Raw genomic sequence first — 144,179 nt, forward strand, 5'->3', positions numbered from 1 at the left:
CACTAGTAGTGTGTCACTGTGTCTTTACAAAGAATTTCCTTTCTGAAAATAGTTTTATATTCTGAAGTTTTTGAACATATTTGTTTGCCATTGCCTTTAAAGTTAAATTTGTGGCTAATAAACTTGAAATTGCTGACACCTTTAATTGATTCTTCTCTGTAACCCCCATTATAAATTGACAATATACTGCTCTCCAGGCACTGAGAGATTTGTTAAGCTTTATGCAAATTCTACTAAATGGATGATAAATTTAGTTCAAAAATTTCTGTGTAAATCTTTTGTCCCAGGTATTTACACAGGTACTGTCTTTTTGCCTCCATTCAGACTAGCATTTTTCCACACACAGTTTACAAAACATAACTTCTCAGATGTCATCTCTGTTTGTGGTTCTTCGGTTCCTGGTTGCACGTGATTTTATATCCTGACCCATGAGTGCTTGGCAGAAGCTAGAAGCAAAACAGTCCTACCCCAGGACAGGAGTTCAACCACAACAGAGTTCACCTGAACCTATCCCAACTTATTTAAAAAATAATTCTAGTTATTAGTAATAATATCTAGTTAATATCTAGCTATCATTAATAATGATATCTAGTTAACAAATGAAAAAACCAGGGCAAATGCTAAGCTGAATGGAACCGAGAAGAACAGGCACAAACGGGGCTTTCTCAGGGGTAGCTGTGACACTGCTCAGCGGTGGCTCTGTAGTCCCCGTTCCGGCAGCATTTCGGCCTCACCAGAGAGCACTGCAAACACACCAGTGTTCAGGCTCCATTCCCGGAGAGTCAGGTTTCACTGGTGTTGGGACAGGGACTGGGAACCAGCATTTTAGTCTCCAAGTGATTCTCATATGCAGCGTGGGCTGAGTGTCCACACCAGCTTAATGCACCGCTTTTAAGCCAGTTCAGCTTGGTTCTCCAGGGCTATTCCCAAAAAGGTCCTAAAGCTAGAAGTTGTGGGAACTCAGTGGCTAGGCACCCTGTGGGTGAGTCAGCGCCCTGGGCCAGGAGTGAGTGCACAACAAGTTCTCTGGGGAAAGAGAAGAGCAGAGGGTGGCCCTGTGACAAATACTGTGACCACTGCCCATGACACGGAATGATCACATGGAGTCCACATTTGATTAAGCAGCTCCTGTATTGTCATGACAAACATGAAACTTGTGGAGGGTTACAGAGTTCTCATAAGTAGTAAAATTTTTTTTAAAACCTCACAAAAGTTTTGGTTAAGCCTGTCGTAAGTGCTGTACTCTATTCTGAATAGTTACTTTGAAAACAATTGTCAAAATGTAAACCCTCAGCACCCTCAAAAGGATGTATCATTTTGGCTCACTCTACAAATGTGTGATCATCTCTCCAGCTCCAAGTTTTGAAGTATGAAAAACCCATGCTGGTGAAGAACCATAACAACACAGCATTTCTCAAGCCCTACGTGCCTTGTGGGCCTGTGTGTGCCTGTGAAGCACTGGGGTTGTCCCAGAGTCATCAGAAAAGCAGCCTTTGCCTGCTTTTCAGGCAAATTCAGTTCCGAGGAATTCAGTTCCGAGGCCGTGAGTTGAACTCTGTGCAAATGTTCTGGATGACTGTGGGGACCAATTTGTAAAGGTTGTCAAACTCGTCCACAAAGAAGGCGTGGTCCTTGGCAGGGTGAGTGGCGATGACTTCTAGCTCGTCCTGTGCAGCCCAGGCGATGCCAATTGCATAGGTGATCACGCCTGTGAGGACAAAATTTCAGGGAAGCAAATGGGCCCAAGAGAAAGTACTGCTAATGGATCCTTGCCTTTCTGTTGCTCTGCTGGCTATTGTGTTCGAATGCAACCAAATCTAAAATCAGAAATTTGCCCCAGCCCTGCCTAATATGGCTCAGTGGATTGAGCACTGGCCTGCAAACCAAAGGGTTGCTGGTTTGATTCCCAGTCAGGGCACATGTCTGGGCTGCAGACCAGGTCCCCAGTGGCGGGGGGTGGGGGAGGGCTCATGAGATGGAACCACAGATTAATGTGTGTCTTCCTTTCTTTTTCCCTCCTTTCCCCTCTCTGTAAAAATAAATAAATAAAATCTTTAAAAAAAGAAAAAACATGTGCCCCAGACCATGAACATCTGCTACATGCCAACAGTAACACGATTGTATAGTTGCTATCCCATAGGAGTTTATAATCTTTTGGGGGCACAAAACAGACAAGACCAGAATGTCATGTCAACTCCTCTCCAGGAGTTGCAGAGGGGGTATTTTGGGGCAGGTGAAACTTTTCATGCCATGCAGAGTATACCACATGCTACCCTGCTCGGCATGCATGTAGAGCCAGACAAAATTTCAGAGCCTTAAATGCATCAAAGAGTCAGTTCAAGATCTTTTTAACTAAAATGGCACTGAATCACTCTAGGCTTGCTTGAGGGTGACTTTACAAGCCATAGACTCCAAGCTCATTCCCAGTGCAGGAACATCGCATCTGCTCCATCCCCGCCACAAAGAAAGGGTCTCGAGATAAGGGAATGACCAACAGTGTTGAATGCTGCAGGGAGGTCGTGTAGAGCAGAAACAGAAGCATGCTCATCGGATTTAGACAACAGGAAAACAAGACACTGGTCACCTGGAGAGAGCAGTTTCAGGGGAGTAGATGCCAAAGAAACCAAATGAACTGCTGTGAGTTGCGGGCAGAAAAGGAATGAGACTACAGGGACAGCACAGATAACTAGTCCTTCCAGAAGTATGGCTGTAAAGAGGAGGCAGGTTGGAGCTGGAGCAGAACACAGAGTCAGAGAAGATTGTTTTCTTTTTTAGTTAGGTGAGCAAGATGCCCGTGAAAGAGGGGGCAGAGCCTGGAGACGGCCTTTCTGCCCAGGCCTCGCTCCCCGAGCTGCCCACAGTGCCACTATCTCCGTGTCACTACCTCCAGAGTCTCCTGGCTGCCCCATCTGGCTGATTAAAGAGCCATCCACACCTCATGTGGTTTTGGTCTAAGCTCTTTTCCACGTGGCTCATTAAACTGCAGTTAAGCTCTCAGCCTCTTTTCTTACTTCTCCAGTGTCTTCTCTGAATATTGTCTACATTGGCATATCCAGCTTTGGGCTTCGAAATGCTGGCAAGTGGCAGAGGACCAGCTTTGCTGCAGGATGGGTCTGGCTTAGACTGAGGAAGCCCTCATTTCTGCTCAATGAAGAAAAGGCTGCCCTGCCCCCCAATAAAGACACACAAGGAGTATTAGAAATGTAGCTGGTCAGGTCCTTGAGCCCACCCTTGTTGTAGAGAGCTGTGAACTGGCACCTAATGAGAGATGCCCACACAGCCTTGGCTTGGGTGCCCCAGAGACACGCAGTCCAATGCCTCCCTGTCAGTTTTTCCATTGGTCCTAGTTCTTTAGAGCTGCCTAGAACACGACAGCCCTCGTAGCTCCTAGGACATCTCCCTCAGTGTGCGCTTCCGACGAGGGGATGGCCAAGGCCACTCTCTGGATGAGGCCCAAGGAAGGCACATAGAGAAAACCCAGTGAGAGTGGAGCTGAGCCTGAGGGGGACAGGTGCGTGGAGAATGCAGGAGAGCCCTGGACGCGTAGTCAGGAGCTGCCCCCTCAGCTCTGCCCGCTCACTTTGGAACTTTGGGAGGGGTTGCTTCTGAGCTTTAAACTACCTTCAGTCTGCTGAGCTCAAGGGACACTGTGACTGCTGGCCCATGGACAATCCACTGTCCTGCCATTCCGAGTGTGCTCTGTAGGGGCAAGCATGGGGGGACTCTGCCCAAACCTGGTGTCTGGAAACTTGGGTTTCCAGAAGTCAGAACTGTTGGTTCGCTTTAAGGCTTGTTTATTTTTACCCCTCCTTGTTTCTGGAAAGATTAAAAGCAGCTTTAAAGAAGACTGAAAACGCTGCAGACAAACACAAGTTAAGAACAAAGAAAACGAAAGGAACCCCTGCAAGGAGCGAGCCCTGTTTACTAGTCCTTCTCTCGGGGCCTTTGCTGTTCACTGATGCCCTGGAGGCTGGACCTGCATTAGCAGGAGCTGGAGCTGGAGCTGCATTAGCGGCACCGTTATTACTGTCGCTGGAGTTTTGGCTTTCTTTGGGTTGTTTGTACTTTTAGGATATTTTATGATCCTTTTCAAAGTGGCGATTATACATAGATCCTGTGAAAGAGGCATTAAAATGGGACCGATTTTCTAAGCATTTACAGAAATAACTTAGTTCATTTTGCATGGTTTTCAACTTTCTGTGGCCCTCATACAAATTTTTATATGGAAATATCACTTGGAATATTTTGAATGGAAATTTCTTTGTGGTCTCCCCCAAACCCCCAACATCTGGTCAGCAGTTGCTTACAAAAATAGTACCTTTCTTTTAAAACATTCATTTCTTCAAAATTCTGACACAATTTGGTATCTTCAATAGCAGTTAAAGTAACGAGCCAAATTCCTTTTCGTGAGTCACACCTTCGTGTGCAGTGACTTGGGGTATAGGATGTAAAGGAGGGGGTGGTGCTCCGGTCGTCCGCAGCCTGGGGTTTGCCATGGCTCCGGGAGCTGCCTCTGTGTGCCCTGCCTTACTGCTTCTTCGTGGCGCAGAGGGGCGAGTGGTGTTTAACTGCACCTCCGTATTCTCCTTATGGTTTTGAACATTCTATTTAAAAAAAACCCTTCCTCATCCCACTGGCCCCCCAAGCCACAGAGGAATGCCCCATACCAGACTGGTTAGTGAGATCAGCTTACCCTTGTGATGGGCAGCCATGGCTGGTATTCGGATGTCATCGTAGGACCTCCCATCAGTGATGAGGATCATTAACTTCCTCTTGTTGGGCTTGGATTTCTTGAAGAGTTGTTCCAGGGCGAAGTTGATGGCGGCTCCCGTGCTGGTGCCACCACTCCAGTAGCCCACGGTCTTGATGGCATTGAGGATGTCAGGCTTGGTGCTGTACGTGTCAAACCCAAACTCAAGACGCTGCTCGTAGGTGTACTGCACGGCCCCGATGCGCGTGTCAGTCTCTGAAATCTCAAACTCTTTGCTAAGGTTGGCCACAAACTGGAGAACCGTGCGGAAGTTGCCTGTCCCCACGCTGCTGGAGCCATCAATGACAAAGCCGATGTCGGCCGAGTTGAAGCAGGTCTTGCTGCAGGCTAGCCGTTCAGTGTCACAGACCCGCTTCACCAGGGGCTGCACTGTCTTGTGGAGACTGAACCAGCTCTGCACACTGAGTGAGTAGAAGCCATTTGTTCTGCACACAGCCTGGAAGACAGAGCAGAGGGACGCCTGCCAGGTCACAGGTTCAAATACCCAGTCAGTCACAATTACCCTCGGCCACCAGGGCAGGGCCGGAAGCAGACAGGCTCTTTATTTCCATACTAGTTAGTTCTCCTAAAGCGCTTTCTCCATCTCTGTTCACCTAGTTTGTCACTTGCTGGGGCAGAAACCCCTCAAGTTATGTCTGAATTCGCCCACACCACCCCAGCCAGGTCTCTGTTTGGAGGACAGCCATCCGTTAAATCCACATGGAGGCATGAAACTCTGGTGTCAGCTTCCTGTGTCTGTCTCTGCAGATGTGTCAGCCCGTTTGTGCTGGCAACCGGCCATAAGATTGGCACTGGTGGGCACCAGTGCGTGGGAGGATTAACTCACACTTTTGATCTGATTTGGAAAACAAGACACACGGGAGAAATAGCTCAAGAAATGTCTCCAGAGCAGCCCTGCAGCTGTGAGAAGGGTCCCGTACGTGTCAGGTGTTGCAGTCCATGCCCTTGGAGAGATTCTCTCGTGACACCCCCATGCCCTCCTATCAATTGGAATTATAACCCCTCTGAAAGGAGGGAACAAGCCAAGGAGGGCCACCTGGGAAGCCACATCCCTGAGTCCCTGAGACTGGAACATAAGTCTCTCTGCCTTTAAAACCCCATCACTGTCTACCCGACAGCCCTGCCTCCAGGCAAAAAACTATTTACTTGTGCCCAAGCTTGTTCCAGAAAAAATATAACGCAGCTGCAAGTAAGCATCGAGCCACCTGGTTGTGTGCTCCTGGAAGTGACCGGGCCGATGTTCCCAAAGCGGAGCCTCCTCCTCGCCACTCCCTCTCCAAGGGTCACAGAGGAATCACAGACCCGATGTCGCCAGATGAACTCGTATAATTAGACATTTATTTTAAAACAAGAAATGACTTAAAAGTGCCCTAGGAAATGTTTTTAATTGGTTTTATAAAAACCTAAATGCAGTTCCCAGAACTTTCCATGGACTGGGTGACATTTGAGGTGAGGGTTGAGTCCGAGCTGAATTCTAGGTGATGGGTGGAGAGAGGGGTTCCCCCCACGAGTCTGAGTGAAGGCCTGACGGGAGAGGGAGGTGGTGCTGGACGCGGACAGGAGGCCAGTGGCTGCAGATGGGGACTGTGTGTGGCAGTCGCGGCAGATGACCAAGGGGAGCATTCGAAAACATGATCTCCCTGACCTGGCTCAGTACCACCCTCTGCTTGTTCATCTAATTGGTTAATTTGCAGTGTGCATGCATGCACATGCATGCTCGAGCTAGTGTATGGTGCCCATGTACATGCTTGTGTGAAGCTCGCTGGGCTGCCTGGTTGATCCCATGCACTTTGGGGGAAGCCTGGGAAAGCCTCTTTGTGAGACGCAGGGGACACTGATCCCCCAAAGGTGCTAGTGTGGCCTTAGTTCACTGCTTTGCCCGAAGGGTTTTGCTTTGAGGGGGTAATTCCAGGTTCCAGAAGTACTAGTCCCTCACCCAAGGCCCTCCTGCCTAGAAGTTGATCAGACCTCCCATTCGAAGGATCAAAAACCAGCCTTAATGGCTGTTCCAGCTTTGCAGAATGCAGGGAATCCTTACAACGGGTGGGTCTCTGGACAGGTACATACCTTGTTTGCGAAGTTGGGCTCCGTCACGTACTGTTTCTCGTTTTCCATGGCACCTTCAATGGTGATGAAGAAAATGTTGATTCCTGACTCTCTCGCAAGCCTCGAGGCCTCCTCTACCTTGTCGGTGGGCCAGCCATCCACCATTACCACGGCCACGTTGGGAGCACCACCTCTGTTTCCATTGGCTTTGGAAAAGAAGTTCTTGGTCACAAAGGAGATGGCCCGGCCTGGAAGAAATAGAAAATTTATGCTTGAAGTGATTATGCTGATTATAATGATAGGAATAGACTGCAGGGGCATAAAGAGGGTCCGTATGAACACTCTCATTCCCTCCCTTATTTGTGGCTTTGTTTACCACGTTCACTGTTTTCAGACGGACAATTCAGTGGTTTATGTACATCACAATGGTGGGCAACCGCCACCACTATCCATTTCCTTTCCTGGTTTCACTTTAAGTCTTTAATTTCTAATTGTCTCAAATTTTTAAAAAATTTCAGGGACCGGCAAGCAGGTAAGAAAGACTTTCATGGGAACAAAAAAGTCCATTCTCTGCCTAGGTGCTGGAACCCCACCCAGCCCCTAAACTGGCCCCATATTTTTTTGAGAACATGAAGTGGGGGTGTTGACCTGCATCACAGGAGCCTCTGCTTGGCCTCCTGCAGCTCGGGGTGTGCCTGGTCGTCTGGGAGCTGCAGGGTGTGGAGGCCTGTATTCCAGAGTCAGGGGTGCCTTTGTCCAGTTCCACTTCAGGGGTACAGGTGTGGCTCCTCAGGGGAGTGCTGCGCCCACCAAGAGCTGAGGCGGTTGTGTTTCCGCCCTGGTGGTTTGTCACCACTGGCTGTGTGGCCCTAAGTAGGTCCCTCCTTGTCTCTGAGCCCAGATTTCCATGACAACAAACTGCCCCAGTAGAGAGTGACTGTCCTGAGGTATAAGAAAGCCTCCAACATGCCTTTCCCAAGCACATGGTCAAGAGCCACATAGCCCTGTCAGGCATGTTGCTTGGGTGTCATCCTGCAAAGCCAGAGAGGTCGCAGGCTTGACTCCCTGTCAGGGCACAGGCCTGGGTTGCGGGTTTAGTCTGAGGTTGGGAAGCCCCTTTCCAGGCTCCTATAAGAGGCAGCCAGTCAATATTTCTCCCATCAGTGATCTCTCTTCCCTTCTCCTCTCTCTAAAAATAAATAAATAAATAACTTTAAAAAAGAACCTCAGGAAATTTTTGGAGTCAAGCAGGGTAACCAACTGTCCCAGTTTGCCAGGACTCTCCCAGTTTCCAGACTGAAAGGCCCATACGCTTCTGGGCAAACTGGGATGACCGGTCATCCTAAAGTCAGCACAGCTGCATATAGCAAGGCAGGGTCCTTAGACGAGGTTCTGTGGACCCCTAGGGTAGGCCAGTGGGGGTGTGTATCCCGAAATCCCCCGAAATTATACAGTGTTTTCTGTGTATAAGTATTATAAGGGGGACCTAAGAAAACAGAATTTGTTTGTAAAATAATTGTGTATTTATTCTTACATATTTAAACTTTAGTAGCCTTCAACATACTCTCCATTTGATGCAATATGCCTATTGAGATGGTTTTTCCACTGCTCAAAACAGTTTTTGAACTCATCAATTTTGAGGCCTTTTAGTGCTTCTGCCATTTTTTTTGTTTCGCCTCTTCCACATTGGCAAAACATTTCCCTTTGAGGGTTATTTTCATCCAGGGGAACAACGAATGTCACTCAGGGTGAGATTGGGTGAACAGGGAGGGCGGAGCATGGGCGCATGCTGTTTTTGGTCAAACTGCTGAACACTCAGCCTGGTGTGGGCAGGTGCGTTCGTGAGTCACCCATCATAAATAGGGCAAATGCTTTGAAAGAGTCTTCAAAAAATATTCACTGAAGCTGAACACAGCCTCTCACAACATCAGCTGGCGCACTGGTACAGATGGGTTCCTAGTACACTCACCTAGTGGGCAAAGCCTGTACTACAAGGGGCCTGCCTTCCGGAAGATAATTTCAGATTTTCTTGGGTCCCCTTTCATATTTGGGTAGAAGGGCCATTGTTTTCAGGTGATTCTCAAAGGGGTTCTCAATCCAAACAAAAGTTAAGAACTGCCTTCCTAAGGCTTAGGATTGATGTCATTACACACAATTCCTTTCTGGTTTTGGCCAGCATCCTGGCCCATCTGACTAGTGTGCTTTTACCTGTCAAATGAAAGGATCAACTGGTTGCTGGAGAAATGTCTTGGAGATTCCATGTGAGCTGATAGTGGAGAACACAGCTGGTAGCGGAGAACACAACCAAGGGCAAAGCTTGGTTGCTGAGAACTGCTTTCATAACTAAAGCATAATTTCCCTCAAGGCCCTTCTGGCTTACTGTTAAGTCCTTGTAGGCAGACCACAGGGAGCCATAAGAAGATCACCTTGACCTTACCCAATCTTAAATTTGGGGTCATGGTCAATGAGAGCTCAACAGACATTTCATCCGCCTTCCAGTATGTCTCAAAAACAGAAGCTCGAAATCTGAAAACTGCATTTTTTAGAGACTCCAGCCACAGCTCCAGATTTGTACTGGCTTCAAGGTCTGATGCACCTACGCGAGATTTAGAAGGTGAAACTGAGGCAGAGACTGTACTTCTGATTGTGCTGTTTCTTCTGACAAGTGTCTGTAGAGTATTTGACTTCTCTGGGGCAGTGTTAGCGGAGGTGTCTATGTCCAGCCCCTAGCTCTGTAGGTGCTGAGGTGGTTGGTGAGGTGCAGAACTTCGGTTTTGCAGGTGTGAATGGAGCAGGTGAGGCATGGTTTTGGAGCTGGCAGCTGTCTCAGAAGCTCCCTGATCATGGTGGCGGAGTTGAGAAAATGATTTCCTGCTCTTTCTTGGGAGAGGCAGGCCCTCGGAGCCCTGGGTCTGCAGGAAGCTTTTAGAAGCCATCTTCGGCAGCTGGAGTTCATTTCCCTGTGCGCATCCCATTCCAAGTAACTGTGCTTCACTCCTTCATTTCCTTGGACCTTAATGGTAAGGCCACATTCCCGGGGAAGTGGACAATCAGCCCTCCCTGAGCCCCCAAAGTGAGGCTACCATTTAGAAATCATTACGTTGGCACGGGCTCTTCAGCAGCCCGTGAGCTTGGTTGGTGTGAAGTGGTTTCCTAACACTGAGTCACCACTGGGTGAACTTAATAAAATGGAGTTTCTGGACCTGCCCGGCTGAGAACCAGAACTTAGACTCCTGGTATTCCCCCTCTCCCACGGCTCAGAATTCACAGGTGAACACAAGGAGCACGTCTCTTTTGGCACAGTCATCACTGAACAGAAAACGGATTAGAACAAGATTCCCAACTGAAGCTTTGGGCCTGAAACTGATTGTGAAGCTTAATGGTAGATAGTTGGTGCCTGATGGTCCAGTAAGGAAGCAGTCCCAATAGCAGTCCTGCTTGTCCCAAGGAACCAGGCACACTGGGACGCTCCAGCACATGTGTGATACGAATTCTTGCCCCCGAATCCATGGTAATGCTTGGGAAAAGGCACAGATAGTGTGTGAATCATTCCTTGAAGAATTATTATTAGTATTTCACCCTTTTATGTATAATGCCAGAAGACATTCGTGAAGAATGAGAACTGGGATAGCAAGATAGAATGAATCCGGGTCACATACCTACATTAGACAGCCCTCCTCTCTGGGTAATTTTCTCTATGGCTGTCTTCAGATCTCGGGAATTCGTGTGAGTTTTGAGGGTAAATTGGGTAGCAGGGTTGTCTCTGAAGAGTCAGAACAAGAAATAAAAATTAGGTGGACAGTTGTTACCTTTGGAGGAAGGCAGAAATCATCATTGATTCTTCTATATACACGTCAAACAGAAGCTGCCTCAGTAAAATGCCCCACTGTAGACAGAGGTAATGGTGAGAAGGGGGGACTGGGCTCCTCCCCAGTGTGTACAGAGGAAAGCAAGCTTTTTCAGACTTCAGAAGGGGTGGGTTCTAGTTCTGACTGTGCCATTTTTTAGCTGTGTGACCTTGAGAAGTCATTTAACTTCTCTGGGCTTCAGTTTCTTCATATAGGTAAAAACAAAGGTAATAGCAGTCATACAGCTAAAGAGCAGGACTGTTGTCAAGTGGGATTTTGCGAATGTAAGGATGTCCCCAGACTGCCCCGAACCCTCCTATCAGCTGTTAGCCACTCCCTGAGTTACCCCTGGGTTACCCCCCCTGCATTGTAACCATGGTGTCAAGCAAAAGACATCCCTTCAACTTTTCCATGTTGTAGTTCCTGTGACTGGGTGAGCGTATTCCAATCTCACCCAGAAGATCTACGTCTATTCTGTTGAAGCCTGACAGAAATGAGCTGGAGAGCAGCTGGCGTGAATTAAGTGGAGAAACAGAATGATAATCCTTGAGGGTTACCCCTGGGGAGGCTGTGGGAACAGGCTGGGGGGGCCGTGGAACAGTGGGTGGGGAAGAATTTTTATGAGCAGGTGGAAGGCATGCAGGGTGGGAGGGGGCTGCTGCCAGGTGTGTGTGTGTCCACACCCAGGGTGAAGTGCAGATGTGCAGTAAACCCCATCCTGTGAAGCACCAATGCTCAGCCATGGGCAGGGGTTCGTGGGAGTGTGATTTCTACAGTCACACGGGGACCCTGTATTCCAGAAGAGCCTGCACTTGGTTCATTGCTTTGGTACTGCTGTCTTGAAATTCTTAATTTTTGAATAGAGTCCCTGCAAATTATGTGGCTGATCCTGGCTGCAGGTTGCTAAGTCCTCAAGGAAAGGGTAAAGGAAACTTTTAAAAGCAGCCTTTTAAACACCAGCAGGGGATCCAGGAAGAAGCAGCTTTAGGCAGCTTCAGATTGGACGTCGAAGGTGCCTACAGTGGAGCCTGCGAGTCTGTCAGAGGACCTGGTAGAGTGGTCCAATCCTGAGGACCTGGGAGGAGACATTCTCTGCCTACCTCCCTCCTTCCCTTGCTCTGTCCCTATTTGCTGACCTTCCTAGCTATCTCAAGGTCACCTATGTCAGAGGATAATTCTAAAGATGCCTCTTGGTCTTCCATTGTATTAATAAATACAGGAAGCCAGACTGGTTCTTAGACAAAACCAAAGCAGCCACCTTCAGGGAAGACAAAGGAAGGTTGAAAACAAGCTCGATCGAAGTGGATGTTGGGCAAAATCCAACAAGGTAAAATGCTAGCACATGAAAACCAAGTTCTAGTTTAAGGTTAAAAACAACAACAAAGAAAATTATAAAATGGAGAAATGTGGGCATCTAACTGACTTGAATTCACCATCAACCTACAGTGTGAAGCCTTGTGAACTGTGGCTGCTGTAATTCAGCCCACATGCAGGTCATAGGGAGGAGGAATCACAGTGATGTCCCTTTGTCACTTTCCCTCTGGGCACCAGGGCTTGCAGGTTTTCATCCCTGCAGATCAATTTCAGTAAAAGCTTTACGTACCTCCCAGGCTTTGAGGATCAAAACATGGACTCCATCTTTGCCTACTCATGGAACCCATCAGTACCTGTCAGTCAAGTCCTGTAAATTCCTCTATATCCCATCACTAACTTTTATTCCCTCCTCTGTATTTCTATGGTAACCCTCTGAGTTCAGGTTCGTGTACTTCTTCCTGGTTCTATAAGAGCCTCTGTGTTGATCTCTGCAATGCGAGTTGTGTGCATATCTACTAGAGAACCCATCACCACATTCAGCTCTGACCATATAATTCCTCTGCTTGAAAATCATCAGAGGCTCCTATTGTTAAACTTCATTATTTCAGCTTTCAAACTCACCCATAATTTAATTCCTACCTATGATGTTTATTCTGTTCTGTTTCTCACTATCTACATTCTACTCAAATGAGCTACTCACTATTTCACTGATTTTCTTGCTTTGTGCTTTTGTTCATCAGTTCCTTAGTCTGGAAAACCCAATTGCCCACCCTCTAAGCTTCAGCTACCTGTTGCCCTGACCCCCCAGCCCCAGGGGACAACCCCTGTGCCTGACTCAGCTTTCTCTAGCCCTCAGCAGGGTGCACAGTATGTGGCACCTGCAGATACACTTCAAAGTTTGGGAGAAACAAATACTTTTCTTCTTCCATCCATCTCTATCTCCAAAAGCTTGTGTTCCCCAGGGTGCTGTCTCCATCATGCATGCCTCTGTAATTAATCTGTTCCCTGGGAGATCCGTCAACTTCAGCGACCATTCACCTGCCAGCAGCTGTCCCATGCACATTGGTCTGTCCTTTCTCTCGAACCCCAAATGTACATCAATGACTTCCATACGTTACCATCTGGAATGCACCCTGTGGCACCTGGGGGTGGTCCACCAGTGCCCCAGGTTTGATATTTCCAAAACTGAAGTCATTCACCTCCCAGACATGCTTCACCCAACCACCCTTGTCCCCTTCTGGATTCCCTCTTCTGACCCGTTAAGTCACCCGAGCCTTCTTGACATTTGCTGACATCTTCAGTAAGGGCTAGGTCCTGTCATATGGGCCTTTTGAATATCTCTTGTATCTTTCCTCTCCTTTCTGTTCTCAAGTTTGGACTTGCATCTTAACTCTTTCCTGAGCTGTGGTTATAGCATCCTACCTGGTATACCTCTACCCCGAGCGGCTTCTGCATAGGGTGCTTTATCCGGCAGAGCTGAGCAGAGGCAGATTAACCAGAATGATACCGATACCTCTTCTAAAGGGCCCAACTTTGTATTTGTAACTTTATGTTTTCTTAAAGAAACCCCCAAATTGCCTAAGTTTTGGAGTCCATAAAGCCTGGATCTTTCCTTAGTGGCAAAAAATATGAACTTTTTCAGAGCCCAAAAGAAAAATTTGAAAAAAAATAATATTGGCTACAAAATAAGAAAATGCAAAATTGATATTTACCATAAGATATATATATATATATATATAAAATTGTCTACCAAATAACACTATACTTCATTAGTTGTAAAAACTTTAACTCATAAAACTTTAATTACATTTGAAAATTATTTGTTGGCTAGATTTCCTTACTTTGTAGGATTTCCCAGGTACGTCTGTTGATGGTGAAGAAGTCATAGCTAATTGTAAATTAAGTGTTGCTCATAAATAAATAATTTAAAAAGCAAAAAAATAATCTAAAAAACAAGTTCTTTCAGAAAAAAGGTATTTAAATGTTGAACCCATCAACCTTGTCACAGTCATGGTGTCCCCCCCAGGACCCTGTGTGGGCGCTGCCTTAATGTTGATCACTTTGTAAAGCAATCGTTGATGGCCTGTCTCTTTGCTATACTATGTAAATGATGGGGTCTCTGTTATGTGTGATAGTTATGTTCTATAAAGTCACTGTCAACATCAAATTAGCAAATCCTGAGCCATTGCTCCTAGGAGAAATACAGGGTTAGGTTCCTGTGGGCCTCTGGTTACAACATTTGCATCAGTAGATCAATGCATAAACTTGATTTATATATATTTCTGTCTGAAGAAACCTAATTTAATATGTGTTACTTACAAATAATTAATGACATGTAATACTTCTGTATAATAAAACACTAGCTGAAATGTGTTTAACATTTTCCTGATGCTGGGTAATGCTAACATAAGTATGTTTGGCTTTCAGCCTCACAATACTATCCACTATGTTTTCTTTCATTTTAATCAGCTATCATTTCATGAAATTATGAGTTCAGCCACTTTTTCATAACCTCAACGTTTACTATAGGTGTTACTTTAGCACTTTCCAGAGCAGACTCACACACAGATCAATGAATTTCCTCCTTTTCTAAGTGTATCGAATCATTGATTTTTTAACTTTGAACTCATGACCAACAGCCCTCTAACTCATGTTTAGAGGAGACTTCTCTGACACTCGTGTTTTCTCCATAAGCATGTCACAACCTTCTCCTAGTGCGAACCCTAGCCTGCATTTCAGCACTACTCTTAAGGGGCCATTTTATTTGCTTAGTTTTTAAAATTGAGATATAATTGATACATAGCATTGCATTAGTTTTAACATATCATAACATAATGATTTGATACATGCATATATTGTGAAATGATTACCAGAATAAGTTTAGCTAACATCCATCCCTACAGTTATAATTTTTTTTCTTGTCATGAAAACTTTTAAGCTCTCTTAGCAACCTGTAAGTATATATTACAGTATTGTTAACTGTAGTCACCATGCTCCACATTACCTCCCTGGGATGGATTTATTTTGTAACTGGAAGTTTCTACCTTTGACCACCTTCACCCGTGTCATGGGGGACCATTTTGAATAGTGAAATCACCAACAGAAAAGTGTAAAAGGGCAATGAAAAGTGACATTAAGCAGACCGTGAAAAGAATTCTTGGTTACAGGACGAGAGCTGCAAGGAGAGTGCAGAGCATCGCCTGTTCGACCTCCGGGAATGTTTGTGTTGAGGGACTCAAAATTTCCCTCCTGTGTGCATGTCTAGAAATGCCTGAAAGTGCCACAGGGAGTTGGTTTAGGAGTTACAAATAAATTTTAGGGAGTAGGTGTTTTTGCAAATATGGAATCTGTAAATTATGAAGATCAGCAGTAACCTCCTTGAGAGCAGGCACTGTGTCTTAGTATTTCCTATCCCTAGTACTGATGGTACAGGGGTAACAGATATAATTGTGGAGTAACTAAGTGAAGAAAGAAAGCTCAGATGTCCTCTCCTCTCTTGGAACATCGCCGGTGGAGTTGGACACTCTGTCTCTGAGCTCCACACAGATCACGCTCTCGCTCTATGACATCACTGAGGTAGATGAATCCATCTTCAGAGGCAGACACATGAGCTATTCATAGACCCAATGAATAGATGCTTTTAATTTCATTTAATGTTATTTCTTTTAAAAATATTGCCTCCCATCCTCGATGGTGAAATCCTGAAGAACAGAACCTCTATCACATTTATTTATTTACTTTTAATGGATTGAAAGTTTGGATGAGAGGGCCTCTGAAACTCTTTCCAATTGCTAAAATTATGATTAGGGGCAGAAACCACAGGTCATCCACCAAGGGACTTATAGGCAGATGGGATCAAACCACTTAGATTAATTTTACCTCATTATCCCCTGCAAATGGCGTGGTGCTTGGTGCATGGGAAACACTCAATAAATCTTTATTAAGTTGTAATGAAATCATAGGAATGAATGATAAGTCTTTTACCTGCAGCCTGTGGCAGCTCTCGGTCCCAGCACATGGTGTATGTGCCCCTTTTTCAGGGCATATGGGCTGCTGGCCTTACAGCCTGGCCTGGCTACTCTTCAGAGGTGTAGACTTTGAAATGTTCAAAGAAGGGCACCACTGCGTTTTCATGTAAATAACCTTTTAATTTATCAGTTTATTACAAGGTCTCATTAAAGGAAAACACTTTTTTTTCTTAGTACCATCAAAGCTTTCCTTTGAAAATAAGAAAAAACAAAGAAGTTTATAGCTCAAAGAGAAAATAGAAAGTTGTTTTTAATGTTTGGAAGAAGAGTTAGGACTAATGAAGAGACATTCAGGAGATCTAGAATTTGGCTGTGCATGTAAAGGGATTATTTGTGCAATAGAAAACGTTCAAGAAGAAAGAACACCTGTAGGAAATGGGTGATTTCTCAGGATGCTTAGGGGCCTGAGGGTAGAGAATTGGGGCTGATATCAGTGTGTTTCAGACCTCCCTGATGAGCAAACTGGCGTGGGGCATAAATTAAACGACACAGATCACTAGGCCTCCTTCTGGGAGAAACTCAGTTCAGTAGGTCTGGACGGGGTTCTGGGAAGTTTTTAATACACAAAGGATCCAGCTGAAAATGGCCCTCAGGAAGGTTCTGGAAGCCCTGGATCCCAGAGGCCCTCTGCAGCCCCTTTTCTTTTTTTTTTAAGATTTTATTTATTTATCTTTAGAGGGGAAGAGAAGGAGAGAGGGAGAGAAATATCAATGTATGGTTGCCTCTCGTGGGTCCCCTGCTGGGAACTGGCCTGCAACCCAGGCATGTGCCCGGACTGGGAATCAAACTATGATCCTCTGGTTCACAGGCCTGTGCTCAATCCACTGAGCTACACCAGCCAGGGTTGCAGCCCCTTTTCAGGCCGAAGGCTCCCATTTGGTTCAAGTTCCAGAGTCTGCTGGTTTGCCCCACAGCACTCTCAGCTCTGCGACATGAGCTTCTTGAGTGAATTTTGTGCCAGTAGAGACATCTTAACTAATCCTATTCCCTATGGCAAGAAACTTTCAAAATTGTTTCCTTCAAGAAGATGTCAACTTAAGGGCACAATAAAATAACCTAAATATTTAATTAATTCTTTTAACTTTCTTAATGGCTAAAATGTGGTGATGGGTGGACTTTTTGCTGAGATGAACTGTGCCTATGACATCAGAAGATGACCTAGGGCTGGACATGCCGGCAGCTGCAGGTCGGTGGCAGACTCAGCCCTTGAGGACAGTACCTGGCTGAGATGAAACTTATTCAGCCCCATACTCTTAGAGGGCTGAGCAGTACGGCCAGCCCAGTGCCCCTTGTGAAAAGACACTGGCCCTTTCTCACATTTCCTAGGATCAGAGATGGAGAGCAGGGACTTACAATGGAATTTAGTTTTTAAAAAAAATAATTAGTAACAACAATTCCATCATCCACCAAAAGTTAAAAAATGAACCTGCATGCCTCTTCCTGCCCGAGGAAAGGTGGACGTGCAACCTGCTGACCCTGGAGGAAACGCAGGCGCGCCGGTCTGGCCTGTAGCCACGTCACGGCTCGGTCAGTGTTGGGACAGGACGGTCTTGGCATCAGAGCTTCCTGAACTCATCCGATCCTCACTCACCTGGGGGATCTTGTTAAAATGTAGGCTCTGATTCTGTTGCTCTGAGTGAGGGCTGAGATCCTGCCTTTTTTTTTTTAATCTTTATTTATTTATCATTAGAGGGGAAGGGAAGGAGAGAGGGAGAGAAATATCAATGTGTGGTTGCCTCTTATATGTCCCCTGCTGGGAACTGGCCTGCAACCCAGGCGTGTGCCCTGACTGGGAATCGAACCCCGATCGTGTGGTTCGCAGGCCTGTGTTCAATCCACTGAGCTACACCAGCCAGGGCGAGCCTGCCTTTCTAACAGCCTCCCTGGCGGTACTTGAAGTAGCAGTGTCTCAGAGGATGCTGTAAGAATCAAGAACATTAGCAGTAGAGCATGACAAGAGGAAGGGAGGAGAATGAGTAAGAAGCGTACAACAGGGAAGAGGAGGGCTGAGAAAAGGGAGGGGATGGAGCTCGTGGGGCCTTCTAGATTGGTGACCTGAGGGAGGTGCGGGGGCCCAGGATTCACTGGAGGACAGCACAGGCCTGAGACTGTATTTGTGCCTTCACTTTCTTCTTGCACACTGGAATCCCTTGGGGAGAGCTAAAAATTAATGATGCCACACTCAGGAACTCCGATTTAATTGATCTGAGGTTTGGTGTGGCTATTAGAAGTTTTCAAAAGCTCCCCAAGTGGTTCTAATGTGCATTGGGGTGACCATCTACTTCTCTGCGGATCTAGAGATCTAGGGAGAGTGGTGTCCAGGGGCTTGGGATAGGCGCTGTGGGAGCCCAGGGGGAGCCATTGAGGAAAAATGGAGGAAGTCAAGTGCAGTCCTGTCATTGGTACCTCTGGGAAGGCTGCATGGTAGGGAATAGGAAGAGGGTGAGATTTTTGCATAAACTGTATTCACAGCTCATTCAGCCTTGAGACTGTGTCCCTGCGGAGTGTGGCTCAGAGAGGAGAGAAGTGGCACGGTGAGGTCTTTGCACGTGCCATTAGGCCCTGAGAGCCTTCCAGGCAGAAGACCGGCACCTGCTCTGGGATCCTGTTAGTTGCTGTGAAGGAGAAGGAGGCTGACGGGGCAAAAGTAGCCCTGCAGGAGTTGAGTTATGAGGACTGTGTTCCAAGTGGGTGCTGCCACTCTGTACCTAGGAAGCTGAGCAGTCCCTTCCCCTCTCAAGAGTTGGTGATTCAACCTTTGGCTAGAGATTGTAATTACAGGTTAAAATACTGGCTTCTGGGTATCTGCCAGATTCTGGTTTAATATGATAGGTTTGGATGAGGGCCAGGCCTCAACACTTTTATAAGCTCCCTGGGAAGTACCAACGTGCAGTCAGGGTGGGCAGCGCCTCCCTGCTCTGTGGTCCTGGGGTCCTGACCCCTCCTCTCCTGCTGCTGGGTGTTTTGCCCAGGCTCTTGCACCCTGCTCTGGAGCAGGCTTAAGACAATGTGGCAGAATGGTCCTCCCTCCAGGTGCACTTGCTTTCTATTGTAAACTCAGTGGCTTGAACAACATACTTATTAGTTCCAGAGGTCAGAGGTCCACCCTGGACGTCCCTGGGCTAAAACAAAGGCGTCCGGGCTGTGTTCCTTTGTGAAGACTCTGGGGAGAAGCATTTCCTTGTCTTTTGCAGCTTCTACCTGCTGCCTGCATCTCTTGCTCATGCCCCTCCCCCCATCTTCAAAGCCTGCAGTCCCATCTCTGATCATTCTCCCACCGGCACATCCTCTCTGACTGACGATAACTGGGAAAGGCGCTCTGTTTTTAAGAAGTTGCGTAATTAGATTGAGACACCCAGAGAATCCAGGATCATCTCCCCCCATCTCAGAATCTTAACTTGAACCACACCTTCAAAGTCCCTTTTGCCAAGTGAGGTGGCAAGCACCGTCACAAGTTCTGGGGATTTGGATGTGGCCATCTGGGGACAGGGAGGTTGTTACTCTGCCCCCCACTCCAGACCTGACATTTCATTTCTTTCCCCCACTCTGGTTGTCCCGCAGTTGGTGGCTCAGCTGATCCACGACAGCCTCTGGGCATCCTTCCTGCTTTGAGGGCAAGAAAGGAGGCTCAGGTCAGTGAGTGAGGGTGTTCAGTCTGGGACTGAGAGGAGGAAAAAGGAGATGCAGCCCAACTCAGGGCCACTCCCTGAAACACAAGGGAAACTGTCAGAATCACGAGCAAAAAAAAGAGAAGAAAATCTACTTCATTTTTAAATGAAGAAACAGCAACATTTTGCTTTGTTCTAAACTGTTGTCTAATGTTGATATCCCAGGGTCGATGACAAAATTCCAAAGAACATATGCATTTATGCTGACCTGGGGACTAACATGAGGTCACATTGGGGGTCTGGGGGCACTGACCCTGTGGATTGACCCTGTGGATTGGGGCTGCGGCTGCAGCGCAGGCTGCTGGGCCTTGCTCAGTCAGTGTTCACTCTAGTTCTCCTAAGAGCTACTTGCTCTGCCTGCTCTTTCATTTAGCCTCTTAGTGTTCCTGTTGGCATCAAGTGCGGACGAGAGCTGTTGGCTGTGTGATTCTAAAGCAGATTGTGTGGGCAAAACCAGGGCTCCATCCTTGGCCTTTTGTTCAAGTGCAGTGTTGTGGTCCTCAGTTTGGTGGAAAGCTTCCATGATCAGGAGCTTTCTGGGCAGGTGAAAAAAATCTCCGCTTTGGAGCCCATTTCGTTTGACATTTTAGGGATTAACCCAAGATTTAATATCTGCCGTCTCCCCGGCGGTCACGCACTTAACTGTGTGTGCTTGGGAAAGTGCCCCAGCCTCTCTGAGTCGGCTCCAAACACAGCAGGTGTTTGAAAACCTCTCACGCAGGAGGCAGGTGCTGACTGTGGTTGTTGAGAGGTTTTCGTAACTGGGGGTTACAAGCCTCTGCACGTGCAGAGGGGGAGCACGTGGCAGAGGAAGCATGCTAGTGTCATGTGGTGGAGGCTCGGCCCCGGCCTGGGCCGGAGGTAGAATGCGGTCAGCACCAGGGGAAGTTAAGAAGGAGCAGAAACCAAGAGCCTGGACGACGTGGGTCTGCTGAGAGGAGGACTGAGTGGAGCAGGAGAGAGACAGAGAGGCAAGGAAAAAAGGAGGGAGGGAATGACCAATGCCCTTTCCGTCCTGTGACATCAGTCTCCCTTCCCCTAGGCTACCAGGACTGGTTTTCTGTTTCTTGCGCCCAAATGACTGGTGTGTAGGCTGCTTAGGGATGAGAATGTGGAATGAATATTGTGTTTGGTAAATCAGGCCATATTTATCCTTCTTGTATTTTTATTTCTTACTTGCCTTTCTTTCCCCTTTAGTAGTTAGTGTATTTTCAATTCTAAATTTAAAAGTCTAAATTTAGACATGAACATTTAAATCCTGACTTGGCTTTCCTCAGGAAAAGCAAGGGAAAGGAACCTTCCTGGGGAACCTTGAGGACCAGCGGCCTCAGGAGTGTGGTGCAGGCGAGAAGCCTGAGAGGAGGGGAAATGCCAGGTACTGAGGCTTCCCTCCTTGACGGGCTCTTGCCCAACCTGCCTCTTGTTGCAGTACTTGTTCTTGAGGGGTGGCCTTTTAGAGCCTCATTTGCTCACTGTAACAGGAGGAGGTGGCACCAGGAGCTTTCTAAGTCCCCAGTGTGCAGGCGTCCTAGAGAGGGCGTTGGAATCCAGTGAGAACCCCCAATGCAATGGGAGGACGCAGGTTCCTGGTGTGCCAGGCACTGGCGCTTCCTGCTTTTCCTTTTCCAGAAACACAGACCCAATTTTTCGCATCTGCCTCTGTCTCCTTCTCCTTTCCTGCCCCACTGCCTTCCTCTCTGTGCACCGAGACCATTTGGTAAAGAAAGGATTGGAGGGGAAATCCCCAGGCAAGCAAACCAGACAGCGGCAATCAACAGCAATTTTTGCTGGGTGCATGGATTTACCCTTTGGCCTCATCACACACTTCTAATGACGCACGCCAAACTGTGTTGCTCCCCACGTCCCACTGGTGGGTGTATAACCTCAGTGCATGCCATCATTCCATCATTGATCGTCCCACCTAATGGGAACCCAAGGCTGGAGGGCAGCGGCGGCTCATCCAGTCTGCCAGCCCAATATATTCATTTATTGGACATCTTCTGAGTACAAAACCAGCCCCTAAGTTATAGGATGCCAGGGCTGGCAGGGACCTGACAAATCGTCTGCTCTGCCCCGGAACTTTACAGATGGCAGCACTTACATGGAGAGGTTAAGTGACTTGCTTAAGGTCACACAGCAGGACTCAGGCCAGATTTCAAGACAGCCTGTCACCAGTGCATTGTGCTTCCCTTTCCACCCTGTGGCTGAGGAAGGGTGAAGATGATCGATTAGTTTTTGTGAGCACAAGAGGGAGTGAAAACAGACACATTTTCCTTCCGTGCTCCAAATTAATAAGGCCCTTGGGTAGGGAAAAAAGAAAAAAAAAAGACAAATAGCAAAGGCATTTTTAGAAGGAGGAATTGGAAAGCACGGAGATGTAAACTCTCAGCTGCAAATGGTGATCACATTAGGAAAATGTGGGGAGAAGGTTTTGTGGGTTTTTAAATTTTTTTGAGGGGAAAGTCGAACTGTTTTTCCTTCTCTGCTATATTTGTTCTTTCATCCACGTTCCTTTCTCATCAGCACGCAACACAGTTCTGTCATTTTTCTTTTCCTTGACATATTTACCACCTTATTTTCATATTGTGCTGTAAGCTTTGGGATATACAGCTTCGAAAGCAGCTGTTTTTAACTCGAGATGACACAGCTTTGAACCCCAATAAAATTGACTGGGGACGTTTGGCGCTGAAACACTTCCATTTCCTCCCTGGAGAAGCTTGCTGTTTGCTCTCTATCTTTGAAAAGTGACACAGGAATGAAATAGGTTGACATTTTGAAAACAAGAAAACAATGACCAAAAAAACCCCCACTTATTTTCCTGTTTCAAGTTATATAAAATCCTCAGAACAGAGCATTTGACATTGAGAGTTGGCATTTGCAGCAACTGGTTATTTTTCATATATTTGATGCTAACTGCAGTTAACTCATCGACTAATTTTTATTCACAGGAATAGAAGATGGTATGAAATATGTTATTGGAATTTAATTCTAAAAATACTTGTGATAGTTATTATGCAAATGAGGCATTTTTGCTTATTTCTTTTGGCAACTCAGAAGTAAGGATTCTGGTGTCTTTGATATGACGATCTCAGCCCCAGTGCTGCTCTGGGAAGTCCTCAGGACAGGTCTGAGGGCCTTGAGACCCCTGGATGTTGTCAGGTAGGAATGTTGCTGTTTCTAGGAGGAGCAAATCAGCTGTTTTATAGCTTCTGAGCACCAAGGTCTAGGTTAGTTTCCAGTTCAAGGTGGAAGCTGCAGATCTATGGGGAGGGAGTGGTCATGTTGTGTCCCATAATCCTTTGAGGAAAGTGAGATAATTATCCTGCCTTGAGGGTCTGTTGGTTAAAAGTTGACCTATTATTTGCAATTCGTGTTTGCCTGGCCTTTTCATTGTTTGCTTGTTATCTGTCAATATCTGTATATCTCTTTTAGGGAGAAACTTATTTATACCAGAAATAAGATTGACTTGTTATCCCAAATAAAAGAAAAGGTCGAGGTAAGGTGTCACTCAATGAACCCTCAATTTCTATTCTAACTAAAATAATAAACAGACTGGGGACAGACACCTGGTGCTCAGCTGAGTGAGTGATGGGGGCTACTCCTCTTCCCACCCAGTCTCCACATTGCCTGGAGAGCTTGCCCATCACCAGTGCAATGATTTAAGGTTATCTGGAGAAACAGAGCTCACCCTAAAGCACCATGTTGTCTAGGCATCTTACTTACCTGTGAGAGCAGAGGGTGTAGCCCCTCAAACAAATGCTCTAATAATCAGGGTTCAAAGGCATCCACCTTGATCTACAGGTGAGGAAACTGATGATGAGAGAGATGAAGGCCTAGCCCAAGGCACACAGCTGAGCTCAGACTCGAACCCAGAGTTCCTAACACCCACATAAACCCTACACCAATCACAAGCACGACTACCATTTACTTACGAGTGTTTATTAATCTGTCCCTTCTGGAAGTCTCAGATCTCTCAGATGGCATTTGGACTGCTTTGGTTTCTTTCATTTACATTAGTATTATGGAAGCGCATGAATCTGTGCTCTAGGATGTGTTGCTATTACTTGTGGCACAAAATGAAGCATGTGACTTGACTTGGTTGCAGAATTCAGAGTAGCACTTACCCATACTGAACAACACCCATCAGGGGACCGGCCGGGCCAATGTCAAGAGCCTGGGCGATGTCAGCCAGGAACTGCTTCTGGATTCGGAATCGGCGTTTGCCAATGCTCGCGCTCCCATCAATTAAAAACGACAAGTCAACTTTGCAGTCTGAGGAAGGAAAAGAGGCCCTGTTATCCTGATTTTTCTCTTGCTGCATTTACCTGAGTATTCTCTCACTCCCCTCTTTCTCCAACAGAGCCCTCTGAGATTCAATGAAAAGAAAGTAAAAGAAGTAGCAAGATGCAGAGTATGTTTATTCATTTACATGCATAACAGATTTTCACTGGGCACCAAGGTCCTAGATAGGTGAGCTAGTACTTACTACAGTAACTGCTTTACAATTCTCTGTATCAGCCATCATTCGAGACTCCGGAAGCAGGGACCTCCCAGTCGAGTTTGGGAAGACCCTCGGTAAGTTTCCTGGGCTCAGACCATATAAGTTGCAGACCCCCAGACACGGGAATCCACTAGGACTGATTCTCAGGAGTTTGTAGTCTTTCCCACTTATTTTGACTTTTTAGAATTATGCATTGGGTCTTTATAAAGGTGTGAAGAATTCTGCAAAGGCAGTGCTGAGGGGCAGGAATTACAGGATGAGAAATTGTTACCAATCTCCTTCACTTCTCTGGTCAAGGCAACCATAGAAATTGCCCACATGTATCTACAGGTGTCAGTTCTTGTTTGTAGCCATGGCAGATTTTTCTCCTTTCTTTTAGGAGAAAATGACTAGGAAAGTTATAGTCAGTACTTATGGACCTCTGTGAATATATGAAGGTTAGGATGGAGGAGAGGGGGATGGTGGGGCTGCCAGCTATTTCAACCTTTTGAATGCTTGTAGGAGATTGTGGACAGCCACCTACGACTGGTAGAAGTTAGTGCTTCTTTGCTCTTGGCTGAAGTGATGTCATCTCAGGACAATGAAACTGATTATTCAGTCCTCATCAAAAGTTCTTATTGGGAGGTATCTAGCCCTATGATTAATAAGAAATGAGAAATGAATTATTTAACCACTAAAATTGGGGAGACAAAATATTTCAAAACCAAGTTTGATGGAGAAGAAAAAGAGAGAGAGACAGTAAAGTTAGGAACTTCCGGGCTGGAGTATTGTGGGTGCGTGGGTGCGTGGGTGGTGCCGCACCCAGATGAGCCCCGGTCTCTTTAAGGGGCTGCACGGTCGCCCCCGAGGCTGCTCTGGGCATCTGGTCCTTCCAGTTCATGTTGCGTTGGTTCCGTGTGACCGGAGGAGAAGCCCTGTAGGCAGTGAGTTTTTTCTTTTTCTTTTATTCTTGTTTATTCCGTTACAGGTGTCCCATTTTCTCCTTCTCTGCCGTCCTCCGCCCCACCCATCCCTGCTCGGATGGCCCATCTTTATTTTTTTTTAATGAAAGTGAGAAACGGACATGAATTTACACAGTTTTAAGCAAAATTGATGAGAAATCTTTAGTAAAGGGTACTATTACAGAATTGGCAGATTAGGGGAAGAGTTACATGTGAGAATGTGCTTTATTTTTTTTGCAGTGGTTCATGGCAATTTAAACGAGAGAAGTGGGCTGTGACGGGGACCTCTGTGGGCTGGTTCCCCTCCATCTGGAGTTGGTGGCTCGGCTCATCAGCAGCTCTTGCGAGCTTCTACTTCCTTGCTGCACGGACAGTGCCTGCTGACTCTTCCTGTTCAGCTGGCTTCCCCTGTCCTTGCTGCCCCCAAGCTGCCTATGCCTAACCATGATCCTTCAGATGAGGATTGGAAGAAACAAGTCAGGAAATAGAGTTTAAAAATGCCACTAAAACCTGGGATAAAAGGCAAAAGTCAAGCAGAACTGTTTATGGCTTGTAGGGTGTACCCCAAACAGCTTGCTCCTTCTTTCCCAGGTCTGGGCTTGCGATGTAAATTGCTGCCGGTAGGTGGCAGTGGTGTTCTTTAGGGCTTGCTGCCCACTGGTCCTCTAGGGTTTGCTGGAAATGTGACTCCCAGGCTCCACCCAGGTTATAGAGTTGGACCTGCATCTTAACAAGATCTCCAGGTGATTCGAGTGCACTCTAAAGTTGGAGAAGCACTCCTGCAGAGGGTTTGCCTTCCAGATGTCAGCTGAGTAGTTCAATATGCCTTTTAAAATGAACACTGTGTTTTTGAATAACTATTCATTAGAGTAAGGGCCAAAGGGAATTTTCTTTTTAAATGAATGAAATGGAATACATGGGTTTTTTAGCCTATGTTTTGGTTCCTCATTGACCATTTTTCTCCTTATTTCTTACATCTTGGACTGTATTCAGGATGGACATGTTCCTTTTGTAACCAGGTTTTAAAAAAGCAAGGTGTTTTTCTATTTGCTTAGTTCTCTTCACTCACTGGCCTGATGGCTGATATTGGGGTCACCTTTGCTCCCCCTTTTTCAGAATGTTCTGATGACAATGGTTCCATCTCAGAGCATGTACTCCCTGAGACCTAGTGGCTTTCTCGTATTGAGATGATGTCAATGCCAAAGGGTAGATTGGGTTATGAAATGTTTAGTGTCAGTGACTTGTTATGGTAGGCATTGAAGGACTAGGAGGAAAAGGTAAGATATATTGTCTACAGGAATCAGTCTACCAATTTTCTTAATTGCTTTGGTTTTCTCCAACAAAGTACAATTCATAGATTAATGCTTTGGCCATATAAATACATCAGGCCATTGTTTCTTAACCCTTGATAAATATCAGTCACTTATGCATCAACAAACAAAGACGTCTGTGAATCACTCTGGGCTGTGCTTCTTAAGGGTCAGTGAGCAAAGGAACTACTTGATTCATCAAGTCTGGAGCGGAGCCCGGTAATCTGCATTGCTAACGAGCTCCCAAGTGATGGCGATACTTCTGGTCCCCAGATCACACTTTGAATAATAGCAAGATCTAGATAGAGTCAGATTCAGTAGGTATGAGGCAGCAATTGGGCATCTTTAATTTTTAAAAATGTCTTCAGGTGATTCTCATATGCAGAGAGGTTGTCATAGCCCAGTGGTGGCTGAAGGGTAGTGAATTCCTGGGGGAATTTGCAGATGCTCTTTTTGGCTTGCACACCCAACTCCCTCCTGGTTTTTCTCTTTTTCTTTGGTCCCTCCTTTCTTGTGTCCTCAGGTAGCTTCGCTTCCACCTATTTAGCATTAAAGTTCTTCAGGTTTAAGTCCTCTGTTTCTTCCTCCCACCTCTCCAGGTCCCATTTCCTGTTCTCATAGCCTTGGCTTTGAACCACAGCTCATCTTCCAATTCTAAATTTCTGGCTGGGCTGGTCCTTCTAACGTCACGGCTGGGTAGTCAACTCTACTAACCTGAAAGTCTGGCGGATGATGACGTACGTGATCTCCTCGCCCCACCCGCTCTGTTCGCAGTAGTTCTCATGGCAGCGCTCTCTACCGCGGTCGCTCAGCTCATCGTTAACCGCTCCCTCTCTTTCACCACCTCCTCCTCTAACCCTCTAGATTCTGCCTTCTTTATTGAGTCTGCCTGTGTCTCTGTCTACTATCGTCTCCATCGGACCATCGGCCCTGCTGGCCAGCAAGTCTCCTCTCTTCATCTACCCTTGTCTCCCCATTCCATCCCATGCTGTTGCCATGGTGATATTCTAAACATCTGGCCCTCTCTCCCGCATGCACATAGAGAGGGTCACTCCTTCAGGACTTCCCTTTCCCCTTAGAACAGCGCGGCAGAAGGGAGGAGATGCTAGATCCACAGTAGGGGGGGGCGGTAGGGTTTGGGTGCAGTGAGTGGCTAGAGAGGAGAGAGCCAATCAAACGTCAGAGCCACTCTGGGTTTCTCGCTGGTAAGCAACTTACTTGGGTCTCCCTGGAACATGGGGTCCAACGACTGTGTGCTTGATTCTTCCTTTGGAACAAATCCTGGAGAGGGAAGTAAAACTTTCGGTGACCGGAAAGGGCAGGAAGCATCTGGCCTTACCCAGGGTTTGGAGCATAGTGGATATTCACACCCAGCTCAGGGGGGAACTTGGCTTATTGGTAACAGTTCTCTTCCCAACACCACCCCCATCTTAAGAGATAATAATAGATTACTCTTAACTAGCAGCCTACTAAAGACACAGGGCTCTGCTGGTGCTCACAGGGGGCTTGAAGTCAAAAAACTTGAGTCCTGTTTCCTAATGCCTGTTAACTTACTCTATTTGAGGTTTGGTTTCCTTATCGAAAAGGTTAAGTGCTTTGCCAGTACAATTTAACCCTCCGTCTCGAGGTCAGGGCATGTGCCTTGCCCATCACATGTAGGTCCTCAGCCAACATTTGGTGGCTGGATCAATAAACAAAGCTGGGTGAGACACAGGCGGACCATCTAATGAGGTTGGGTGTAAACTGGAGGGGAACAGAGGAGATACGAGTAAATCAAACAGACAAGAGGGTCTCACATGCAGCCCCTCTGAGGTATGAGGTAAAGATGCTGAAGCGATTGTGCTTTGAGAAGCTGTGTGTCTGAGCTGCATTTCAGCCTCAGGGATTTTTTTTCTTTTAGAAGTTGTTTATGTGGGAGCCAAGATCACGCATATATTATTTAAGGACTTAAAAGACAATACGTAAGAACACTTTTAGTCTCGGTAAGGCCAATGAGCTTCGCAGGCAGAGTGCCACACCTAAAGGGAGTCTCCCTGTGTTCAGGATGCTTAACCCCCCCCCCCCCCGCCCCACCCCCCCTCCCCCACCCCATTCAGTTTCCAGCAGTGAAGGAAGGAGCTGGGGGTTCTGCTTACTCCTGGCTGCAGTGAGTTTTCTCCTGGCTTGTTGGTTTTTCCAGTTTGCAAAGCACATGATTTCATCTTCCCATTAAAGGTCAGCTTGCTCATCCCACTTCCTCACATCATTTGAAAAATTCACTTTGGGTGTCTACTGGCATTTCTCAGCCAGCAGCCTCTCAGAGGAACTGCCCAGGGCTCCATGTGGGAGGTAGGGGAAGAAATGTGAGTCCAAAGCCTGAGTCCCCTGCTCCACCTCCGCTTCCCCCCTATCAGTGAAGTCTGCCCTGGTACCCGGAGGGCCGTGTTTATTGGAGTTTCCAGCACTCCACGCAGTAAATGGTGAATAGCATTCATTCGGGGGAAGGGAAAACCTGAATACCCATTGCAAAAACATAAATAAATAAAGGGGAATAGAAATGGAGTGAGGATCGAAATCCACCTTGGGGGCAGGGAACTCACTCCCTTCTGGCAAGTGGTCTTTACAGTGTGCCTTTCCTTTGTTATCCACTGTTGTCCCTTCCCCCAGGCCTGCTTGTGGGCATCCCAACATGCGCCTGTGTGGTCATCAGGCCCCAGTCTGGGAGGAGGAGACTGCCTCTGGCCCCGCCCCCCCCACTGTTGGACTCCCCACTGTTAGACTCCCTAGCCTAACCCCGTGCACCTCCATCTAGTCATGGTGAGGTGGTTGGGCTGTATCATTACCTGCATCTAAAAGCACCAGTCCACGTTTCCACAAGTCTGCGTCCCCTGATTTTCAAAATAAAAAAGAAACAAACTTGTTATTTAGATGAAATCAGTAGAATCCCTCAAGTGAACTCCCAGGATGGTCACAGTTTCCAGTCAGCAGAACGTTTGGTGAAGGGGCATGGGGCCAGCCTTTTGGGTGAAGCACCCTGGGATGCATGGGATTTTCTCACGTAAAGGTCTTGAAGCCAGAGACAAAAACATCTTTTCCCTGTTCTTTCTTTCACTGTGCATCAAGAATCGTGGAATAATGAGAATCCTGGGATTCAAGGGGAACTAAAAGGTCATCCAACCCAAACCAACCCCCAGCATGCTTCTACAACATCCTTACCAAATGAGTAGATGGCTAGTGCTTGAATACCTCCAGAGACAGGGAACTCATTACATATACAACCAAAGTAGTGCATTCTTTCTTAGAGTATTGAGACTTTGAGAATATTTTTTCATTGTATCTATCTGAAATCTTTATCCACTCATCCATTCCTCCATGCTCACTGAGCACACAGTGTGTATCCAACATCATCCTAGGTACATTTGTCCCACCCACCCACCTGTTTGTGTTCTCTTCCGTGAAATTACACGGTGGAAATGTGGCCCCATCAGGGAGCAGGCACTCATTTCCTAAGGCTCTGCTTCTCACTGTGTGCCTCCGCAGAATAAAGCGAAGTGGCACCTGGCATTCTAGCTGCAGTAAAATGTTGCCTGCTCCCCTGTCTCCCTCCACACACACCCTCGCACATGCACACGTACGCACACGCACACACACACTGGTGCTCATAAAGTAGAAAGGGTGCTAAGGAAGGGGAGATTCTTCAGGGACCCAACAGCCCCTGACCTGCTGGCGGGAATCATGGCTGGGAGGGGCTCTGAGGCAGCACAGCGGCAGTAGGAAGTCGCAAATGGGCACCAAAACAGCAGTTTCTTTCCCTCTCTCCATTCTTCCTCCCTCACTCCCCCACCCACCTGCAGCTGAGAAAGCCGAAAGCAGAGGCATAATCAACTGTGCAATTTCTTAAAGACCATCAGCATTGCTTCATGCTAGAATTATTAACACGTAAAAAAAGCGATTTTTTCCCACACGACTAAGATACCAAGCTCTTTGGGAAGTCACTCTGTGCCCTTGCCCATTCTGGTTCATCGGTGAGAGCTGAGTGTAGTTTAGCTCTGCCATTAACCAGTCGTGTGACCTTAATCAAGTCACATGCCCTCTGGGAACCTCAGTTCCTTTGTGAATAACATTAGCAGACTGGGTGAAAGGATTGCCACGTTCAAAATATTTTATGATTTATATGTTTAAACATTCTGCTGCTGTAGTCTTTTAACTCTATTGCCACCTATTGGTAAAAAATATGCACTTTGCCCTTTCCCTAAAAAAAAAAAAGGTGCTGGTGACATCTCAGGTGCTGCCCAGCACCCTTGAATGGAAGGAAGAATTAAAATGCTGGGTGCCATATTGCTCAGCAGGAGACAGAGAGCCCCCAACATTCGGGACTCCAAGCCTCTCACTCCTGTGCTGGAGGCCAATCCTATTGGTGCCACTTCCACTTACTTGGGACAAGTTAGAACCAGATCATTTCTATCCGAAAGCTAAGGGCTGAAAAATATTTGGACAGCTGAGACTTGGTGTTCTTGGACTCGGTTGTAATGAGAAGGAAGTAAATCTGCAGTCTTGTGTTGGGTCATAGGGTGGTGTGGAAAAGAGGAGTGAGGAGTGGGAAGACTTGTCTTGTGTCCACCAGACACTAGCTGGGGACTTGTAGTTGCTGCCCTCTCTGATCTTAAGTCTCCTTTGTTGAAGCTGAAGTCACACACTTGTCCTGCCCTGCCTCCTCTGGTGGGAAATGTATTTAAAAACTCACTCTGAGCAGTGTGAGGCACTCCTACAAAAACAGGGAATTAATTTGGTAACAACCCTTGCTCGGCCACATCATAGAGGCAGTCACTGTCTAAGACAAGTATCGGTTCTGAATGACTTGCAGGGTAAAGATGCAGAAACCATTAACATTTACTGTTACCGAGAGCGTACTTAGTGTCAGGCACTGGCCACGCACGTGACAAGGTTAGGTCACAAGGACCCATGGAGATAGATACAGCGATGATGCCATGTCACAGGTGAGGTAACTCCTGCCCGGGGAGTGGCAGAGTGAACTTCAAGCCCAGCAGGCAGGTCCCGAGCCCACACTGAACCACTATCTGTTTATCACTCGTGACCAGTCGTTGTTGCTCCAGAGTTTCTGGGCACGTGGTTAGGCCACCGAAGAGCTCACTCCTTGGCACACCACCTGTAATGTGAGGGCTTGGAACCACCCCCACTCTAAGACCCCAGTGATGTTTTTGCACTGGTTACAGCCCCTTCTGTCCCCAGCACATCTGGGAGTCACCAGCAAGGGACCCAAGTGGGAGCTGCAACACATGGCCTGTAGATTTTTAGAACAGAAGCACAGGTGGCCCTTCCGCTCTCTGGTTTCTCCCCAGTGACTCCCCTGGGTGCAGTTTTAGGAGGGGGTGGCATCTGAGAGGCAGAATCTCCACACTTCCTCTTGTGGGTCCTGGCTTCCTGCCCCAAGGGCTGCACACTTCCTGTGAACTTCCTCTTGCTGCAGTGAACCAGGAAGCACATAGAGAGCAGGTGCTGCAGTGTGGGAGCCATGACCATGGGAACACTGAAAACAGAGGTCCTGGGCATGAGCCATCACAGCAGTGAAGTCAACAGGCCCAGCTTTACAAATTTACCCTCGAGAGCTTGGTGTGGTGTGTTTGTTTGGGATCTGGCAGGCTTTTTTCATGGAAAGAACATTAACTCCATGGTTAAGTTTCCAGACCAGTGAAGCTGATTTGATCAAACAGAGCTCATGGTACCATGAAGCTGGACGGCAAAAGGGTGGTTCTGGGGGAAAGTCACCTAGTTCTAACTGAAGCCTTTGGCAGCACACCACTCCTACTTCCTCCCGGGAAAATGGCAGGAACAGCCGTACTAGCACAGGTGGCTGCAGTCCCAGCCCAGGGGTCTGCTGGGAGGGCGAGGTCCAGCAGAAGGAGCTGCCTTTATTCGGTGTGCAAGGGAGGCTTCCCTCCACCTGCAGGACCTATTGGCGGGTGGGGCATCTGGACTAGGAGAGGCTCCAAGTCAAGGACTCTCTGGGACTTTGTGGGAAGGTCTGAGGTTGCAGGGAAGCAAAAGGGAAGCAAAGCTGCAGTAAGGATGGTGGAGGGAGCAATGGTGGGTAGGAGTTGGTGGTAAAAAGGGAGCTGGGGCCCTGGCTGGTGTAGCTCAGTGGATTGAGCACAGGCCTGCGAACCACACGATCGCAGTTTGATTCCCAGTCAGGGCACATGCCTGGGTTGCAGGCCAGTTCCCAGCAGGGGACACACGAGAGGCAACCATACATTGATATTTCTCTCCTTCTCTCCTTCCTGTCCCCTCTAAAAGATAAATAAATAAATAAATATTTAAAATCCCCTTAAAAAAAAAGGAACTGGGAGCCTCTGTACAGCTCAGTGAAATAGGGCGTAATTATTGGGAGCATGAAGAGAATGGAGAAGAAACAGAGAGAGACTTATTCAACAGTAGAGAGACAGTGGTTAGGAGAAGAGAATGTGGGCATGTGCTGAAAACAACCTTGGGTCTCTGGGCAGTGAAAAGTAGGACCTGGAGATAAGTACTGCGTCTTGTTGCCAACCACATCCCTAGCCATGTCTGATTCCACTGGTGTGTCTGGGTGTTTGTGCTTTGTCCTGGGATAGGCAAGGTGAGGACACAGTGTTCCCAGGTGGGGGGCCTCTCCAGCAAACCCAAGCCAGTGGGAGCTGTTGGGTATCTGGACTGGCACACATCTCTTTGAGCATCTCTTTAACACACAGAACAGACGGAGAAGCCAAGAGACATTTTCTAGAGGTTAAAACAACTTGGCGGGCCCGCAAACTCGGGTGGCCTGGAGTTGAGGCCAGCAGTGTGTGGTGGGGAGGAAGGTGATTGCAAATGAAGCAGAGCAGGGGTGGTGAGCAGCGGGCGGCCTCGCCAGGCTGACCCCGCTCTGGCAGGTCCCTGGATGGCAGCTCCTGGAGAATCCTGTGCTGGGATGCTTGAGGGGATTACACAGGGTCAGCCGATCTGCATGCAGCCAGCAGCCTGCTTCCTTTCCCTTGTTTTGCCCCCTGATGAAAATGCCTTAGTTCACACTTTTCCTTGGAAGTCAGCTGAGCTCTCTGTAGTTGGCCCTACTTTGGGGGGTTGCAGAGGAGGCTGAGATCCTGGCCAAGGGGATGGGAGGGAGGAGTGCCCCATGCTTGGCTGCCGGAACAATCAGTCCCCTGGGCCTGTTAAGGCCTAAAATGGCCTTGAAGTTCTTGCTCTGCCCAGCGATCTGATTCTTAAGCCCTTTGTCCAGAATGACAGCAGGTACATTAGCAAAGGTACAATCATGAAGCTTGTAGAAGCTGCTAGCACTGTCTGAGGACCTCAGGGAGCCTCTGCTCTGATCTGGCATCAAAGCAAAACCTACAGTTTCTAGGAGTCTTTTAACATATGGAGGACAAGCAGGTATCCGCCAGCAAAAGAAATACTAGTCTCTTTTCCTTGGGGGTCTGGCCCCCATCCTAACGCCCCAAGGCTGCAAAGGGAATTTTGTACTTCTGTAGAGTCTATGTGCTCAGGGCTCAGAGTTAGCAGAAAGCATCTAAGCGAACTCGATTTTCCCTTCTAATTGCCGCGGGCTTGAACAACTTCAAAAGAACTTGCTTCATCCCTTTGCATTCCCAGTGCTTAGGACGAACCTGTCAGGGCTGCACACAGAAGTGAGCAGAGGGAAGCCAGGGAGTGTCACGATTCATAGGAGAAATCCTGGAGGAGAATGTATTTTATTCCCCATATCATAGGAGTACCTGGGCAAACTTAGCTCTGCCCTTTCCTGGAAAATGATAACAATTTCTCTTTCTTTTACCCTAGTTCCTGAAGTGTGAGCCCCAGAGAGTATCCCTTTTCAGGTCAATAAGAACCTAGTTACCGAATCCTTAGGAATTTCTATCACAACCCCCCAAAATTGCTCCCCGGGAATGGTGATGAGTGAAAGCTTTGCCTATTGTAAGGCTTCCTTACTTTTCTTACAAGTTTCCTTACAAGTTGGGCCCTTGAGCTGTCTTTTTTGTTAACATAACTGGCTTAATGCTCTCTGTCCGAATTTAAGTCGAATGGCAAGGATTTGTAAAGATAGCACTTGTGTAAACAAGCTTAACTTTCATCAGTAGGGAGAAAGGTGAGTTTAGGTTCTTACCTGGGTTGGCACAAGGGCTGTTTTTGCTGTTTGGGAAGATGGTGGTGGACCCGAGATCTGTAATAACATTTGAGCAGTCAGAGAATAAATTTTACTCTAATTGTTCTCATTCTTTACATGATCTAACCTAGAAGACATTACCAAGGCCATAACCAAGGTAAAGCTTGTCCTTGGGCAGTCTGAACCTGCCCCAGAGGAGGCATTGAAATGGGGAAAAAAAAAGAATTTAACTCAAAACACTGAATGAAAATTCCAGGTAATAATAACCCTTGTATTTTACATCCTTTACAAAAGCTGTACTTCTTTATACTTCATCATTCTTAAAATAATTCTTTTCGACTGTGCCACTTCTGAGGAGGTTAAAGTAATCCTTCAATAGAAATGTCACTTAACATTTAGCAATTTGCTTAAACGGTGTTAACATGGCATTGAGGCAAACAGCATTAGCGTTCAGTCGTTTTTAAAGGTACACAATGGGTTCTCCTTAATTACTCTGTGAGAGGATGGAATAAGCTTCAGCATTCATTATCCATTGGGCAATGTCTCTGAAGCAAGGTTTTAAAAAGGAGAAGGTTGATGGGAGATTCTGTAAAGAGAGATGCAAAATCCCTTTGGGAGAAAGAGGGTCCCGTAAAAGCAGCTGAGGGAAAGAACCAAATTTCATGGAGGGGAAAAGATAAGAGGTCATGGAAAACCATCAGCTTCTCTTGCAATGAAATCTACCTGCCATCAATGTTCTATTCCCTTTGCCTTTGTGCCAGTTATTTAGACGTGACTCAAAATAGCTTTAGTCTAATTATAAAGACAACGCATGCTCACTGTGAGTGTACGTGCTAAGGAGAGTGAGAAATCACTTGCCATGCAATCCCTGGTGTTGCGTACACAGTCTCCACTGGTGTAACAGTTTGGTGTCTGGTGTTGCATCCCCTTTTACACAGTGTTCTGCACAGCACACAGCAACAAACCTGAGATTGGCGCCCACGCTGCTTGGTAGCCCACTTCTTTGAACTCACAATTTGTCACGGGCCAGTCTTCTCCTGTCAGTAAGTGCGTGTCGTCATCACGACTTTAATAGCTGCATAGGAACCTCTTTGACTGCTTTGATGGTGGACAATGAGCTCTTTTCCATTTAGTTTTGTTATGAACACCATCTGTGTCCTGGCTGCTTTTCACCTGTGGCTGGTGATTACCTTAGAATATGTTTTTTGTGAGTTAAAATCCTAGGTCATTTTTCCACAGTCTGCTGTAACTGTGAATTATCAATTTCCAATGCGAATTGGTGAAAAATGACATGTTGCTTAATTTGCAGTTATCTTATTGTTGGTGAGGTCAACCATTTCCTGTTACTTTTATTGGCTGTTTATAGTTCTTCCACTCTGGTTTGCCTGGTCATGACCTTCACCCATTTTTCTTTTGGAATGCTTGTCTTCCTATTTGTAAGACTGGATTGTAAGAAAAACCTTCCCCAGACACCTTAAGGAAATTAAACTTTCAGAGATGAGATAAGTGTTGGTGGAAAGGGAAATTGCGGGAGGAAGGGATGGGCAGTTACAGATGCTGGTCCCCTTCCCGCCGCAGGTTTCACCACTTCCTTCTGTCCAGCTGCTCTTTGACAGAGGGTGCGGTGCAAAGGTGAATGATCAGGCCCATCGCCGTGCCTGGACACGAGGTGGCTCTCTGCTTCCCTCCCTGGTCTACCCTTCCTGGTGGAGGCCTTTAATTTGCTAGATCAGATGAGGCCACAGTGGAACTGCTTAAAATGAACCTAACCAGGAAAACAATGCTGGGAATAGCCACTCTGCCTCGTAGACCTGTGGTCAATTCAGCTGACTCTGTAGGTAGGCCATCTTTTCCAGAGCTCCTTCCTCAGCATATGTATAGATATGGTTCTCTCGGCTGCCCTCCAGCCCCCTCTCTCCCGACCACTCCAGGCCCTGGAGCTCTGTGGCCTCCGGGCTCCTGTGGGTGCCATAGAGCCTCTCCCTGCAGAACAGTCCCACTCCTGCCTGGGAGAGGAGGTCTCTGTCACTCTGGCTCTTGGATCCCTTACCCTCAGCCTTGAGGTTTTTTTCCTCAATATCTTGTTAACTTTGCACATTCATGGATCAGTTAGGGGGCTCTGAGGCCTTGGTGTCCAGCCCTATCTTCCTTGGAGTCCTCTCACCTACCTCAGTCTCTTCTCCTGTGTTTTCCTGCCACACACTTTCTCCTTCCTGCTGAAATCCCTCCAGGTTCCTGTGTCCTGTCTGAGAGGCAGTTCTGTGCCTCATTGTAGAGCACAGATGAGTCATGGACCCCAAGTGCAGGCGGCTCCTGTTCCAGCTGCACACTTCTCCCATGTCTTAGGCTGGAGTGACCTGCTGCAGGGATCTTGGTGGGGTGTGTTCACCCAAGTAGCCCAAGATCCTAGAACAGTGCCTGACACATAGTAGACACTCAATAAATATAGGTTGAATAAATAAGTGAATTAGAACACCCTCATCCAAGTCATTTCTAGAATTTTCTGACTGCAGTCAAAATAAGAGAAAAAACCACCCTTGATATTTAAATACAACTCCCTTGCTATCAGCAGTAGAGTTACTCTCTTATAATTGGCAGAATATGTCCAGCTCATTTGAAGACACAAGGGAGTTATTTGTAAACTGAATATTACTTAATATCGTTGGCATAGGATATTACAACAAACATCTATAGCCGTAGGTTAAGGTAGGCATTCATGAACGTAGAGATGGTAAACTAGGGCTGGAGGAGGGAGAGATGAGGGTGACCTAGTGAGTGATTCAATGGGGTCCAGGGTTTCTTGTTTGGGTGATCAAATGTTTTAAAATTGATTGTAGTAATGATGCACAACTTCGTGCACATGCTAAAAGCCATTGAATTCTACACTTTCCATGGGTGAATTATATGGTAGGTGAAAAGTATCTCAGTAAAGTTGTTATGGTAAAAAGATGTAGGTCTAAACACATCAGTTTTCACTTTTCGTCAGTCCTGCAGGTCCTTAGAGTAGCCAATACAAGTTGCTAAAAGTCCTCTCTTCCTCCCCGCCCCCTCCCTGGTCTGGCTCCTTTCTTAGCAATTCCAGGGCCTGCTGCGTGGACGCTTGCTCTGGGAGTCCTTGCCCAGAAGTCTGTGGGGCAGGAGGGGCGCGGGCGCTGGACAGGGATGAAGAAGGAACGCTGAAGGGCGGGGAGGCTGTCATCCAAGGCTCCTGTTCCCAAGCCAGGAATAATGCAGCTTTGCCAGGTTGGGAGCCACTACTTCAAGTTGCTTGAGGTTTTCCATAAGCACAGGCCCAACTTGTAACAGGATTTCCAAGCTTCCAGTGGAGCCAAGCAAATACACCACATGTTTAATTATATGTGTTATGCAAAAATTGATGTCCTCTAAGGAGACATGAGGAGCAAACAAAAACTTACTCGGCTACTCAAAAGTCTTTGAAAGAATCAAGGGCCCCAAAGTCTACAGCCTAAAATTAAGAGAAAGGAAAACGTCTGCCTATGGGACCCCTGCCCGCCCCAGCAGGCTTCCTAAGTGTCTTCTCCTTTGCTGTTAGCCATAGAGTGCCTGTGTTCGTATCGGCCTGAGTTGAATGACAGGATGGTGGGGGGATATCTGTTGTACTTCAGAAATTATTTTTATGGCATTTTCATTTGGGGACTTCATATCATAGCTTCTACCATAGTTGTTCACTGAATAGACTACTAATCATCTCTATTTCATAGGCTTGTTGGGAAGATTAAATAGAATAATGTGTGCAGGTTGTCTGGTATACAGAAAGTATGGACTATCTATGTTCCATTATTTATTCTTAATTGTGGTGGGAGTTGATGGTGTCTAATGCCCTGTAATCTTGCCACCAACCCCCTCCATGTCAGGGTGGGTCAGGCCCTGTATCTGTGACACTTCATCAGTGCCTAGGCGTTGGTGTACGGCAGGGGCGCCTCCTGCAAGGGGAGTCACAGGAAGGCCAGGCTGCTGGGGTTCAAATCCCAGCCACTGCCTAGCTGTGGGATTTGGGGCTAGTTTCCTCACCACCTTCCTTTTTGGTTTCCTCGTAACTACAATGGATCAGTCAAGTTGAAAGTAATATATCTACTTGAGAGGGTTGTTCTGAGGATTTACTAGGCTAATATTTGTAAGACAGTTAGGAAAGTGTATAACACATCGAGAGTGCTATTCGTGCTTGTTAAATAAAATGATGGAATGAGAGCTGGCTGGGCTCTGACACAGAGGGGAAGGACCATTTCTATGTGGCCGTAGCATTTGGAAGATGGAGGTGAGGCTGCAGAGGACAAGTTCTGAGCGCTTCCTCCTTGAAGGAAACAGTGGCACCAGGTGGGAGATGTTTGGAGCAAATTGCTGAGACAATAGTGGCGCTTCAGGGGTGGAGTTTTCCACTCCCTTACCTGAAGACCTTTAGAAGTGAGGGAGGTACTTGTTAGCCCAGGGTGGCTTCCACGGAAACTGAAGGAAACTATGTGGAAACTACGGACGAGCTCCTAAGCTTCCTTTTGAGATAATACTGAGACTGATTCCATAAACTGGACTTTGGTCAAACCTAAAACGTGGCTTAGGAAATGCATACAAGTAGTCAGACCAAAAGTAATCAGAAAAGGAAGAAAAGCTTTGGCTACTTGGCTTTTCCTAAAGGGATTCTTTTGGTTTTGTTTGTTACTAATCTTGAAAGCTTCCAGGAGTCTATAATTTATCTCTTAAAACAAAACAGAATTTAAGACTATTTGCACAGAAACCTCCTATCCCTTCGACTGAGCATTGGGAGAAATGGGGATTCTGTAATGGGAAAGTTTCATGTGATATCCCACCTTCAAAAGTGTGATAACAAAGTTCCTATTATTGAGTCTATTTTAAGCCCCTTCTACATGGTTCGCTTAGCTCTTAGCGAATAATAGTTGATCCTGAACTACTATTATTGGGCTCAGGTTTACCCCTTAAATTGGGGGGAGCACAACCATATATCCCCGGGCCCAGGTCTCAGGCATCCACCCCCCTCACCCAGTTCTAAAGGTGGGAGAAGGCCACTACACACAGACATTCAGCAAAGGGGCTAATCTAGAAACCAGCCTCCCACTTTCTTGCGTGTGGAAACAGTCTACCTACTGACCTGGCTCCTGGCTCCTGTGGCCTACAGGCTGTGGTCTGGGGCTGCTGGTGGTAGAGTTGGCAGATGGGGGTGGCTTTGGCAAGGTGGTGTGGGCGCCTTCTGCTGGGGTGGTCCCCGGTACCTGTGTCAGGGTGACTGGCTGTGCAGTTGTCCCTGGAACTGATGATGGCTGCGGATAGGCTTTTGTGGCCTCACCTGTAACAAAATGAGATTACACTGGGGCCTATCAAATAGCGAGGAGGCTTTTCAGGACAGAAATAAGATAAGCAGTTATTGAACACTAGCTTATGAACAAAACCTACCTGCCCTGCAGGGATGCACAATCTAGATAGAGCAATAAACCGATACACAAACCAAAGATTAACAATCAAGTGCTTAAGTGACGGTTCAAGCCTCAAAAATGTAGACAAGGCAGCAACATGATTAATCACCAAATTAATTTTCTAGACACTAGAAGCAATGGGTCATGAACATAACTTTTTGGTGTTTTAATTAGCATTAGCCTACAGATAGAAGGTACTCTTGGCTTTCGCTATGACTTACTTTACTTTTAGAGAATGCATTCTAGATTTCTAGTGTAGGCTGCTTCATGACTAGTCAACTAAGTCCTCTGGGCCTGTTTCCTCATCTGTCAAATGAAGTAGCAGAACTAATTAGCTTGTAAGGATCACGTTGCTTCTGCTTCCAAACGGTGCCTTCATCCGTGTGCAACAATCTAGATTGCTTTCGCAATTTAAGATGAGTCTCAGTTCGTTACTACTCTGGTTGCCCTGAGGGTGTCCCTGAAGGTTTAGAGCAAGGGGACAAGTGGCTACCCACTTGGGGATTGTCTTCAGAACCGTGGGTTTGGGCCAGAAGGAGATACAAAATGGCCCCACAAAGGAAGAGCACCCCAGTTGTGAGAGGGCAACAGGCCCCTCACAAACGCCTGCAGGACCCCATGGAGGCGGGTTCTGCCAGCTTCTATGTCTGAGCATCTAAATTCATTTCCTAGGCTGCCGTGACAAATTACCACACACCTGGCGGCTTAGAACAGAAATGTGTCCTCTGACAGGTCTGGAGGCCAGGAGTTGGATATCAGTGTCACCTGGCTGAACTGCAGGTGTCAGAGGGCCTGTGCTCCCTGGGAGACCCTTGGGTAGAATTTGTTTCCTGCCTGTTGTGGTTCCTGGTGGCTGCTGGCATACCATGGCTTGTGGCCACACTACTCCAGTCTTAAAGGCCAGTGGCCTCAATGCTCTCTGTTCCATCTTCCGCTAACCCTCTCTGCGTGCGTGTGAAAGCTCAGCACATGTTACAAGGACACATGTGATGGCATTTAGGGTCTACCCAGATAATTCAGGATCCTCTGCCCCTCTCAAGATCCCTAACTTAATTACACCTGCAGTGGCCATTTTTGCAATATAAAGTGACATTCACAGGTTCCAGGAATTATGACATGGATGTTTTTTAGGGGCAAGGGGGACTACGATTCAGCCTACCACAGCATCCCTGCTCCAGCCTTAACTTGGCTCAGGGTGGCTGTGTTTCTGGTACACAGGTCAGCCGGCCTGAAGGATAGCCCCTGAGATAAGAAGGTGCTGCCCCTTTGTGGGGACCATCCAACTTCCCCTTTCACACTGTTCAGCCTGCTGGGAAAACTGTGTCTACCGTGGCCCTGGACCCGCTTTGCAGAGAACTGTGTAGGCAGGGTACTCAGATCCACCGCCCAGCACTGGCACCTGTCCGTTCCCTCAACCCTGACACTGTCACCTTCTGCAGCAGTCGAAGCATTGACTTGGGGGAGCAGGTCAGCAAACAGCACCCTGTGGGCAGTGGCCTGTCAAGGCAGGACACAGATCCCTCATTTACCCTGTTCCACCTTTAATTTGTGGACTGTACCGGACAAAATGCTAAAGAGCCGGCAGCGGGCTCAGAGGGCTGGCCAGTCCTCACACCGTCCTTGGGCAAAGCCGAACCTGTGATTTATGGCATTTCCATTACTTTAAAGGAGTTGAGTTTTCATAACAAGTCTCGGGGAAGTTTCTAATTTCTCTGAAGTACTCTTCTATTTTAGCCTCTGGTAAATGCTACCAGCACGGATGCCCCTTTAGGGAGAGGAAGCCCCAGGTTCAACCTACCTCGTTTATATAGGGAAGAGCCATTTAATAGGATCACTTATGTATTTTATGAAATGGGATATATTTATTAATTTGGAGAGAAATATGTAAATAAACTGACAGTACACCTTACTTGCAGATTATCAATCAAACACTTGCCTCTTTTTGTTTAGCTCAGAGTAGCTTGAGGCTCCAGCCGCGTAACAGCTGTCTGCCTGTGGTCCCTTGCATCTGGGCGAACAGCACTTACATTTCAGGAATGTCTGTCCTCAGCAGGAGCTGCCCAGGGCAAATCGAGATACTTCCTATTGTTGGAGCGCAAGAATTCCCCACAGAAGGAGGCGGTTATGCTTTGTGGGATCATCCCAACCTGATCTACCTGTTAACGCACATTCCTGGAGGGATCAGGAGGCATGTTATAGGGGCAGGCTAAGACCTGGGCCGCCGCTGGCCTCCAGCTCTCCTGCTTCCCCCACTTTCTGCAGGAATTTATCACCTAAGAAAGAGCAGAACCCCAGGGGCCCTCCTTTTACAGGTCGCACTGGAATTTTTTGAGTTGGTGAAATTTACCCCATGGTGGGACTATCACTTTAAGGAGATAGCCCTGTATTTTGAAGCTGAGCGAGATCCCAAGTATCCCTTCTTTGTTGGAATTCTTGTCGTTTAGCTCAGTGCCTGGTACCTAGAAGGCACTCAATATCTGGTTATTGAGTAAATGAATAAATAAAGGAATGAGTGAACTTAATTTTTCCCACTGTGACAACTATACACGATCTCCTAATAGAATAGTTCATGCCCAGTGAGAGTGTCATTGAAGGTTGAGACGGTTTGGTGGAGGGACAAGTGACATCACTAGCGATACTTGATCTGATGTTCTAACTATGGCTTTTGCTCATTTGAAGTTTACGTGCAAGAACGCCTGCCTGGCGTCCCCCGACCCCTCTTGGTGTCAGTGACGCAGGCACACGGAGCAAGTACTTGCCGGGGGTGGATGACGATGAGCTGGGCCATGGTGCTTAGGGTAGAGAGAAAAGTTTGGGGAATGATCCCTGATGTGGAGAATGTAGAAACCAAATGGATTTTATAGTAGAAGCTCTTTTTTGGCTGTAACGTCTCTCCCCCCACTTTACCTCCTTTGAGGAGATACGATCAGCATTCGAATGTTGTGTGGGTCAGTTGGAGTGGTGCCCTCGTATGGCACGGGATCCGACATTTCGGAGGGTGAGCTTCCTTATCTGCAGGTGGGGTGCCACTGGCACTCTGCCTCAGGGTCACTGTGAGGTACAGGCATCAGGCGTGGAGAAAAAACTCCATCGACCATCGATAGCTGTAGGTGCAAGAGGTTGTCCTGATTCTCCCTGTTGTCCGGATTCTGGCTAAGGCCCCAAGCTGAAGCCAGAAGGTGCCAGTACCATGTTCTAAATGAGGAGAGGAGCCGCTGAACTTCCCATGGGTGGGGCCATTTGAGTAGAACCTGCATGGTTACTGACCCCACCTCACCAGGGCCAGGCAGCAGGAGGAAAGGACCAGACGAAGAGGAGGGGTTAGTAGCCACCGTTTGGGGACAGCAGTGTTCAGTCAGGGTGAAAGAATCTTTCCTCCTTTCCTTCATGCCTTGTTTTCCCCAAAAGCCAAGTAAAGGGGCTTCAAGGGACTCACTCACTAAGACCACGGGGGCCTGCAGGGTGGGGAGACAGGCCTCTCTCTTCCCCCTCATCTTTCTGAGCCACAGCACCCAAGGGCCCACCTGGTGCCGTGCAGAAACAGAACTTGCTGAAAAGATTTTGGGGAGTGTTTTTGGAGTCTGGAAGTGTTCTCTCTTTCTCTTGTATAAAAATAGGGGGTGCTTGACACATGATCCCTGAAGTTGGGGGGCTTACTTGAATGAACACAGAGATTTTTTCTGAAGTGGGGAGGGGTGCAGGGCTCAGAAGTCCAAGGTGAAGTGGGATGCAAAGAGAAAGGACACCTCACCCCATTCTTGCTCTCCTCTAACCCCTGAAGGGAAGAAGAGCCATTCCCGTGGCTCTGTGCAAAGGGCCTGCCCAGAGGCTGAGCTAGGGAGCAAACACCTAACTCAGCGAAAGAGGTGGGGCGTGGATCTGTGGTCCAACAAGAGGGCCCAGGATGCATCCGGACACTGATCCCTGGCTCCAGATATGCCCACACCTATTGCCTGCTCAGAAATCCCTGAGAACTGCTGGCTTAGATGAGGCAACAGAGAGGGCAGGACACTCTCCCTCCATCACTGGGCCACTTAGGGCACCTCTGTCACCTACTCCTATTCTCTGTGCCCACACCAAAAGGAAAGGAGGCATCTCAGGAATGGTCCCTGCGCCACCATCATCTGCTGCCAGCTTGGGGGGAAGGGGACATCTGTACCTCACACTTCAACCCAAACAAGTCTACATTACAGAGTAATTAAGGCATCATTAAAGATACAGTTGGAGAAGTAACTAGGGGGAAAATGAGAAACATTTTCTATTTGAATACCACGGCTTCTCAAATTAGGACTCTTTATATCCACTGTTATTAGCATAAAAATACAGATTGATGGTATAGAGAGAGGTTTCTGGAGCCAGACTGTCTGGGATGGATTCTAAGCTCTGTTACTTACTAGCTGTGTGACAAAGGGCAAGTTACTAGACTTCTCTGTGCTGTGTTTTCCTCAAACTGAAAATTAGGGCTAAGAATAGTACACACCCATGGTGTTGCTGGGGTGATTAAATGCAATCATCAGCTCTTGGAACAGTGTCTGGCACACAGCAAATGCTCGATAAATGCTGGCTTCTATTGCTATTCTTAAATCAAGTTCTCCTGAAGTGCATAAACAAAATCAGCTAGCCCATCAAATTTCTAGAAGCAATACAAAATCTCATTATAACACAACTCACAGCTTCCCTTTGTGTGGGAAATCAAAGTACTTCCAGAGACACCATACTGCATAGCTCTCTTCTCGCTTTAACAGAGAAGCCTAGAAAAAAGTATTTTCCTGGCCTGAGGTCTACCTGTACCTGCACCACCTTTGTCGTCCACATGATGCTAGGCCGGCACAACCTCAGAGATGGTGTGTCTGTGGCCTGGGTTTTGCAGATTAGCCGTGTGCTGTTATCTCATAAACCACATCATTCTCTTTGCTTCCCTTCATTTCATACCTAAGTGAAGACAGCTTTTGGCTTTTCAGCTGCCAGGGAATATTTCCAGACAGAATGTTATCTTCTAAAGTAACAGTGCGATAACATTCAAGGCAACAAACAGTCTTGAAATCTGAATGAAAATGACACAAACACAGAGACAATCTTGGAATTGCAAAAACCAGAAAACTAAAAATAAAGCCTGCCCCTCAGTCCCAACCATCAGATCCCATTGATTTCTGGACCCCTCTACTGGCAACTGTTAAAATACTCCTACAGTCAGTGGGCCTCGACTGGGTAAGATGTTAATTTCTACACTATCTCCTAAAACACAGTAAATGCGTGTTTACGAACTCAGAAGATTTAGATGGGATCACTCGTGAACACTTGCCTGCTTCAGCAGCTGGGCTTTTAGCTGATGAATATGTAAGAGCCGATGGGTAGGTTACGCCCTTTGGGGGTTTACCTTCTGCAAAAAGAGAAAAAGAAAAGATTTTATTTCTAGGGTTAGAGGTTTTAGATGGCTCTGTTCTGATAAGCTGATTCCCTCCTTCTGATGGCTCTTTCTTGAGTTCAATAAGATCAGTCTGCCCCATGTCGAACTATTGATTACAATACAAAAGTCAGATGGCATTTTGTTTTCTGGGGTAGCCTGTGCTTTATTAGTATTCAAAAGGAAGCAATAAAATCTCCATGACTCAGAGTTAGCATTAGCAAACGTTATTTTGCCCATGAAGATGGGACGTGGAAGCTGAGTTTTTCATACACGTGTCTTCGAATGTTTAATTAGGTCAGGAGATGGATGTAAAAACATTCCCCATGCTCCTCTTTAGATACTGGAAGGCTCTGGTCCCAGGCTGGCTGTGCCTGGGTGGCTGCCTCTCTCTTTCACGGCCCCGTGGGGATCCGTTGGGAGTTCCAGGGCACTACGGGCACCTGAAAGTAGGTAAATATGGATCAGCCTTGAAAATATGCATTTGTTGCCCACCCAGAGAGAAGAAGTTGCCAGGCCAGGGGAGGGAATGCTAATGTATATCAGGGAAATAATGGAGGCATGAAAAACAAGAGCAGTCGGGGGGTAGGGGCTGGGCGAGCAAGTACAAAGCTGGATAGGACTGACGATTGCCTGAAAGGCTGTGTGTCACCTGCAGCCTTCCCCCACCATGAGGTCATGACGGAAGCTTCACCGTGAAACAGAAAGTGTCTCTGGAATGTAATAGAGTCTCCCAAAGGCAGATAATTTGTCTCACACTGTTGAATTCCCAGTGCCTACGGCAGTGTCTGACAGTAGTAGAAGCTCAGTAAATATTTATTCAGTAAAGGGCTATCTTAATGCTTAGATCTCTGTTAAAATTCAAATACCCATTATCCAATATTTCCATCTGATGACGAAAACATTGCAATTCTCAGTGTGAGGGAATATTTTTATAAGGTGCGGGTAGGGAGAGGATGGTGAGGTCTGCTAAATGGCGAGCCCGGGGGCGGGCAGAACAGAATCTAGTCTGCAATTTTGTCACAAAGGGTTATAGGGTCATGAAGCAGACAAAATAATGGGGTGTCAGGAAGAGTTTGGGACTGGGAACAAGAAAGTATAGATTTTACTTGAAACTAATAAAAAATAATATTGAATGTAAACTATAACCCCAAATCATGTAAACGATTGAGAAATATACACACTTTTTTTTCTATTTTGCCATTGGTTAACTGCCTCAACCTCTGAGACTCCTGGTTTTTTTTTCCTCCAGAAAATAGGCACACTGACATAAATCAACTTACTACACAGAGTCGTGGGGTCTCATGGAAACAAAGTTAAAGGTTTGGGAACTACATGTCACCATAGAAATGCAAAAAAATTTATCTGGTATTACCAACAAATGTCACTCAAAGTGGGGATGAAGCAAAATGTTCGGGCTTAGAGGAGTTACTGCGTGTCATTAGCGTCACCTGGGAGCAGAGCTTGGCATCTCCAGGTCCTCCGCCCGGGTCAGGGCCTGATCCAAACAGACAACAATGGAAGTCATTTCAGATGCAAGGAGGGCCTTTGGCTGTGGCCTGGCTGCCTCGATAGAGCGCTGCCCGAGACCCGGTCTCTATTTCCTACCCTTCCAAAACCCCGAGGTTCTTTCTATGTCTATTCAGAAGGTAAAGGAGCATGAGCTCCATTTCCTAAAACGGGGAGCAAAAACAAATGGGCAGTTTTACGGGGTCCCCCCTCCCCCCGAGACTTCTTTATCTCTAGACTTTCAAAAGATTTTGCTGACCAAAAATGTACCTTCCCCGCTCCAGCCCCCTCCCAGACCAGTGCAAATTAAGTAAAGGAGTGCAGCTGGCATGTGACAATTAGAAATAAAAACCCATAGAAAGGTCTTGGAGGCCTCTGGGCCATCTGAGGGGGATTCTGACATGATTCTGCAAAACTTGAGACTCTGAGCAATGGATCAGGAGGGGAAGTGCCCTGGTCCCCAGTCAGCTGACATCATTCCTCTGCTTCGGGGCACTTGCTAACTTGTCCCTTCAAAAGACGCTCCTCACCACTGCAGAAGCACAAATGTTTATTGTTGGCAAAAAGGTTTCCGGTTAAATGTCAGTACATGGAATGAGGTAATGTGGAAGTTGAGATTTATAGGGAATAATTTCAGCAAATTGGTAGTCTCATGGAATTAATTTTTCTTTTAAACCTCTGTTGAGATTTTTGGATTGCAGGTGAAGTACTTTAGATCAGAATACTCTTACTTAGCCTGGAGCTACTTGGTAAACACCTAATGCAGAGATATATTTCTCTCTAGGCTCAACAAATCTGTATTCTAGACATTAGCATCTCCACAACGCCCCCCCCCCCATTCTGAATTCTTTGTTCCAAGACAGACCTGTGCTGTGGTTGATGACTTTCCACTCTCTGACTTAGAAATCAGACTGATTTGAGCCCAAAGTGTGCATAGGGGGGAAGTTTCTTCTGTATACAAAAATAGCAGCTAATGAATGTGGAATAAGTGATGGAATTAGAACAAGTATAATTTTCCAATTACTAATGTAGTTCTTGCCACGCCAAGGATCATCAATTAGATGTCAAAACCATGGGGTGATTCGCTGGGAAACAAGCTATTCATGCTGTTTTGAAGTATCACCCGAAGACTGCCTGGTAATTACAAGGTGTCTTCACCACGGAGAGATAAGGTAAAATGTTGAAATCATCAAATTTAGCCGCACTAGTAGTCAGACATGGTGACATTATGTGCCTCCCGATACAGTCGTTGCGATGTGACGTAACAGGCCTACTGCGATGCTACCCGTGTAGTGGCATCCTTGCCAAAATATTTAACCCGAATCCAATCATGAGGATACGATTGGACATGTTTGTGGTCCAGATTATGGGGCAGCATCAAAAATGTCATTGTTGTTCATGACCAAAAAGGTGATGTGATGAGATGGTTGTAGATTGAAGGACACTAAGTTCACATGACAACTAAGTGCCATGGATGGATGACCCTTGATTGGACTGTGGATCCAAAAAAAGAAGAAATTATTTTGAAGACTATTTTAACATAATTGGATACAATTGAATAAGAACTATTTATCAGATAATGTTGTATCAATGTTCATTTTTTAGGTGTGGTGTCGGCATCGTGGTTTTTTAAAGAAAATGGTCTTGTTCTTACAAGATGTGTGCTGAAGATAAAGTACCTTGATGCCTGCAGCTTATTTATACTTGGTTCAGACAAATGTAAGTGGACAATAGGGGGATAAGTGGATAAAGCAAATGTAGCAACACATTAAAAACCGGTGAATCTGGGTGAAGGCAATATAGGGGTTCACTCTGATAATCTTTGAGTCTTTCTGTAAATTAAATATAGGTTGGGGAAATTCCCAATGTAAAAAGGGGGGGGGTCATAATAACACGAAGATACTTGGTTACCTTTTCACTGTGGAATCACCTAGTCACTATTGGCTCACTGACATTGCCTCTTTGAAAAAGGGGGGGAAAAGTGAAAACGATTATCGACAAAGATTCAACGAAGCTACATAGTGAGAACTGACTGACTAGTGAGACAGTTATTAAATAACAATACATCTCAGATAGAGCTCCTGCCCAGTTCCCCAAGAGCCCGTGCCCCTTTCTGTTTATTTCCCAGCAATCTCAGGGGGTAAGGCTCTAGATACGAGACTGATTTGGCCTAACAAAAGGAGCAGTTGAAAACCCGAGTTATTAAAATCACTTAATTAAAAAGTTTGATTGGGCTTACAGATAGATAGCTGCAGTTGTGTTTCAAATGAGTAATTGGAGCCTTTTCAAACTTCCAGGCTCCGCAGTGATTTATCACTGTAATTATAATTCATTGTTTCGTGATCCTGATGATCAGAACTAGTGCTTCAGATTTTCATGAAATGAGGTGGGCCATAAATTAAAACTAACGGCACCTTGAAAAGAGCACCTCTTGGCCCTCGAGATCACTGAACCCGAGCCCCTGAGTGTGGCAGCACCTCCGGGGTGTGTGCGTACCTGAGATGACAAAGGATTCTCTCCAGCGCGGCAGCGATAAGGACTGCACGCCGTTGGCCAGACTCCCTTTGTACCCAGACTGCCCGGCCACTTTCCGAACGAGTACTTTCCCTCCTGAGTTACCGAGCACACCGCTGTGGAGAGAAACAAAGTTCTTTTGAAGGGGGAACAAATACTATTTGAGCTGATCAATAGAGTATCCAACCAGCCTCCACCTTTACTGAGAGATAGGAAAGCAGTGAGATGATGAAAAGGTTTCCCTTGACCTTCAGCCGCCCTGCAGCCCAGCCCCGAACCAGGCTCCGCCCAGCACCCCACCTCCCAGCTCGGAAGCCCTTCTTTTTCTCATTGCAGCACCAGACTGTTCAGTCTGTCGGGATTTCTCTTCGCCACCCTGCCTCAGATTTCTTCTTGGGTTCCTCATTCCTGCTACTCTCTTAAGTAAAACTTCTTTCCTGACAATTTCCAGTTTGGCTTAGCAACATCACAGAATGACTCCAGTTATTTCACAGGGTGTGTGCGGGATGACTTTTTTTTTTAATGAAGACTTAAAAAAAAAGATTTTATTTATTTATTTATTTTTAGAGAGAGGGGAAGGGCAGGAGAAAGAGATAGAGAGAAACATCAATGTGTGGTTACCTCTCATGCGTCCCACTGGGGACCTGGTCTGCAACCCAGGCATGTGCCCTGACTGGGAATCGAACCAGCAATCCTTTGGAGGAATGATGTTCTTAAAAGCAAATTATTGCTTTTACTTCCGGCCACGGAAGGAACTAAATTAAACTCATCAAAGGAGCCCTCAAAGACTGGAATTGTTTATTTAATTTCTAGGATTTTAGATCCTGATGTGGCGACACTAACGTATCTTCCCTCCTGTGTGAGGTAGGGACTCCGTTCTGGTTCTTGAATATCATGCGCACGCAGCCATTTCTTTGCCCCAGAGGTTAAAACGGCTTTTTGGGATATCTGTACTGTATGGCACAGGGGAGCTAAAAAGAAAAGTACTTAGATTTGTTTTTATCAACCCCCTTCCTTCCCTTCAGGAATAAGAGTTGCCATTTCCTGCTCTCCTCCTTTATTGGTGAATCAACAACTTTCAATGCTCAACTTCCCCATGGTCTAGAAGAAAAGAAAGCAATAATAATACTTGACATTTAAAGCACTGAATTGCTTTACAATCAATCCCACATGGGATCTCTCTGGGTCCCCTCGGCAAACCTGTGAGCTGTGGAATGAAATGAATGCTGTTATTCCCAGGTCACAGAACCAGGCTTCGGTGGGTTGAATGACTCCAGATTTTGCAACTACTAAATTGCAAGATGGGGATTTGAACCCAGGTCTAACTGACCTGGAATCCTGAGTCTGTCCCACTCGGTCACAGTTGCCTCTCGGGGTTCGAAAGCACAGGTCCCTCCCGAAGCTACCTCCTCACGTCTTTGCAATCCCACCCTCTTTTCTCTCAGGAGCTCTCAGAATCCTTACCTCACTTCCCCTTGCTGCAGACAGGTAGGGCTCAGCTGCCCCGACAGCCCACAGGATTCTCACTCACCTGTCTCCGTGTTCACGCTGCTCTGTCTGCTCTGGACAGCATGGCTCCCACTTCTTTCTGCCTCACTTGGTCCCTAACCCCCTCCCCACAGAGATTCAGACACGACTCTGCTAGGCCCCTTCCTTACAACGCCTTAAAATTCTGTCTCGCAATTGAGATTTTATTTGGTCTTGTGCTATTTCCTAAAAATGTATTGAGTTAATTTTGTCTCCCAAGTAGACTGGACATTTTCTGATGGAAACGACCGTGTTGTATGCTCCTGTTTTAGAAGGCTTGTCAGTGGGGTGTCGGCTCTGCTTCCCGAAGCCAGTGGTTAAGCTTTCAGGATTGTGGGAGCTGGTTCATGTTACACCACTAGCATGGAAGCAGACATGGTGGGAGTGTTTATACCACAGAAATTGGTAAATCAGCCACGTTTACCAGCACACCCCTGGCACAGGCAGAAAATTCTCATTATTGAAAAGAATTGCCCCGTGGTCCCTTTACTTATGACTAATGGGCAAAATAAAAATAACTTTCAGCTTTTTATTTCCCCCCAGAGAAACTATTCTGCTCTTGGTGTTATATTCTATTGTATTGAGGAAGTGTGTCTGTGTGTGTTCGTGTAAGTGCACAGGTACACACTCGCTCTTGTTTTAACTCAGAGCACTCACTATAGCTGCTGCGTGTGGAGGGCCCACGGGCTCTCAAGCTTGGCTGCCACTTTCCCTTGAGAAGGTCATATGGGACTGAAAACCTAGACTTTGGGAGAGGTGAGGATAGTGTTCCCACGCGATGTTCCAGGTGTCGTAGAAGAGAGTGAGGCCTCGTCTTGTGGACTTCACCGAGGATGCGATGTTTCCCAAACATTCTCTTAGAGAAGGGCATTTCCTGGAGAGTGCCGTGGTCTGTAACCTACAGGGGGTGCCAACAGTCCCCTGCAAATGCACCAGACCCTTGATGACCACAAGAGACACTGGAGGCGGGCTCTGGCAGGACAATGACAGGGGGCCTCTCGTGCACTTTCTACTTATGGTTTCTGTCTTAAGTCCTGCCTTCTGAAAACAGACTCCTTCTGTTAGATCCAAAAAATGTATTTTTCTTCCTGAAGACCCCTGTTCATCTTCTCCATGGGCAGTGATACTTCTTTCCAAATAGAATTTCCTGCTCGATGAGACACTAGTCCTGAATCTGCAGTGACACTCAGTTGCTCAAGGAGCAGATCTTGTTTTTGAAACACTCCAGCTGCCCTCTGCTCCTCTGCCCTCATCTGCGTTCTTCCCAGCGAATTCCTCGACTCTAACCCAGATGCTGTGATTCCAGAGTTCTGGTCCCTGTCAATGCCTTTTTTAGTTTCTCTCTAGAGGGGAGTCCATCCATCACCCTTTGCCAGCTCTTTGTGATCCAATGTCCAGATCCTCCTCACACCCTCATTTTGTACATTAGGCAGTTTTGGGACACCCTGTTCCTATCATCACCCCGGGTCTGGGCAAGAAGTCGTGAACGTGGGTTCTAACCCTGAATGTGCAACTCACTGGCAATTTAATTAACTTCCCTACACTGTAGTTTCTCTTCTGACAAATGAGGATGCTAACAGCAGCCTCGTAGGGTTGAGGTGATGCTCAAAAGAGAATCACAGTGTAAGGGGTTACTGCCATTATGATGACACCTTTGGTGAGGTCAGATTAACTCATGTGGCTCTGTCCTGTCTCGGAAGCATGCCAGGCAGTGTCAGAGGAAGCCTGCACCAACCATCTCGATTGCAGATGGAAAGTGCTGATGTGGAGCTGCATGGGCATGCACGTGTGTGTACAGGGATGATGTGAGCATTCATGTGTGCAAGTATGTGTGGGAGGCACACACATGTGTTCGTGCCCATGCATGTGGGTGTAGATTTATATACCTCTTTCCTTTTTGAATGAAACCGATTTCAGAGTGAATGCAAAATATTTTTATTTCATAGTCTGGAGTTAAGAAACAGCATTTAGTGTTGTTTTTCTTTAATATTCCACTACTTACCCTTGATAGAGCTTTCATAGTCATGCCCATGGTAAAAAAAATCAGTTAGCTCATCATCCCTCTGCAGTGTGGGGGAAAAGAGGGCTGTGGCCAAGAAAATCTACTAGTAATTCTTCATTCTTATTTTACACATAGATTTTTTTTTCTTACTGCTTTTCCAAATTTCAGAGAAGCTACTGGCTAGAAACCTTAAAAAGGAATGAATTTTACACTTTCTCCCCTCTCTCTGGCAGAGGTACAACTGAACAATCAAGTGACTGATATACAAATAAGGAAAAGGAAAAAGATACCAGAAGTTAAATAATTCAGAAACTCCACCTAGTATCCATTATCCAAGTCCTGACTTCAGGGCTTCATCTCAAGGCCGTGCTGGGCAGTGGTTTGGGGCACAGGCTTGTGTTTGAGTCCCCACCTCTCTTCATCCTTAAGGTGTAGGTAATAGCAGTACCTACTGTGTAGGGGGATTGTGAGGTTTAAGTAAGATATCACAGGTGACGTGCTTGACGCACACACATTAACCTTATTATCAAAAATAGTAACTAAAGAGACATGTCTTGTGTTTTGACTCTAAGCCAAAAAAAAAAAAAAAAGAGGTTTGAGGATTCTGCAGCAGTCACTGTTGCCTCTTCTTATTCAGGCAATGACTTAGTCCAAAGCATGGCCTGCCTCCTGTCCTCCTGCCTGGACCTCAAACCAACAGCNGCACAGGCTTGTGTTTGAGTCCCCACCTCTCTTCATCCTTAAGGTGTAGGTAATAGCAGTACCTACTGCGTAGGGGGATTGTGAGGTTTAAGTAAGATATCACAGGTGACGTGCTTGACGCACACACATTAACCTTATTATCAAAAATAGTAACTAAAGAGACAGGTCTTGTGTTTTGACTCTAAGCCAAAAAAAAAAAAAAAAGAGGTTTGAGGATTCTGCAGCAGTCACTCTTGCCTCTCCTTATTCAGGCAATGACTTAGTCCACAGCATGGCCTGCCTCCTGTCCTCCTGCCTGGACCTCAAACCAACAGCTGACTGAACAGTGCCACCTCGCCTCCCCTTCTCACTCCTCTGGTTCCAGTTGTCTCAGGCCATCGCCATAGCTGGGTCATTCCTTCTCCAGACTTCTGGCCCTTCCTAAGTCTCATCTCTAGTATTTCCTTGCTCAGCACATACAGGTAGAGAAAAAATTCTTTACATCATCAAGAATGTTGGTTTTCTTGTCACAAACATGAGTCTTCCTCCCGTCTTCCCTGAAGTGTAAAGAGAAGCCAGTCACCCCATCCACAGAGCACTGGGGAGGGCGTCTGGGACCATGCATGGCTCCTGCAGAATCCCATGGGATAGGGTTGCCGGATGAAACACAGGATGCTCAGCTAAATGAGTACATTTTTGTTTGCTAAGTCAGGCGACCCGGCACTGGCTCCCTGCCCACACCCCGATTGCTAGTTGTTAAGTAGCTCAGAACTGCCCACCTGTGAACCGCAGCGGCACACACACTGGAGTAGGAAGCGTAGACGTCTGTGCCATAAACGTGGTATTTGGGGTCCTGGCATCCTGCCGGACATTTCACAACAAACTCAGGATTGATTATCTTTCCAGCTTTGACATCACAGTTGATCTGAGGCACAGCTGAGGATATAAAATGAGGTCAGAATTACACCTTATGGTGTCAGCTTACATATGTATGGGGTGACTCTGTTAGGTCATAAATGTCCATTTAGTTAATCTATGAAAGCCACAGCCTGGCCTGACCTTAGATACCCTCTATATAATGGAAGCAAAGATGTAATTAATTAGGACATCCCTCAGACGAAATGACTGACAAAGACCCTCCACTGCATTTAACTGCGGAGAGCAAAAACAAAAGGCTCATTCCTGTGTTATTGTAGACAATCAATTAACTGAAGAGAACTTTGGGAAGAGATCCACTTCCAGTGACCAGCAATATCAGCTGCAGTTGATGGCTGGAGAGCCCTCGTTTTTCAGGCGCGAGCTGGCCCAGGGAAAGAGAAGACTCTCAGACAACCTTACAGGGGGGAGGAAAGCTACTCCAAGAAAGGCAAGCAGGGGAGCATGGGCCTAGGGCTCAGGACTGGCTCCAACAGGGGTGACCTGCTGCAGCAGAGGCTGTGTGCGGGAGCCTGGTGGGAGGGCTGAGATTGATCAGTAGGGCCAGGCCAGGGGAAGGAGGCTTGAGAGTGCTTGTGTTCCATGTGGGGTGTGGGACGCAGGTCTTTGGAGGGGGAGATAGAAAATGAAAGTGACCTTTTGTCTTGGTACTAGAGGACAGGTCCTAGACCCGTGGTCAAGATGGGGGTGATCTTGTCTGCCTCAACGTGGTGGAAAGCTGGAACTCCACGCTGAGCACCCAGAGGAATCTTCCTTCACTCTTTCCTCCCTCCTTTTTGGCTCTGCGACAGCAGTTGCCAGGCTAGTCCTGTCCAGTGTATTAGGCGAGTCTTCTGGAGCTGAAAGCCTGCCTGGGGGGTGTGGTGGGTGGATGCTCTGCCGGCAGGGCCTACAAGGAAGAGTGGCTGCACCTTCCCTGAAAAAGACGCTTCCTGCAAAAACTCCCAGGTGACACGATACTGATGCTCTTCGAGCTGGGAGTGTATTCCGTTTTGGGTCCTATTCTTCAGAAGGGGACTGAAGCAGGAGCGCCATTCAAAGAGTGAGCAGGCTCAGCTGGGGTCTGGAAACTACCAAATGTGAGGAATGGCTGGCAGAAATGGATGATTTGGCCCTAAGAAGGAGAGAACTGGGAAGCAAGTGATAGCCGTCTTCACAAGTAGGCCTGAGGTGTGCTGTGAAACCAGAGGCAGAGTTAGGACTAAAGGGTAGTCTTGCTATGGAGGCAAGTTTGGCCAAGAAGAACTTTTCTAGTAGTAGAGTTTGCCCTTGTAGGAATGCGCTGCCCCACGCGCAGCGAATGGGCTAGAAGCATGCACGCAGAGTCTGTACAGTTGGAGAGGCGATTTCCACGTTGGGTGGGAGGTAGAAATGAAGCCCCGCCCAGTGCTAGGAGTCTGTGATTACGTACATGTGCATGGATTCAGGATCTCTGCCAGGCCACCCACCCTCTAACTGGGTCACTGAGATGGTCTCAGAGCTGTTAATGGCTTCCAGCTGTATCCAGAATGCACACTCATTTTCTTAACCCTTACACACCTGGTTGGAGCAGAGTTGCATTTCATTCAGACCAGAGAGAATGAAGCCAGAACTCCTACTCTTTACTGAAACACCCCTCCCAGACAATCTGTGCCAATCAGGGCTGGGCCAGCAAAGAAGCCCTTCTCCTGGGAGCCCCGGGGCTGAGCTTGATCAGAGGCTCAGACAACCTGTGGTTCACATTAAGACGTGGAGCACTGTGCTTAGAACAGTTTTGTGGTTTCATTCTTCCCACCACAGGTTGCCTCCTCTCCAAAGTTCTTTTCGTTTTATCTTTTATTCTCTTAAACCCTGATACTCAAGGCTGCATTTACTATTTTGAGTTAGAGTATTTTTTTAAAAAGGCCTTTTTGAGGGCTGAAGATGCCACTGTAGTCTCCCTTAAATTAGTTAGTTGTTTGATCCCTGGGTGTAGCTGGATGTGTTCAGGTCCCCTCATTTCTGCAGATGACTTTCCCACTCTCAAGTGCATCTACTCCCTTAGATGGAAAGAAAAGCAAAGTATCCCTCCTTGGTTCTTATTTATTTGAAATAGGAGGTGACAAGCTGCTTGAACTGGGCTTGAACTGGATTGTAACTTTGGCTCCCGAAGATTTTGGACTTCCTGGCAGACCAACCCAAATCTTCTGAAGTTGAGGCTATATCTAGAAGCTTACTGTATGAGTTTTATGTGATGATTAAACTTAATGAAAGGCTTCAGTGTGCACATAGCACTTGCAGTGGGATTTTCCATGAAATAATTGGTTTAAAAAGATAAGGGGAAAAATTTCACAGGGGAATATTTTGCTTCCTGCTAATCAATTCCCCCACCCCTTCCTTTAAGGGGCATTTGTTATTTATAATTGTTTTGACTTGTTTGCACATAGGCCTGAGAAGTATCTTAAATAAGATCTGCTTCATCTGCACCCAACTGGATTAGCAAAACTGGTGGATCAGCTCATCCCACGGTGGGTGAAGAAACATAACCGAGCTCATAGGCTCATGCACTTTGGAAAAACAAGGTGCAATGGCAAAGTGTAGCTAAAGGTCAAATACCTGTTAAATTTGTAGAGAATATTAAGCTGGAGAGAGAGAGCTAATTAAAAATTTCAGAATTACTGCCCAAATCACTGGAAATTATAATGTCTAAATCCAGCTGGGAAGAGGCAGCCATTTGCATCCTTTGGGCAGCTCATCTTCGAGTGTATGGAAGCCATGGTTTCTTTATTTATGTCTCCTCACAGTGATTTGTGAAATTGTCTGTTGTCCTGTAATCTTCCAAGAACCTTCCATTTATCCACCTTAATTCCAAATAAGATGATTTATTTTTGCATTTCCTCTGATTACTTTCAAGCTCTTCCATCTGAGAGCTTAGGTTTTCCTTTCCTCTCTTTCTCTTCTCCTTTGTTGCTTAGGCTCATTTTCATATCCCCCTTCCCCATTCCCTGGGTTTTATCTTAAAAGGGAAGAAAGTAGCCTCTTTAAGAGGACAGGCCAAAATTAAGGCAGCTCCAGAAGCATCATTCCCAGGAAGTCATTTGGCAAATGACAAAACAGAGGGTGGGGTGCTGAGGGGATACTGTGTCTGCACTCCTAACCCCAGGTGAGAACTTATTCAGAAGCCATAAAAAGGTTTACTCGCAGGAACATTTGGAGAAAACAAGAAGAGAAACTCTCCCATTTCTTTGTGCGTGGACAGTTGCCAGTGGCAGTGAGGAAACCCTGAGCTAAAGTCACAGAGACCCTGGGGGAACCCAGAACTGCTTCATTGGAGCCTTTGCACAGAGTCCTGTTCTTTGGCCATTTGCTTTGCTTCTTTCTTATACGATCTTTTAAAGTTAGACTTCTCAAGGCCATGGTCACTTTCATGACAGACCTCACATTGGAGCATCCCAGAATTTGCCAAGGATTCCTTCTCAAATGGCTAGAACTGTAGGATATCCTTCTGTTGCTACTCATTGAGGTAATGAGTCTGTTGTATTGATCTCAGAGGGTTCCTGGGAAAAACTGGGACTGTCTGAGCCACTATTTTCACGCAATATTGGGATTTTAGAGGCTGAACTACAGATGTTTCTGTTCTGCATTAGGTCTCCTGCCTGGTCTAGCAACAGAGTAATGATTGGGTGATGTTGTGTGCAGTCAGCCACTAATGCAGCAAGCCAAATGCAATTGTGTATTCTACTTTTTATTTTGCCATTTATCTTCTCAATGATCCTAGGCAAGCCACATTGCTTCTGGAAAACAAATTTCCTAATCAATTTGAGAAGGCCATTATAAGTTTGCCTACTGTATGTTAGTGAAGAGAAATTATAACATAAAAGCATTTACACATAAATAGTTTTGCCATTAAATGGTTTTGTTGGACTATGGTATTCAACTAGACTAAAATCCTATTTTAAGAGAATTATGTAAAAAAGTTAGCTAAACCAAATAAAAATGACCGTTAAATAAAATTGGAAGATGAATGATTTCTTCTCCATGATCCCAACTCCCAGCAACCAGATCATGTTAATTCTTCCTTTGTAGGAAGACTTTGAAGGACTTCTTCTGCAAAGCACTCTTTCCCATTTTTCTTAGGCAGTCACTGATCATTTGATTGAATTAAATTTGAATCTTTGGTCAAAAACCATCGTTAGCTTTTTACTGCCTTGATGAAGAATTCCAGAATCTTTAAGGCCTTTCCACGGTCCCCTCCATGGAACTTGCTGGATTTGAACACTGGTAGTTTTCAAATGAATATTACCTTGCAGACTTGGTTTGTATCCATTCTCACACTTGGAATCCTTTCTCCCTTCCTGTGTTTAAATGTTATTACTTTTCCAATGTCCCAGTTCCATTTATCTCTTCATCCATCTATCAGGAAATGTACTCCAGGAGGGCAGGGATTTTTGTTTGTTGCTCAACAAACTGCCGAATGATTGAATGAATGAATGAATGAAACCAATCCATTAGCAAGTCTGTTGGTTTTATTTCCAGATCTGCTGTTTTTCTCTACCTCCCCCTTGGTCCAAGTCACCGACATATCCTCTCTTAGCTATTAACACAGTCACCTCCTGTTTTGTCTTCTCCCTTCCATGTTACACATCCTTTGCCCCAGTCCTTTCTTCATTGAACAGCCAGTATGGTGCTTTAACAATGTAATCTGATTCCATTGTTCTCCTGCTTGAAACCCCTCATTGGCTTTCTATTATTCTCAGGATAATGTAATGTCCGAGTTCCTTAAGATATCTATGAGGCCTTCAAGGATTTGGTCCCTACATTCCTTTCTAGTTAATCTAATACTGTGACTTGAATGATGAAAAGATGTCAGCCAGCAAAGGCCTGGAAGAAAGGCCTTCCAAGCAGAAGGAAAAGCCAGGACAAACACTCTGATTGGGAGTGGGCTTGGCGGTTAGAGAACACGAAGGAGGCCAGTGTACGTGGAGCACAGTGAGTGAGAGGGGGTCCACAGTGATGTCTGGGAGGTCAGCATGGATCAAATCACATGGGGACTAGACAAATTAATAACCCTACTGTGACCCAAATGTTGACGATTGTCTTTGCTAGATCTTTTCAAGACTGCATGATGATATTGTCAGTAGGAATTTCTTGATAAGCCTACCTGAGATGGAAGCTGAGCTTCCAAGGGCCTGCATGGGCTTGTTATACAGGGGGAGAGGGTTGGGCATGAAATGGTAAGGAAGAGAGGGGTTGTGGAATGAGGTGCTGGTGGAAGATCTTGTGTTCCATGAGTCGACTCCTCCTTTTGATCCTTGCAAATCTCTAGTAAAGGCTCCAAGATATAATAAAATGCTCAAGGAAAGGAAGTTTCTTTGAGGAGTTTGTAAAGTGGCTGAGTCGCAGGGCAAAGCAGGGCAGGAAAGCCATGGGAACACAAAAGAGGCTTGGTAGATAAAACTGAGGAATGTTTCAGATTCTCCCGCAATCACAGGGAGAGCTCCAGGCTTTTCGGAAGGTTACAGAATTGGTATTTTCACAGACGTAATGTGACATCTGGGGAGCCATGGTGGCCAAACTAAGCTTGAGATGACATCAGACGATCAAGCTATAGCTTTGGTGAGTTTGAACCCTTATGTATCTGATTCTAACACTACATCACATTCTCACCTGAGCCAGCAAGCCTTTGCCAAAAAGATGTGCAGCATTGTGGGATTACGGGAATATTTTCCTTTGGTAATTAAAGATTTCTCAAGAAGGATATACAGAGAGTTGGGGAAACTATAGGGGATGTGATGGAAATCACTGAAAAAGACAAACCTGGCAAAGGGCATTTGCCTCAGCGGATAACTCCAAGCTCAAGCTTTAAGCACTTCAGAAAGTCTGTAAAGATCGGTCCTTCTAAGCAATGTTTTTGCCAGGTTTCAGAAAATATCCACACTCCATGCAAGTGTGATTGGATAACTGAGGTTAACTTCTCTGTAACATCATAGCTTTTGGACAGCTTCAGAAGTTTGTGACTCTAAAAATAACTTATTTTTAGTTTATAAAACACTGCAATACACATTTTTTTCACTTGATCCTTAGAGAATCCCGAGAGGCATACCATCCTCATTTTCCAGAGAGGTAAATGTCAGCCAGCAAAGGCCTGGAAGCCTTTCCTGAGCTCAAGCTCAGGTGCCAGTTGAGTGGCAGATGCACGATTTGAACTCAGATCCTCCGACTCTAATCCCAAAGCTTTGCCCGCTCTACCTGGCTGCCTCTTCCAAAACTGAAGAGAAGGAATTAAATTGCTGCTTCCCTGCTCTGATGCCAAAGGGCTTTTCTGAACTTGAAGGTCACCTGTGAGTGAATGAAAGATATGCCTTACAAATAGGTTGTGTATATGAGTGTGTGTATGTCTGTCTGTGCATTCACACCGAATGCCTGCAAGGCAACTCTTCCAGTGTAATTCTCCTTACATTGTTTTCCTGTTATCTCTGAGCATGGCCATGGTAGGATTTACTTAACTAAAAATCTTCAGCACTGAGAGAGTCCACCTCCGTTCTCACCCACACATCAGAATAGGGCTAGAAAGTTAATCCCTTTCTGTTCCCTGGTCTGGGGTGGGGCACACACCCCACTCTGTATGGACAACATACTGGTGTTGGTACCAGTCGTCGAAGAAGCAGGCAAACACTTGGGGTTACTTACAAGTCGCTACAGCGCCACGTGTGAACCTGCTCCGGGAGCCATATGCGTGCTACACCAAAATTCTACCACCACAGACCTGTATGTCTCTTCCTCAGTGCACAATGCACGAAATAACTAAGTCCGGAACAACGACCTCTGCCTCAGTACTTCTGGGAATCATCCTCTTTCAAGGCTGATTGCAAAAATCTTCCCATGCTGTACAAAGTATTAAGGTTAACTTATTGGGGAGAATTATGTGAATTAATGTTGTATATTTCATGCCAGGTTAAGACTGTTTCCACAGACTTCAATATAATGAAAATATTTCAGAATGCAGTTTCATTGCCNTGCTACACCAAAATTCTACCACCACAGACCTGTATGTCTCTTCCTCAGTGCACAAGGCACGAAATAACTAAGTCCGGAACAACGACCTCTGCCTCAGTACTTCTGGGAATCATCCTCTTTCAAGGCTGATTGCAAAAGTCTTCCCATGCTCTACAAAGTATTAAGGTTAACTTATTGGGGAGAATTATGTGAATTAATGTTGTATATTTCATGCCAGGTTAAGACTGTTTCCACAGACTTCAATATAATGAAAATATTTCAGAATGCAGTTTCATTGCCTTTGGAGAATATCTTGCTTTTGTTTATCTTGCTGATTGTTGTCTTCATTATCTAGATTTTCTGTTCAGAAAACTCTCAGAGTCCCCGCCCTCCAAAGTATGGAGAATAAAGCTTTTCAGATTGGCATTACCTGGTCTGAACCCATCTTCCAGCTGCATCTCCCGAGATTCCCAACACTCAAACCAAACCCCTCCACTCACTGTCTCCCAAGGTCCCCTTCCACCCGCTTCCCGTGATATCGGGGCTTAGTGCACCTAGGGAGCCCTCCCTCCCGCCTGGGCCTGTACAATTCTGCTGGTTTATCGTGTTCTTCTTTGGATGCTCTTTCCCACAACCAGTATGAATCCCACTGTAGTTTGTAACGGTTCATTGTTCTTTGTCCAGCCATCCAACAAATACCTGATGAGCACTAAGTATACCTTCCTATTGCTTCTGGTTTGGCTGGGAAGACAGGCTGTATAGAAAACAGCATTATAAAAATGTGTGCTAAGTGTCTAGTAGAGGAAATGTGGCACACTAAACTAGTTTTTGTGTGTGTGTTTGTGTGTGTTGGCCGTGGGAGTTGGGTCCAGGAAGGCTTTCCTTTGCATGCATTTAGTGTATCTTATGCAAGACTGGACGCTCACTGAAGGGAGAGACTTTCAGGATGGACTGACAGGAACGTGTTGGGGTTAATCATTACGGCTCTCACCTGTGTGATGCCCGCTCATCTGAACCCGCTTGGACTAAGGCCAGTGCTTCTGAGCCTCGTCCGAGACTTCCTTCCACGTAGAAAAGCTATTGAGCAGATTTTACAGTTTCATAGTTTCCCCCTCTCTAGCACAGCTCCTTTGCCAGGCAGGGGTTTTTCTAGAGTCCTCAGCTGACATAGTTTATGTGGAAACATTTGATGGGGTTTTATTACACTGTGTGCTGAGAGGCTCCTGACTTGGACATTTTCTGAATGTGTAATCTATACATAAATGAAGTTAATTCTTAAAATTCATAAGGTGTCATGACCGTTTTAGGAGTAGAGTCTTATGAACACGCCTAAAACCTTCCTGGGTTATTTGTAGCCTTCAACACTCAGGAGAAATGCAGCCACATTTTGGTCATTTGTTAGAAACTGCTTGAGTAGGTTTGTGCTGACTGAGTCTGCCACTGAGATAACACTGGGTGAGGTCCAGTCAATGGCTGCAAAACGTATCAGGAAAACAAGAGCCTTGAAAAAGTTACCAGTAAAAATAAACTTGATAAAACTCTCATTTCGTACAGTGAGGTAAACGTTTCCACGGACTATACAACAGGTTAATTTATTAAAACATTAATTTATGTTTATTCTTATTGTATTTTCCCCATTAGTATTCTAAGAAAGCAGCCAAGCTTTCATGTTCTCAGGGGACCTCCTTCAATGTCCTAGATTGCATGAGGCATCTGGGAACTGGGACAGGGAAGGAGAAATTTTCTGTAATGATGGAATTTGGCCTTTTTAGCCCCTGGAGCAATTGAGGGCTGGCTGGAAGAGAGGTCAGCAGACACTGAAGAGGACCTGTCCACACTAACGTTCGCACTCCTGTCTTTAAGCTGCCCTGATCTTGGGATCTTCTCTCTCTAGCCCCCCAGTTTCAAATTTTACTGGGTATTGGAATCACTCGGAGAGCTGGTTAAGACAGGGACTGCTGCCCTCTCCTTCCCCCAGGAGTTCTGGACTCAGGGGTTTGGGGTGGGTGGGCGGAAGATTCCAGGATATGCTGATGGTGCTGGTCTAGGCATGGCCTCTGAGAACCACCGACTGAAGCCAGTGATTTGTTTAAAGCTCTGCTTTTATGATTTTGCTTTTCTGCTTAAAACCCTCAGTAGCTCCTTGGAAGATATATTTTGAGGTGTGAACTCCAAGAGTAAAAGGATCCATAAACAGCCAAGAGGAGTCAGAGATGACTAGGTATACTAGGGACAATTGTGAGATGTGTGCATTCATCTCTCAGAGAGATAAGAGAAGTTGTAACTATTCTGTTTTCTGCTTCATTGTAAATTTGTATAGTAAATTCTTAGTAGAATTCTTGTGAAATTCTTGGTAGACACTTTTATCCCATCTGTACTTGGGTATAAATCTGTAATGCTTATTCATTAATAAATTGTGTTCTCTTTCTTTTGTCTTTAAATGTTGATACAAAGGGATTTTTTTGTTGCTGCTGTTGTTGCCAGGATTGTTTTATTTCCCTAACACAATTCTATCCACTTTACTCTTCTCTGAACCGCTGTCACAGCATAGGCTGATGCAAGTAGATTATCCCCTGCCAGGAATTTGGCATCTGGACGAGAGAGATGGTCTGCACAGAGAGAGGGAGCGGGAGACAGTGAGGCAGACACACAGGGAAGCAGGGGTGCTGATTCCTGAGGTGTTGTTTGTAACAAGGGGACAGTCCAAGTGAATTCTAGCTGTCATCCCCGCCTTGGGTTCTGCAAGCTACCCCACATCCTGCTCTAATCCTCTTTATTGCTTAAGCAAATTGGCTTTGGATTCCTGCTAATTGCATCCAAAATAACCTGCACTGAGAAACTCTCCATTGCTTTCATGATGAAGTCCAGATGCCTGGAAAGGGTAACAAGATATTCGGGATCTGGCACCTGCTTACCCCTCCATCTCCATCTCCACATGTTGACCTCCTATTCTATATTTCATCCGTACTTAGCTACTTTTAAAAAGTTCTTTCTACTCTTCAGGACTTGGGTGTGATATTTTCTCTCTGCTCATAATACTCTTTTCTCCTTATTGCTTGGCCAATTTCTATTTGGCCTTCAGATGTCAGTGTGTGTGCATTTCCTTTTCCAGGAAGCCCTCCCAGATACACAGCTTCGTCTCCATATTCTCGGAGTAACTTTAGCTCCTGAGTCCAAGCACTTACATGTATATACATCATAATTGCCTGCTGACTTGTCTTTCTTCCTCCCTGGATTTTGAGTTCCGCTAGGGCAAAGACTGTGTCTGCATTGCCATTGTATCTGGCATCTAAATACGGTACCTGGCATTTGGCTGGCACCTAATAAATGCTTGTCAAATGAATGATGTGGCTCCCTGGCCATCAGTCACTTACCCCTGTGGCAGATTCACTACACTGAGTAGAAAAAATGAAAATCGCTTTGGCCTCAAGCTATAGACTATAATTTGGAAATACTCCTGAGGCAGAGAATCAGATATCGGCCATGCTTTGGGAATATCCTATTACCTTCATTGTATCTTCCCCCCCCCTTTGTTTAATGATCGTGCCAGAGTTTCTAATTAGAGAAAAAGGCCACATGCACTTATTGATTCAAATGTGCTAGGGAGATTTCGAGAATAAGGGTAGAGTTTAGCATATCAGAAATTCAATCCATTTGCGATCTCTCAAACAGGTTTGCCCTAGGGTCATTCAGCGCAGATTTTCACAGTCACTGAAGCTGTTGTCAGGGCACCTTTCCTGATTTCTATACATTAGCTAATGAAGATACTGGAAACAACTCAAAGGAATTTATACTTGGGTGTGCATTTGTCTCCATATTAACCCAGTCATTGTTTTGAACACACATCTGCCCTTGGGCCTATTCTCTTGGCTCTTAGTCTTGACAGGAATAAACAAACAACTGATTCCTTTTCAGTGCGTCAGGCTAGGAGGCTGTGGAAGGCTGCCCTTCTGGTCTCATTTCAACAAGAAATCCCACGTGGAGGGTTTAAAAGAGCAGAAAAAAAAAAGAGAATGGTGTGTGAAGCAAATCTCTTCTTTTTCAAATTGTTAATTTGCTGATATCAAGGCACCTAAATGATTCCAAGCCTATGAAGACCCAGGAGAGCACAGGACACTGATTATATCTAAAGCCTCTCTTTTATGGTCCTTTCTCCACATGCCTAAGGCAAACCTCCAGCCAGCCTGCAAATCTGGATCCAGATATCTCAGTGTGCTCACCATGTTTGAGTGTGCAGTTTCCTGTCTGCGTCCTGTCCTGTTGGTTATTTCCCAGCATCCCTTCTCCCTTCTGTCCTGGTCATGTGGAGGCTTGAAATCGAGACATTTCCCACCCTCCTTCACGAGGGCCAATGGCGAATATTTGACTGCCCGGACTCCTCTTTAATCCCGCGGAGGTTGCAGCTTCTCTGAGAGATATAAACAAACTCTTTCCTTAAAGGAAGTGGGTATGTGCCCCTTTTTCATCCCTTTCTGCCAAGCGAAATGTGAACCTGACGATGGAGCTGGGGTAACCAGAGCAGCCAATGAGTCGGGAGCCATGTGGAGAAAAGTGCAACAACAGGCACAGGAGCCTGGGTCCTTGAAGATTGTGACGCTTCCTGAGAAGCTCCGACTGACTATGTTTAAAGGAGAGAGAAACTTCTGTCTTAATCAGAACAGTTAGATCTTCTGTTATCTAATCTTAACTGATATACCCCTCCCCCACCCCCCAAAATGAAACTGATTTCTCCTCTTTCCATGGATTGGGTGTGAAACCTCATGGGATTTTCTGGGAAATTTACCTCCTGAGCCCAGGCCATGCTGGCAGGTGGGCAGGTTTGCTGAACCTTTGCATTAGCCAGAGTGAACTTTCTAGTAGTATGGGGACTGGGGACATCATCTCAATGGCAGGAAAAGACTACCCGCTACCGCTTAGCCATAGGGCCGTAGTGTTGCCCTTTGTATGTGTATTTTGAATTTTCCTAGCGTGGTGGAGCTGCGTATATTTCACCCCAAACTCAGGCCTCCTATCTCAATTGCTTTTTGGAATGGAGTGGGTGATAAATAAGAGTCATAACTATTTAGTCTAAGTGCAGAGTGATTGAGATAAGGAAAAAAAAAACCCCAAACCAAAACAACCTTCCAAATTATCTAAAACAAGTGTAACAACTCTCCTCATGGGAGACACAAGCCTTATGACAGTGAGGAATTACAGTTTTACTTACTGAATTTAGGCCTTTTAATCTTCTTTGTCATTTCTTTATTGGAATGTATTCCAGTCACCAGCAAAACTACATGAAGAAAATACAAAATAACTAATCAATATTATTTCACTTATACACTTTCTCTCTTTCGACCCTGATATTTGCGTTGATCACATATTGAAGTATTCTCATGGTGAAACTAATTTTCCCTTATATTAAGGTCAGGAAAAAAGATATATCTTTTGTATACTTAGTCTCCGTTGAGAAAGATCTTTCAGAAATACCTTTCAATGCCAATCCTTTGTTCTTCTATCTTTAAATTTCAACGCACCAATCCTACCATCTCTGTTTTGCAAAAGAGGGACTGTGATTTGCTTGTTCCCGGGAGTGAACAACAGAGGTGGATGAGCACCCGGGGCTTTCTCGTGGACTTTCCTCTGTGTCACACTGAGTTTCCAAATGGCCAGAAAATGGCATGTGTGTGTGTGTGTGTGTGTGTGTGTGTGTGCATGTGCATGTGAGTGTGACAGAGGGAGGGGTGCGTGGAGGGGACGTGTAAAAAGCCCCAGAAGTGTGACCTGAACGTCCTCAGGTGGTCCACGCAGCAGCACCAGGTTCTGCACCCCCACCCCACAAATAAGGCCAGCTGCAGGTAGTTGAGCTTCCTCCGTAGAAAGTGGAACAATAGGGGAAGAAGGGGGCCTCTTTATTCTTTTTAATTCAAAGTCACATAACCAATTCGAGTCTTGTGTTTTAAAAAAATAACAATGATATTTTTATTACCAAAATAATGTACGTTCTTTGTAGAAACATATAAAAAACACAAAAACCAGTACAAAAATATGGGTGAACACAAAGGCATATTTTCAATATTTTTCTCTATGTATGTATGTATTTATGTAAGGATATACACAGACCTTTTTGTCACTAAATGTTACTCTTACTATAATTTTAATTGCCTGTAAATATGTACACCGTATGCATATATTGTAATTTGGCCAATTTCCAATTTAACGGAAATAGCTCCGTCTTTGTACTGATCCATGATCATTTCTTTAAAATGAATCTCCAAATAGGACTTCTTGTCTGAAAGCTGTGCCTATTTAAACTTTGATTTATATTGTGAAATTTTTTTATTGGCAACATGCTCACTTCTCTGTACCTATACTCATTCTACCAGTAGATTGAAAAGCAATGTTTTTCCTTTCAAAAGGCTAGTCCAGTCAATTCTCTATTCCTCTTCTTCCCTCTCTAGGCACCCTTTCTCCTCACCCACCCAAAGGGGGCACTGCCCTAACTTACTTCTATTTTAGCCTCTTTTCCGAGAAACCTACTTTCTGCATAGGGTTGGGACTCTGGTCGTGAACACGAGGCGATTGGGTAATCAAAATAGACATTTTACTCCTTAGTTTATGTGTTTGTTTTTTAACAGAACACAGAGGCTTGGTTTAGGCATAAATGGACTTAGAAATTCTTGAATTGCAAGCGATTTTTAAAGTAAAAAGTGGCAATGTCACCAAATGTTTGCATGAAAACTTTTTGTTTGTCTTGTGATTCTCTAGCTAATCTGTGGCATGGTGTAGGCTCTGAATCATCCCAGGTTTTGACTGCTAGCATCAGCTGAGCCCAGGACAGCCGACATACCGCGTCCTGTGAGAACAGAAAGGTGAGAGAGCACTAGGCAAGGACCCGCAGTCTAGCCCGTGGGATAAAGGCAGACGCTTCGAGGTGTTATTTACTTCTGGGGTTTGGGCCTGTGTGAGTGTTTAGGAGGCCTCATTTTTATAGTAGCCTCTGTGTCATTTAGTGTTGCAAAGACCACATTTTCATTTTGTAGACAAAAATAAATAAATATTATCCTTGACTATTTTAAAAAAAAACAAGTGCTAAATAAATATTATTCAGAAAGAAAATGGCACAAGGTAAGTCGATGGAGCAAATAAAGTAGTGATAAATTTGGGTATCCATTTTTGTGGAAAAACCAAGTCCTGTGCTGAGCCTGTGTGTCTGTGGCAAGTGGCTTATAAGCCTTGGTGTTGCTAGGACTGCAAATATTTCAGCGAGACCACCCATCACTCGCATTTGCTCACCCAAGGCCCGCCAGGCTGAAAATGTGCATAGCTGGGTTCAGTTTTACATTATAGCTGTGCTTAGTAAAGTCATGATTTTCAGTGGCGCACAGGCATCCCCTCATCTTTGATACTTGTCAATTAGAGCTCCCCAGAAGTTACTCCTCAAGGTGAGGGCTGGTCAGTATGGCTGCAAATGTGCTTGTGCCCTGCAGCAGGTCCTTATTCCTCAGCAGGACTTTTCTTGCTACATTGCAAATGATGAAGTGCGTGTTGAACTTGGATGAGAGAAAAATCCGTCTTGTGTTCCTTTTCTTAGGAAGCCAGTCAGAGCGCTGGGATGGTGATGCTCACGTCAAAGTACAAAGCAAACACAGGTGGGAAAGCCAGTCCCTCCTGGAGGAGTAGTCCGTCATCTGGCCACTGGGGCCCGTAGTGTCTAGAAGCCTGGAGGAAATGGTGTCTAGACGCCAGAGTTCCAAGGCAATCGTGATTTGCCCACTCTGCAGCAATCCTTTCAATTTTTCAGAATTAAGTGTTTTGGTTTGGAATAGCATGAAAAGTTCTTACCTTTCCTTAGTAGCGCTGGACATTTCAAAATAAATTAAATATTGACATAGTTTTTCCAATAAAATACTTCTGTCTCTTCCTCTCTAGTGTGGCTGTCAGTAGTTTTCATAGCTGAGGTGTTACTGTTTTCAAATTCAATTTAAATCATTTATAGATCAAGAAAATACAAATGAACCAGCTTGAAACTATGCACAGTCTCATTAATGATTAAAAATGCAAACTAAAATAAAGTGAGGAGATGGTTCCCCATAGCAAATGTTGATTAAACACAAGATTAGACTTAATCCTGTGTTTAAGGATTAGATTGGGCCAGGTTGGGGGTTAGGGCATTTCTGTTGCTAGAGTCTAAAAAGGTAGTCATTCTGCAAAGCCTTTGTTAATACATATCAATGGCCTTAAAATATTTATATCTTTGTTTCTAATTCTAGGAATTAGAAAAAAAGATATAAATACCCCTAGGAATATGGCTCAAGTTATACTCAGGGATGTAGACAAAGATTTATGTAAAAGATGTTCGTTACAGCATTATTTCTAGTGGCAATCTGGAAATAATGAAATATTGGAAATGTTCCAACAATGTGGGACTCCTAAGCATTTATTACACATGATATGTAGAAGATTAAATGACCTGGGACATACTGAGCTCTAACCTTAAGAATGGTCCTGACAAGAACTCCTACCCTTCCTGACAGCGTGGATGGAGCTGGAGAGCATTATGCTAAGTAAACTAAACCAGGCAGTAAAAGACAAACACCATATGATCTCACCTATAAGTGGAGCCTAATCAACAAAATGAAACAGAGAGCAAAATAGAACCAGAGACATGAAAATAAAGAACAAGATGACAGTGACCAGAGAGGAGGGTGGAGGGTGATAACGGGGGTGGGGGAAGGAGAAGAAGGAGAAGGGTCAAGTCAAGGAGCATGTTTAATGAAGGACCCATGGCCAAAACGATGGGGAGGAGGACTGAATGTGGGAGGTGGGAGTGGGTGGGGTAGGGAAGAGTAATGGGGGGAAAATGGGGACAACTGTAATTGAACAATAATAAATTTTTTAAAAAAATTATTCTGACAATATATGTAGGGAGAAATAACTGGAACAAATACAACAGATGCTAATAAGGAGGAAATTATAATTTCTAATTTCTACTTTATATTTCTATGTTTTCCAATCTTGTATATTTCTCATATATATTCTCTATTTTATTCAGAATATGTTTCTTTTACAATTAGAAAAAGCCAATATAACTGTTTTTGAAAAATTGTCCATATTGAAATCAGATAGACTTATAATAAAAAAAAGTGCTTTCTAAAATCATTGACACAGCTCATAGGAACTTGTGTTCTGGTTTTCCTGTCATTAATGAATTATAATTTGAATCCATTTACTTTCAAGAAAAGACATGAAGTGCCAGAACATATAGTCAATGATCAAATCGGTAAGTACTTACGGCATGCTTATTATATGTCTGGAACGTTTAAAGGAATGCCTCATTCTAGCCCATAAACTTCTTGTTCGATCTGTTTAGCTCCTAAAAATACTAACTCAGGTGGTGTTGACCTAACTGTAGTCAGGCTCCTCTAAGCCGTCTTCTCACCTACGTTTTGACCTTGGGCTGCAATGTCTGTCCTTGTTGCACTGCACTGCCCAGTTTCAGCAAGAATCCTGGTCAGAGGGAACCCTCCCCCACGAGGTCTGATCACCCTGGTCTGCCTTTGGCAAGAATCCTGCCAAGTTGCTTCAGCAAGAACCCCCTTCCTTTGATGTCTCTTCTCAGGAATGTCCATCCACTGAGCCTGCAACCTCCTCCTCGGCTGCATATCCCCACTTTCACTGGTGTCTTCACACTGAACCCAATTCCACACTGAGGTCTCCTTTCCCCCTGTTTGCAATAGTTTCTGGTTCAAGTCTGTTTGTACTACTGTCCAGCTCTGGTTCTCTTTAACAGTGTCCACAATGTCTTCCTGAACACTGGCTTAAAAAGCAGATCATTTTTTAAAAGTTCAAATTCCCCTCGTGCTGCAATTTAGGATTACGTACTCAATGAGACATCTAACGTCAAGTAAATCAGAGCTTCGTAGCAAAGATGACACCATTCTCTACAATCATATGAATCACAAAACTGTGCTTTAAAGAACAGAGCGTTAAAGCTGGGAGGAGCTTTGGACGTCATCTCTTTATTTTGCAGAGAAGAAACCAAGGTCAGGGTGTACATATTGGCTAAAGGTGTAGTTCTCTGGAGGTGAAGTTGGAACCTGAATACAAGTCTGCTGGTCACAGCCTTTGCCTCTTCTTTCTACTTGCTCCTCTAAGTGCAGCCATTGATTATACATGGTGTTCCAGTGACAACGGGCAGCGTAAAAATACATCATAAATCTAAACCTGTCCGAACCAACGTGCTGACTCTGACATAGATTAATCAGCTTAGAGGGCTTTGGGGGATCATTGGATGACACTGTGTGATTGTGTGATGTGTAATGAATATATATTTTGTACTTCTGGCCACAGTTTCGGTCACAATCTAGCTCACAGCTCCGAATAACATCAGAATTTCTTGAGCAATAAGAGCAATGGGAGCATCTTTTTTAAAAATAGTATTTGGTATCTTGTCCTCAGTCCCTGCAATTGCTTCAGAGTCATAAAGGTGAAATGGGAATTGTGTTATTCATAACAAGTCCCTTTCAACCACGTCGGAGTTTATGTTAATGAGATGACTTTTGGGAATCCCTTAAAGATGAATGAGCTGGTTTCCAGGGGAACCAAGCATAAATAGTGGGTTGGAACTTTCCCTTGATTGATTTCCCCAGAGGGAGGAGGGCTGGAGGTTGAATCATTCACCATGATCAATGAGTTAATCAATCATGTCTATCTAATGAAGTCTTCATATTTAAGAAAAAAAAAGATGGGGTTTGGGAGTGTCTAGGTTAGGAAACCAGAATGTTTCTGTGTGCTACCGAGCCAGGCCCTAAACTCCATGAGGACTGAAGCTCTCCCCAGACTTCACCCGGCATCTCTTCATTTGGCTGTGGATTCATATCTGTTAATGTTATTTGTAAGAAATCAGTAATCTAGTGAGTGGATACACTTCCTGAGTTCTGTGAGCCACTCTAGCAAATGAACTGAATCCAAAAAGGGGTTTGGGGGAAGCACAGGTAATAACCTGGACTTAGTGGCATTTGAAGGCAGATGCCAATCTAGTGGCACTGAGCCCTTAACCTGCATCCTGGTTTTGTTTCCAGGTGGGCAGTGTCAGAATTGAGCTGAATTGCAGGACACTCAGCTGGTGTTGGGGCATTGCTTGGTGTGGCGAAAAGAAACCTACGATGAAATTGGGGGCTGTTGGGTATTGACTGACTTGGCAGGATTTCAAATCCACTTGTTTATGACTAAAGTTGTTTTAATCCATTTGGTTATGGAAAAGACAAAAAAGTTGGTTTTAGTAGTAAAATTGCTTTGATGTGAGAATTAAGTAAGGTGTGTCAGGATGTCATCATCTCATTTGTTGTTGCTGTTAAGCAGTTAGCAACCCAGATGCTGAGAGGCCCTGCTGGGGCTTATCCATAAGAACATGTGGAGCAAAACCACAGCAAGAAGGCATTTAAACTATAAATACTGAAGGTTTGCGAGGACTGTTCAAGACTTTCAGTCAGGGTGAGGAGGCACTTTGCTGACCTAAACAACTCTTGGAAGACTGGTGGGGCATTAGCTCTTGTCATGGCAAGAGGACTCCTCCAAGACCTCGGTGAATGCCACACATTGACCTCGAGACGATCACGCTGCCTGCCAACACCAGGGCTGTCGTTCCCTAGAAAAGTGCTCTAACTACAGGCGACTTTTGTTCTTTTACTGCCGGCTGCAGGTCAGCTGCCAGCTGGTTAAGCCGACTCTCCTGAGTGCCTGCTCGTGTGTTGGGCTGGCCAAAAAATCCATTTGTTTTTTTTCTGTATGATGGGTCTAGTAGCACTTAGTTGTCTTTAACTTCATTCAAAACAATTTTGTTAGATTGTATCATGACAACTGTCATATCAACATGCATTTAAAAAACTTATCAAAATTGGTGACGTCTTGTGTACCCATCTTAATATCAAAGATGGAAGAAAAAGTGCAATATTTTTGGCATATTATGCTTTATTATTTCAAGAAAGATAAAAATGCCAATGAAACACACAAAAAGGGATTTGTGCGGTGTGTGGAGAAGGTGCTGTAACTAATTAAACGTGTTAAAAGTGGTTTGCGAAGTTTCATGGTGGAGATTTCTCTCTGGATGATGCTCCGCAGCGGGTAAACCAGTTGAAGTTGGTAGCGATCAAACCGAGACATTAATTGAGAACAATCAATGTTATACGACACGGGTGATAAGCTGACATGCTCAAAATATCCAAATCAATAACGTTATTGGTGAAAATGAAAAAGGTGTCTTTTATTTTATGGGGAAAAAAACATACAGACTTTTTGGCCAACCCAGTAAAAAGGTACACCTCATCCAAATTCGGATATGACTCCTTTCTTCTCTCCTTGCCTTGCAAAAGAGTGTAATTAATTCATCATTACTTTGAGTATGCTATTTCTTTATTGGCTCGTTGAAAGACATTATCCTGCACGTGGCTGGCTTGTGAAATTCCTGCAGTGAACCTGTGTTCAATGCATTCCTGGGAGAGACAAACTCAGTCTCTGATCATAGTTCATCACCCAAAACAAAACGGGCAGAACTGGACTCTGTTACCTTAAACATCCAGCATTCCTAGGGAGAATAATTTATTTAGCAGTATTGCTTGAGCGCCTATGTAATGTGCTGAGCAGTGCAAATGCAACAATGAGCAAGACAGCTTTTGTGGGGAGCCAGAACAATGGCGAAGTGAATGCCACACGGCTATGATGAGGTTCAATACGGGTGCCAAAGAGTCACATAGGATGGTGGCCTTATAGAGTGCAGGGAAGAGGGAAACTTCCTATGGACCAGTAGAGTTTGTGGGGCTTGGGAGTAAACGGAAAAGCATTCCAGGAAAGGGAACAGCAGAATCAAAGGCTAGGAGGTGAGGAGTGATGTGGCCCTTGGGGAAATGAGAAGATCAGTACTTCCCATAACCCCGGAAGTCAGGTGGTAGGCAGGGGAGCAGGAGTGTAGTAACAGCCACAGCAGGGAGAGCTAGATGTAGGTTCCATTGTAAAGTCAAAGGGAAAACACTGAGGAATTTAAGGCAAGAGATCAGAAGTGGGTTTTAGGGAGATTAGTCAGAGTGTAGTAGAGAGCGATTTAGAGGGGCAGGAAGGCTGTCACAGTACCAAGGAGAGGTGATGGGGGACTTCAGGGAGTGGCCCTGGGGTGGGGACCAGCAGACAAATGTGAGAGATACCCAGGAGGCAGACATGTGAAGATGTTGACAGGGAATTTGTGATAGGAGTCTGCTTTCCTACTCTGATCTCTTGCTTTCCGAAGGAGCAGCCCTGAGGGGAAAAGAGTTTTGCAGAACCGCAGGCTGAGAGAGGCTGGCACCAGAAGGGGCAGCCAAGCCTCCTTTCCCGGTTCCCGATGCCTGGACATGGTGGCTTGTGAAACAGCCTCAGGCTTGGTTTGGTTTGGTTTGCAGTAGCTGACTCCTTTTCGTTCCCAACTCCCCCGTCCTGTCCTATGCTTGAACCCGTAGGTTAGCATGGAGGGGAGACAGCCTCTCAGAAGGGCCAGGAGCAAATGCAGGACCCTGTGCTTCCAAGGTAGATATTCCTTAGCAAGTGGGTGGTAGAGACAAGACCAGACCCACGTGTTCCCTCTGACTCCCAGTCCAGATGCCACAGGCCAGAGCCTGTGTCACCTTCTTCTTTTCTCATCCCCAACTTGGCCCTGCATACTCCCTCTGCACAGACCTTGAACATTCTGATTATATGATGGGTTGACTTGTGCCCCCCATTCATATGTTGAAGTCCTACCCCCCAATACCTCAGAATGTGACCTCACTTGGAAATAGTCATCACAGAGGTAATTAGTAAAGTTAGGACATAGTCATACTGAAGTAGGTTGGGTCCCCAATCCAATATGACTGAGTGGTGTCATTATAAAAAGGGGAGGGAAGTTTGAGCACACACACATAGATACAAACACACACACACTCGAAGAATGCCATGTGAAAATGCTGGCAGAGATGGGCTGATGCCAAGGAGATTGCCCGCAAACACCAGAAGCTAGAAGAGAGGCATGGAACAGATTTTACTTTCTGAAAAAACCGACCTTACTAACACCCTGATTTTGTACTCTAGTCTTCAGTCGTGAGAGAATAAAATTCTGTTGTTCTAGGCCCCCGCCCCCAGTTTGGGTGTTTCGTTATTGCCACCCTACCACTCTAGCACACATTGTCTGAACGCCTTTCCTGGCAACAGTCTGACCTGAGAAATCCTCAGCACAACAGGGTCAAGATTAACTAAAGATTACCCTCGAGCGTCCTGCTAAACCCATCAGTGCCTTTCCCTCTTCTGGCTGACCTGCTGATTCTTCAGGGCCTACCTGGAATTGCTTTCTCTGGTGATAACAGATAAATGTAAAGGGTTTCATCTCTGAAGATATGAGTTACCAGTGGTACAAATGAAGCCATTGTCAGTGATACAATTTTTTGAGAGATTAAGAGATAAGCAGATCTCTATATTCAAAATCTATAAATACATCCTATCTGAACTATTTGTTCATTGCTAAAGAATACACATACAGATGTGTGTGTGATGCGTGCAGACACTCTAATGTAATGGGTGTCCCTCCTACATATAAAAATGTATATACACACATACCCTGAATTTGATCTGTACTTAACAATCTCACGTCAACTTCTCTCCAAAAGGTTTATCATCAAAAGACACTCTGTGCTGTTTGTATAATCTGTTTAAACCTTTTTTTGGCAGAATTCTTTGGACCTTAGAAGAATGTCAGCAGTGTATCCACACGCCCATAGAACAGTACTTACCAAGGAACATTTCAATAACAGATGCCTTCATAGCGAGGACAGCAATCCCCATAAATATCAATGGCACCCTGGAGAGGAAGAAACAATAACATCACCAAACTGCAGCCAAGAGTTCTGAACTGGATGGTGGCTTGTGGGCGGGGCTGCTTCATGTTGCTGGGCCCTCTGGAGGCTTAGGATTGAAGCTGCAGCTTCCTATAAGAGCTCATGTGGATGGGAGTGGCCAGTGTGCTGGAACCCAGAGGGTCTGTTCTTATTTAGAAAGCCCATTCTAGCTCTGGCCGGGTGGCTCAGTTGGTTACAGCGTCGTCCTGAGACACCAAGGTTGCGGGTTTGAGCCCAGGTCAGGGCACATACAGGAATCAACCACTGAACACATAAATAAGTGGCTCAACAAATCGATGTCTCTCTCTCTCAAATCCATAAAAACAGGTTTTAAAAAATGTTAGAAAACCCATTCTAGCCACAAGCCTTCTGTTCTTCAGAGAAGAAGAAGGTCTTGGAATTGGAATTAAAGAGGAAATAACCTGCCGATTTCAAGAATATGTTCAACCAGTGTCCAAACCAGGACAAAAGCCACACTGATGGTATTGAGAGAATATTTTAAGTTTATAAATAAGTTGTTCATTATTCATTTAATAAATATTTATTAAATTCCTATTATTTGGCTAGGTATTGTTAGGTAGGAGATGATAGAAATGCTATTAAAAACAATTCTTGCCCTTAAAAGACATAGTTTAATAGAAGTGGAAAAACATACACGGTAACAAATCATCTAACATCATCGCATTAGAGTGTGCAGGCCTCTAAGGGTGATGGGGGTGTTTATACAGCAGTGGTCCCCAAACTCTGCTGCATATTAGCACCATCTAGGGGTGTAAGAGCGCTCTGATGCCCAGGCTGCACCCAGACCAACCGAATCAGAATGTCTCGGGTATGGAGTCCAGGCATTAAGCATTTAAAACAACTCCCCAGGTTATTGCAGTGTGCAGCTGAGTTCGAGAGCCAGTGATGTAGAGGAAGGCTTCCAAAATCTTAATGTGCGTACAAATCACCCAGGAATCTAGTTAAAATGCAGATTCTAATCCGGTAGGTCTGGGGTAGTGCCAGAGATTCCCCCAAGAGGCCAAGGAATTTTAGAGGAAGGGGAGATACGTCAGCCAGGGGAATAAGAAAATGCTTCATAGAGGTGGTAGCAATTGGGTCAACTTTGAAAGATGAGCAGAGTTCGAATGTACAGAAACAGGGGTGGGGGGGCAGTGGCCCAAGTGGGGCAACAGCATCAACAGGGGCTCAGAGAATAGAAGGCTCCGTGAGTATGGAGATGCTGATGAGCTATGAAGGGTTCCCTTCTTTTAAGGCTGTAAGGAAACCAGCCGAGGTTCATTCGTACTACCTTTCATTGAACATATATTGTGGACTCTATGTTATCTCAAATCCTCACAGTAAGCCAGGGCAGTATATTTTATGATCCCCATTGAATAGATGAGGAAACTAAGGCTTAGTAAGGTATAATGTCAGCGAGGAGGATTAGAAAGAATGGAGGTGAGAGTGGGTGGGAAGGGTGTGCCCTGGGCACAGGGAATAAGGATAAGCATTGTCCACAGAGAATTTAAAGACTTAAAGCCAGTCTGACTTTGGTGATCTTTATAAGCTAGCAATTCTAAATATCAGTGATAAAGAATTCCTCCCTTCTGAGACAAATGGCACCTAAAGCTGGCCTTCACAACTCTATACCCTACTAAACTCCGTGGCTTGCTGATAAACCTGCTGGGGGAAGGGGGGCGGTGGGAGCCCTGACTCGAAGGGTCTGTCTATTTCTGTGGTGTAAATCCTCCTCCCATGACTGATTTTTGAAGCCACCAATACCACGTCACTGAATAGAGATTTGGAAAGAGAGAAACACGACCTGGGACTAGGTAGGTTCAGTGTAAGCTTATATCCAATATTTAGGTACAGCGCCATGCAGAGTTTCTTAACAAAAAGAAACTATTAGATGATAGTTGAGGTAGTAATGCAAGTACTTGATGTGGTTAACTTAAATAAAGCTATTTAATATATGAAAGGTTATATTACAGTTACATTAGGCAGGAAGAGGAATCCCAAATGGAACCGATCGCTTTGCCAATTTCCAGCAATAGTTGGGACGTGTTAAATTTCCCAGGTAAGGAACTTGACCTCTGGTTAAGCAATGGGCAAATAATGGTCTTTCGCCTCAAAGTAGAAAATATTATACACATAATCTGTTTGGCAGTTTGATGCTTAAAGTTCTAGGTCATATTTTGAAAATAGTGTGATACAAATATATTTTTTTTGTTCCTTACTAATTTGAGATGCTCTAGAACAACCCACACATTTTCAGGCCTAAACATTTAACTTTCCTTTGGGGAAAATGCAGCTCGTCCAGCTGCCCTGCCAGACCCGCCTAACCAGCCCCACCAACTGGCCGTCATCCTTCAGCAGTGCAGGTGTCATCTGGGTCATTCTCGACCTCTCCGTCTCCCACACCCCACTTCTTTCCATCAGCCAAGCCTGTTGGCCCTACGTTCTTAATATATCCAGGATCTGACCCGTTCTCATCTTTTCCATTGCCACCTGGTCCAAGCCACGCCTGCTCTCTCCTTGACTATCACAATCAGTCTCCTACTAGGCTGTCTGTACAGTCCACACAGTAGCCAGCATGATCCTGTTCAGAGAAAATCAGTGCATGGTATTCCTCTGTCAACACTCCACAGCGGTTCCCCATTTTACTCGGAATATAAGCCAGAGTCTTCACAAGTGGCTCAAGACCCTGTATGGTTTGGTCACTGCCCCCCCCCACCCTTATTTCCTTCCCACTGTTCTCCCCCATCACTTATCAAGCTCCAGGCACACCAACCTCCAGGCTGTTTCTGGAACACACCTTTCACCTCATGGTTTCTGCACTTACTGTTCATACTCTACCTAGGCCCCCTACCCCCAGATAAAAACACAATTTACTCAGTTCTTTCAGGCCTTCCATTAATTGTCTTCTTTTGAGACTTTCCCTAACCACCTTTTCTACCATTTTCCCCCATGTCACTGTGACATTTTCCCCCATGTCATCTGTGACATACTCTATAGTTTGCTTATTCTATTTGTTTATTGTTTTTGTTTCCCGTGAGGGATGTAAGCTCCATGAGGACAGCGGTTTTTATTTCATTTGTTTATGTGCTCATCAAATACATGTTGACTCAATGAATAAGGACTCTGTCCTTTCCCTAGGAAATAAAAAAGGAAACAAAACAAAGGGAAGACAATCTTGTCAATACACTAAAAACTACTGAATTGTACATTCTCTAAGGTGTATTTAGTGGTATGTAAGTTACATTTCCATAAGTATTATTTATTGTCAACAAACAAATTGAAAGGGAAGACGGATTGCAGAGAGCAGTGCTCTCAGATCCGTCCCACAGCTTTAGAAGACCCGAGAGACCTGACCTGGATGGGTGAGTACAAGGAGCAGAATTCCAGGAAGCAAGCCATGTGCCTGGAGGAGATACCACCCCAGTGCTGACTCATCAGTAATGGACCCCGTTCAGAACCACTCTGGTCTCTTGGAATCAGAATGTTTTGAGTCTTCCTCCTTACAGTACCAGTTTCTCTCCTTGCTTAGTCCGTTTACTCATACACTTAAAATGTAAATGTGCCTTTTGAAATGTGTGAAAAAAATTCCAACCCTCTCTCGACTATTCAAGAGTCTGGGGATGAGGACAGCCACCAGCACTGTTAAGCGGTTCCTGTGGGTGGACCCGTGTCGCAAGGCCGTGGGGTACAGAGTGGTAATGTTGGAGCCTCAATTCCTCCTGTGCTCACCAGGGTTCTGACAAAAACGGAACAACGGGGGTTTCCAAAAAACATGTCACTGATTCATAAATTTATGGGTTGTGCCGTGAGATGTAATAGAAAGAGTGCCGAACAGGAAGTCCTGCTGAGGCAAATGGAGCCTGATTGTGAAATAAAAACATACATTAGTGTAAGTAGAGTAGCCAGCCAATTTAATTAGACCTCTTGTCGCCCAGAGCTAGAAAAGAACAAGTTGGTAGTAAACAATAAAATGGCCTTATGTTTATGTGTTTTTTCACGGTATTTTTCTCTTAATTTTTTTTTTACTGTGGTAAAACACACATACGTAAAATGTACTGTCTTAACCATTTTTCAGCCTGCACTTCAGTGGTATTAAACACATTCCTAACGCGCTATCATCACCACTATCCGTCTCCAGAACTCTTTTGTCGTATAGAAACTGGAGCTCTGTGCCATTCGACAACAGCTCCCCATTTTCCTGTTCCCCCAGCCCCTGGCAACCACAGGCTGCTTCTGTCGCTATGGTTTTAGCCAAGTACCTCATTTAAGTGGAATCATAAAATGTTTTTATTTTTGTGACTTGACTATTGCTAATAGCATAATAGTCTCAAGGTTCACTCATGTTGTAATATATGTCAGAATTTCTTTCCTTTTTAAGGCTGAAGAATACTCCACTGCATGTATATACCACCACCCCCCCTTTTTATTCATTCACTGGTGGATCATTCATCAGTCCATGGATACTCAAGTTTCTTCCAGATTTTAATTACTGTGAAGAATGCTCTATGAACTTGGGCATGCAAGTATCTCTCTGAGACCCTGCTTTCTTTTGTGTGCTTACCCAGAGAGAATTGCTAGACTGTATGGTGTTTTCTAGAGTGGCTATACAATTTTACATTCCCAGTAACATTGCTTGAGAGTTCCAATGTCTCCACATTCTCATCAACACTCATTACTTTCTGTTTCTTTTGGTAGTAGTCATTCTAATGGGTGCAGTTTTCATTTTCATTTCCCTACTGATTAGTGATGTTGAGCATCTTTTCATGTACTTCTTGGCTGTTTGTATATCTTCTTCGGAGAAACGTCAATTCAGGCACTTTGCCCAGCTTTTAACCATGTTTTATTGTTGAATTTTTGTTATGTATACATTCTGGGTTTTAATCCCTTATCAAATACATGATTTGTAAACATTTTTCCCATTCTATGACTTGTCTTTTCACTCTGTTAATAGTATCTTTTGATGCCAAAATTTTTAATAATTTTTATGAAGTCCAATTTATTTATTTTTTGGTGCATCTCTGGCTTTGTGTGTGATATCCAAGAAATCACTGCCAAGTCCAATGTTGTGAAGCTTTTGTCCTATGTTTTCTTCTAAGAATTTTATAGTTCTTTTGCCTCATTTTTACATCTTTGATTTATTTGAGTTAATTTTTGTATATGATGTTAGGCAAGGGTCCAACTTTTTTCTTTTGCGTGTGGATATCCACTTTCCCCAGCATCATTTATTGAAGAGACTGCCTTTTGCCCACTGAATGGTCTTGGCACCTTGCCGAAAATTACTTGACCATGCACATGAGGGTCAATTTCTGGATTCTCTATTCTGTTCCATTGTTTTATATGTGTATCTCAATGCCAGTACCACACTGTTATGATTAATGCAGTTTTGCAGATCGTTTTTAAAATCAGGACCAGACTTTCAGCTCTCCTCTTCTTCAAGATTGTTTTGACTATTGGGGTCCTTTGAGATTCCATATAGATATTTGGATAGGTTTTCCTATGTCTTCAAAAAACATCACTGGGATTTTGATAGTATTGCACTGAATTTGTAGATTGCTTTGGGTGCTATTGATATCTTGACAATATTACATCTTCCAATTTTGTAAACATGGTATGTGTTTCCATTTATTTAGGTCTTCTTTAGCTCCTTTCAGCAATGTTTTGTGTTTTCGTTGTACAAGACTTGTACCTCCTTGGTTAGGTTAGCACCTAAGCACAAAATCCTGGACCTAAGCACACTCCAGGATTTTGGTCTTTTCTCTACACCCTGCAAATCAGTGCCTTGCCTCATCCTCTTATTGTTCTAGCTGGAATGAATACCTTACCATTCCTCACCTGCCTCTCATAGCCTGTCCATCTTTCAAGGTTGAGCTAATGGGCCATCTTTTCTATGTAAATCTTCCTGGTCTCTTCAGGTCAAAATTCATCTTCATTCATAAATCCATTTAATCATTCAGAAAAAGAATTTTGCACGTACTCTGTGCAAGGCAGACAGGAACAAGATGCAGGTTCTATCATCAAGCTGCTTTGAGTCTCTTAGAGGGAGACTGATGAACACTCATCATAAATAACATCAATTGAGCATACACTACGTGTCAGTAGTATATCAACTCATGTAATCTTCACAACAACCTGATCAGGTAGGTGGTTTTCTTGCCTTAATTTTAGAGGTAAGGAATTGGAGACATGGAGAAGTTAGGTAAATTGCCCAAGGTTACCTACAAGGCTGGAGAGAAGAGAAGCTGGAATTCAAACCAGGAATCCTGTGTCCAGAGGCTCTGCATTTGCATTCTGCCACTTGCCATAACTGTGTTATAATAAGCAAGACACTCCCCTCATGTACATTCTGATTTAATTGGTCTGAGTTGGTGCTGATATTGCTTTAAAGCCCCCAGGCGACTCCACTGTGCTGCCAGAATTAGAACCTCTGCTGCAGAGCATACAGAGATGGCGAAAAGGGTAGACGGGCAAATAGGCCTGGAGCATGGGGGTTGTAAGAGGTTTGGATTAATTTAACTGGTGGCTTGGAAAGCAATGATTTGTGGAGAAGGGGCATGTGGGCACGGGGAACAGAGCAACTTCAGGAACTCGGATTTGCTTGGCCAGGCTGGGAGAGGAACCGGACTGTTAGAGAGCAAAGAAGGGGCCATGTCAGCCTTGAATGTCATTCCTAAAGAATGTAGAGTTGATCCTTTAGGCCATAGGAAGACAGAGGGGGCCTAAAAATTATTTTCTCATTCGTCATTTTTAATAAGCCCCCTAGAGACTTACTTGAGCCACTCAGTTACAGAAAATGTGTCCTAGTGGACATGTAGGATTTATACGGCGCTGGTGTTTGTCTGATCCATGATGCTATGTGGGGGAACACCTAACAATGCTCTTTGTCCATGAGGCCAAGAGAGCCAGTATCCATCTGGAAACATTTAATAGTTATGAGAAGCTTGCGTTGTATTTCCAAAATGCCAAAAATCCCTTGAGGGCAGACATCTCTGAATGGGGAGAGGCCACATCTGCAGTCTTGCTTTCCTCATCTTGGCCTGATGTAGAGCCTCAGCTGCTTGTCAGTGGGCGTGAGTTTATCTGGTGAAAATGAAACAAGGAAGGCTGGTACTAAGAGGGGCCTTTGTACTTGATCTTAGACAAAGGGCCAAGAGGCGATAAGAGGGGCCTTTACAATGTGGAGGTGGCCTCAATCTCCATAGAAACCTTTACATAAATCATCTTGCTGTGGGCTGGGTCTGAAACACTGCATTTCCAGTTGCTATGATACCAGAAGTCACTATTATAATCCCCTGGGATTCTGTGAAGGAGCGTGTGAGCTAGAGAAGACTAGGTTTTCTTTCTTTCCTTATTTTTCTTCTCTTTCTAGTTCCTTCCTTCTTTTATCTTAAAGAAATGCAAACTGCATAGTGCAAGCCAAATAGGCAGGGAAGACAAGGAAAATTTTGCCTTTCCTCAAAATGTTGGTTCCTAAGGATGCACCGGCCTCCTTGAAGAGGCATGTTAAGCCAAGCAATATGGACCGGACACTGTGGGTTGCCTAAGCAGAGCACTTGCTTACCGCTTCCTCCTTGCTAACACAACCCCAATTTGGTAAAGATAATAAATGCAACCGAAGGACTCAGAGGAAGCAGGTCCATTCAAGGCTGAGCCAAGGGTAAGGTTATATAGATACACATATTTCTCCTTGCTGATGGTTTCTTAAAGACCTCAGCCTGGGATTTTCTCCAAGAGCCTGTGACTAGTTCAGGGTGGGCATGTCCTGAATTGTATCAGACTGAATGGAGAGACTTTACTCCCATGTTTTTCAGGGGGAGGTTACCTGTCTTGTTGGACATGAACAAGGGAGAGGATTGTTCTAGGTCTACTGGCAGCCATCTTGTGACCATGAGACAGGTCGATGTGAAGAAACGCCAACACAAAAAGCAGGCAGGCAACTAAGTGAGCCACGTGATAAATGGAGCTGGAGCTCTGACTATTTCGTGCCTAGAGATTGGGCCTACCTCTGTTAAATGAGGTAATCAACTTCCCTTTCAGTTGGACTTGGAGCTGAAAGACGACTCCTGACTGCTCACTGACTCTCAGTGCCTGTCGTTGCAGAGCAGATAGGTTTATACCAGAGCCTGCAGAGTATCTTCTCAACGGGTCTCTTATCTGGACCAACTACAAACCTCTTGAAGTAGAATGGGCATTTTCATTCCAGAATTCTGAGCAGTGAAGTCACTTGCGTAAGGTCACACAGCCCAGAATTGAACCGGCAACCTTTCAGTTCTCAGCCCAGCACTCACCCCACTGAGCCACACCAGCCAGGCTAGTACTTTCACTTTTGAAAGCCTGGTTACGCATATAACTTTAATCTCACAAGACCCCTGAAGGATCTCTAATATTATGTTCAGATGCAGAGATAACACTTGCTGAAATTAAGTCACTAAGCTGCTCACTTAATGGTCTGGCCAAAAAAAAAGATAACTTGGGCGAATCAAGCTCTCCCCTGGGATTTTGGAATTGGAACACTGAAAGCCTTGAAAACTTGGGAGTCAAGCTGAAGGCCTCATGGGGCCCTAAATAAGATGTAGAAGATGCAGAACGAGATGGAGAAGAGAAAGCTTGTGTCCCTGGGGAAATCAGAGAGAGCAGATGCCTTAGTTTCTGGCCACTTCCCAGGTCCCATTTCCAGTCTGAAGAAGTCCAGCTGGACTTGGTCTCCTATGCATGTCATAGATGTTTCTGGGCCCTCTTGCTCCAGCCAGTTTGAGTTAGTTTCTGTTCCTTGAAGCTTTGATTAAAACCTTTTCATCTTTGTTGTTTTATTTATCTTCTGTTTCCCCGAAACCATTAGTAGTAAGATGAAAACACTTCAAATGAAAAGGGCACAGATACTTGGTTTTTGGTTAGCATCAAGGCAGGGGTTGGAGGACCTGTATGCAGCTCTGGTGCAGGCAGAGAAGATGCTCCCGGGCTGCGGCAGCCACCACGAAGGAGAAATACAGCCTGCACACCCGGGATGCTCTGGGAGGAAAGGGGGAGCGTGTGGATTTGAAACTATGCTGTGAGAATGTCACTGTGGCATCAGGGTTTGTTACCAGGTGTGATTTTGCTTCCCATTCCTGCCCACAGAAGGGCAATGCTGAAGACAGTTTTGGTTGTCACAACCGGGGGCGATGTTCTTGGAGTGTAGTGGTTAGAGGCCAGAGATGCTGCTAAATATCCTATAATGAACATCACAGGCCACACAACCAAGAATTACCCAGTACGACGTATATATATGGTGGGACCCCCCAAACTGGAATTTATTTATAAAAAAGTGCATATTTTTTCTTATATGTTTAAACTTCTGTCACCTTCAAAGTGCTGTCTGTCTGATGCAATACACCTATTGAGATGGGTTTTTTTCTCCTGCTCAAAACAGTTTTTGAACTTGGAGATTTTGATGCCTTTTAGTGCTTCTGCCGTTTTTTTTGGTTTCACCTCTTCCACATGGACAAAATATTTCCCTTTGAGGAATTTTTTCATCCAGGAAGCAAAGAAAAAAAGTCACTTGGGGCAAGATCAGGTGAATAGAGAGGGTGGGGCACAGGGGTGATACCATTTTTAGTCAAAAACTGCTGAACACTCAGCATGGTGTGGGCAGGTACACTTGTAAATCACCCATCATGAAATGGGCAAACTCATCAAAAGAGTCTTCAGAAAAAATTCACTGAAGCTGAACACACTCTCCCACACAACACCAGCTGGTACAGTGATACAGGTGGGTTCCTAGAACACTCACCTAGCAGGGAAGCCTGTACTACAAGGGTCCCGCCCTGCAGAAGATAACTCCAGTTTGGGGGGTACCCCATATATGTAAATAAGAGTGTTATGTCTATTGATGTCCCAATCCAGAAGATTTCCACAAATATTATAGGTGATTTTTTGATGACTAAAATGTGAACTACTCAGGATCCTTTATCTAGGATCACTTTTAATTGCCCTATATACATAGCCGTAGATATATAAATCCTAAAGCAAAGATATTCACTCCTCTGCCACTGGGCGGGTTAAAGAGCTCGCATGTGTTCAATGACAGATATGTGCCTATGCCATCAGGTCCACCTATCCATGTGGCATGTTTCTACATGTCAGCAAGCCAAGAAGGGAAAGCCTGTTTTGGTGCGTGTGTTTCAGACCGTCATTTTTACTTCGTTAAGAACCTGACATATGGTAATGCTTACCACATCCACCAAGGCTTCAACCCATAGTGATTTCTAGTGAGGCTGCAAACAGTAATTACGTTTCTGAAGTGGTAGTTTAGATCTTATATTGCCAGTGGGAAAAAATACTAGTTTGCAGGCATGCCCACAAATGAGCTCTAAAGAACTCCTTCCGAGAGTTATTTACCCTCTGTCATGGGAGGGGGACAGGAAGAGCAGTAAATCTGGGGGAGGGGGGCCTCATAAAAGATGAGGTGGGCCATGACCGCCCCTCTTAGTTACTCTGGGGACCATGCATGGTTTCAAAGTTACTCATGGAGCTTTGGAAGATGAGTTTCTCTCATCTCAAGCCCCTTTACCTAGTGTGTCTGATGCTGGAGTAGCCCTGCCTCCTCCCAGTGAGTCTGTTCCCTTGGGCACTGAGGTCTGTGGTTTCCAAGGAGCCGTCCGCTGTGAATTTGGAGCTGGGTCTTTGGTTCAGTCCAACTGTGGTCCCCAGAGGCTCAACTGGCCTGAACATTCTGTTCTTTTCTGTCTGCCTTCAATTCTGAGGCCCAGAAAAACATTTTTCGCATCTGGCAGAGCCTTCCAGCTGAGGTAGGAAGGAGGATGAGGGTGTGTCTATAAAATCCATAGTATCTTCCCGTCTGCCTCTTGCTAAAGAGTGGGTTTGTCTCAGGATAGCACAGGGTTCGAGCTGTCCCCAAGCTGCTGAGAGGCAGGCATGGGGCTATGGGTCAAGGTGCATTCTTGTACCCCAGCAACCACTGGGGAAATGGAGGGTATAATCCATTTAGTCCACAGTCCACAGTCCCAGGAGTTGGTAGAAACCAGCAGAAAGAGAGTCATTTCTCTCTCTCCGAAGGAAACCACGCAGTCTTATGCTCTGGAGGCCTTCTCTGGACCACGTCCAGCTCTGACAGAGCCTTTGAACCCTCTTTCATGTTTCTTTGGCCAATTTATTGGTCCAGCTGTCTAGTGGGCTGTTACACAAGATGGAATTGGTGCCTTTGTTCTTCTTCATGGAAAGTTTCAGGAGTGTAGAGTCCACCCCAACAATAATACCATTTACTGAATGCTTACCATATGTTACACACTGCACGTATGTGACTTTATTTAATTATCTTGGCGAGCCTATCAGGTAAGTGTTCTTATGCCCATTTTTCAGAGTAGGCAATTGAGGCTTAGAGAAGCTTAGTAAGCTGTCTGAGATTATAGAATGAGTATGTAGAAGAACCAGAATTCCATCCCAGGCCTCAAACATTTAACCCCTCTCAGTAAACCCATCTGACCACCCCAGCTGATGGTTTCACTTCTTTTTTGCCTTGACACATGTATCTTAGGCTTTTTGAAATATACAGTTGACCATAGTTAAGACATATACTGTAAAATATATATATTGTGTAGTAAAGTTGTCTTAGTTCTAAGGTCAAGAGATTGTCTTGAGTTATATTTGGGCCTGAACTCACTCACAGCTCTCTCACTCTCTCACACAAATGTGTTATTTAGGGTAAAGTGACGCATCAGGCATATTTTTAAGCTTAACCAGGCATAACACACCCATCTAAATAGACATTTGAATGTATTGTAATTGACTGTGTCGTGGATGTTAAAATGGGACGAACCTTTGTCTTAGCTTCAGCTGGACGAAGTGCCAACTACTTCCATGTCCCAAAGTGGTCCCAAGGCTCTTCTCACTCTTGCCTGGAGTGGGTGGGAGTGTGGGCAGGGGCAGGAGGGGAGATCCCAACAGCTCTTCCCAAAGCTGTTCTTGCTTTCCAGTCTTCTCAGCTATCCTCTTGGCTTCTATACCCTTTGGCAAGTCTGGCAATCAGCTGAAGGTCACGGTTCTTGGTTACCTCCTTCGGAAGCCCAGCTTGGATACCCAGTCACCCCATTTAAAATTGCTGAGTGGTGGTGCTCCTTGGGATTGGGGCATAGTGCCCTGGAGTCCGACTCAGGATTAAGTCATCTACAGGAGATGGAGTAGCTTGTGACAAATGAGATGACTTGTCTGAGAGTCAGCCTGGAGCTGCTTCAGGTCTCTCCAAACCAGGTGTGTGTGAAGGGCAGAGGAGCCCACAGCAGAAAGAAGCTGGAGTTCGAAGGCCACTTGCTAAAGGGCAGAAGGAGGAGTGACGAATGCCCAGCCAGAACAGATTCCCATGTATCAACACCCAGAGAATGTGGACGAGGGGTCCTCCGCAAAGTGGGAAGTGCCCCGCAGGAACAAGAAATGGCTGTGAATGCCAGCTGACAACAGTAGTAACTCGGAAGGCCTTTCTGCCACCTTCAACTCTGGACGTGAAGAGGCCATCGGCAGCAGCCAAGGGGGTGTGGGGTAAAGGCACAAGGCAGAGAAGGAGAGAATCCAGTCACGCCCCCTTCCCACTGTAGAAAGCAAGCCTGGAGGTGGAGGGCGATGCTTTAAACTGTGAAGGGCATTTTAACGTTTTTAAGTATTACTATGATATCTATGTTAATGACAACTAAGATTGTTTAGAGATATAATAAGAACCAGATCTTAAAAAAAGACTCTGAGTGTGATCTGTCTGTTAGGAACCTACTCAGATTTCATCCTGGGTGGAGGCAAGAACTGCCCACAGATACTGAGCGGGAGGCAGGAAATCAAAGAGCAATAAGATGGCGCACTCTGTGTCTGCTCGTCCAAAGTGCTCTCCGGTCTCCCTTTCTTTCCTCCGCGCTCAGCCTGCTCCAGAAATGCTGGCCTCACAAGCGTGGTCTGACCTCAGGACCTTTGCATTCGCTCTTCCCTCTGCCTGGAACGCTCTTCCCCAAGAATCCACAGGGCTTGCTCCCTGGCTCCCTTCACCTCTCTCTCTGTTCCCACATGCCTTCATCAGGCATTTATCTGGCCACGCAGTGTGTAATTCATCACCCACACCTCACTGCTCTGTCTGGCCCCCTTATCCTACTGTGTTAAGCGTCTCATAGCCCAGATCACTGCCAGACCTCGTGTGTGAATTTATTTATTGTGCACCCCCAGATCGGCAGCTCCGGAAGCATGGAGACTTATTTTGTTCATTCATCTTCACAAACACATAGAATTACGAATGAAAGATGGTGGTGGCCCCATTAATATTTGTTGCTGCTGCCATTGGATGTTGCCCCTGCTTCCCTAAATTCCTTTTAGCTTTAGGAGTACAGATTTACTGACCAAATTATACAAGGCAGCCAGTCTGGGCAAGTTGACTTGCACCTTTGTATCCAAAGCATGTTTCCTCTGTCTGGGACACAAAGGAACCCAGAGGGGGGAATTCACCCGGTGCTGAGATGTCAGTGACCTCTTCCCTTGGAAACTGTACATTAGTTTCCCCCAAAGGAATTGATTTTTTTTTTCTGTTTGAGAAGAAGGAATGCAGAAACAGAGTTTCATCTCACTATAGCCTGAAGGGCGATTTTCATGAATTTTTACCACATGTCCGCACAAAACTTTTGCCTTTCTCTCTCTGAGGGAAAGAATTTGAGAAATTTCTATGGGAGTCTTGTCCATGTAGAGAGCCTTATCAGGGAAAGTAATTATTTTAAAGTAATCTGAGTCATAGGGAAGTCGGATGCTTTCTGTAACTCGATGAGAACTTTACCTTAGAGGGACAGTGAAGGACGCCTTTCGGAGACTGGCTACTCGAAGGCCTTGATCATGATACCTACTCCTTGGCTTTCCTCCCGAAAATCATGTCTTCCCAACACACCTGAGAAGCAATTCTTAAACTGGGAGACAGTCCAACAATGCCAGAACTACCCCCTCCTCTATCCCAGCGGCCCTTCTTCTGTGAGTTCCTTGCCTTCGGTCCTTTCCATCATTACTAGTCTATAGTTGTGAGAAAGAATAGTTTTCTTAGAAATTTGACTTGACTTGAAAACAGTGTTTTCAAGGATGGCAAAGATTAATTTGGGGCAGTGAGGAAAAACCTGGATGGTGTAGTTATTGCCTGATATAGGTTAAGAGTGTGAGCTCCGGAACTAGACTGCTGGGGTTTGAAGTTGAGCTCCATCACTGCCTAGCTGTGTGACCTCAGAACATTTCCTTAATTTCTCAGGGCCTCAGTTTTCTCATCTGTACATTGGGGACAGTAACAACCTTCCTTATATGGTTGCTTAATTCTAGGTGAATTAATATGTGTAAGGGGCTTAGAACAGTGCTTGGCACATAAGAATAGCTGTGTGTTAGCTATTTTTATGGTTGTTGGGGTGGTGATTAATCACGATCACCGTCGTCATTCTCATCACCATCCTTTGCAAAACATAGACATTTAGATTCCAGCTGAGGACTGAGGTAAAGCCACCAGTGGAATCTCTCTGTACAAGATGCTGTTCAGGGTTAGCCAGGCGTGATTTTTGGACTGCTTGGTAAAGGAACCACACAGGTTTGTGACCGCCATTTAGCTAAATCCTTCTAGGACCCCAGCAACACAGCAGTTCTGCAGTTTTATTCCTTCCCCCTCTGCTCCAAGATTTGCAAGGATCTTTATCCCATTGCCATGAAAATCTTCTATGGTTCTAGGACAAATGGACCAATCAAATGGCTGAAAAGTGACACCCAGCATTCTTAAAAATAATTGAAAAAAAAACACCCCAGGTAGTGACGTAATATGAAGCAGAAATGGGCTCAACATTTTTTAAAATTGTAAGGCCAGAATAAAAATACCAACACCGAAATACTTTCTAAATGGAATCAAAGCCAAACTAATGTATCTGTTTTGTTCCAAGACCCTGGCTTGTGAACTTGACTCAGGAAAGGATTTTGGCATCACTATCTCCGTTCACCGTTCTCCCCCAGGATACAACCCCTGAGATGGGACAGTGGACTTCAGCCGAGATGCAGCTGCGGCGTGGGGATTGGCCTTTTGCAGGTTGCCACATGACCTGCACCTCCCATAAGTCTCAACTCCCAGCGTTCCCTGGTGCCTCCTTTGTGTACTTCCCCCTGCAGCCTCTAGCAGTTCTGTTAGGCAGTCTCTAAGGACTTCTTTAAGGTTTGCAGTCTGTTGAGGCAGAAAAGTTTTCTAGTTGATTAGAAACAAATTCCAAATCCAGCATCCACAACTGTTTGTTTTACAAATGAGGTAACCATAGGAAAATGCAGTCAACGGAACTGAAATAGCCTTTGCTCCATCGTGAACGCGGGGCTCTTGGAACCTCATCACATTTTGGTCTTTCACCTCCTGGACTGTAAACAAGAACTCACTTAAAAGATCTCAGACTGACTTAAACTTTTGTGTATGTGTGTGTGTGTGTGTGTGTGTATTTTTTTAAGTTAAGATTTTGTTCCTCAGTTCCAAGATTTCCATTTGGTTCTATTTTATGTTGTCTCTTTGTTGAACTCATTTTTTTCTTGCATTGTTTTCCCAATTTTATTACATTGTTCATCTGTGTTCTCTTGTAGCTCTCTGTGCATCTTCAGAGCAGTTTTTTTTTTTTTTGAATTCTTTGTCCGGTAGTTCATGCATCTCTGTTTCCTAGGGGGTCAGGTGCTGGAGGCTCACTGGGCTCCTTTGATGCATCATGTTTCCCCAATTCTTCCTCATCCCTGTAGCCTCCTCTAGACTTTGTGGACTGACTTCAGGCAGGAAAGACCTTCACTTGTGGGTGGAGACATGCTGGGGTGTGCTGCAACCCTGGATCTAGTGGTGCAGGGCACAAATATGGGGGCCGTGGGGGCCGTAGGTCCAGAAAGCCATGCCATCTAGACAGCTCAGGCTGCTGGGGTTCATATCACCAACTGCATAGTGCTTGATGAGCGCTGTGGGGGATCTGCATTGGTTGGTAGGGTTGTTGGGTTCTCAGTGATGCTTCAGGGTTCAGTAGATAAGGACCAGAGCAGGTAGGGGTGAGGGCCAGAGCTGATGGTATGCACACACTTGGTGGCAGAGGCCAGCTGTGGATGCCTGTGTCCTGTAGTGGCAGGGGCCAATTGCAGACACACGTATAGTGGCAAGACCCAGGAGCAGCAGCGAGGGCCGGGGCTAGCTGCAGGGGCCCTCACAGCTTCAATGCCCTTAACTGTCAGCGTGTGCTCCTGTGGCTTCAGGGTCTCTCCACAGGCTGTGCATAGCTCCGAAATGTGTTGGGAGTTGGGCCAGTGGGGTGGAGTGGCTAGCTCCAGGTGATGCCCCTGGTACAGGCTGGTGACTGGAGTCAGAGCTGCAGCCGAGCCAGCAGTGGCTGTGGAAGCCTCAGGTGTCGGGGTGTACTGCTGCAGCTTGATCAGAATTTAACAATCAGTTATCCAAAAGGCATTGCAGACGCCTAGCCTATTGTTCCTTTTTGCTCCGTTCTCTGCACTAACAGAAGCTACTCACTGCCTCTTGAAGGAGGACCTTTCATATTTGCAAAGAGTAGCAGGTTTCCTTTACACTTTTCTCTGGCTCACACTATGTCTGTCATGGGGCCAAGAATTCCACCACCTTCTTCAAACCACGGAGAGACACATTTTTAGACCGCGAGAGGGGGACCCCTGGGATTTCTCTTTTTATAGACATCACAGAAGTTGCCTCTTGCTTATTATTTGCTGATTGATGGATTAGCTGAGATCCACTAAATGAAGAGATTGCTACACACTTCTAATAATTGTGTTGATATCACATAATTCCACAAGTCAATTTGCTTCCCTTATCAAAGACTTAACATTTTAAAATTTGAAGAGAATTATGATCACTCTGCCTCGCAGCTGATCTGATTTCTTTATTCTAGTCATATATAATAAAGAAAAGACCTGGTAATGTTTGGTTGCTGACAGTGTGCCAAGCACTGATCAAGGCTTTTTGCCACAATCCAATGACAGAGACACTAATAATAGACCCTTTTTAGAGATGAGAAAACTGAGGCTCAGAAAGTTTAAGTAACTCACAAATGTTAATACACTTGAGAAGTAGCAGAGCCTCCTGACTGACAAACTCCCATGGGATTCAGAGCACCAGTGGAGGGCACTTGGCCTTGTCCTTGCCTGGCAGACCTTACATTTAGATATTTGACATTACTTCCTTATGATGGGTTGTAGACAGTCACAGAAGTACAACAGAGAACTGAAAGAAATCTGTCAAAACTTGGACCACACTGTCTTCAGTACAGTATGGGGATGTACAGACATACACAGACACATGCATTTCAATTTTGATATGGTAAAGTCTTTAGTTAGGTAAGCATAAACATTTTAAATATGCTATAGTTCTGAAACCCCATTTTGATATGTCTTCATTTTGTAACATATGGAGAGTCCCAACAATGAAGTTGGCCTGGCCATGTCTTCACGTTGGAGAGGTCCTAATATACAGAATCATAGGATTAGAAGGGAAATTTAGAGAACATCTTGTCCAACTTCATTTCATATGTGAAGAAATGGAGACACAGAGATGCTGAGTCCCCTCTCCAAGGTCACACAGCAAAGAGTGACCTACAGACAGAGAGGCCAGTGTGCTTTTTCCTGCCCCTCCTGCCATTGATACTGAGCTCATGCTTCCTAATGAGCAAGGAGAGAAGTCACCCATGTGGGCACAGGTCACAGGAGCATTGTGGGGTCCTGGGAGCACCAATGGCTCCTTCCAGTGTAATCTTTTTTGTAAACATGTGCAGAAAAAGATTACATTTCTATAGAGTTTGCACATTTCAAAACCTTTTCGGAACCAAGATTCATCATTGGGCCGCATGACCACGCTGGGAGAGGGTGGGTGCAGGCATTACTATTTCTTTTTTCTACACGAGGAAGCAAACGTCAAGAAATATTGCACACCTTCCTAAGGTAACACAGCTAGGTAGTGGCAGAGCTGTCCCTGTAATTTAGGACCTGTGGCTTGAGACAGAGCACTGGGCAGCATTGCTTTCCTATGTCTCACAGGAGTTACAGGTGAGAGCAGCACACGCGTCTGATGCTGTGCATAAACCACTTTCAAACCCAGTGTATTTTCTCCGAAAGAAGCTATTCTACATGTGATCAGTAACCTAGGGAAAAAAGGACAATTAGATCTTCTAAACTATATTCATAAAGTAAAGACTATTTCAGGATAATTAAGCATTTGCAGTGTTCCTAAGATGTTTCCTTTCAGTGGTGAGGTGTAAGATATATTTAAGTGAAGCTTGGTCTGGGAAACCATCATACTGCAATTTAAAATGCAGCTCTTGTAACCATGCAATTCTTTGTCTAAAGCCCTTTTACAAAAGTGGGTATTTTAATTCAATAAACAAAAGCCAGGCACTTCCAGCCTTCCTACCAGTGCAGAGCTACCGCTTGCAGCTGACACAGGCAACAGAGAGAATACACAAACAAACGCATTTGATCTCGCCTTGCTGCGGGGTGTTTTCATCTTTCAAGAGACAGAGGGAAAAACAGCCTTAGAACTTTACCACCAAGACTTCCGAATTTGTTGCAACACAACATAATGGTAAAATGCTATTTTCTTAGTGCTCACATTTTTTAAAATAACCACCATGGCCAAGAATGCCGTGTTTAATTTTTATAATAAACCCAAAGAAAATCTTGAATTCACTCTCGATTTGGAGATGGCAAAGATGCCATGGGTTTTTCAGAACAAACCAGCAAGTCTAATAATTCAATCTTATTCTCTCGGTTTAATCCATACTTGAGGCATTTATTTCATGTGTATACTGCTTTGACACTAATCGTGCTGAAGAGAGATTTTGTATGCTGTTTTCCTGTGCAAAGCTGAGCCACAGAAGTAGACTTAACAATGCCAGCTCTTTCCCCGGCTTATCAGTGAAAAAGCATTTAGCCTAAGAAAACACTTCCAGTGTAAACAAGATAGAGAATTGCCCATCTAGCCACATTCCACTGACATCCGTCTGAATAGAGAGAAGTAGAGAGCCACATTAAATAATTTCCCTTTTAATTTAGCACCTTGTGCCCATGTCTCATGCTGCTTTTGATACATTGTTATAAGCAATTTGTTATATTGCTATCATATTACATATAGGAAGCAAAGTATAAAAGAGCCTTAAATACTTTAAAGTTCTGCACAGTGTCATACTTTTCAACTTACTTTAATTATAATTAAGTTGGCTTAAAGATACAGTGAAAACCTCATACAATTTATTTATAGTTGACATATCTAATATTAGTTGTTTAAAGTATGTCAACTACCACCCACTCCCATCTCAATTCTCTTGAAACTGAAATTTGTACAGGCTGGTTACTTGGTCAAAGCATGTATTATAGTTTCTTAGTGCTAAGTACATTTTCATGTTTTCATCATCAGGAATGAAAAGCAAACTAGCTGCATAGCTTAATAATTCATCAGACATACCTTGTTCGAAGAAAGCAATTTTTTTTTCAAGAATTTTCCACCACACAGAATGGATATCCTTTTTTCCTTAAGCTTTTCTGCATCACAAATCCCATCCAAATTATTCTAAGGAAGAAACAACAAGAGGTCCAAGCACCTTTTCTTCTCAGAGGAGCTAATCAAACATTCCCATCAACCTCTGAGCACTTTGAAAAGCACATTTTACACTCACTCACACACACACTCACTCACACACACACACACACACACACACACATACGGTTTCTCACACTGGTTTTAGTGCTGAATTAGGCGGTCCTCTTTCAAATTTCCACTCCCACTTGCTTTTTTTAGTGGGGGGGATAAGGATTTCTAAATATCCTTTTCTAGACCAAAGCAAACATTTTCAGTAAGCAAATGCTACAGTTATAAATTCTAAAAAGTAGAAGACACGCACCCAGATAAAATGAAAAAATATATATAATATAAAGAAAACTTCAGCAGGGCGATTCAATTTTCCCTTTCTTTTTCAAATGCTAGTGAATGGCTGGATTGAACTGCATAAAGACAACTGCAAACACCACCAAGCTGAGTCTTCTCGCCTCTCACTTTTGGAGCGAAAATGCTTACTTTTCCTACATGTCAGAGCTCTGTTTTGGTTTAGTTCACTTCGGTCCCTCCTGCATTTTGGCAAGCTTACTGTAGTCTTTGCTGCCAGGGACCGGACACAAGATAATGATAGTAGGAAGCAAAGCCTGACTCATGCGTGTTTCAGAAAACCTGATGATGGAGAGCGCACATCAGAGGTGAAATCTGCTGATTTTAGTAATTTATGTATTAGTGGCATCAACTAAGTTGAAGAGATTCAGACCCAGAATATGAATTTGCATGTCACAGCATTATAACAACCGCCCAGAAAAAAGCATGTGTCTGGTGCTCCTGGAGATTCAAGTGTGTGTATCTTTGGGTCAGAACATCTTCCTTCCAGCAGGGTGGGCGGTAGCGCAGGGCCGGTCCTCCTCCTGCTGGGGAGCCAGCACCACAAGGCAGCCTGGGCGTGTCCCCGCCGGCAGCCTGCCCAAGCTCATCCGTTGGCCCTGTGACTGCTCCTTATGTAAGATTACAGTTTGAATGTTATTTGATCTTGTTTTTTCTTCATTCAGTTCTGCATTTAAATTATTTCTCTATCCTGTTTCTTCTTCAATAAAATCCTGAGCTCAGGTCCCTTGGTGGTAAGGATGGTGCTGTCACAAGGATGGGGGCCTGTCCCACCATTTGAGTTAGGGAAGGTTCAGATGAAATGGCAGTCCGAGAATTAATATAATATCAATATTAATAATAATGTTAAATGCCATTTATCCAATACCTACTTTTGCTAGGTGTGGTGATAAGCCCTCTGCATGTATCACCCATTTAATACTTAGAAGAATGTAGAGGATTCAGTACTGCCATTTCATTTTACAGCAAGGTGCTATGTTAGGACTTAGAACTTCTTTTATTGGTTTAACTGGTTTTCTTATGTTGAATAAGGTAGAATCAGATGTACATGTATGGAAAAGCATATGAAGAGATGCTCAAAGAGAAATGCAAATTAAAAAGCAATGATGTTTGCAGTGATGAAAAATTTTAGAAATAAATAGGAGTGGTTGTACAACATTCTGAATGTAATTAATGCTAATAAATTAACTTAAAAATGGTTAGAATAGTACATGTTTATATATGTATATAAACATGTATATATAAACACATATACATACACTCATATATGTATACACACATACAAATATAGATACACACACACTACAATAAAAAGTAGTTAAAAATACAAATTCTTTTTTTTAAGAAGTGGTGAAATGTCTTTATGTTCATTCGAATGGCAAAAGTTAAAAAGCTGGAACATGCCCCCGACAGACACGCGGTGGCCCAGATGGGCTGTTGGCAGTGTGGACCGATGTGGCTGCTCTAGAGATTCATCCAGAAGTCCCCAGTCACATTCCGTGTGTGCCCTAGGACCCCCTGCTGAGCTTCTGGCCCAGGGCTGGGAGAAACCCCTCCCTGGAAAATTAGTGGATTAAGTGAGGGAGATACACAGTATGATGTATTTTGCCCCAGCTTAGTGCAAAAGACTAGATGTGGTGTTTGAACATCAGCCCCAAGGCTGGATCACCTAAGTCTGACCGTTGGTTTTGGCACCTGACATTTGGCAAGTAACCTAATCTCTGTTTCATCTGTAAAATGAGAAAAAGAGTAAAATGTATATCACAGGGTTATGACAAATGAATTAATACTTGTAAAGTTCCTAGAGTCTTGCTTCATATGAAGCAAGTACAAATAGATGATTTTTTTTTTATTTTCTAAAGATTTTATTGGCCCTGGCTGGCGTAGCTCAGTGGATTGAGCACGAGCCTGCGAACCAGAGGATCGCGGTTCAATTCCCAGTCAGGGCACATGCCTGGGTTGCAGGCCGGTTCCTTGCAGGCCAACTCCCAGCAGGGGGCGCATGAAAGGCAACCACACATTGATGTTTCTCTCCCTCTCTCCTTCCCCTCTAAAGATAAATAAATAAATGATCTAAAAAATTTTTAAAAAGATTTTATTTATTGATTTTTAGAGAGAGAGCAGAGGAGGGAGAGAAACATCAGTGTGTGGTTGACTCTCATGTGACCCCTACTGGAGACCTGGCCTACAACCCAGGCATGTGCCCTGACTAGGAATTGAACCAGCAACCCTTTGGTTCACAGCCCACACTCAATCCGCTGAGCTATACCAACCAGGGCTAAATAGGTGATTTTTTAAATAAAATGTACACCAATACTACTGTATTCATTTTTTCTTGCTGCGTAACAAATTACCAAAATTCTGTCTTAAAACAGCACCCATTTATTACCTCTCAGTTCTGTCGGTCAGAATTTCTGCTCAGAGTCTTACAGGGCCGAATACAAAGTGTCAGTTGGACTGGGTTCTCATCCAGAAGCTCTGGAAAGGAATCTACCTTAAGTTCATTAAGTTGGCAGCATTCAGTTACTTGCTTTTATAAAACTAAGGTCCCTGTTTCCTTGCTGGCTATCAGCCAAGGGCGGCTCTCAGCTCCCAGAGGGAATCCCACTCCTTGCCACATGGCTCCCTCCATCTTTCAGCCACCCATAGTGCAGTGCCTCTTATTCAAGCTTGGATTCTCCCCGACTTCCTCTTTCAACAACCCAGAGACGCTGCTTTGCAAGGGTTCTTGTGATTACTTAGGCCTATGGGGTAATCTTAGTTCAATGTCAACTGATTAGTAACTATAATTACATCCTCAATGTTGCTTTGACCTATAACATGATGTCATCGTGCCCCCAGGATGAAGAACATGTATGCTGTCTTACAGTTCTGCCTACCACAATTACTGATCTTAAAAGCATTATTCTGGAGGAAAGTAAGAAACAGGATGAGAAACACAGTACAGTATCAGGATGGTTAATCTTATGTGTCAACTTGGCTATGCCTCCAGGACCTAGGTATTTGGATAAACACTATTTCAGGCTGCGTCTGTGAGGGTGCTTCTGGATGAGGCTAGCACTGGAATCTGTAGACAGAGTAAAGCAGATTGTCCTCCCCAGTGTGGGTGGGCCTCATTCAGTCCACTAAACACCCAAATAGAATGAAAGCCTGAGGAAGAAAGAATTCTCTCTGCCTCTCTTCCAGTTGGGACATTGTCCTTCTCCTGCTTCCAGACTGGAACCACACCACTAGCCCTCTGGTGTCTCCAACTTGCTGACTGTAGACCTTGGACTTCTAAGCCTCCATCATCACACTGCTCATTCCTTATAGTAAATCTATCTGTCTGTCTATGCATCCCTTCATCTATCTAATCTCCTATTGGTTTTGATTCTCTGGAGAACCCACATAGTTATAAATACAATTATAAAAAATATATGTGCATCAAACAGTATGTTTTGCAGGAACACATAAGTGAATGTGTGCTCGTGAACCCCACGTGCTTCAGAGCCTGCACTCGCTGTTCTAGGGCTTCTCTCAGACACCTTCCTGGCTCACACGCTCACCTTCTCCACGTCTTTGCTCACGTGTCCCCTCCTGAGTAGGGCGTTTCTTGGCGGCCCTGTTTTAAATGGCCCCTACACCCCCTAGCATTTTTCTCTCCCTCTTATCCATGTTATTGTCCTCATAGTACCTACTACCCTTTAATAATATTTGCTACTGATTTTTTATTATGCATTCCTACTAGAATGTAGACTTCTGGAAGGAAGGATTTTTAAAATCTGTTTTGGTCACTGATGTGTCCCTGGCCCTCAAAATAGACATATAATAGGCACATATAAAAAATTAGCTAAATGAATGATCACAAGTACATTAGAATACTTGCCTATGGGGAAAAGGAATTGGAATGAAATAGAATAAAAAACATTAAAGCAAAAGTCCTGGGGTCTACCAGTGATAATCATGCTGAGAATTGATTCATCCCTCCACACCCAAGGCTGGTGGCAGTGACATTAACCTATAAAACAGTCCAGTTGGTAGCCTTGGGAAAATCTAACTTCCTTATCTAACACGAAATCACGGCTTCCTGGTACGTGGCCTTGAACTTGCTACATGGCATGAACTGAACTTCTACATTATTTCTAATTGAGAACAGAAACTGATGTTCAGTTTCCTACAGTACTACTTGAGGCTCTGTGTTGTTTGTAAATCACTTATGGTTGTTCAAAAGCACCAGTTGTTTCTGAAACAGCTGTTTGTCACTGTATAAACTTAGTGTCACAGTCTTGTACTGTGTTTAGTACAAAAGTTCAAATCTCTTTTAGAATGTTCTCTATTAAACATTTTTATTATTTTTATAAACATTGAACTTGATGGCTCTTTGAAAGAGTGCCTCATTTTCTCTTTTTTGACTCTAGAGATGGAACTCAGGGAAGTAAATGTGCTCTTCATATCACAAACCCATTCTTTTCTGTGTCTTTTAAAAAATGCAGGATGGCAATTTAAGGGGCTAAATAATGAGGTAGCCTTTTCAAACATCCCTGCTACATTCACTAGGTGCTGGTATAAAACACAAGAGCTACACCTTTTATAACACAAGCTCACTGAAATGTTGAGGCAATATTGTATTTGGTGCTCCATCAGTTTTTGCATAGAAATATGATTTGCCTTGAATTCCTCTACAACACTTTTGAGGCTTTTCCTCCACGCACTTTGGTAAAAGCTCACTGCACTAAGCAGGCGGCCTTGCAGTTCCCTGGCCACCCTTGAATGTTACTGCTGAAAATGCATCTTCTGTGTAGTGTCAAGGTGAATGGAAAATTTGCTAACATAATTGACTTTTGTTCAATTTATGTTATCACTACCTGTGTGAAGCAAAAAGGTTATTGGAAAAAAAGGGTGTCTTTCAAAAACTTGATGGAGCCAAACTGAGTGTAACAATAGCTTACAAACAGGTGGGTAGACTATAGGAGCCAAAAGAGACTGCAAAGGAATACAAAAGAGCCTCCAAAACTATAAAGAAGAGTTCTTAATATATATCAGAGGGAAAAATTGATTAGAGATTTGATAGGTGTTGTTATAACAGGTAAATTTAGTGGTACAAAGGAGATAGTGGACCAATAGAATTCACCTTTTTCCTCAGGCTATTAAAAAATGTTGGGAATATTACTATTCCCAAATGCTTCCCTGAAAGAAATGAGATAGAACCACTGTATGAGGTCTGTCTGGAAACAGTCCAGCCAGTGTTAATATAATGAGAACAGTGTGTGTGATATCAATGGAACTTGGCAGCCAAGGAGAGGGGACTGAAATGCACATGCATGAACAATGACGACTTCACTGTACCAGTCAGTGGGGGCAGTAGATGCCACTGAGCGAGCATGTGTACTGTGTGGCCATTGCATTCAAAATGACTGAGCAAGTAGAGCAATGAATCTGCATCAAATTTTCAGTGAAGCTTGAACATTCCTCTGGAAACTATTCAGATGATTCAGAAGGCTTTCAGGATAATGCAATGAGTGCAGCACAAATAAAAGCATGGCACAAACCCTTCACAGATGGTCGAGAATCTGTTGAAAGTGATCCACGTTCTGGAAGGCCTACAACAAGCAGAACACCTGAGAGTGCTGAATGTGTATGGTCTGCAATCCGCAAAGATCGGCAACTGACAGTGTGAGAACTAGAAGCTGATCTGGGGATTCCAAACACTACTGAGTCTGAGATTTTGACACAGGATCTTGGCCTGAAACGTGTCATGGAGAAATTCATTTCACAGTTTCTGCTACCAGAGCAGAAGGAACATCATGCTGCAGTTGCTAATGACTTCATACGAACCACTACCGATGAACTGGATTTCCTGAAGGAGGTCATACCCAGAGATGAATCCTGGGCCTAAGGCTGTGATCTGGAGATGAAGGTGTCCCAGTTGAAGTTGCCTGGTTCTCCATGCCTGAAGAAGGCACAGCAAAGTCATAGCAAGATCAAGACCACTTTTGATTGTGAAGTTGTTGTCCATCACAAGTACACCCCTCCAGGCCAAACAATTAATAAGGAGTACTGCCTCAGTGTTCTTTGTCAGTTGAGAGATACAACATGATGAAAGCAGCCGTAGTGACGGGTCCATGGTGACTGGCAGTTTCATCACAACAACAGGCCCACTCATGCATCATGTCTCGTGCAGAGTTTTTTGGTGAAGCATCAAATCACCCAGGTGATTCAGCCCCCTACAGCCCCCTTTAGATTTCTGGCCTTATCCCAAGCTAAGATCGCCTTTGAAAGAAAGAGGTTTCAGACTGTCGATGGGATTCAGGAAAATACGACAGAGCCGCTGATGGCGATTCCAACATAGAATTTTGCAGACTGTTTTGAACAGTGGGAGAGATGCTGGTAGAACTGTGTGAGGTATCAAAGGGCCTACTTTGAAGGGGACTGAGGTGTCATTGTCCTATGACACCTTGCCCTATGATACAAGTTTCTTGTATCTTGTACCTTCAATAAATATCTCTACTTTTCACATTACGTGGCTGGATACTTTCTAGACAGACCTCATCATATGTTGGGCAACACCTATGATATTCTAGGCCAACCTGACAGACCAGGAAACACAGATAAATCACTGTGATTGCAATAGCATAAAAAAGATCGAAAGACCAAGAGGATGGTATTGGGAACTAGAGGTTATAACATAGATCCTAGCATTAGAAAAGGCTGCTGGTCTGGCAGATTAGAAAAGTACAAAAGTACCTTATTCAAAACAAGGGCTTAAAGTATTTGGCAGGAGATTATAGGCCTTATGTCTCTCCCTTTTATGCCAAGTAAGCAAATGGAGTCTGAAATACAGGACTGGTTCACTGGACACTGGGCAGCCAGGGCTCTGCTGGTGTGAGACTTACTGTGCTGAGCTGTGCACTCCTGCTTCTCACTGCAGCAGGTCTGTGGCTGGCTGAGGAATGTCTGCTCTACCCGGTGCTCGTGCTGCAGGGGAACAGCTGTGCTGGGGAAGAGGGTCTCAGGACAATGATAAAGTCCCAACAGGGCAGCAGGAGACATTGAAGGTCTTTTCAGGCTTTGTCTTAGAACTGGCACGCTGTCTTTTCTGGCCTAGTCCAGGGGCAGGGAATGAGACTCCACCCACCAGGAGGCTCTGGCAAGGGTGTGAGTGAAGAGAGATTTTTATGGTTCACAGACTGACGTATTTTATCAGCGTCTATGTTTGCCATTGTCTTCTGTGTGGATTCAGGTTTCTTCCTGCTAGTAAACATATTCAAGAGAATAGGAATTGATAGATACTTTATCATAATAAAATGAACATGTCTTTGTCCTGATATCTATCATCTTACTCAATGGGGAAATTCGAGAGGCATTTTTATTAAGATCAGAAACTCAGAAAGATACCTACTGTCTCCATTACTATTCACATTACAGTGGAGACGTTAGCTGATGCAATTCAACTTGAGGAATCTATTGAAGAGAAGATAATTAATAAAAAGCAAGTGGTGCTATCCCCATTTACCAAAAGAGAAATTGATATAGGTGTGTGTGCATCCATTTATCTCTTAGCTTTGTTTGCTGGGAATACCTAGAAACAATGAAACCCCACTGTTGGTGAGCAGGTGTAGAACAAAAACTTGATCTCTAAATATTATTCTTCAATAAACAGAATTGCGTATCCTAAGAAAATACCTGATTCTAGGGTTGGGGATGGGGAGGTACACCATAGGCCTGGAACAACTGGAGCCAGTGAGTGAGAAGAATGATGGTGTGAAGAGGATACAGGAGCTAACTTAGAGGAGCGTGCGGTGACCAAATCTGGGACAATTCAAACAAACCAGATGATGATATTAACAATTGAAACATGGTGAAATACAATTTGGGGTTTGTACTGATATAAATAAATAATTGAATAAATGGGGAGAGGAAAAGCTTTTCTTTACAAAACAATTCTAACAAATGACAAAAGAATGATGAAATAGGAAGTTACTATTCTGCAAATAATGCAGTAGTGAGTGAAAAGATGATGAGAAACAGGCTAGTTTTGTAGTCTCAAAGTATCTACCCTGGAGCCACTTATTCATGGAATAAGGGGAAATAATATCTGGACAGTGGAGAAACCTGGAAGATACCACTTTGTCTAGTGATCACCATGTACATTATTAGTAACCAGATAAATTGTTATCACGTGCCTCCCAGCGCAATGTACTGAGAAAAACACAGTATTCCTTCTAAGGCATCCTCACTAAAAAACTCACAACTGACTGTAATTATGAGGGCACATCAGACAAACCCAAACAGAGGAGCACGCTGCAGGTGTAGCAGGCTAATAGTTTTCAAAAGTGCCAAGGTCACGAAAGGCAAAGACGGAGGAACTGTTACAGATTAAAGGAGCCTAGGTATTACCATTAAGGCAATATGTGCTGTTACGTTCAGTCTTGGCCCAGAAAAAAGGGTGCCAATGGGAACACTGGTGAAATTTAAACAAAGTCTAAGGATTAGATAAAGATGTTGAATCAATGTTAACTTTCTGATCTCGATGATGAGTTGTAGTTATGTAAAATGTAAGTATTTGGGGAAGCTGGGTGAAAAGTATACAGAACTTTCTCATACTATTTTTACAGCACTTTTTGTAAATCTGAAGTCACTTCAATATAAAAAACAAATTTAAAAAAGACAAATGATAATGTAATGAATACAAAAGTGGATTAGATGTAGATAGGTTTAGTATAAATAACATCATATTTGTGTCAGGTGACCTAACTTCACATCTTCCACTCTTCAGTCGGGAACAAGTCATTTGTATACTCAGATGTTTCATTTATAAAATGAAAATAGTTTGACCATTTTGACTATTGAATGAGGTAAAGTTGATAAAATAAACCACCCTGTTATCTGTAAACTGCTAAACAAATTATTATTAATGATTCTTATTATATAACCTTGTTCTGGATAAGATCAGAGTATTCGGGAATCAGATCCTTTTCTTACTATTTACAGCTGCTCTGGAGGAGACAGATACAGCAAGTTTCACAGTTTTTCCACGGCACCCGACTGTGGTGGCTCGTGAAATCTATGTGAATGAGTAGTGGAAGCCGGGCCTTGACAGGGAGCAATTAAGGTGGTGCCCCTGGAGATAAACCAAATTCCCACCACGGGCGTAAAGGAAGTGCTCAGAGTGCCCTTTACGTGACACAAAAAAGGGGCCTGGCCCTCTCTGTAGAAGGGACCCCAAGGATGCCTGCACGGAGCCCGGGTTACAGATCAGCATGTCTGTCAAAATGTTTGGGTTTCCGTGTAGAAAAGGACAGCAGATTACCATTTGGAAAAGCGTGTGCAGGCGATTCGCCTCTGGGTACAGGTGGCCGGAGTGGTGGGAGTTTTGCTGCCAGGAGGTGGTCCTGTGAGTTCCCATCAGAAGTTTGAAGAATAGAGTTTCTGTTTGAAAGGGGAAAGTCTGAGATGGGCTCAAACTAAAGTGGTATGAAAGCCATCGGAAAAATCATAAAAGAAAAGATCAATAGGTTTAACAGGATTATCACCAATAAACCTACAACATTTTTTTTAGATCCATACATACATTGTGAAGGAATTAAAAGACAAATGACCAAATGGGATAATGTTTTTGTAATAAATATGACAAATGGTTAAGATTTATAAAAATTAATACTTAATAAGAAAACCTCAAAAAATAATTCTCACCAATGGAAACATCAGGCCAATGATATAAACAAATTAATACACATATAGCAAATTTATGGACATAAATATGTGGGAAAAACCATTTTACCTACCTGGGCATTCAAAAAATACAAATTAAAATGACGCTTGAAACACTATTTTCAGTATGTTGACTTGACACAGATTTGTTAAAGAAAATACTTAACATTAGTAAGGGCGGAGAGCAGCATTTTCATGTGCTACTTATATATAGCAAGCAGTAGAAGTTGATGCAACCGAATTTGTTGTAAAATTTTGGAAAACAATTTGGCAAAAACAGTTTATAATCTTTGACCTAATAATTTGCCTTCTGGATATCTATCCTACAGAGAAAAACCAGAGACGCAGTTGGTTGTACCCAGACACAAGACAAGTGATGTCATCCTTTGGCTGGTTCCAGGCCCCCCATGGCTACCAAAATCCCAGATGCTCAAGTTCCTTATGTAAAATGGCATAGAATTTGCACATAACCTTGCACAAGTCATCCCATATACTCCAAATTATCCCAAATTACTGAGAATACCTAATACAGTGTACATGGCATGTGACTAGTTGTTATATTGTATTGTTGGGGGAATGATGACAAGAAAAAAAGTTTGTACACGTTCAGCAGAGACACACTGTCTTTGGCCCACTATACACAGCAGCAACAGTGTAACGTGTCTTTAAAAAAATTGTTTTTATCAACCGTTGCTTGAATCTGCAGATATGGAACCTCCTGATACAGAGGTCTGAGTGCACGCAGATAGTTTGTGCAGCACCGCTGGCCAATTGGCTCCCACGGGAGGAGGGGTGTGGGGGGGTCTTTCCAGCACTCTGGTCTCAGAGTCTGTCCACGATCAGCACCACCCAGTGTACTCCTGGGGTGCTCACCAAGGCACAGGGTTGTGCCCCAAAGCCCAGTTGTTGTTAGCATAGTGGCTGAGGAAAAAGTGGCCAAACTCCTAACAGGTGGGGACTGGAGTTCAAGTTCTGCTGTGTTGAGTGGCCTCGCCTTTCTATGCCTCTGGTCTTGGGAAATATGAATAATGGTATCTGTTATACTACAGAAGCTCCCCTTGATCCATGGTTTAGCTTTCTGCAGTTTCAGTTACCCATGGCCGACTGTGGTCTGAAAATAGTAAATGGAAAATTCCAAAAGGAAACAATTCATATGAGGTTGAAATTGCGTGCCATTCCAAGTAGTGTGATGAAATCTCGTGAGGCAGTGCCCTCAGCATAAAAATCACCCTTTTGTCCAGCGTCTCCGTGCTGCATATGTTCCCGGAACGTTGGTCACTTAATAGTCACCTCAGCTACCAGACTTACCATCATGTATCGCAGTGCTCGTGTTTGGCTAACCCTGTTTCACTCAGTAATGGCCCCAAGGCACAAGGGCAGTGACGCTGGCAATTAGGGTATGCCAGGGACAAGCTGTAAAGTGCTTCCTTCCAATGAGAAGGTGCAAGTTCTCTACACAGTAAGGAAAGATCATGTGCTGAGGTTGCTAACAGTGAGAACGAATCTCCTATCCATGAGATTGTGAAGAAGAAAAACAAATTTGCATTAGTTTGCTGAGGGAGAGACTGCATTCACATCGCTTTTATTACAGTATGTTGTTATAATTGTTCTATTTCATTACTATTGTTAATTTCTTACTGTGCCTAATTTATCAGTTAAACTTTATCATCGGTATGCATGTATAGGAAAAAACATAGTGCATATAGGGTTTGATACTACCTGTAGGGTCAGTCATCCATTGGCTGCCTTGGAAAGTGTCCTCGGTGAAAAGGGGGGGGGCACATTGTATTAGTAATATTTATTGAGCATTTACTGTATATCAGGCACAGTTCTAAGCACTTTGCATATATGAATTTATTTAATCTTCAGGCAACCCAATGAGCATCATTCATTCTAGAAATGAGAAAACAGAAGATGAGTGTTATCTGTAGGGGCTATGTAGCTAAGAAATGGAGTCAGGGTTTAAACCCAAGTGGTCTCTCACCTGTCTCCGCCCCAGGTCGCTGTGAGGGTCCAGACAGAAAAAACATATGAAAGAGACTGCTTAAAATCATAATTCAGGACTTACACCGAAGGCCTCTTTGTCGCTCAAAAGGTGACATAATTGGGAGCAGCTGTCTTGGCTGCATTTGCTGATAATTCTGCATTTGAAATTCTGATGAAGAAATCCCACCAAGATATGAAAATGAGTATTGAAAAATCTTTATTTGAAACCACTAGCTAGTTGCAAAGGGATGCCTTGCTAACTGAGAAAAAAATGGGGAAAGATTTGGTCTGGGTGAGTTATTTTTCCAGTTTGCTGAATGCAAAATTTCATGCAGACCGGAGAGTCGGTTTTCCGGCAAAGGGAGGTTTTCATTGGACTGATTGGTCTGGCTAGATTTCCTTCCACCCTGCTTTTATGTTGAAGAGGCTTTTAATTTTCTAATAAGAAAATGGTTTGCTTTCACATATTTTGTGATATATTAACATATAAAGAGATTAATTAGCATAAAAGATTAATGACAAAACACTCGAGTTAAATGAATGCTAATTATGATGACAGCTGAACATACCCACTTCATTAACAGAACAGGAAAATGAAAACAGCATGGTGAGGAGAGTACGAAGTTCCCAAGCAGGTGACAGGTGAGCAAGGGCATGTACACTCTGTATCACGAAAGTGCTGAAGTCTAGTTGTCAGTGATCAGCTGCTGAGCTGAGTCATGGGGCAGGGCCATCTTACAGAGTCCAGGAGGAGTACACTTGACCTCTAGGTTCCCTAACCTAGCACAGTTGAGTTTAGGGATGCTCCCTAGTACTGGGTTGGCCCAAAAGTCCATTTAGTTTTTTTCTGTAAAATAAAAGACACATCTTTTGATTTGGGTATTGATTTGGGTATTTTGAGTATGTTGGTTGTCTCCCACTATTGGCTGTTAGAGGCCAGGGGTGCTTCTAAACATCTTCCAATGCGTAAGACAGCCCCACAGCAAGAATCATTTGGCCAAAATATGAATAGTACCAAGAAACTTTGCAAACCACTTTTGACATGTTTGATCAGTCACAGCGCCTTCTCCACATACTGCATAAATATTGTTTGCGTTTCAGTTGCATTTTTACCTTTCTTGAAATAATACAGCATAATATGCTGAAAATGTGTATTTTCTTCCATCTTCAATATTAAAATGGCTGCACAAAAAATCACCAATTTTGACAAGTTTTTTTAAATGCATGCTGATATGACAGCTGTCACAATACAGTCTAACAAAATTGCTTCAAATGAAGGTAAAGACAAGTAAGCACTGCTAGAGCCATTGTATGCAAAAAACTAAATGAACTTTTGGCGAAACCAGTATTTTGAGACAGGGAATTGGCGACCTGACTGAACTCGGTGAGTGGGTTAGGATATTTATTTACCTCTTTGCTTTCTGACGGTTTCTTTTCACCTTCCTTGGAGGGCACCTCTTCTTTCTGTTTCTTAAAAATGACTACCCTTAGTGGTGCCCTTTTAGTTTGTTGAAGTCACTTCCATAGATTTAAATACAACATATTTGCTGAATTCTTTCAAATCCTTATCTCTGGACTCCCATGAGTTCCTCTAGCTATTATTCCTCATCATCTTGATACATCACAGATGTCACAAACCAAATGTCCAGAAATGTCTAGAAAGGGGCTTGTCATCTTTCTGAATTTCCTGTCTGATTTGGGTTGACTTCACTCAGTTGTGTAGGTCAGACTCAGAGAATGGTCCCCACTCTTGCTCCAGTCTCATTGCTTTTCTTTAAAAAATATTCTATTGAGATGTAATTCACATACAAATTTCACCCATTTAAAGTATACAGTTCAGTGGCTTTTAGTATATTCAGAGTTGTGCGTCTTTGATCACAGTCAATTCTAGAACATTTTCATGACCCCACACGGAGCACCCCTTGGCTGTTCTTTCCACCCCTCCTCCTCCCAGCCCCCAGCAACCACTAATCCACTTTCTGTGTCTATAGATTTGCCGGTTCTGGACATTTCACATGAATGGAACCTGCAATATGTGGCCTTGTGGGACTGGCTCTTGTCACTTAGCATAATGTTTTTGAGGTTCATCGTGTTGTAGCATATATCAGCACTTGAATTCCTTTTAGGGTTAAGAATTAGTCCACCCTGCTCATCGTTTTTTGACTAGACAACTGTGCACATTTTTAATTTCTTTGTCTTAGCACCTGCAGTCCATTCTCTGTGTTGCTTCCAGAGGAATCTGTAAGCAGACATCTGATTACGTCCTGTTTATAATCTTTGGGGGGCTCCCCAGTCCTTGCAGGAGGAAGTCTAAACTCCTGGGCATGGCATACCTGTTCGGTGGCACATCCGCTGACTGACCCAGCCCCTTTCCCACCCCTCTGCTTCTGCCCCTGCACAGCCAGAAGGGGCCGTCTGCTTTGTTTGTTCTGCATGGTGTGACTCCTTCCTGTCTTTGCAGGTGCAGCTCTCCAGCTAGGAATGTGCTTTCTCCTAGACTCCACCCAGCACGCTCCTGCTCATTTTTCTGTACGTGTATGTCCTCTCCATTTTGAGTTTCCATAGCACCTTGAAGGCAATTTAAGGTATGAGTCACTTGCTATAATTATTTGTGAATATCTGTGAACTTGAACCCAGGAGCTAAGTTTTGCTCCTCTCTATTCTCTGGGCCTGGCGCAGAACCTGGAATACAGGCAGAACTTGATAAATGTTTGTTAAATGATTATATGCTTAGAAATAGAAATATAATATTATTAATATTCCTGTTAGTAGCTTACAAAGTCATAAATAAGGTGAATATTTTTGTCTGAGCACTTGTGTAATAACTGAGGTTACTAAATATCAGACTGTGATATTTAAATATAACTGAAAAAATTATAAAGCAAAGCTACTATTAAAAAGAAGAGAAATTGACTTTCTGGTAATAGTTTAACTTCTCAAAAATTCACTAGACAATTGCTGACCACTCTGTCTCACCCTGACAGTAACAGCTCAAAGACCTCAGTAAACAACTGGTGTATAGAAAGAATCTGCTTTTACATTTCAATGTGCGAAGGGCACCCTTTCACCCAGATGCCCTGAATTTGATCATGAAATTCTTGTAACACCTGAAGGCATGACCAGTAAATGTAGGAATCGAAGGGCCCTGCTGCCCCGTACTAACTCTAAGATGCCAAAATAGAATTCCTTCTCTTTAGGACGTGAGTGGCTGCCTCTCGCTGAACTGATCAGCAATCTACACACATTGTTCTGATACTGAAGTTAATTCCATGGCTTGTGTTTGATTATTCTGAAGATTCAAAAACAATTTCAATTTTGTAGAGTTCTCTCTTTCATTAACAGCAACAGTATGAATGTGTCCTTTTGGAATTCTCAGATCAAGATGGAACTGTGAAGTCAGTGGACTTGGCAAACGGATTCACAGTATGTGATACTCAAGGTCAGATCGTAGCCCTTAAGTGCCGCAGCGCCCTCTGGGATTTATCCGCCTCCCTGACTCCTTCTTCTTTGCTGGCACTTCTTCTTTTGCTTTTCCTGTATTTGTTGGTGTGTCCAAGGTTCAGCCCTAGGCTCTTTTCTCTATTTCACTCCCCTCCTAGGTTCTCAGGGTCTTCCCTTCTCTATGTGCCAGTGACCTCTGCACATGAGGGTCCCTAACCCCAAGCACTGGACTTCTGATGCCAGGGTCGGGGCAGGTGGTGCGCTCGGAGTGCGGCCCCTTTCCCTTTCCCGCGACAATGGCCGTCCTGCCTAGTTAGCAAAATAAGATCTGTATTGGGGAAAAAAATAAAGTAGAATTTAAGAGTTGAAAAGGCTATTAATTATTAAAGAAGATTTCTTATGATAAATTATTTTACAATTTCAGCATTGGAAANTCAGGGTCTTCCCTTCTCTATGTGCCAGTGACCTCTGCACATGAGGGTCCCTAACCCCAAGCACTGGACTTCTGACGCCAGGGTCCGGGCAGGTGATACGCTCGGAGTGCGGCCCTTTCCCTTTCCCGCGACAATGGCCGTCCTGCCTAGTTAGCAAAATAAGATCTGTATTGGGGAAAAAATAAAGTAGAATTTAAGAGTTGAAAAGGCTATTAATTATTAAAGAAGATTTCTTATGATAAATTATTTTACAATTTCAGCATTGGAAAGCTCATTTCCTGCCACACATAGCCAAATGCATCGCAGTTTGTTTTAGTTTCAGGCTTTCTGGCTCTAAATTTAAAAGGGAAGGCAAGCCAACCAGAGTTCAAATTCTCTGTGGGTGGTCTGCCTCCCTCTTTCTCTAATTTTGTAGTTGGAAACACCTTAAAAGGAAGAAAAACTCCCCTTTGGGCAAAATGAAGCAAAAATGTAAACCGCTTCTCAATGCTATCTTGAACAAATGTATGTTTCCTATCATCACACTTCCTGGTTAAGAGTAAGCTCTTGAGAGAAAATGGGGAAAAGAAATAGAAAAATATCAAAGCATATGCATAAAATCATAAAAATAGCAGAGAGGGCTCTGTGAGAGTTTACTGGAAAAAAAAAAGTAAACTGATCTATTTTGTTCTCATGCCAGTTGAATTTTTAGCATCTCCAAGAATAGGTTGGTAATAACAAAACACAGGCTTTCTCCATGCTTCCCAGTATCTACAGAATCGAGGTTGCCGGGTACTCTTCACCATCATCTCTTTGGACGATTAGTTCAACCCCTAATTCAGTCTGGGAATCCCCAGGGCATCACACCCTGCACACATAACATGTTCCTCTGGGCAGTTTTGAACTCATGAACCACGTCCCATCTCTGTTTGGTGACTTTGACTTTACTTTTCTTCTTCAAGTTAAAAAGGGGATTCTGCTGACATAGGACCCCCTGGCCCTAATAGAGAACCAGGCATAAAGGGTCCAAGGATTTTTACAACATGCATTAAAGTTGCACTTTTGGAAAAAGTGTGACCCATGAACCAAACTGCCCCAGGCTGGGACATGGGGGAGCATGTAGCCACCCTGTGCTCTCCTCATCGGCCACACCCTCCTGGGCTGCTCCAGTGTTCCGTCTCCTCCTGGACACTCGCACGCCCTTCTTAGGACTGCAGCCCGCTTGCCCAGGACGTATAACCCTATCTCGCGCATAATTCTGCTCAGACACAGCATCCTGGAGTATGATGTCCTCTCTCGATACCTCTCTGGGTGCCACAGGGTCCTCCCTTCCTCTGCCCACCAAACTTCTGAGAAAAGCACACCTGTATGTTCTGTCTTTTCCCTCAGTTCAGACGTGCTTGCAGCCACCTCCCTCACGGCCCCTCCCTCACCCCACACACATGCCAACAATGCTCGAACCACGCCCTGACCCAGGTGTCCCTTCCGAATCTCCACTTGGATGTCTCAGAGGTGCCGCCAGCTCATGGGTTCCTCTTTCCAACCCAGTTGAACAATGTCGCCACCTCCCACTGAGTCACTGAAGCAGGAACCTGGTGTCCCCTTCAACCTCTCCCATTTCACCCCAATATTCAATCCCTCTGTCCTGGTTCCACCACCACCATTGTTCCCAGATGTTTTGTCTTTTCTCCACCTCCACGCTACTACCCGGAGCCAAGCCACTGAAGTCTTGGCCTCTGAGGGCCTGTGGGGTCTGTTGAGAAACATTTATATAATGGGGATTGACTACTTCTTTTTTTTCTGTGCCTCACTCTTGATTCATCTTCCTAACCACAGGTGCCTGAGGCACCCATGTGAGTGCAGCCAGCTAAGGAAGGCCATTGGGGAGATGGATACCAGGTCGCCCAGCTGACAATTGAGGTAAAATTAATAAAATATCGAATGTTCCTCTCCAAGCTTTCTCTGTCCTGTGCACATTGGGCTCCATGCCCAGGAGTCAGAGGGCCGCAGAGAGGGGGCCCCAGCCCTCCATCACGGTGACAGTGCATAGGAGCCCCATGTCCGAGTCCAGCACCGTCATGGTCCCCAGTCTCCCGTGATGACCGTATCTTCTCCCCCACCTCCCTACCTGCACCCCTGCTCTGGACTTGTCCTCCACCCAAATGTGACTCTTCTCCCTGTCCTCTGTCAGGACCCCACTGCCTATAGACTAGGGACCATCAGGGCTGAGGCAGTGTAGATGGATGGCAAAGTCATTCCTTCATGCCATCCTCCCAGCAAGGACCATGGAGGGCCTGGGACTAGGAGGGCTGGCACTGTCCCATGGCACAAGACAGGCAAGGCTCCCACTGCACACGGTGTCAATTCTAGGGGACAGCAGAACGAGGGAGAGGGGACGGCTGTGTGTCCTGATGTCAAAAGGATTTGGACAAAAAGCCCAAGGTTCCCTCCTCCTGTTTCTTCCACCAGCAGAGTGGAATTATATAGACTTACTGTAACCATTCATCTGTAAAATGGGCTGATGCCCACCCACCCACTTTACCACTGTTGTCTCTTCTTAATGAAGAAGTGGTTCATATGAGAGGGAGGCTGTGCGGGCCGTACACGGGGCTCGTGACCATCACAGCCTGATTTACAGGCACGGGGGCACAGGAACAGGCAGAGAGGAAGTAAAAAGTTGTTCCAGGTGTCAAGAGGACCAGAAACATAAAACGCTTGATTCCTGCTGGAGGTGGGTTTGAGTGAGATTAAAATATTATTTTCCTACAGATACAACTTAGTTTCACTGCAGTAATGGGCTTTGGGCAGGAAATCAGTGTCTACTGTTACCAGCCTGGGGGAGGGAAACGGGGCCCAGTCCCCGGGCTGCTGCGGGGAAGTGACTAATTAAAACAAAGGCTGACTCCTGGATGATAACGGTGTCTGAAGGTGGCCCTGGGCACTACCCTGGTTTGAGCTCAGTGCTGGAGAGCTGCTCGGTGACATGGGGACAACTGAGGGCACGTGGCCTCTGCCCAGCCAGGTCCAGCCACACAAAAGAAACACCCACCCCAGGCAGGGCAGGCAGGGCAGGCGGGGCATCCTCTCGCGTCAACACTGGGCCCACAGCCCCAGGCCCTGCAGTCACAGTCTCATCCAAATGCCTTTCTACCAGAGTCAGGGTGGTGACTGCCCCCCCACAAACACCACAGGGACCCCCAACAGCTGCTGTTCTTTGTGGGTCTTCATAGCATGGCTGAAATGTCAGCAAGAAAAAAGACACTTTTGGGCCTGGCATCTGCCACTGTGCCCATCATTCTTGCTTCCCGGACACACTCACATGGTGCGGAACTCACAAAACAAACGCATTCCACAGAACTGTTTTATCTGGGTTTTCTCAACAGAGCGCACACTGTCTCATAGTTTTTGTGATTTCATCTTTGGAAGGAAAACTCATCCCTCTGCAGAACTGCTTTCTGACTTGCTGGCGTTTCCCGATGGGAAGCATTTCCTGGGAAGAAACAGCACTCATCTGTGGGCAGCCATGTGTGCCCCTCCTGATTCCAAAGCACCTGCTTTCTTAATCCCAGGGAGACTGTCCAGACACCCAACATCACTGTCTCTGAAACTGTCCCTGGGAACCTCAAACAAAGCCAGGGGGGAGTTGCTGTCAAGGGGACAGCCAGGCAACAGGCCAGCTAGTAGGCAGCTTCGGGGGGACCTGCCCCATACCGCCTGCTCACCACACAGGCCGCAGCCACGAGCACCTGAGCTGCCCCCACTTCCGACGACCACCATTCCTGGTCCCTCATAAGAAATGAATGAGAATTTGAGGAGCTCGGATCACCAGGGCCGTAACAGTCCTAGGATGGGCGTCCCCCGGCCCTGCCGGAAGCAACCCCAGGGTAAGACGCTGGCCACCGGAGACCAAAGGGCCGGCCTGTGGGGGACAGGAGGCAAATCCTAGTGTGACGTGGTCTGCTGTCATTGTACCCCTCCACGAGGCAGCTCACAAAGCGGCAACTGCATCTCTGACCAAACTCTGAGATACAGGTTTTGACCAAAAAAAAAAAAGATGTTTTTAATTTGTGAATTTATTTACCTGGGATGTCCTAAAGAGGTTTAATAAATTATATATTAATAAATCACTTTTATTAAGAAAATAAAATTTTATGAAATCAGAAACGTGTGTGCCCTCCACTCCTCACTGCGCCTGAATTGCCAGGTGAGGCTTTTGGGTGCTGAGGGGACTGAGAGACAGGCTGGTGAACCAGAACCCCTTTATTTCAGAACAGCCATGAAGAAAATAGACTTAGATGATGTGACCAGGGAGAGACAGGGACAATATTGGTTTGCCACTGTGGCCCGAACACATGACCTTGGAGGGAGTAACCCACCCCACAGAGTGTGGGACCCCAGATGCTGTGGGTCAGAAACCTGAGGCGGGTTCATCGGGCTGTGCTCCTCCCCACAGGCTCTGGGAGGCCCTGTCCCTTGCTCATGGGGTGCTGGCCGAATCTGCTCCTTACAGGACAGTTCCCTTCCATGTCCCTGCCAAAGCCACCCCAGCTTCCAGGGGCCCTGGAAACTTTGGCCCGAGGTCCCTTCATCCAGCCTCAACTGGTTACTTGGCCCACCCGGCTGACCTGGGACGGTTGTCAGGATACCTATATGACCAGTCTCACCATTGTGACCCGTCTTCATTCTGTGACCTGCTGCCACATGACTCCCCACAGTGCTGGGCTGGGACCTCTGCGGTGACTGCCCAGCAGAGTCACGGAAGGGCTCACCAACATCTCATCATATTCAAACTCAGATTGGCTGTTGAGACGGAGCTGCCCACAAGGAGAACTGGGGAAGCCACCCCCAAAGCGACAGCAAGTTCCCCCAGGGCAGGGAGAGCCAGGCTGGCTGGGGTGCAGGGCAGGGTGGGCGGGAAGATGAAGGGCCCTTGGGTGGATTGAAAATGAAAATGCTATCACACCATCAAGGGTTTTAGGCATGAGAATGACATAATCTGATTTATATTTTTTAAAGATCACACTGATTTGACATTAGAAATGATATTTGAGATGTGACTTAAGAGCACAGGTGGGATTTAGGCAGATGAAGAGGGTGAGAAATGTGCTTCAGGTACCGAGACCTGGGACTCAGCCCGGAAGCAGGAGACATGGAGACAAGAGACGGGAGCGCACGTCACTAGGAGGCCTGTGAGTGACAGGACAGGGCAGGGGAACAGAAGACCCTCCATGAATGAGACAGGGCAGGGGTGGGGGGGGNCTGCCCCCACCCCACTCCCTCTCTGGAGACCACTCTGATTTGACATTTGAAATGATATTTGAGATGTGTCTTGAGAGTAGGTGGGATTTAGATCAGCGATTTTCAACCAGTGTGCTGCAAGAATTTCTAAAACACGCAATAGCTGACTGTTTAGTCAGAGGCACTGAGCTCTTTTCAAGGCTTTTATCATTTTTTTCTTCTCTTTTCTTTTTTCTGTTCTCATTTCTCTTTTTCCCCTCTTTTCTTAGGTGTTCCTAATGAATTGACCATTACATTTCTCAAGTTCTGAAATGGCTAACAGACCTAGAAAGACATTTTTTTAGGCTCCTGCTTGAAACCGTGTTATTTTAAAAATTTGACAATCTAAAGGAAAAGGGTCAGTGCCCCTGACTAAACAGCAAGATGCTGCATATTTTAAAACTACGAGTGTCACACCGGATGAAAATCGCTCATTTAGACAGACGAAGAGGGCCCCGTGTGCCTCAGGTACAGAGAGTGGGAACGCAGCCAGGAAGCAGGAGAGACGAAGACAGCAGATGGGAGCACCGACCCTCAGAGGCCCCAGAGTGAGGGGACAGGCAGGGGAACAGGAGACCCTCTATGAAGAAGGAGGGGCAGGAAAAGGGGGGCCCCCCATAGAGGAAGCAGGGTAAGGGGAACAGGAGGCCAGGAGAGGGGCAGAACAAGGGTGGCGGAGGGACAGGGGACCCTGCAAGCGGCAGGGCAGAAAGTACAGGGAATCCTGGGAAGAGGTAGGGGACCCTCCACGGAGGGTGCAGGGCAGAGGGGGTAGGGGACCCTCCATGGAGGGTGCAGGGCAGAGGGGGTGGGGGACCCTCCATGGAGGGTGCAGGGCAGAGGGGTAGGGGACCCTCAATGGAGGGTGCAGGGCAGAGGGGGTGGGGGACCCTCCGTGGAGCAGGCAGGGATGAGGGGCAGGGGACCTTTTATGGATGGGGAAGAGCAGGAAGGCCAGGGAATGAGGGACAGGTGGAAGGGGATACTGCCCCCTCCGTGGGGGGTCGCCTCTTCCCTGTTCCCTGCCTCTTCCCAGGATTCCCTGTACTTTCTGCCCTGCCTCTTGCAGGGTCCCCTGTCCCTCCGCCACCCTTGTTCTGCCCCTCTCCTGGCCTCCTGTTCCCCTTACCCTGCTTCCTCTATGGGGGGCCCCCCTTTTCCTGCCCCTCCTTCTTCATAGAGGGTCTCCTGTTCCCCTGCCTGTCCCCTCACTCTGGGGCCTCTGAGGGTCGGTGCTCCCATCTGCTGTCTTCGTCTCTCCTGCTTCCTGGCTGCGTTCCCACTCTCTGTACCTGAGGCACACGGGGCCCTCTTCGTCTGTCTAAATGAGCGATTTTCATCCGGTGTGACACTCGTAGTTTTAAAATATGCAGCATCTTGCTGTTTAGTCAGGGGCACTGACCCTTTTCCTTTAGATTGTCAAATTTTTAAAATAACACGGTTTCAAGCAGGAGCCTAAAAAAATGTCTTTCTAGGTCTGTTAGCCATTTCAGAACTTGAGAAATGTAATGGTCAATTCATTAGGAACACCTAAGAAAAGAGGGGAAAAAGAGAAATGAGAACAGAAAAAAGAAAAGAGAAGAAAAAAATGATAAAAGCCTTGAAAAGAGCTCAGTGCCTCTGACTAAACAGTCAGCTATTGCGTGTTTTAGAAATTCTTGCAGCACACTGGTTGAAAATCGCTGATCTAAATCCCACCTACTCTCAAGACACATCTCAAATATCATTTCAAATGTCAAATCAGAGTGGTCTCCAGAGAGGGAGTGGGGTGGGGGCAGGTAGAAGAGGGTCTAGGAGGAATAAATGGGGATGGAAGACTTAACTTGGGGTGCTGAACACACACTATGCAGCTGGTGCCTTGTGGAAGTGTGTACCTGAAACCTATACAATTTTATTAACCAAAGTCACACAAATAAATTCAATTAAAGCTGGATAAAAGGTGGGGACCTTTGAGAGTGATTAGGTCATGAGGGTGAAGCCCTCCTGAATGGGATTAACACCCTTTGAATGGAGACCGCACCCTAGACTTTTTAGGGGGGTCACTTTGTAAGTTACATAAATATCTAACTACTATGCTGTACACCTGAAACTGATACTGAATGTCGACTCTAATGGAAAATTTTAGAAAAATTAAAAATACAAAGATAAGTGAAATAAGATAAATAAAAAGTAACAATATAAATGTAAAAATGTAACTCGGAGTGATCTTTAAAGAGCATAAATCAGATCACGTCAGTCTCACGTCCGAAGCCTTACTGGCCCCAGCAGCCGCCAGCTGTGCACACAGACTCACCGCTGGGACGGCGTTACACTGCTGGGAGAGGACTGTCCCGTCTTCTTTCTGCAGGTGCCTCTGTCACTGCCCTGGTGGCATCTGGTGCTGGTGCAAGGCAGAACTGTGCTTCCCTGACAGTGTGCTAAGCATGAGCTTTGGCTACTTAGTTCTAGAATGGGAAAAGACACACACACACTTTTTTAAAGCTTTAGTGGTTGTCATAGCATGTTAAATCCACCCAGGAAAACGTTATTCACCCACCTGTTCTCTCCTGCACCCCAGCCATCCTGGCTCTCCCAGCCCTGGGGGGGAAGGCTGGGAGGGTGCTGCCCAATAAACATGCATTTGCCCAGATGAACAAACACAACCCCAGTTCTCTTAGGAAGGAAATGGAGGGAAGCATCTGCTAGGATTAGCCACACAGGAGAAGATCAAACTTTTTGTGACAGTGTCGAGATTGCAGCTGCGCGACCCCGCCATGCTCTCACTCCATTGCCACATCCCAAGAGACCGTGGATTGCCCACAGCAGGAAGCAGCTCCCTGGCCTCTGAGAACCCATGGACCCTCTGAGGAGCCCTTGAACTCACCCAGCTGATACTAGACTATGGATCCTGGACACCTTAAGTCCTGGGATGTGGTCTGTTTCAACATTTTAATTCCACTCTTACAAAGAAAGCCTTGTACACCACTCGAAGATGTGTGAGCACCCAGTGGGGGACAGCTAGACCTGGTATCCCCTGGAGCATGTGCTGAGTGGCCTCAAACCCAGCACTGACACCGAGTTTAAACCTGTTTCAATCTGGTGAAAAAGATGGCTTCTGTTCACTTGCTTCTACCTACTGACTCACTAAGAACCTACCTCATGCAACTCAGGTACTGCCAGAAGCCCTTTCAGTAACTGAACCTCAGTAACATCACCAGCAGCTAGCAGGTGGTGGCATGTGGAGACAGATCTTGAAGTATCTTGGGACTATTGCTGACCTGCCCCTGGGCCTAGTGCTGGTAAAAGGCAGCCTTGGCATATTGCTTGGATCTTCCTGTGCTCACTCAGATGTAGAAGAGGCAGCCATAAACAGTGATTTGCTTTGCAGCTCAAAACAGGTTGCCCAGGGCCAGTCACAGAAAGCATCTGACATTGGCCAGTACCAGAGTCCCTCCCAAGAGGCCCCAGAGCCAACGCACTCATTGGACAGCTTCAGACAACACCAGAGCAGGATCTGATTAGCTTCACAAGTGGCATGTCCAAAGGGGGATCAGGACAGGCCCCAGCCTTTACTGAGGGGAAGTCCACTCCACGTGGTCAGTACCTGCACAGCAACTCATACATTGTGGTTGGGGTTGCTGCTCACAGCCAGCCAGCCTGAAGGTCGACCCCGTGCACGAGTGGGCCAGTAGCAATCAAGACTCAATTATGATAGGCCCAATAGCAATCAAGACTCAATTATGATAGGCCCAATAGCAATCAAGACTCAATGTCTCAATTATGAGAGACTCCTGGAGGACCTGGCTCAGGCGATCGAGGAGATGGTGCCACTAGTGCCACAGGACACCCTATCAAGCCTGGGAGTCACGGCACACCCACCTATGGAAACAAACACAGAGAAGTCGTTAAAATGGGGAGACAGAGAAACATGCCCCGAATGAAAAGACAGGAACCTCCAGAGAAAAAGCTAAATGAAGTGGAGGCAAGCAATCTACCAAATATAGAGTTCAAAGCAATGATTATAAGGATGCTCAAGGAACTTAGGGGAAGAATGGGTGAAACCAGTAAGTACTTAAACAAAGAGATAGTAATTATGAAAAAGAAATAGAAGCCATGAAAGAGGACCAGTCAGAAATCAATGTTATAATATATGAAATGAAGAATACACTAGAAGAAACAGTTAGTTGGATGAAGCAGAGGATTGAATCAGGGGTTTGGTAGACAAGGTGGCAGAAAACAATCAGAGCAACAAAAAGAAATAATTTTTTAAAAAATGAAGACAGTTTAAGGGACCTTTGGCACAACATGAACCGTAACAATGACTGCTTCATGGGGGCACCAAAGGAGAAGAACAAGAGCAAGTATTGGAAACAATAATGACTGAAAACTTCCCTAACCTGGTAAAGGAAAAAGACACACTATTCCAGGAAGTGCAGAGACCCAAACAAGGTGAACCCAAAGAGGCTCACACTCAGACACACCCTAATTGAAATGGCAAAGCCTAAAGACAGAGAATATTAAACGCAGCAAGATAAAGATAGTTACCTACAAGGGAGCTCCCATAAGTCTGTCAGCTGGTTTCTCAACAGAAACATTTAGGTGAGAAGGGACTGGCATGAACTACTGAAAATGATGAAAAGAAAGGACCTCCAACCAAGACCTCCTTAGCCAGCAAAGCTAATTTTTAAAATTGAAAGAGAAAGAAAGAGCTTCTAAGACAAGAAAAAGCCAAAGAGTTTGTTATCACCAAAGTAGTATTACAAGAACTATTAAAGGGTCTTCTTGAAAAAGAAGAAAAGAAAAAAGAGAGGGACAAAGTTAAAAAAATAAAATGGCAATAAATGTGTACCTATCAATAATCGCTTTAAATATAAATGAAAATGCTTCGATCAAAAGACAAAGACAAGAGCCATACGCCAGAAAAAGTTCAGTCATTGTTAGCATAACAGGAATGGTTTGCACAACATCCATGTAACCTGGCAGCCAAGGAGAGAGGACTGGAATACGCATACACGAACAATGACGACTTCACTGCACTAGTCAGTGGAGGCAGAAGATGCCACTGAGTGAGCATGTGCACTGTGTGGTCAACGCATTCGAAATGACTGAGCTAGTACAACAATGAATCTGTATCAAATATGGCCTTAAGCTTGAACCTATTAGTATGATTCAGAAGGCTGCAGCTACAGGCGACTGGTGATTGTCAGCTTCATCACGACAACACGTCCACTTACGCATCACATCTCCTGCAGAGTCTTTTGGCAAAACATAAAACCACCCAGGCAACTCAGCCCAGATTTGGCACCCTGTACCTACTAGCTTTCCCAAAACTAAAATTGCCTTTGAAAGGGAAGAGATTTTAGACTGCTGATGAGATTCAGGAAAATACAACAGAGCACCTGATGGCAAATGGGAGAACTATGTGAGATCCCAAGGTGCCTACTTTGAAGGGGACTGACGCATCATTCTCCTAGCTATGAAGTTTCTTATATCTTCAATAAAGGTCTCTATTTTTCATAGTACATGGCTGGATACTTTCTGGACAGACCTCTGGTGTGCTGTCTATAAGAGACCCACCTCAGAATAGATACACACAGACTAAAAGTAAAGGGATGGAAAAATATATTTAATGCAAATGGAAATGAAAAAAAGCTGAAGTAGCAATACTTATATCTGATAAAATAGACTTTGAAACAAAACTATAGTAAGAGACAAAGGACACTAAGTAATGATAAAGGAAACAATCCAACAAGAGGATATAACCCTTGTAAACATTTGTGAATCCAACATAGGAGCACCTAAATATATAAAATAAATCTTGATGGACATTGAGAGATTGAAAGTAATACATCCTGACTAATATAACCCAGTGAATTAAATGCCAGCCTATGAACCAAACAATCACTGGTTCAACTCCCAGTCAGGGCACATGCCTGGGTTTCAGGCCAGGTCCCCAGTAGGAAATGCGTGAGAGGCGACCACACATTGATATTTCTCTCCCTTTCTCCTTCCCTTCCCGTTCTCTAAAAATAAATAAAATTTAAAAAAGAAAAAGTGATAGTCATAACAGGGAGTCTTAACACCTCATTGACATCAATGAATACATCTTCCAGAAAGAAATTTTTTGAAAAACAGCAGCCTTATGTGATACACTAGATCAGATAGATTTATTTGATATCTTCAGAGCATTTCACCCTAAAGCAGCAAAATATACATACTTTTCAAGTACTCATGAAGCATTTTCTAAGACAGACCATGCGTTATGACACAGAGGAAGACTCAATAAATTTTAAAAGATTGAAATTATATCCAGCATCTTCTATGACCATAATGGTATGAAATTCAATCACAAGAAGAACACACCAAGCATGTTACTAAAAAATGAATGGCTTAACCATGACATCAAGGAAGAAATCAAAACATACCTTGAAGCAAATGAAAATGAGAACAACCCTAAATCTGTCCTACGAGGGAAATTCATAGCATTACAGGCCTATCTCAAGAAACAAGAAGAAGGTCAAATACATAATCTAGCTTTACACTTAAAGGAACTTGAAAAAGAACAACAAAGCCCAAAGTGAGTAAAAAGAAAGAAGTTAAAGATCAGAACATAAATAAAGGAAATTGAATCTAAGAAAGCAATACCAAAAAAACAAATCAATGAAACCAAGATCCAGTTTTTTAAAAAAATAAACAAGATCGACAAACCTTTATTCAGACTCATCAAGAAAAAAAGGAGAGCCCTGACTGGTGTAGCTCAGTGGATTGAGCGCAGGCCTGTGAACCAGAGGATCACAGTTTGATTCCCAGTCCGGGCACATGCCTGGGTTGCAGGCCAGTTCCCAGCAGGGGACCCACGAGAGGCAACCATACATTGATATTACTGTCCTTCTCTCCTTCCCTTCCCCTCTAAAAATAAATAAATAAAAATCTTAAAAAAAAAGAAAAAAAGGAGAGAAGATCCAAATAAAATCAGAAATGAAAGAGGAAAAAAACAACTGACTGCACAGATGTACAACAGATTGTAAGAAAATATTGTGAACAATTATATGCCAACAAATTGGACAAACTGGATGAAATGGATAAATTCCTAGAAATGTACAATTTTCCAAAACTTAATCAGAAATAAGCAGAAAATCTGAATAAACTGATTATACCTAGTGCAATTGAAGCAGTGATTAAAAAAACTCCCACAAAACGAAAGTTCTGGACTGGATGCCTTCACAGGGGAATTTTACCAAACATTCAAAGCAGACCTAACACTTCTTCTCAACTATTCTAAAAAGTCAAGAGGAGGGGGACTCCTAAACCCATTTTACAAGGCCAGTATTATCCTAATTCCATAATCATACAAAAACACTACAAAGATAGAAAACTATTGGCCAATATCCCTGATGAACATAGATGCTAAAATCTTCAATAAAATAGTAGCAAACTGGATTCAGCAATACATTAAAAAGATCATATATCATAACCAAGTGAAATTTATTCCAGAGATGCAAGGTTGGTACAATATTCGCAGATCAATAAACATGATACACCACATAAAATGAAGGATGAAAACCATATCATCATATCAATAGATGCAGAGAAAGCATTTGATAAAATAAAGCACCCATTTACAATAAAAACTCTCAGCAAAGTGGGAATAAAAGGAACATACCTGAACACAATGAAGGCCATATATGAAAAACCCACAGCCAACATACACAACTGGGAAAAACTAAAAACATTTCCCTTAAATTAGAACAAGACAAAGATGCCTGCTCCTACCACTATTAGTCAACATAGTACTGGGAATCCTAGCCACAGCAATCAGACAAGAAGAAATAAAAGGTATCCAAATCAGAAAGGAAGAAATGAAACTGTCATTATTGGCAAATGACATGATATTGTATATAGAAAACCTTAAAGATTACACCAAAAAGCTTTTTTTTTACACCAAAAAGCTTTTAGAACTGCTAAATGAATTCAGTAAAGTAGCAGAATACAAAATTAATATCTAAAATCAGCTGCATTTTTGGACACCAGTAATAAACTATCAGAAAGGAAAAATAAGAAAACAATCCCATTAACAATTGCATCAATATTATATGGGATGAGGGTGTCATTGGACACCCAGAGGAAAATCATAAAGCAAAAGAATAAATAAAACATAATGAGGATTTTCATATTGGAAGCATATTGTGTGACTCCACACAAATTTCACACTTCTTTTGTGTCACTATGGTACAAAATACAAAAACAGACATATGTTTGTTAAAAAACAAAAAAACCTAGGAATAAATTTAACTAAGGCTGTAAAAGACCTTCCTAGCACCTTGGCTGGGTCTTGGTGACTGTCAGAGGCACAGTGCCCATGAGTGCCCCTACTCAAGGACTCGTGACGATCAGCAGGATGGATAATCAAAGCGAAGGTGGCACCATCATTGGGAGCGTATGCTTTTGAATTATCTGTCAATAGCAACTGCAGAAATGATACTTACACTGTTAAAGGTAAGGGATAATTAATAATTTTTTCTCTGTATACTTGGCAGAACGGTGCTTAAAACTGTGGTGGTAATAGTGCCTTGTCTTTATGTGCTCTCTTCTTTCAGGAATAGCTCCAATTCATCTTTCAGCATGCCTTCGAGAAGGGAAAAGCAATGTTGATGGACAAAACTAACACATCCCATTGGGCAGGAGGTTAAACTAAGATGAGAGACAGAAAGTGACTCATCAAACTTGACATTTACAAGTGGTCAAGCCATGGAGATGCTAATTGCCCGTCAAAGACTCTATCCATTACGGTAATAACGTGGAGCTGTTGTAATGGACCTTTCAGTGTCTGAACCCGGTGAAATCCTGCTTGTCCCTTGTGTCCCAGTCTGATGTGAGCCAGGCAGCCTCTCCATGCAGTGACTCTTGGACCCAGGGCTTCTGACATGTGGCTCCACTGAGTGCCCTGGAACCCTGATGACCTTCCACATTCAGCTGGCAATGAGCACAGACCAACGTCATGCAAAATGGGTGCACAGACGGCGTCAGAAAGGCCCTGGGGGAGCCAGTCACTTCGGGTCCTGCCTCCAGCCAGACCTCAGCCACATGGCGAGAGAGGCTCAGAAATGCAGAGCAGTGCGAACACCATGCATCTCAGGACCCAGGACAGCACGCCCACTTTCCTGTCCCAATACACGCGCAGCCGACTTCGTCCACCTTCAGGAAGAATATCCAGAGTGAAGAATGAAACAAAACTACCTCATGCCAGATGACATAGCACTTGAACAGCCTGTGAGTAAAGAAAACCCTGTCCCCTGATTTCTAAAGAAAGTCTGCTTGCTGTCCAGACTCACTTTCTTCCTTCTCTTTCTTCTTCTTAAAAAAGAAAACATGACTCTGGAGCCAGCCTAGACGGAGCAGGTCCACGGCCAAGTGTACCCCCACTGACGACAGCCAGGAGCTTGGGGCAGGACAGAATAGCCGGTATCTTTGGACTCTGAAAAGAAAGCAGCAGCGGGCAGACTGGAGACAGAAGACAGAACTTGACCAATGACCAGCATGGCGGCGACCTGATTGGTTTTCCCTCCTTGATCTCAGCTTTGACCTGTAGGTGGTGAGTCTCAGCACTGCTCCATGAGCAGGAAGGGAAGGGCATAGAGAGGACTGGACAAGGGGCCTGTGGGAGCCAGAGTGGGGGACTGCCTGGGGCCCTTCCCTCTTCTCTCCTCTCCTGGCCTTGCTCCTACCCTGAAGCTGCAGCCACACTGGGATGCAAGCTCCTGAGATGCTGGGGGCAACCTGTCCCTGGCAAGGACCTGGGGAAATGGGCCCCTGTTCTCCAAAGAATTTGGGGAAATCTTGCTAATTTTTTCTATTTTCTCTTGCCAGTTTGTCCTGAAAACTGCCCAGTATGGAAGCTGCAACACAGTGCATGGGGGGGAGAGGAACCTAAGATTCTGAGAGAGCAGAGCTTCTAGCCAGAGGACCGGGAATGTGGGAGAGACTTCAGGAGAAGACACGCTGACCGTGAGCTTGGCCTATCCAGGGCACATCCCCGAGACCAGCACGGGCTCACTGCCACAATGGTGCTAGGTCACTCCACAGATGCTGAGATGGAACTGTGTTCTGAACTTAATGTTCCTACAGACTTAAACAGTGGTCTCTTAACCCCCACCCTGCAGTGGTGGGAAGACAGGCTATGGAGCCCAGTCTGGTAAGAAAAGCACACCACTAGCTTCATCCAAGTTTTGGAGAAAGAAAAAAGTTGAGTTTGAATAGGCACAGAGGTGGAGCAGAAGAAGGCCAGAACTCTGGAGCCCCAGCCTGCAGGCCCGCCCTGCCCTGGATTTTAGCTCCAAGAACAAATTCAGTTTTGTGAATAAATCTATTTTTCTTTGCATTCTCAGTTTTTTTCCTACATTTCCTGTTAAAGACTAAGTTTCTGGTCTGAAAGGTATACATAAGTGAAGAGCAGCTTTTCGCCCTGGGTGTGGCTGGGGGAGGGAGGTGCTAATTCTCACTGAGTTCACACAAGTGCACAGGCCCAGCCGGACCTCAGTGCCCCAGCAGGGAGACCAGGCTCAGTTCTGTGTGTTTAACTGAGTGTGTCAGGCAGGGTCTGCCTGTCCTTGCCGATGGCCCACTGACCCTCCTGGTTCAGATGGTAAATGTGGAGATTCTGTGACTAAATCCACGCTCCTGCAATATAATCAAGCTGTGGCCCCCTGCTTTTAAGTCATGTGGGCTTCATTTAATTCATTTAACATTCTAATGACTAAAGGGAGATTCCGTTCCAGTTGTTACTGGGGGAGGGATGGGTATGAGTAACAGGCCTCCACAGGGAATTGCCCCATGAGTCCCCTCAAATGCCTGGCCTTCCACGATGTGTGTGGTACCAAGTCACACTCGTGACTAGGATGTGGGAGCTAACGCCTGCTCATCTGAATGCCTCCTTTTCTGCTCTTATTCCCAGTGACCCTGCTGTGTGCTATAACACAGTAGGGTTCATACAGGCCACCTCACATGCCTGGAGTAAAAAACAGAGAAATAAGGAGGTGTCTGCCTTTCCCAGGAGCTCAGAATAACTGAGAATTTGCTGGGAAAGAGACCAGAACTTTTCTACCAGATTTCACTGTATATGAGGCATTTACAGAGTATGGCATATTTAACCAGCTCACCAAGGCCTTCAACTCCTCTGAGGCTTGCTGGCCTCTGCTCCCCCTCCGCGGGACCCCTGCTCCATGCACGGGGTCGCTTTGTGAGTACAACCATTACTGGCCTATGAGGATAGAAAGAGCGTCAGACAAAATGACCTCAGATGAAAAGAAAAATAGTATCTGCCCTCACAGATGTGTCTGGGAAGTCAGCCCTCCTCTGACTACACACAGGTCTCACTTGAGAACATCTTCATGTTATTCCTTTGAGTTTATCGCCTATTCTCCCATCTGCTGTCAAAAGAGCAGAGAAAGACAAACTGTCACCTCCTTGGGGCACCTCCCTAGATAGTCGAGTGGGAGCCGGACCATGACGAATCGCAGGGACAGGCAGGAGGCAGCCCCCTCACGCCGGATGGCAGCAGGAGTGAGGGACTGAGTGCTTTTCTTGAACAGACCCTCCACCCTGCCCAGTGCCACCCCAGTGTCCTTTAAGCGGAGAAACGTAATTTATCGTTGCTGGCAGATTAAGTGGACTGCAGCTTCGTTTGTGGNATCTGCCCTCACAGATGTGTCTGGGAAGTCAGCCCTCCTCTGACTACACACAGGTCTCACTTGAGAACATCTTAATATTATTCCTTTGAGTTTATCGCCTATTCTCCCATCTGCTATCAAAAGAGCAGAGAAAGACAAACTGTCACCTCCTTGGGGCACCTCCCTAGATACTCGAGTGGGAGCCGGACCATGACGAATCGCAGAGACAGGCAGGAGGCAGCCCCCTCACGCTGGATGGCAGCAGGAGTGAGGGACTGAGTGCTTTTCTTGAACAGACCCTCCACCCTGCCCAGTGCCACCCCAGTGTCCTTTAAGCGGAGAAACGTAATTTATCGTTGCTGGCAGATTAAGTGGACTGCAGCTTCGTTTGTGGCGGGAGGTCAGCCGAACTCCACTCCGTAGCCTCCACTCTGCTCTGAGGATTCAGGTCTATCCTTTGGCTGGTTCCAAGGCAGCAAATTAGTATTCTTTTATAACAAGAAAAAATTAGTTAATCCACAGAAGGAAAGAAAAATAAATTACAATTCTGTCTTATAGAAGGGAAGACCAGGGGGAAGGTATTGATTTATGTACAATAGCAATTGACATCATGCTGGGTGCTGGTTTTGTGGTTATAATTTTAAAAGTGGGTTAGGAAACCCTTTGTGACTGGATGGCTATGGGGTGTGTACTTGGCTGATGGAAATTTCCATAGTGTTCGCCAATAAATTAGAAACCAGATGAACATAAGTAAAATTGATGTGTGTTTTTTTTTAAGATTTTATTTATTTATTTATCTTTAGAGGGGAAGGAGAGAGGGAGAGAAACATCAATGTACGATTGCCTTTCATGTGTCCCCTGCTGGTAACTGGCCTGCAGGGAACCTGCCTGCAACCCGGGCATGTGCCCTGACTGGGAATTGAACCATGATCCTGTGGTTTGCAGGCCTGTGCTCAATCCACTGAGCTACACCAGCCAGGGCTGATGTTTTATTGAACCTAACTTACTTGCTTTTTTCTGAGTGTTGGCCATAATCATGAATGTCAATTATCAGTGTTTTGCAGCTGGGAACAGGAGGCTCTAGGGTGAAATTCTGACTAGGGAAGAGTAAATTCTGATGCATTTTTATTATCGCAAAAGAAGTTGGGCAGGTCCATGGTTGCTTGTATGGGTCTCATCTCTGATCTCTCCATCTCCCACATTCACCTTTTCCTCTTCCGCTTCATCCCTCTCCGATTTCCTCCAATCGCACACAAAGTAAACCATTTCCCGTAAGTATTATGACAGTCCCCCTGGCTGGTCCCAGAGTGTCTCCCCAGCAACCTGAACAGGTAATAATGTTCCTCCAACCTGTGCTCCTGGGCTTGGTGTGCACACACAGACCCTCTTGTGTCTCCTTGGCTGTCAGAGACACACCTTAGCTCATCAGTATCACCTATATCCGAGACCCCATCACCTTCCCCTACATTCTGGTTGCATCTGCAGATAACCCCTTTGGAGAACCCCTATTCCTGCCCTAACACCTGCCTTCACTGTTTCTAGATTCAGGCTTTCCCCAAATGTCATTGTTTGCCTCTTTGCCAATCAACATAGTTCACCCTTTGACACCCTTCATATTTTACCCCTATTTTAATTCTTGGTATTAAACCAGCTGTTTACCAGTCTGTCGGTCTCATCTAGCCTGTAAGAAAAAACGGAGCCAGACAGTCCTCCCAGACCCTTTGCCCAACTCCCCCCAGCCGCCACCCCCTCCCCCTTCCTCTGGCCATCACCACACTGTTGTCGGTGTCCATAGGTCATGCGTCCATGTCCTTTGGTTAATCGCTTCACCTTCTTTCATCCAGTCCCCCCGCCACCTCCCCTCTGACAACTGTCAGTCTGTTCCATGTATCCATGCCCCTGTTTCAGTTTTGTTCATTAGATTCCACAAATAAGTGAGGTCATATGGTATTCGTCTGTCTCTAACTGGCTTATTTCACTTAGCATAATGTTCTCCAGGTCCATCCATGCTGTCTCAAAGGGTAAGATTTCCTTCTTTTTGTGGATTGTATAGTATTCCACTGTGTAGAGGTACCACAGCTTTAAAAAAAACTTTATTGTGCTTTTTCCGTTACTATTTAGTCCCCTATACACCCTCCCTGCAGCAATCACCACATGGTGTCTGTGTCCATGAGCCCTTTTCCCTTTTGCTCAGTCCCCCCACCCCTAACCACGAGCTGTCACCCTGCTCTCTGTGGAGTCTGTCCCTGTTTCCCTCATTAGTTCAGTTTGTTCCTTAGATTCCACATGTAAGTGGAATCGTGTGGTATTGGCTTTCTCTGCCTGGCTCATTTCACTTAGTATAATGCTATCCAGGCCCATCTACACTGTCACAAAGGGTAAAATTTTCTTCTTTTTTATGGATGAGTAGTATTTCATTGTGTAATATCCCACCATGGTTTTAGTCACTCATCTACTGGTGGAGACCTGGGTTGGTTCCATACCGTGGAGACTGTAAACAGTGCTGCAATGAACATAGGGGTGCTTATATTCTTTCAAATTAGTGTTCTGGGTTCCTTCAGATATATTCTCAGAGGTTGGATTGCTGGCTCAAAAGGCAGATCCATTTTGATTTTTTGAAGCATCTCCATACTGCTTTCCGCAGTGGTGGCACTGATCTGTGTTCCCGCCAACAGTGCACAAGGGTTCCCCTTCCTCCACATCCTAGCCAGCATTTGTTGGTTGATGTATTGATGACAGTCATTCCGGCAGGTGTGGGGTGATACCTCATTGTGGTTTTAATTTGCATTTCTCTGGTGATTAGTGATGCTGAGTATTAATACTTTTTAAAACTCCCCTTTTTAAAAAGACTTTATTTGTTTATTTTTAGAGAGGGGAAGGGAGAGAGAAAGAGAGGGAGAAAATCATCAGTGTGTGGTTGCCTCTTCAAGCACTCCTTACTGGGGACCTGGCCTGCAGCCCAGGCATGTGCCCTGACTGGGAATTGAACCAGCGACCCTTTGGTCCTGAGGCCTACACTCAATCCATTGCACCACACTGGCCAGGGGTGAGTATTAGTACTTTTAATCACAACATTACTATAACGCAAAACCATAATTTCTCATTTATAGTTTAGTAAACGTACACATGTTCATGACACTGTGACCATAGGGACCTTACTTATATACCAAAGAGCTTGCTGTATCTTTTCTAATAACAGCAATGGAAAATGCATGATGTCAGTAAACAAAACACGAGAGTGGGGAGAGAGATGCCCAGAAATGTGGTTCTGAAGTCTGTGCTCCTGTTTTGCTGAGATGAGGGCCAGCGCTAATTCGGAAGGTGCTTTAGAGCAAGAGCATGAAACCTCTGTGGATGGCTTGTTTCACAGGCAAGCCGAAGTACGGCCCACACAACGGACCGGGAAGGCCAAGGGGAAAAGGTGGAACAGGTCTTGTCCTGGTGAGGACACGCACGTATCCGCTGGACACTGTCAGTCTCAGGCAGCTCAGCTGCTGTAACAGAACAGCGCTGCAGGCCCAGGGGCTCAATCAGCAGACACTGGCTCCTCACAGTTCTGGAAGGCGAAAGTCTGAGATGGAGTGCCAGCCTGGTGGCTTCCTGGTGAGGGACCTCGTCTGGGTCACAGACTGCCATGCTTTCGCTTTCCTCACTTGGTGGGGAGCAGAGAGTGGAAACTCTTTTGTGTTTGTGATCAGGGCACCAATCCCATCATGGGGGACCCACCCTCACGACCTAATCACCTCCTAAGGCCCCACTTCCTAATACCAACACACTGGAAATTATGGTTTCAACGCACAAAATTGGGGCGAGGAACAAAAGAGCAGGACATAACACCCTCTATTAGCGGCAGTGAGTCTGATTCATCAGCTCCTCACCAGGTCTCGTTGTGACCTAGGTAAGTCCCCACCTGCAACACACACGCGAGCTGGGATGTGGAGCACTGCCCAGCCATGGCAGTGACCACAGTGAAGGCCACTGCCCAGGGAGTGTTAGCAGCTTTACAGCCTGGAAGCACCGCTGCACAGACGCGTGGGACTTTGAGCAGAAACTCCAGAAAGCCAGAGTCCCGGGTAACTAACAAATCACAGGATAAGAATTAGCCAGTTTGATGACAAAGATGGACTACCTAATTATGAAGCAAAGTCAACAGCTCGTAGGTCACCCATGTCTTCCCGAAGACCATTTTTCATGGCACCCGAACGCTGTCATGGATACCTTCTTTGTGCCAGCTGGGTTGGAGTCCCCAACCTTCCTTCCTCTCTCTGGAAATCCACCTCAAAATCGGAACAGGCAGGGGGCATGCATTTGAGGCCATTTTCTGTGCTAAGGTCCTCTCTCAAAGAATCTCAAGGACAAGTTCATTACTATTGATTTTGAACCATTAAAATGATTAACTTTGCTTTAATTCAAGCCAGTAGACTTTTATTATGTTCTTTGGAGGTATTTATGCTCATATTAGTGGAATATGAATTTACTGAGCATCAGGCTTGCAATCTAGTGGAGACTACAAGTCCATAAATAAGTATAAAACAAGGAAGAATTAAATAAATATTATAAGAAAAGCATGAAAGTGTGCTAGGTATGGTTGAAGTGAAACCTTCAATACACGTGTGCACTTGCCCTTTGACTCAGCAATTCACTACTAGAAATCAATCCCATTTGGGCATTTGGGATAATAATTGAACATTTCCATAAAAGTTTAGTGCAGGGGTGTCTACCCAGGTGTTATTTCTGATTGTCAAAAATAAAATAGTTCAACAGGTAGGTAAATATATTATTAAGCATTTGTAAAAAAAACCCAGCCATGTATTTGAAATAATCTACGAATATGTTTATTTTGCAACATGCAGGAAGTGTGGAAAATCTCCAGGGGCCAGACAAAAGAAAGAAACGAAAACTCGGTAAGCAGGCGAGCTGATGCGGCAGCTGGTCTGGGAGGACGTCTCGGGGAGGGGATGTTCATTTCAGTAATGCAGGGACCTAGGTTCTGGCGTTTTCATGGGGATGGGGGATAGGAGCTAGGGTCTACTAAGGACACTTCTTTTTATTGCATTTTTCCCATTACTATGTATCCCCCTTACACCCTCTTCCACCTCCACCAACCCCTCTACTAAAGATAAATGACTGCCCAGTGTATGGCCAGACTCCTTGCAACTCCTTGAACTACAACCTTAGGAAGGGGGTGGATTCGGGAAACTCCCACTCAGTAGCAGGAACGACATGGAACTCTCTGTCTTGATTTATCTCTGGGTAAAAAACCCTTTTTTTTTTGAGCATTTGTAATTGTGGACCTGTAACTCATGTAGCTTTGGGGCCCAAATTATACTATCTGAGTTTAAGAGAAAATCTTAAAATATTTTCTCCCAGCCTGAGGCTCCAGGGCGCCCATCGGAAGAAAAGCCATCCGCTCTGGGGCACATGCTTGACGTGCTGAATGCACAGGTCACCAACAGATCGAGTTCAAGGAAGACAAGCACATAATCCACAATTCAAGGTCTGTTTCTTCCACTTCATAGGCTTTTTTTTTTAAACACATGATTCTTTATTTTTTAAAACCCTGAATAAAAGATCCAAATTCATTCTTACCTCTTTCATCTTTAAGTGTTTCTTCTTGTTTCTTTCTGGAAGTCTTGAAATGTTGCCTTGGTTAAAGTGTAAACTTGTGACAAATATATGTCAGTGAGGATGATTTCTGAGTGAAACTGAGTGGGCTCTTTTTATTTACCGAATAAGAACCTGCTGAAATTATCCTCCAGATCAGAAGATAGTTTTTGTTTTGTTTTTTAATTTCCTGCTTATATTTTCTTCATTGCTGGTGTTTTGTGATTGCCCCCTTCTTGCGGTCACTGGGACTCCTGTTGTTTATCAGCTTCTTTGAACTGCCGTCACCAGTTTGACTAACTGCAGGGCAGTTTGGCTTGGTAAGTGCCCATCAGTTTATCTGTAACTCTTCACAGCATCCTCTCAACCTATGCTTTCAGTTTCTCCTTGGTGTTTACAAATACTACACATTCTTCAGGTATCTCAGCACCTCCTGCTTTANTTGTGATTGCCCCCTTCTTGCGGTCACTGGGACTCCTGTTGTTTATCAGCTTCTTTGAACTGCCGTCACCAGTTTGACTAACTGCAGTTTATCTGTAACTCAGTTTATCTGTAACTCTTCACAGCATCCTCTCAACCTATGCTTTCAGTTTCTCCTTGGTGTTTACAAATACTACACATTCTTCAGGTATCTCAGCACCTCCTGCTTTAAACACCATTGCTTATTTTTCTAAGGAGTGCCATTGCATTCAAGACTTGGAAAAAATGTATGTTATTGTTGTGATGAGACTTGTACCAGTTTTGGACTTTTTTTTTTGCTCTAGGTTTCTGCTGGCTCGTACTTTTTTTCCCTTAAAGATTTTATTTATTCATTTCTAGAGGAAGGAGAAGGAAGGGACAGAAACATCTATGTGTCAGAGAAACATCAATTGGTTGCTTTTCACATGCGCCCAACTGGGGTCCTGGGCCACAACACAGGCATGTACCCTGATGGGGATTTGAACCTGTGACCTTTTGTTTCACAGGCTGGTGCTCAACCCACTGAATCAGACCAGCGGGGGCTGACCTGTGCTGCTTTAATGGAAACTTAATTTTTGGAAGACATGTTCATTGCGTTTAGAAACTCATCTGGCTGGAGAGTCTTGTTTTGATCTTTCCAATAACTTCACTTTTATGTTTTAGTTTTAGCTTGGAGGTGGTGTCCTTCACAGCAGGAGTCCTCTAATTGCCACGAGGGGAGTGAGAGGCAAGGGAAACCATGTCTTGGGAGAGAGCATTAAGACCATGAGGAAAATTCACCTGAAAAGCAGATTCACCAGGAAAGCCTTAAGGGCTGCCCCAAATGTTGGGATAATGGGGGAGAGGAGGCATCGACAGGGAAGAAGTTCTAGTTTTAATATGCAGGAAAGAAAGTTAATTGGAACCAAGTATCAAGCAGATGGACCACACTGCAGACCAGGTGCTTTCGGTGAGTGGGGTTTGGAGGAACAGGCACAGTTTTCAAGGCCAAGGGCCCAGGCTTTGTTCTCTGTTAGATCTGCGCAATATACCTTCCGTAATAGAAAGACAAAAATAATGTGTGAGTTATATACATAGTTCTCATAAAATTTAATTGATATAATTATGAAAGGAAGCTTGGAAATAGGGTGCCATTATATTTTATGTCCATTTTTGTCTCTTACCTTTAGGCTAAGAGAATTTATGATGTTGCTAATGTTCTTTTTATGATTTAAATATCCTTCCCTTGAGGACATCAAGTGAAAAATAAGACAGCACTTTGAACAAGTATCTTTTATTTTCTCTATACTCTTTGGTGTAGTCGCAGTATCTAAGGACATATGAAGGGTATTTTGTTTTTAAGAAATACAAATTCATCTATGATATGTATATGTTAACGCATTCATGGAAAGGATCCATTCCTTGCTTTTGTTCAGCTCCTAAGGAATTTGGTTATAGCTTCCAAACCAGAGAAAGTTTCTCTTGTAAAGAGAAACCCTTGGAACAAAACAAAGCAGAAAGAAAAATAGCAAAACCCTGGTTAGCTGTCACTTTGCCCACAGTTCCACAGTGGGGCGCTATTGAGTTTTGTAACTTGCCCTTTCAATGGGCAGAAAGGGAACCTTGTTACAAATGAGCACCTAAGGCAATACTTTGGTTTCTCATAAATGAATTATGTAATGTGTATTTTTCTGAGGTAAGGTTAACAGGTCCTTACCAAAATGTTGGTTATATAATAGCCCAATCTCACTTCAAAAGTGCCGTAATCTCCTGCTGAATAGTATCCATTGGGCCTGAATTCTTTGGAGATGTGAACAAGGACAGTGACATTTGAAAATAGCAAGTGGTGTGCTATATTAACATTTTTCTTCTAGGCTTTACATTTGTGAATATGGAAAGAATGATTTCAGTTATTAGATTATTGTTAAACATTCCAAAGGCCCTAAAGTCTCATCAACTTTGAGTCTTCTCAAATGGAATGCGTATACCAATTTAGGTTGAGATGGTATGATACACAAAGAATCTGTGATTTCAGGCAATTTGGTGAAGATAGCAGGTTGGTTGTTTGGCATTGCATATGTGGATGGAATGACTAGCTGATTGGTTCTATATTCTTTTACGATTGTTGTTTTATCTCTTATTATTATAAATAAGTGTACTCAGGTATTTACTTTTCTAACTGATGCTTTTGTTTCTTTTTGCATGAAATAGCTCTTGCATAAGAGAAATTTTGAAAAGAAAGGGGGGAAATGAATGTGTTATGTAAAAATATGCCTTCCTTTCTGAATATTACTAAGAGCGGGGTACATGTACTCTGGTGGCATCTTGCTCTCTCCACCTTAATCTGTTGGTAAAATCACATACCCAATGGCCAATGCATTGCAGAAATACGCGGTGCATCAGTGCACTTGTTAAGTCTCCCATTTTCCCATACGCCTTTTCTACTCACTCAGTCCTTACTGCTCTTACAGGAGTATGACATCTAGAGAACACAAGGAATTTCAGAGGATAGTCAATCTAAACTTGCATCCAGAAAGATCTAAAGGGTCCCAGAAAGAAAGCCGTTTGGCTTCTGCTTAGCTACACCCAAGGAACGACAGTGCTTTGCCTACCGGGGCAGCCTCTTCGAATGGCAAATTCTTCACGGTCTTGTCCCTCTGGCCTCGAAAGGCTGTATGTCATTTCTGAGTTGTTTCAGATAGGACGGTCTCTGGGTGCCATCATAGTTGTAGTAGCCCTACCAGCTCTCTCCTGTGTGGAACGTGACCTCCTGGAAGACAGGATGGTGCGTTGGTCATTGTCATATCCCTGGCGCAGTGCCTGGAAAGTAACAGCCATGGAAGAAATGTTGGCTGCTGCACTCATATTCCTGAGGATAGGAATGGCTTGTGATTCCAGTCTTCCCATCACTGCTGTTACATTCTTACCAGAGCACGAAGAAACGGTTCCTTAAAAAATATCCCATGCATATGCCAATTAGAGCTGATTTCATGGGTAGAAAGAGAGCCAGAGTTCTTGTAGGAGTTTAAAAGCTGAAATGCTAGCACTTTCCAAAGATTAAGGCCAATTTAATAATCCAAAGTAGACTCTTCCAGGAATGAATATTAAGGTCAACTGCATGTTGCTTCTGTACAACCTTTTGTTTTCCTCTTTGAAGTTTAGGTTTCCTAAGACATTCCTTCATTGTCTGTGTTCTTGTAACAGTTACCTGAAGTGGCTTTGCTATCACATTGGTGGATTTCTTCTGCACGTGGGTTACTTAAGCTTGAGATCAATTCATGCAGCCCATTACCTTCTCCTACCTGTTGAGGGCGTGTTTTTCATTTTGAAAAAGATACTACTTAACTGAAGAACTGGCACCCTGATAGGCTTGGCTTTTCCCAGCCATCAGAGATCCTGTGGAGTCATGCTGAGTTCATTAGGTTTTTCTGTTTCTCTCCCTCTCATCCGCTTCTCTTTGTTTCCTGGCGTCTGTCTTTTAGTTCTTCAGATGATCTCATGGTCAGATTTCAGGTTGTAGAGGCACATATTACTTTGAAACCACATACTCTGAGAATAGCTAGGCATTGAATCTTCCCCCTCTTTTTCCTGAGTTATTTGAAATTCTCTTAGGTAGCAAACTTTTTTTCCTGATTATCAAACTAAATTTGGTTCATTGGCAAATATTTGGAAAATACAGAAGAGTACTGAGAATGAAATAAAACAACTTGGAGTTGTATCCTTTGGAGAATTCCATTTTGCAGTTTAGGGGTGTGTGTGTGTGTGTGAGAGAGAGAGAGAGAGAGAGAATATGCCTTGTACACGGCCTTGAGAGTGTGGACCTTTGTCTTTGGGGAGCAGCAGAATACAAGGCAACATACAAAATCCCATTCAATATTACATTTTCCTATAAATATGTGTGATAATTTATATGTAATATGACAGGGTGATATTTTGAAGTATTAGTTGATTTATTTTTTTCTCCCCATCCTTCTCTTTACTCCTGTAACATTTCCGCAGCTGGACCAGGAGGCAAGAGGCCTTCTTTGTTCCACAGGAGGCTGTGGTGGTACAAGCAGGTTAACAACGTCTGTACAGTCTTGATTTTCAACTTCTAAATTTTAATCCAAGTGTGAGACTGAGGGATGAGGGGGAAAATCTGTGATCACCTCAACTCTCCTCCATACCTTTCCCCCTTCCACTACAAATATGAGGACATATAATGAAAGTCATGTTAGGAAATATAATAAAGAAAAAAATCCCAGTAACAATGGCAATAACAAAAATTATCCAGAAGTTAATGTCAAAGAAATGTACAGTACTAACATAAAGAAAATTATTATAAAATAACTATTGAGGGTCAGACAAGAATATAGGAATGAGCATAGAGACATACCTTGGGTCATAGGAAGACTTGATTTTACAAAGATGTTAGCTCTCCTTAAATTAATTTGTAAAGTTCCTGCAGTCCCAATCAAAATCTGATCAGGATTATTTGTGGAATTTGACAATATGATTTCGAAGAGCAAATGGAAGGATACACATGCAGGAATATTTAGGAAGTTCTGAGTTAGGAGGGGTGAGAAAACTTGCTCTAATGTGTTATGAAGTTATAATTTACATTTATGTTATATATGTGACACAATATAATGATAGATACTTTATATTATCAAATGTATTATAAAGCTGTAGCAATGTTTTTAATGTGTTACTGGTATGGGATTAAAAATCAGGTCAATGGAACAGAACAGAAATCTGAACTAGACCTCAAAGAGTATGAAAGTTTTGTTTCCCCAAATTTACTTCAGTAATTGCCCAGTTTCTCTTTATTAGGGTCCTCCTACCTCTTTTGTTAGCCTCTTTCTCTCTTTTCTCCTCGAAACATCCAGAGTCATCACCTAAAACCATAACAGAGTTATATGAACCTTTAGCTTAAAAGCCCACAATGGTTTTCCACGCAATCGGAATTAACCCATGTTCTTGCCCCAAGTCCCTGGATCCGCTACTCTCACCAACCTCATCTCACGGCACATCTCACAGACATCCCAGCATGTCTCTGACACACGGGCCCGCTTTCTCCTTTTCCCTTGGAGCCCGTGTACACCTTCCTTCTTCCGTACGGTGTACTTGTCTGGCTCTTTTGGGAGGCTGGCTCAGTCTCGTCCTTTGAGCTCCAGCTTAAATTCAGTGGGACTTCCTTCAGTAGGGTATTCAGTGGATATTTGTAGAATTGAAGAAGGAATGCAAACATCAGTGAATGATAAAGGTAGATGGTCAAATCAGTGGGCTATTCAGGAAGTGAAGCTTGAGTAGTAGGATAGCCCTTTGGAAGAAAATATAAATAGCACTAACTTTTTATCTTCTTACTCAAAAAAAAAATGTAAGGCTCATCAAAGTTATCAAATTTAAATTTAAATTCCAAAACCATAAGTAACTTTTTATGTATCTTGTGAACTAATGCATGAGTCTAATTTGATAAGATGCCGGGGATATCTAAGAAATTGCTCTTCACCATGTTAAAAATGTTAAATCACGCCATCTTATGTTAAAATATACATTTAAATTGATTTATATAAAACCTTAATGCCACTAGCGACATCACTGTCCTTCATCTTTCAATATAAGCTGCTGTAACAGAAACACCCCCAAAGTCAATGGCTTAAACATGATAGGAGCTTATTTTGCTCTTTAAAAAGTTGCCAAGCTAAGCAGTTCAAGGTTGGTAAGGTGACTCTGTGACCTCCACTTGCAGCTTCCATTTCTGAGCCAAGGGGAAGAAGGAGGCCTAAAGGGAAACACAAACTATTCCATTTTACAGTCAACCCAGAGGTTAATCACATGAATGGGTCACGCCTCTCTTTTGTCCTTATTCCACTTACTGGAACATGCCTAGCTGAAAGGGGTGGGGGTTGGGGGACAGGAAACAGATTCTTTAGTTGGACAGCCTTATGCCAAGCTCATATTTGGTAGTTCCATTATTAAAATAATTATTGGAGTATAATTATTGATGGACATCTTGGAGCCCTTGCCACAAAGAAGCACTTGGCCAATGACACTGAGTTTATTCTTTTCTTCTTATTTATGTTTTGCCTTACATTATTTTTTAAAGTAATTTTATGTGGATTTTCCCCTACTGAAACTCAAAGAGTCAAAGTTTATAGGGAAGGTTATACTTTTCTTGCCAGTATCAGTCCCCCCAGTCTTTGAAGAAAAATGTATTCACTCCATCTTGTGTTAGGAAACTCACTGTCATAACGTGGACTGATTCAGAAAGCCACACCTGATGTTTCAGCACCATCTATGTCCCAGGCACTCACTTTCAAGCCCCCCTTGCCCCTCTCCCAAATTCATGGCCTCCAGCCTAATTTTGCAGAGTAGGGGTCAGCACAGTTTTCCTGTAAGATGCCAGGTAACAAATATTTTGTGGGCCATGTCTGGTCTCTGTTGCATGCTTTTTTTGATTGTTTTACCCTTAAAATGTAACAATTAGTGTTAGCTTTCAGACTGCACAAAAACAATCCACTGGGCTGCATTTGGTGCGCATCCCGTGGTTTAAGGAATGGTAATGTGTGTCTGTACATTTCTCTTGAATAGCGAGGGAGTGGAAATTAGTCTCCTGCACCGGATGGTGTGTATCAAGGAACTGGAAGGGGCATCTTGCTACAATGACTGAGCAATGACTTCCGCAGCTCTGCAATGCTGATACCGCTAGGTTTGCTGCTGGGCACTGAGTTTGACGGTCAAAAATTATAATGCGGTCAGTATCATGAACGTTATGCTCCACGTCATGTTGCCAGGATGACAGTTGCAGTGTTATGGGTCTATCTCAGTGCTTTTAAGTGTTATAATTATAAAGTCAGCCACACATAACTTTGTTGGAAGAATGCTGATAACATCCTAATAGCTCCGACAAAACAGCTGGGAAGTGATTTTCTAACTCCTAACTTAAAAATACCTACAGATTGCAGTCTGTCTGAATACGCATGAAATCATTCATTACATGATTAATCAACAAGTGTTTGTTGAACACCCATCATAGGTAACAGGCCCTGTACTAGACTGAGGGAATGCGGCAGTAAACAAAGCCCATCCTCTCCAGTAGGGGGAGCTCACGTTCCAGAGGAGAAATGTGGACAGTCCAAGGAAAGACATTCATTTGTAACAATGTTGAGTGCTGACAAGTGCTACGAAGAAAAATAAAGCATGCAGGTTAGGAAATAAGTGTTGCTTGAAGGGGGTTATCATAGTCAGGGATCTCTCCAATAAAGTGAGAGCGGAACGAAGTCAGGAATGCAATCAGAGAACAAGCTGTGCAGGGTGTTCAGGGAACACGTACAGCCTGGAGTGGTCAGGAAGGGCCCCTGTCTGGAGTGGAGCGAACGGAAGGGGAGGCTGTTACAGAGAAGGTCAGAGGGCTGGTGAAGCCAGATAATGTGAGGGCTTGTAATTCACTGTGAGGACTTCGGGTTTTATTCTGGGTAAGATGGAGAGCCTGTGGGGCATTTTGAACAAAGAAGGGTTCTGGTCTGACTCAGGTTTTAAAAGGACCACTCCCGTCGCCGGGTAGACAGTAGACTAAGGGCAAGAGGAGAAGCAAGGACACGGGGTGGGGTGTCGTTACAATTGTGCAGGAGAGGGAGGACCTTGGGTAGACTGGGTGGTGATAGGAAATGTAACTTTTCATTTGGCTCAGCACACAAGAGGAGGATTTATCTTTAATTGAATATGTTTCTAATTCTGGAGGGATACAGAAGCCCCTAACTGTCTATCCCAGAATAGATATTGCTACTGAAATTGCCAAGGCATCTTGCAATGAAAAACACAGGCCAATTAAACTAGGATTTAGTCTATGGTTTATTTTTATATCTCAAAATCTAGACGTTGCCATGTTATTATTACTAATAAAGAATCCTGGCTATAAATTCAGATGACTTCATGAGGCAGTGCTTCCTCTAGTACTGAAGAGCTGATGGAGCTCTATTTAGACCGGAGTGATGTAGAACACTAATCTTTCAGTGATGGCTTGATTTTCAACCCTCTACTTACACAATGGGATTACTGTGTTGCAATAAGGAGCACGTTCCAACCAACTATGGGTAACAATGCGAGGCAACAACTGCACATAAACAAAGCTAAGCTCACAGTGGATTCCCAATTAATGGTTGCACATGACAACTGAGTGATGGATTTTACCATTTAAAAATTAACGCATTCTAGTGCCAAGGACACCATAGTAAATTAGAGAACTATGAATACCCTCCAAGTTAACATATTTTTCTAATTTAATGCCAGAGAGTGACTTAGGCGCAGAGTGAATGAAGTTTACTACTGTGTATCTGTCTCCCATTTCTTTATCATTTTTAAAATATATTTTATTGATTATGCTATTACAGTTGTCCCATTTCCCCCCTTCATTCCCCTCTACCCTGCACACCCCCTCCCACCCACATTCCCCCTTTTTAGTTCATGTCCATGGGTCACAAGTTCTTTAGCTTCTACATTTTCCATACTATTCTTGCCCTCTCCATCTATTTTCTGCCTGCCATCTATGCTACTTATTCTCTGTACCTTCTCCACCCCCTACTCCCCTGTTGCTAACCCTGTATGTGAACTCCATTTCTGTGGTTCTCTTCCTGTTGTAATTATTTCCTTAGTTTGTTTTTATTTGAGATGTGGTTGTTAGTAATTGTGAGTTTGCTGTCATTTTAGTATACATGTTTTTAATCTTCTGTTTCTTAAATAAGTCCCTTTAACATTTCATAAAATAAGGGCTTGGTGATGAGGAACTCCTTCAACTTTACCTTATCTGAGAAGCACTTTATCTGTCCTTCCATTCTAAATGAAAGCTTTGCTGGATAGAGCAATCTTGGATGTAAGTCCTTGTCTTTCATGATTTGGAATACTTTTTTCCAGCCCCTTCTTGCCTGTAAGGTCTCTTGAGAAATCAGCTGACAGTCTGATGGGAACTCCTTTGTAGGTGACTGTTCCCTTATCTCTTGCTGCTTCTAAGCTTCTCTCCTTCATTTTAATCTTGGCTAATGTAATTATGATGTGCCTTGGCGTGTTCCTTCTTGAGTCCAACTTCTTTGGGACTCTCTGAGCTGCCTGGATTTCCTGGAAGTCTATTTCCTTTGCCAGATTGGGGAAGTTCTCTTTTATTATTTGTTCAAATAAGTTTTCCACTTGTCGCCCTTCCTCTTCCCCTTCTGGTACCCCTATAATTCGGATGTTGGAACGTTTAAAGATGTCCTGGAGATTCCTAAGCCTCTCCTCATTTTTTCGAATTCTCATTTCTTCATTCCTTTCTGGTTGGATGTTTCGTTCTTCCTTCTGGTCCACTCCCTTGATTTGAGTGC

The 144,179-nt window shown here is 44.7% G+C and overlaps 1 protein-coding gene across 3 annotated transcripts; it reads right to left on the reverse strand.

The window, feature by feature from the left end:
- Positions 1-268: 268 nt before the first annotated feature.
- VIT (vitrin) lies at positions 269-96,123 on the reverse strand. 3 transcript variants are annotated; one of them, XM_037066683.1, is made up of 15 exons: positions 95,874-96,123; positions 76,304-76,371; positions 66,739-66,804; positions 54,422-54,578; positions 49,415-49,548; positions 45,308-45,385; positions 39,684-39,878; positions 34,562-34,618; positions 29,250-29,294; positions 27,646-27,708; positions 23,800-23,947; positions 10,477-10,580; positions 6,839-7,065; positions 4,694-5,207; positions 269-1,708 (listed from the first exon to the last, which is right to left on the reverse strand). In XM_037066683.1, the coding sequence occupies exons 2-15, from the start codon at positions 76,353-76,355 to the stop codon at positions 1,530-1,532; spliced, it is 2,019 nt and encodes a 672-aa protein (XP_036922578.1). In that variant the 5' UTR covers positions 76,356-76,371; positions 95,874-96,123; the 3' UTR covers positions 269-1,529. The 3 variants fall into 3 exon arrangements, with proteins under 3 accessions (XP_036922578.1, XP_036922580.1, XP_036922579.1); XM_037066685.1 differs by lacking the exon at positions 45,308-45,385; XM_037066684.1 differs by lacking the exon at positions 34,562-34,618.
- Positions 96,124-144,179: the final 48,056 nt, after the last annotated feature.

Source organism: Sturnira hondurensis, unplaced genomic scaffold (genome assembly GCF_014824575.4).
Source record: "Sturnira hondurensis isolate 20B ecotype Veracruz unplaced genomic scaffold, ASM1482457v3 Scaffold0016663, whole genome shotgun sequence".
NCBI lineage: Eukaryota > Metazoa > Chordata > Mammalia > Chiroptera > Phyllostomidae > Sturnira > Sturnira hondurensis.

Bases quoted from the DNA above. Each gene is read 5' to 3' on its own strand.
- VIT (XM_037066683.1), bottom strand. From the start codon at position 76,355: ATGGGGATTGCTGTCCTCGCTATGAAGGCATCTGTTATTGAAATGTTC. The intron at 23,948-27,645 runs GTAAGTTGCTTA...TTCCTTCCTCAG, and splicing joins CATGTTCCAGGGAGACCCAA to ACTGCAAAGTTGACTTGTCG. The intron at 10,581-23,799 runs GTAAGTGCTACT...CTGACTCTTCAG, and splicing joins ATGGGTGTTGTTCAGTATGG to AGACAACCCTGCTACCCAAT.